This window comes from Xiphophorus hellerii, chromosome 1 (assembly GCF_003331165.1).
Source record: "Xiphophorus hellerii strain 12219 chromosome 1, Xiphophorus_hellerii-4.1, whole genome shotgun sequence".
NCBI classification, from domain to species: domain Eukaryota; kingdom Metazoa; phylum Chordata; class Actinopteri; order Cyprinodontiformes; family Poeciliidae; genus Xiphophorus; species Xiphophorus hellerii.
The window spans coordinates 29,600,095-29,711,274 of NC_045672.1; the positions used below are offsets into that span (position 1 = coordinate 29,600,095).

At 35.2% G+C, this 111,180-nt stretch overlaps 5 protein-coding genes and 5 long non-coding RNA genes across 17 annotated transcripts; 2 read left to right on the plus strand and 8 right to left on the minus strand.

The window, feature by feature from the left end:
- The first annotated feature begins 5,145 nt into the window (after positions 1 to 5,145).
- On the plus strand, positions 5,146 to 45,991 carry LOC116717731 (CDK5 and ABL1 enzyme substrate 2-like). The gene is made up of 10 exons (XM_032559313.1): positions 5,146 to 5,781; positions 22,161 to 22,256; positions 28,339 to 28,416; positions 30,233 to 30,341; positions 30,420 to 30,588; positions 35,280 to 35,377; positions 38,716 to 38,822; positions 38,905 to 39,024; positions 40,718 to 40,802; positions 42,361 to 45,991. The coding sequence occupies exons 1-10, from the start codon at positions 5,210 to 5,212 to the stop codon at positions 42,505 to 42,507; spliced, it is 1,581 nt and encodes a 526-aa protein (XP_032415204.1). The 5' UTR covers positions 5,146 to 5,209; the 3' UTR covers positions 42,508 to 45,991.
- Positions 45,992 to 47,048: 1,057 nt separating this feature from the next.
- On the minus strand, positions 47,049 to 54,188 carry LOC116717738 (uncharacterized). Of its 2 annotated transcripts, none has more exons than XM_032559324.1 (7): positions 53,988 to 54,188; positions 52,470 to 52,802; positions 52,148 to 52,309; positions 51,488 to 51,589; positions 50,331 to 50,368; positions 50,076 to 50,231; positions 47,049 to 48,525 (listed from the first exon to the last, which is right to left on the minus strand). In XM_032559324.1, exons 1-7 carry the CDS (start codon positions 54,025 to 54,027, stop codon positions 48,406 to 48,408), a joined length of 951 nt encoding a protein of 316 aa, XP_032415215.1. In that variant the 5' UTR covers positions 54,028 to 54,188; the 3' UTR covers positions 47,049 to 48,405. The 2 variants fall into 2 exon arrangements, with proteins under 2 accessions (XP_032415215.1, XP_032415221.1); XM_032559330.1 differs by having other exon boundaries at positions 52,470 to 52,799; positions 53,988 to 54,186.
- A 1,688-nt stretch (positions 54,189 to 55,876) lies between these two features.
- Positions 55,877 to 60,637, minus strand: LOC116717748 (uncharacterized). 4 transcript variants are annotated; one of them, XM_032559341.1, is made up of 7 exons: positions 60,536 to 60,637; positions 59,427 to 59,747; positions 59,153 to 59,224; positions 58,825 to 58,935; positions 58,312 to 58,346; positions 58,057 to 58,212; positions 55,877 to 57,171 (listed from the first exon to the last, which is right to left on the minus strand). In XM_032559341.1, the coding sequence occupies exons 1-7, from the start codon at positions 60,573 to 60,575 to the stop codon at positions 56,980 to 56,982; spliced, it is 927 nt and encodes a 308-aa protein (XP_032415232.1). In that variant the 5' UTR covers positions 60,576 to 60,637; the 3' UTR covers positions 55,877 to 56,979. The 4 variants fall into 4 exon arrangements, with proteins under 4 accessions (XP_032415232.1, XP_032415240.1, XP_032415255.1 ...); XM_032559349.1 differs by having other exon boundaries at positions 59,427 to 59,744; positions 60,536 to 60,635; XM_032559364.1 differs by having other exon boundaries at positions 60,532 to 60,615.
- Positions 59,148 to 95,438, plus strand: LOC116717809 (uncharacterized). Its single transcript, XR_004338814.1, has 3 exons — positions 59,148 to 59,201; positions 85,672 to 85,675; positions 95,155 to 95,438. It is a non-coding gene; the product is annotated as an uncharacterized LOC116717809 (long non-coding RNA).
- On the minus strand, positions 61,942 to 98,377 carry LOC116717773 (CMRF35-like molecule 8). Of its 4 annotated transcripts, none has more exons than XM_032559388.1 (9): positions 96,565 to 98,370; positions 95,445 to 95,768; positions 95,206 to 95,251; positions 95,159 to 95,169; positions 94,973 to 95,074; positions 75,857 to 75,958; positions 71,176 to 71,277; positions 62,707 to 62,744; positions 61,942 to 62,612 (listed from the first exon to the last, which is right to left on the minus strand). In XM_032559388.1, the coding sequence occupies exons 1-9, from the start codon at positions 96,602 to 96,604 to the stop codon at positions 62,565 to 62,567; spliced, it is 813 nt and encodes a 270-aa protein (XP_032415279.1). In that variant the 5' UTR covers positions 96,605 to 98,370; the 3' UTR covers positions 61,942 to 62,564. The 4 variants fall into 4 exon arrangements, with proteins under 4 accessions (XP_032415279.1, XP_032415267.1, XP_032415272.1 ...); XM_032559376.1 differs by lacking the exons at positions 61,942 to 62,612; positions 62,707 to 62,744; positions 75,857 to 75,958; ... (3 more) ...; positions 95,445 to 95,768; positions 96,565 to 98,370 and adding exons at positions 65,589 to 66,110; positions 66,483 to 66,520; positions 67,759 to 67,860; ... (3 more) ...; positions 71,017 to 71,107; positions 71,922 to 72,033; XM_032559381.1 differs by lacking the exons at positions 61,942 to 62,612; positions 62,707 to 62,744; positions 71,176 to 71,277; ... (4 more) ...; positions 95,445 to 95,768; positions 96,565 to 98,370 and adding exons at positions 65,589 to 66,110; positions 66,483 to 66,520; positions 67,759 to 67,860; ... (1 more) ...; positions 72,209 to 72,538; positions 73,251 to 73,933.
- Positions 82,330 to 83,021, minus strand: LOC116717807 (uncharacterized). Its single transcript, XR_004338813.1, has 2 exons — positions 82,945 to 83,021; positions 82,330 to 82,863 (listed from the first exon to the last, which is right to left on the minus strand). It is a non-coding gene; the product is annotated as an uncharacterized LOC116717807 (long non-coding RNA).
- On the minus strand, positions 92,454 to 110,842 carry LOC116717790 (natural cytotoxicity triggering receptor 2-like). The gene is made up of 3 exons (XM_032559412.1): positions 110,788 to 110,842; positions 92,948 to 93,277; positions 92,454 to 92,789 (listed from the first exon to the last, which is right to left on the minus strand). Exons 1-3 carry the CDS (start codon positions 110,825 to 110,827, stop codon positions 92,602 to 92,604), a joined length of 558 nt encoding a protein of 185 aa, XP_032415303.1. The 5' UTR covers positions 110,828 to 110,842; the 3' UTR covers positions 92,454 to 92,601.
- Positions 101,933 to 104,050, minus strand: LOC116717797 (uncharacterized). Its single transcript, XR_004338810.1, has 2 exons — positions 102,710 to 104,050; positions 101,933 to 102,395 (listed from the first exon to the last, which is right to left on the minus strand). It is a non-coding gene; the product is annotated as an uncharacterized LOC116717797 (long non-coding RNA).
- On the minus strand, positions 104,068 to 105,787 carry LOC116717805 (uncharacterized). The gene is made up of 3 exons (XR_004338812.1): positions 105,719 to 105,787; positions 104,500 to 104,826; positions 104,068 to 104,129 (listed from the first exon to the last, which is right to left on the minus strand). It is a non-coding gene; the product is annotated as an uncharacterized LOC116717805 (long non-coding RNA).
- Positions 108,069 to 109,960, minus strand: LOC116717814 (uncharacterized). Its single transcript, XR_004338815.1, has 3 exons — positions 109,882 to 109,960; positions 109,317 to 109,466; positions 108,069 to 108,230 (listed from the first exon to the last, which is right to left on the minus strand). It is a non-coding gene; the product is annotated as an uncharacterized LOC116717814 (long non-coding RNA).
- Positions 110,843 to 111,180: the final 338 nt, after the last annotated feature.

Genomic DNA, 111,180 nt, shown 5'->3' on the forward strand with positions numbered 1-111,180 from the left:
TATGAGTTTGAAACTTTTAAAAATTTTTAATTTTCTCAGTTTTGAAACTTGAAGCTTGAATCTCAAAAATGAATTGTAACTTAAAACTTTTATTTCACAATTATAAATTATTCTTAAAATCATGAGTTCATTTTTTGACATTCAAGCTCCAATTTTGTAAAATTTAATTACTTTTTCTTTTATCTCAAAACTACTTTAAGTTTTGAGATAAATATTTTTTTTTAATCTTTATTAAGATAAAAGAGAGAAAAACTTATTTCATGATGAGTGTGATGAGTTTGATTTCATAAGCATCACATCAAAACTCATTATTTTGTCTTTTTATCTCAGAAATATAATTTTTTTGTTTCATTATAATAACTTTAAAAGTTCTGAGTTTGAAAGTGAAAACCTTTTATTCCATAACTATGACTGCAACTAATTATTATGAAAATTATTTCATAGCTGGATCTTTAAAAAGTGCAATTGTAACTAAAGCTCTAAATTATAAAACAGCATCTCATAATTATGACTTTTTATATCTATAAGTTATAAGCTTAAAAATTATTCTTTTTCATTGATTTGTAATTTGAAATTCAAGAATGGATTGCATGTTATAACCTGTATTTCACAATATAAATTATTCTTATGATTATGAGTTTACTTTGACCTACGGACTCATAATGGGACTTTTTACATTTCATTATTACTTAATTATATCAAACTGAGTTGTATACAAAGCAGATAAGTTCAATCTTATACTAATTACAACAAAACTCATAATTATGTCTACTTACTGCAGAATTTTTAAAAAATCATATTTTATCTTTAACATGACTGAAAACTTTTTATCTCAGATTTGTGACAAACTCATACGTATAACTATCATTTTATAACTTAAAACTTGACATTTGTAACTATGACTATTTAACCTTGTAATTATGAAACTATATCTCATAATTCAGACTTTGCATATGACACTGTAATTAATTTGAAAATAATTTGACCTCAGAATTTTGAAACTCAAATACAAATTTTATGCCATTGTGACTTTTATTTACAATTTTGACCTGTTCTAAATCACTCAAACTCATAAATGAGACGTTTCTCATCGCATATCTATCGGTTTTCTCACCATAAACATAAAATAAATTAAACCGCTTTTTGTTTGATTTGTTGAAACCAGGAAAGCAATTCAAACATTTACTCAACAACACTCCCCTCTAGTGGTCAAAATTAACAACTCATCAGCTCACAGGTTTAAAATAAAACATTTAGTTTTACATACATTTATAAAAATCCAATCAAATTTTTGCACCACTAGACAAATTTTATTTTGTAGCAGCAAGAGCGAAAGCTGACCTCTGGAACAGAGTATTATTGCTCAAGTGTTTGTTTACTACTCAAAGATTTACGCTTAACAGTGATAAATGACTCTCTATAAGCTGTTTAAATTTAAGGTTTTGTCCAGAATCCGCCAGCGTTCATGGTAGCAGAAACTCTACTAGAATAATCTTGAAATTAAACGAGGAATACAGTGCAGAAGACCATGTAGGTTCATGCATTTAAAAGTCTCTGCTTCTTGCAAATGGTATAACATAGTTTATTATCAAATTCAAACATTTTTAAAATCCTTTCAGAACAATTTCGTTAAACAACAAGAAACAAAAACACGCATGGCTTCAGGAAAGATTCCTCAGTTTTCCACCAAAGGACGCAAGACTCATCTATTTGCTTTACTCTACTGCGCCCAGTGGTGAAATTAAATTGGTGTCTTTAAAGTTAGGAATTAAACTTGTGCTAAATCCTCTCCTTCATATTGAGGTAATATTTACTACAAGCAACATCAATCATCCAGCTTATATTTAAAGGCTGAATTTAAAAACAGCAAAAGCAGCTGTATCTGTGGCCCTCAGATGGAAAATAACCCCTAAATAATCCCATTTAACACAATATTCCTCTCCTCCATCTTCCCCTGCTGCTCTTCATATTTATTCACCAAAAATATTTGATTAGTTTGAATTTTACTTTAAGCTTGCTGCTTTCTGTACTGGAGTTACAAAAACAAACTGTTTTTTTGTTAGGTAATAAATCTATTTAGCGATATAAATAAAGTTGATTGACACTCTGTTATTGACAAAAAAGGAACAAAAATGTATTTTATCATCTGTCAAAAGACATTACTGGTATAGTTGTTGTTGTTATAAAGACAAAGCACAACTTATTTTGAGTTTGCTTCACTGTAGTTTTGCTGTCCAGCAAAAACATTTACAAAATTTTCTAAATATGATGAAATATGCAAATTTATATAAAATTGGTATATAATTGTGTCTCTTGTACAAACAGTTTACATGGAAAATTTTAAATGAGGACTGTATTACAGCTGGCAGATAAGGATGTAATATGTATTTATCACCACTAGGTGGCAGGTGAAGACAAAAGAAAAACTATTTATATTTCTGCAGTTCAGATAAAGGCTATGAATAAAAAGCATAGATTGATTTTGATTTGAATACACGGAAAGTCCGATGCATTTTAGTCCCAATGCTGCATTGACCCATTGTTCTGCATCATGACCTACCCATAATGCACTGCTTCTCCCCTCCTGGCTTTGCTCTGTGCCAGCATCAGTGAACATCAGCAGGGACTGTCAGAGCACCCATGGGCTTCACCCGAGCTGCACCACTCGCTCTGAGTAATTATGTAACAGAACCAATTTATTTGTCATAACAAAGTAATTTCCTTTTCAATAGCAGTGACACAGTGCAAAAAGGGATGAATATAGTCCCATTAATGATTTAATGCAAAATCCTTCTTCCATAAAATCCGTCTTTGTTAATTTGGAAATAATGAAGGTGGTGTTTCAGATGGAAACTGTAACTTTAAGTTTTACTTGTTTATTAATTCAGTCGTTATGATAAAAAAAGCAAAAGCAGGGATAAATAAAAGTAAAACTAACACCTTGCATGTTTTCACAGTTTGTTTGCATCATGTTTTAAAATCACAAAAATGTAAAGTAGATTAATCTGTTTTTGTTTAATGATATTTAATTTTTCAAAAATATGCCTAGAAACATCCCTGAAATCTTCTATGTACTCTGAATTTATAAGTTTGTACATTTTTACAGAAATTAAAAGCCTCATGGTTTGTTTTAGAGAGGAGCGACGGTTAGCAGTTAATCACTCCATAAAACATGACCCAGAACCTCGAGAAAAATTTGGGGGCAATCGCAGCTTTAAGATATTTTTTGTTGGTCATGAGGTTTGTGTAGTTCTAAGGAGGGATTTGGTACAAAACCTTTTTAAATCCATCAGTTTTGTTGGCAACTCAAGTTTTAGCTCCCTCTAAAGATTTCAGGATTGAGGTCTGAAGAACGAATAAGCCGTTTCATGACCCTCATGTGATTGTTCTCTAGCTAGGCTTTTGTTGCTTTGGTGACATGTTTTTTTGTTGTTATGTTCATGTAGGAAGACAAACTTCTGACCAATACTTGGTGTTGGTGTTAAAGTGTTTAATGTTTTACGGCTGTGTTTATTGGCATTTCTGCATGGTGATGTCATTCTGTGCCTCGAACAGAAAAATAGTCCCGAATCATGATGCTCCCACCTCTGTGCCTGACACTGGGGATGGTGATCTCAGAATGAACATTTCTTTCATGGAGCGCCACTCCGAGGATGATTAAATTAAATGGTTTTGATAACAAAAAAAAAAAAACCTTTCACATGTATCTACACCACTGCGGTGGTTTCAGACAGATGTGGTTGTAATTTTACAAAAATAAATAAATCATGGACAACATGAATGTCCTGTAATATTAATCTGGTTTAGGTGGCTTTCTACCTTACAGCTGTTCCAGCTTAGCAGGCAGGTAAGCGGTGACTCGCCTGACGCATTACAGATGTAGGGGATCAATGGATGACTACACACACAATCCAAGCCGGCAGAGATTACAGTGTGTCCTGCTGGATATATTTAGCAGTAAACTACAAGTAAACTGTAGCTAGACACTGTGACTGTCCTGCTAGATTCACCCAGGCCAGCACCGTGTCACTGCAGGAGATCAGCACAGAGAAAATCCACTGAGGTTTCTTAACAAGAGGGCAACAGCCAATCAGAGCTGCTGTCATGCAGAACTGCAGCAACTGCTGTGTGGAAGCTACTGCAGTGCTGAAACTTCAGAGAGGAGCACTGAGAATGTACAAACACTCAAGAAAGTGTGGCATTGCTGAAGTGTTTTGTATTAATCTGGTCATTTTAATATTAATAAGACAAAACAGGATATTAATGTTAAATATTTGAAACATAGCCGGTCCAAAGTACAAGTGAATTAGGCTGTTGCTGTTGACTTCTCACAAAGAATATGAATATGACATCCTGGAATTGCAGTAATGTGTCAAAAAATTAGCCTACTTTTAAATTTACTCTGAATATTTGAAGGCATAACTTAAAAATGTTTTACATTTAAAATCTTGATTTTTTTGCGATTTAAAAACATGGAAACTAGTTGTGCTAACTGTTTTAATCACAATAGTTATGTTCATTTCCATGGCCAAAATATATTCCTACAAAGTAATTTACACCCTGCTTTTGTGGAAATAAAAAAATGTGTTATATTTGTTGCTGCCTCTTGGTCAGGCCTCCCTTGAAACAGAAGTGTTTAATCTCAGTGGGGTTTTTATCCTAGTAAAATAAAGATAAAAAAGTTTTAAAAAATAAAAAAAAATTATTAAAAGGCATGACATTTTGTTGTTGTCAAAAATTATTTTAAATTGTATTATCCTCTTTAAAAATGCTCTCTCTCTCTCTCTTTTTATATATATATATATATATATATATATATATATATATATATATATATATATATATATATATATATATATATATATATATATATATATATTTTTTTTTTATAAATATATATATTTTTTTTTAATTAATTAATTAATTTATTTTTTAGGTTCCTATACATTTTTGCATCACCTCTGAATTAAAAAATATTGTAGGAGTATTGATTACTTTGGTAATATTTTGATGATCCCTTTGTTTTACTCGGTCATCTTTGTAATGTTTACAGCGTGCTCTGGTTCTAAACGTCATTACGTTTTCCCTGGTTGACCAATCAGCTCGCAGAAAGGCGTAAAACGGTCTAGCGCCGGGTAAAAGGGATTTGACAGATGCAAGTCTTGAGCGGATCCCCGCACTTCGCTTCCTCAGTGGGGCCGGAGGAGCCATGGCGGCTGCTGCCTGCGGACTGCACGGCGCTGTGGTAGCAACCTCAGTCAGCGGCAAAAAGACGGTCACTTACCGGGAATACAACAGGAGGAACCGGGAGAACTCCCGCCGAAGACAAGCAGCTCTTTTGTTTCTGACTAACATCTCTCTCGACGGCCGGCCGGTCCGGAGTAATTCAGCGGAGACTGGAAGGAGCTACAACAAAGAGCCCGAGTTTGATGGAGCAAACCCCGGCACCGCAGCAGCGGGAGGTCTCTGTGCGGATCCCCCTCACATGAACAGCCTGTCGGCGTCTGTCAGTTGTGGGGTCGTTAGTCCCGGATCGAAGGCAAGTCTCACAGTACCGCCAATCCTGGTCCTTCCGTCCGATAACGGGCATATCGATGTGGGGAGCACGGAGGTGCTGCTGGGAAGCCGCCGAGGCTCGGTCCCCTCACCGGGGGACGGTAACCTGCTCTCCCCGTCCCTTTCCAACAACAGCCTGCTACCGTCTCCGCTGGGACCGCGGAAGTCCTCCACGCTGCTGTCGGTCCAGAGCTGCAACTCTGTGTCCTCCGAACCTCGGCACAGGTGAGACAAACGGCGCTGCTGTGTTTTTTAAATGTATATATTTATCTGTAATTTCAGCGACCAGTAACGGTTTAAACCAGTCCCGCATTCAGTCTAGTCAAACTGGATAGATTCTGCGGGACCTTCACTGAAAGCAAAGACTGTTGTGTTTGGAGATGTCATGTTGTAACCTGCCTAAAATCCCACTTTTCTGTTCCCCTGCATTCTATCAAAAATGCTAGAAAGGAGTAGTTGGAGTAGTTTTGTTCAGAATAAGGTTTTAAGATGATTTCAAATTGAGTCAGAACAACAACAACAAAAATCAAGCAGCTTGTTTCTGGGTTTTGCGCCTTTCAAATTCATTCACATCCTTTCACCTTTTATTTGGACGTTACAAACTTCAATTCACTGGTTTTGATATGTAGGTCAAAGTACTTAATACTAGTGATCTGGAAGAAAATATACATTTGAAGTGTTAGTCTAGGGGTGGACGATATTGACTTAAAGTTTTATCACAATGTAAACTTTTGTGGTACTATTGTGATGACGATAAAAGTGAATTCATTTATTGCATCTTTTTTAGACGACTGTATTGTTATTGGCTAATAACCCCATAAACACAATAAATACTCTTGAAAAAATGTCTATTTGTAACATGCTTCTTTAAGACAGGAGTCATAAAGAAGTGTGATTTGTATCATTAACCTGTAAACAACAACTTTATTGTCAAATATATTGACATTTATTGATGCGTTCCTTGAAGAAACAGGAGAGAAAATGGTAAAACTGTCAATCCAAACAGTAAAGACATTTTTTTTTCTAAACATTATCGGTTGGAACAATAAATAAGTTTTTATCATTAGCAATTTATTGTGATAAATGATAAACGATGTCATAAATTCAATACTTCCTAAAGCTACTTTCTGCTGCAATTACAGCTGGAAATTGTTTGAGGAGCTCCCTACATTAACCTCAGATTTGTGGGGTGTGTTCATCAACAGGGATATTGTTCGGGAACCTAACCCTTCCTTAAGCGTCTCCACAACTTCCTCCCTGACTAGTCTGGTGTGTTCCTTGGTCTTCATGATGCTCTTCAGTCTCTAAAAAATCCTCTGAGGTCTATGTAAAGATAACTGGGTATAGACAACCGAAGGATGGATGATTTTAATTGGACGTTTGCAAGGCACTGAAAACAGGGTCAGCTGTAGAAGCGCGCTAGTTGTTTGGTTTGGCAGACAGGAAGTGCAACCAGGAACGGTTGAAAGCCACTAACAGATGGCATGAAGTCAAACCGTTTATTGTGGTGAAGTATCTCTCAGTCAGTGATGCTCAGGTGTTTTTAGCGTGCGTCAATAGCTGCTTTTCCATAACTGCACACTTTGCTGGTTATTGTAATGATGTTTCTAACTAACAGTCCTTCCAGTCACATAGTCAATGCTGTCAGAAGAAGCAGATCGTTTTATTTCTGGTTGTTTCATCTCTTTGATTCGATTCCCTCCGTCAGTCCAGCTGGTTGCTTTGGAAGTGAATGAGTTGGAGAGATGCAGCCGCTCCCAGAGGGGGAATGAATGTTGTCAACTGTTCTGGCTTCCTGCTGGGTCCCACTTTAAATGCACTTATTTCCTCACCTCCACAGTTTAATCTGCCTGCTTCCTGAACGAAGTCGCTGTCCATCAGATAAAAGTGTCAGCCTTGCTCTGTTTTGCATCGGTCTGCACAGGGAGGCTGTGTGTGAAGTCCCGCCAGCGATTTTGCCAGCTGGCTCAACACTTTATTAGCCTGCTGACTGAACACACACTCTCTGACACGTGTGGCTGATGAACTTGCGCTCCTGCATGCGGCCGGCGGGGCTGCTGGTGTGGATGCTCCAGGCTCTGATGCTGTTTAGATTTAGGGCTTGATCATCTGCTTCTGCTGGTTTATAGTCATGTTGCGGGTTAGCATGTGGCTAACCTTAAAGTTCAGGTTAGTGTTTTACCTATTTACATAAATGCTACATTTCAATATATTTATGGTAGGCTTTAGAAATGATAAGGTGTACATATATGTACGTATTTGCTCTTTTATTTTTTAAGTGTGTATATGTTTAATATGAGAAACAAAGACAAATTCCCTGTTTGTGTGCACAAACTCTGTCAATGAATTTGATTCAGTTTAAAAATATCCTTTAGCAAAAAGTAGGGTATTCAAGCATACATGTATTTTATGCTAAAAATGAGGCAGTGTACAAAAAGTTTACTTTTTATAAGCTATATTTAAATGCTTACAGGTGACCTATTATGCTTCCTTAAACTGGTTAGGATACGTCTATGGCCAATACAAAACATGTTCATTGCATTATTTGCCCAAAATCTTTCTTAGATAATGGGATGAATTTGGCCACGCCCCCTGAATCAACGTTTACACTAGCATGTGAAAATGGCTGCAAACAAATGTACAATTATACGTATTTGAAAAGCATTAGTAGAGCCTTCTGCACAGCCAACAAGAGTGTAGCAAGTGGTTCCTATAGTAAGTCAGCAACAAAACACTAGTCTTTTCCTGCAGCCATTGTACAGCGCATACAGTGGTAAAACCAGCGGACCAAACGTGCTGGAGCTCTGCTTGGGTTGCTAGGTAACGGCTCATTTTCAGACACCATAAAACATTAACTTATTGCAAAAAAAGTGCTGGTATTTTTTTTCTTTTTTTTTTGTGCTATTTTTAGTGAGGGTATGGAAGTCATGATGAAAGTAGCATTTTTGTTTCTGTCTACATATTTACTTTTTGATTCAAAGATGTGCGTTCTTTTTTTATTTTATTTTTTTGTTGTTTTTGGACAATAAAATATTTCAGTTCTTATTTGGAGACACTATTTGATTACATTTTTAAAGGCAAATTCTCACTTCTGGAAATAGCCTACTATTTTTTTCAGTCAAGAAGGCCTTGATTTCACAGAGCCTCATTGTATTTTAAATGCACTTATTTAATATTTAAGTAGATATTTGTAAATAACACCATGTTTTTATCTTTGACAAAGAAACATTTGTCGTGGCAATATGATTGTGTTCTATATTGCATAAAAAAGACTGCAGGAGTGCAGTATTTATTAGGATATTATATGTCAAGAGTCATGTAGTAATGCTCTCCATGCATGTAATATATAAACAATGACCAAACCTGATTTGTATTTTAGTAACCGAGGTAAGCATTAAAGGATTTGTGGAGACATTACCATAATGGGAAAAACCTAAAGAAAATGTGGATTTGAACCATTTACAAATGTTACTTTCTTTTTAAAACAGAGTTTACAAATTATATTGCAGATAGTGAAACATTTCTGTAAATGTCTCTGTAAACATTGTTCAACATAAATCCTGATTAGCTGCACTGTGGTTTAACATTCAGGTGCTAATTGGTGAAAAGTCTGTTTCACAACGATGAGATATTGATCAAATATTTCTATCAGTTTGTGGTTTCTCTTTTAAAACCTTCTGACGTTTTGCTGTAATTGGCCTCCAGAAGAATTTGCCCTCCAGCGTTTGTAAGATTTTTCTCCCGTCTGATTGAGAATGCTGTGCAGATAAGACTCAGTTTAGGATGTCCGGTCATGTTCTCAGTAACAACTCTGTGTGCTAACTTTGCAGAATTATTCCAGCTCGGGGTCTGGAGCATTTAGCTCCAGCGTGAACAGTGACTCTGTGTTCCCATGATGCATTTTGTTCTTTTATTTACACTCTGTTAACCAACTGAAAGATTATTCTCATGTAGAAACAGATATCCTAGTAGGACTTGTATATTTTTGCATTGATGGAATATTTACAACAAATGTAATCACATTTTTATTCGCTATAAACAGTCTGCATATTATCTAAAGTGACTTTAATTCAGTTATTATATAATCTTGCATCTGAATCGTGTCCTGCGGGAAAGGCCCTTTGCCTTCTGTCGCTGCATGTTTGCAAATATCATGGAATACATTGAGACATGAAGCACAGAGTTTTAAAGGTTATATTAGGTTCTGAAATACTTAATATCAAAGTAAGCAAATGCATCCTGCATCCAGTGGACAAAAATGAAAGGTCATTATGCAGAAATGTATGATTAGAAAAGAGGGAATGTGCTGCAAAAATGTCAACATTCTTATGCATTACAGTATAATAGCAACTACGCCCAACACAAGACGAACTGAATAGCAGGGATCTGTTCTGATTTTTATAATTTAGAGAAGTTTTGATGAGTGTGATCAAGTGTAAAGAGCATCCTGAGATTAATTTCTTAAATTTACACACCTTCAGCATAAGCTTGTCAGTTACAAAGCAGTGGAGAATGAATTGACAGGTACAAATGGAAAAATTCTCACTCTTTTCATAAAGTGAAACTTATATTTTATAGATTCCTCACACTCATTTATTTTTGGTGCAATATTAGTTTATCTTGCTTTGACATGTGTGTCGCACCCTAATCTTCACTCAAAATACCTGCAAAAGTTTCCTGATTCTCTAAACAGTCAGTCTGGCTCAGCAGGAGACACAATCATAGGGGAGACTGTTGACTGGACGGATGTCCAGAAGACAGACATTGACAGGGGAAGTCACAACATGTCAGTGCTGAAGAATCTGGGTGTAAAAAAACTGCTATATCCACCCATATTCATAGAAAGTTGAGTGGAAGGATAAAGTGGGCACCAGCCTCAGCACCCTTGGGAGAATTCTCAAGTAAAATCCATTCAAGAAAGGTCAAAGGTTATGACTCGGACTAGGAACACTCAGAACCCCAATTTATTGCACTCGGTTTTTAAAGGACATTTCAGGATTTTCAAACTTCTCCTTGTGTTTGGCTTGTATTTTATTACAATTATATTAATTTTACTGTTTTAAAAAAATGAGCAAAAGAAATCAAAAACAAGGTTGGCAACTAAAAATTGTTGAATAATGGTAACTGTATGTACAGAACACCAACATTGGGTTTCAGTGCAGAACACAATGTCTCCACCTTGAATGTAAGTTAATAATTTATTTGATTATTTATCCAGTGAGCAGGAGGAGATGAGGAGAAACATTGAAAGAGACTGGTGCTCTGCCTCTTCGTCTTCACTGTGGCAAATTGCTGCTTTTGACAAAAATATAAAAACATGAAACAAAATTCTTGCAGCATTGAAGTAGATGTTATACTTTCTGCTCCATTCTGACAAGCATTATTGGTTTTTGTTGAACAACTGCGTTACCTGAATACATTTTATTTGTTAGCTAGCTATGTGGTGGTTGGAAGCAGCCAAAAGTCTCACTTTCCTGCCTAGAATCAATCCATGTTTTACATCTGAGGGTTTAACTACACAGCAGAAACGTGACAGTCAAAATGTTTGCAGACAGTTTGCCGTAGCTAGCTAACTTTATAAGTTCCTCCACAGTTAGCGCTTTTTGAACATGAGGTTTGGCTCTAAAAAGGGTTAATAAGAAGGAAGTTATAAATGGTCATTCATTTAGCTCGGACACTGAGAAGAAAAAGATTACTCTTTCTCAGCTTGTTGTTGTGCCTAAAAATGCAACAGTTTGCAAACAATGTTTAGTTATTTGAAAAACTTTATGCTCACAAACAACACCTTGCAGTCACTTCAATGGTTCAATGGTGGTCTGACTATTTAGAGTTGATCTGTTGTCAGCCTTTGGAGCTAGATTTCTACTTGTTTCTTTATCCTGAGGTGAGAAGTGTTTTCAACAGATTGACGTTTTTTGGTGAAGATTTCTTCACCTTTGGGCTTTCATCATTCTCGCCCAGTTTGGACAAAGCTCAGCCTATTTGTTACTGTTTTACCACACATGCTTCTCGTTCCTGAGAGAAAATAGGTTTTGTTTGTCAAGGAAACAATGTTTTCCTGTTTTCAGTCTGTTGTTCCAGACAGCACATTATCAGAAACCTGAAGGCTCTTTTTGTATCAGAAATGTTTTTAAATTTTCTGCTTTCAGATTCAGAGGATGAATTACCAGTTATTTTGTGTTTCATACTTTCAAACTTTAGTTTCACTAAAATATGATCACATTTGTCCTTTAAATTAGTGGTATTGTGGTTGTTGGGGGGGAAAAATGAAGTATTGGGCTGTTTTGAACTCTAAAGGTCCTGATCTAAATGAGTAATGACATCCAGTCAGGCCTGAACGGTTCAATGACCTCAGAGTCGGTGAAGTAAAACTAACTCTGCACCGATGAAACAAGCGTATTTCTCCATGAAACCAATGATTTTGAGTTTCCCCTGATGACCTCAGACTGTGAAGTCATAATTGGCTAATATGTAACATTGCGAGGAGGTGGTTAGTGTAGAAAATATCTACCACCACAAAAGGGGAAATGAAAAGAGCAAGCAGTGTGGATGGTGAGAATGACGCAGTCTAACGACCTCAATAAAGGAATTAATTACGTAATTTTTAATCAGATAATTACTAATAGTAAGATGGTTTATTTTAATAACGTTTGCATCACATATATTCCATAACCATATGTGGAAGAAAACTGGGACACTATTTGATTAATAATAACTTGGAATCATTGTATAATGGAATAGACGTGATAAATACGCAACTGTTTTTTTCTAGCATTAAGTCATCCTTACACTTATTTTTATGTTTTAGTCAAATTAGTAACATTGAGTTTTGGTTTGCGCCACATTTCTTCCTTAAAATTAACTTATCTGACCCCTGAGGATGTTTATTCTTGAAATATTATCCTGATATAACCCGCCTAGAGGAAGTCAGCATCATGATGCACGCATTGGGTTTTAGTCAGCATAACTAAATAAGAGGTGAAAGAGCCCAGACCATTTTAAACAACTTTTTGATTACTAAGGGAAAAAAAACTTGACACAGTGGCAAACAAGACAAAAATCTTTTTTAAACACTAAGAAAATATCTCCACAGTAATTGGCGATAGTTTGCATCCAATTTGTTTCATAACCATTTGTACTTCATACTCTGGAATATTTGTCAGATATGAACTTATGTAAAAAAAAAAAAATAGAAGTTTTTCTTAAGGATTTTGGACCACATTTGATCAGCTTTTGCTCAAAAACCAAAACTGATAAGATAAGATAAATCTTTATTGTCATTATCACAAGGACAACGAAATTCAAAATGCAATCAAATCCTCTGATGCAATCAGAGGTGAAGGTATTTTATTATTTAAAAAAAAACAGAGATGAATTACGAGTTTATAATCTTTAGTACCTTTTACTGTAATTGAAAGACTTGAAAAAGGTAATTTTTCACTAGAATTTGTGGCATTAGAACAAGATAAAAATCTAAATTCTACTGTCATTACAGATTCTTTAAATTTAGATTGGTGAAACCTTTACATTGGGGATTCTTAGATTTTTTAAAACACTGTTAAGGTCCTGTAAATCTTATGAGTTGGATGTATAGTTTCATCTCCCTCCCTGTCTTTTTAATCAGTTTTGGCAGAATCCAAATGGACTATTTTACTTTTGTAAAGTAATTCCTTGTATGTTTCTAACAGAATACTTATGGTTGTATAATGTGTTCATTTTTAAAGTGCAAAGTATTACACAATCCATACTCAATCAAAGGTGACTAATTGTCTGAGTTCTCATCCTGTCATTTAGTTGCTGGTAACGGTGAATTATCGGATTAAACACTGGACTGCTCAGTCAGACACAACTTCACTGAAAACGCACGTTTACTTTGTTCGTAAGATAAAGGTAGGGTAGCTAGAAACGGACTGACATCATCTGTATGCCTCAGTGTGTGTTCCTGAAAACTGCCAAGCCTCATTTCTCTGCTTTCACACACAAGCACAGGCATGCTTTCTTTCCGAAACCTTCACTCCTTTCTTACACAGCTTTCACTCACATAACGTACAGGTAACACCAGTTACATTAGGGATGACATCGAAATCCTGTATTAATATTGCCATTATGTATTTCAATACCCTTTCAAGAATCCACAAACTAATCACTGTCACTGTCACATAACCAAACAAATGCCCCATGGCCAATCTCTGTCCCTCAAGAAATGCAAACAACACCAAAATAGAAATTACAATCTGTGTTTATTGACATACTTTCTTATCGATTTGATACCATTATATTAAAAAAAATTATGAACACTGACCAAAACCTATGTTAACGGCAATATATCATGCATCACTAAGTGACTAGCTAATACAGAGGACTTGCAGTATTGTTCAGGTTTGAGACCACCTCTGCTTACCAATTGCTAAAATCCGCCAAAGCTTGGACCTCTCTGAAAAGGTTACTAAGTGACTATTTTAATAGTTCAAACATCAAATATACCTAAATGTGCATTAAAACACACAGTGGAAACCGCCTTGGCAGTACTGTAGAAGCTAACATCCTTATTTCAGCCAATGAGCGGCGAGAAAAATAAATTTGAGCTCCTTTATATTTACAAACGGCAGGCAATAGTGTGTCAGATAGCATCATTCCTTAGTATTTCAGCTTCTTGAGCTCCCTTTCTATGTCCAACTCCATTTTGTAACCTGGCAACACAACCCCAACTCACTTAAAGTCACTCCACTGTGCTGTGAACTTCTTGATTGTCTAGTTTGAAGATGTCAACAAAATCACATCATCTGCAAATGGGAAAGCAGATAAGAGCTGGGGCTATTTCAGCAGTTTCTGCATGCACTCTGATAGCTTCAACTCAAGTAACCACTTTCATGTTGCAGTGCTTGACCCAGAAAAAAAAATCACAAGTGATTTTCTTTTTGCCCTTTTTGGTGTCGGAGCTTAACACCAAGTCAAACATAGTTACTGAAATGACATAAAATGGAAGCATCACATTAAACAGCAGACTGTGTTGTTGGCTTGATTGTGCTTAAATATAAAATGGCCCAGGAATGTTAATTCTAGAGTGCAAATCTCTCCTCTGTAGGACGCACAGCCGACATCAAGGGAAAATGAGGCCATGGCTTTTTAAAGTGGAAAGTTAGTTGTTTGTCCAGAATGAGAGTCTGTGAGGAGAAACGTTAGTGGAGCTTTACTGTAGAAAATCTGATTTCATACATCATTTGAAACAAATACCAGTACGTTAAGGGGAGAATATCGCTCCCAGGCTTGGAAGGGCTTTAACATAATGGGTAATCTGTGCTTTACAGAGACAGATTAACATTAAAATGTCTGTGTTGATTTAAGCTGGTGTGCTGCTTTGGTTTGGTGGAGGAAGAAATGGCTGCCAACTCATTAGAAAGCAGCAGTGATCATCTTCGGACGATTTGGATGGCAGCTGCACGTGTTTGGCATCATCTTTGGGGCTCAGCTTTTATTTTTTCAGCTCTACTCCAGACTGGCAGCATGATGATGCAGCCTTCACTGAAGAGCGTCTCTCTTATGTCTCTCTGCTTGTTTTTAGCTGTAAAAACTAGTTCTAAAAATATGTTTGGGCTGTCACAAACGGGACATCAAAGCTGATATTTTTACAGTAAAAACAGAAAAGGAAGACGAAGGCAACAGAAAGCAGTAAAGAACTGAAAATGATTGCAACTTTGATAAGACAATTACAGCTTTTCTTAGACTTCCTGGATGATTCAATGTGTCCTTTGTTGTGCAGTAACAGACAGTCTAACACTCACAGCTCAAAGATCTGAATTCAAGTTCTTCAGTCGGAAATTAAGCTATAATTTGAAGTTTTTATTATAAACATCCACTGAGCAGAGTTTTACAAGGGTATAATGAAAAAACACAAGAATGTCATTCCTCCCGCTTAAACAAAACATTATAAATCATTTAAAAAAACTCTTTACTCTCATAGTGTCTTTTTGCTGCTTTATTTTAGGCTATAAATTCATTAAAACAGCAGCTATTATTAGTGATAGTGCACAGAACATGCCTCAAACTGGGTAAAATCAGTCTGCAGCTCAGACCAATTCATCATCTCAGACCCAAAAACATGACCCCACCGTATCAATAGATTTATATTTAGCTGAACCCATAATGATTCGTACCTCTGGCAGATTTAGATCCTCAAAAGTTTCTTTAAACTATTGACTTTTGGCATCTTGTTGTATTGGAGTTATAAGCAAAATAGTTTCACGTAGTACTAAAAACTGTCCTTCCCTTTTCTGTTAAGCATTTCATTAAGATTTGAATTTAAATTTCCTGCATCAGTGTTACATGATTCACACAGACGGATAACGATCACGACATCAAAATCAACTGATATTCGTCTGAATTCATATTTTCTGCAGATTTCCCTTAATTTTGAATCCTGCCTTCCCTCTTTCCTTTGTCTTTTCAAAAATTTCCTTTAAAGTTCAGCTCAACCATGCAGAGCCTCATCATTTACTTTCTGACTTGGCTCATATGTTTGCTTTTGATATGACTTGTCAATTATTCAGCTCTTAACATGTTTTCTGTGAGTTTCAGTTAATTGACTGTGGATTTATCATAGAGAAAGGCATCTGAACCTCTTTATAAATGTCGGATTTTTCTTCAGAAGTCAAAAATTTTAAGAGCGAGTGTTTCAGGTCTGAGGGAGAACTTAGCTTAAAAACATTTACCGTAAGTTTTTCCCCCAACAAATCAATCACTGTTAAGCAGAATTTGGACAGATGTTTTTGTTAATAGCCAATCTTTTGTGAGCAACATATTTTTGTGATTGGAAATCAAGACACAAATTTGATAAAAATGATTCCTTTAGAAACGTACAGATTTTGTGTTGGTGCTTCAGACGTTTTTGATCCATATTCAGGGATTATCATCACCTTTGTACAGTAAAGGTCACTTCCTGTCAGGATGTTGGTCAACACAGAGTCACAAAGTTCTTCATGTGAACCACAGTCACCATCACCATCATATCGGGCATCAGGGGAGTTTTCCCACCGTATTTTTCCATTCCCACAGAAGGGGAAGTTTCCACAACATCCCAGAGACGTGAAGCGGGGTGGTTCTCATGGGAATGGGACGCTGGTCAGACTGTTGTGATAATGAGTCTGGAGATCTACGGCTCAGATACTGGGACGGATTTAGAATGACTGGGAGAGCACTGGTGTCTGTGATCTCACTGGGTGACAGAGTAACATGTGCTGAAATGATAAACCCACCACTCTGGCAGCTTGATGATAGGAATTGTGTTTGCAGATTGGTTTGTGCTTCATTAAATCTGATTCTTATTTGCGGCTGCCAGCATTGAGTTAAATGCTGTCATTACTCAGGCTCTGAATATAACTCTGGCCACTATTCAGCAATTTTCTGAAAGTGATGGGTATTTATTTGGGCACAGGCTAAAATTAAATGACTGGATAAACACTGCAGTCATTTAAGGTGAAATTAACTCTCAGACTTGGACAGATTGGGATGTTATGACTGTAATAAGAAGCATAATTATGATGACCGTCATCATAATTATTGATTAGCTGCAAATGCTGCTGATTTCTGAGCATTCCCACACATTGGAAACATCCAGTAATGCTCCAGGATTTTCCTTTCTGATAGTTCCCACGAACATGTAATGCTGAGAATATTCCATCATGTGAATGAGGTTATAATGCTAAAGTTAGAAATTCTTAAAATGGATTACTTTGGTTAAATAGTGCGGAAAATATACAATCAGAGTGGATATTTTTACTGAAGATATTTTTATTTTTGCCCTGTGGAGACCACTTGATCTACATTTCTGTAAACACTGGAGCTTTGATAAAAATAATTCTGATCATGTTCTGATCGTCCATGTTTAGTCCACTTTAATCAAACTCGAGTTTATTTGCGTAGAAAGTCTGGTTCGTTTGGGGAGGTGTGAACACTCAATTAAACTCTTGAATCGGACCAAAACGGCGAATGCTAGTCCCCCTACAAAGCTACAGGTCTCAGTTCAGTAGAAGTGAACTCTGGTGCATTTCGAATGTATATGTGGACACCAAGCGGACCAGAAACCGCTCCAAAAGCAGGAAGCAGACTGTAGCGCAGAGCATTCTGGGTAAATCAATCAATCAATCAAATTTTATTTGTATAGCGCATTTCAGCAGCAAGGCATTTCAAAGTGCTTTCCATCATATCAAACACAGAAACACAAAGTCATCAAGAGGGGGTTTTCTTGCAACCAAAGCAAACACAGGAATTTAGTGGGGAAAATGGTGGGAAAAGATCTACAACCTCTAAAATCTGACACGACTCCATTTTGTTTACATTTAATGAAGAAGAAAGTTACGCTCAGAGGTTTGTTGTGTCATTTCCTTCAGAGGTTCTTGGTTCAGCGCCACCAAAGGTGAGGGGGTGAACTGGTTTTTCAAAGCGTTTGGTTTGTTTGACACAGTGCAATGTGGAAGAGAACCAGCTGAAAATGTAACAAAGTTCACAATTTTGTTTCCCAATCTACTAGACTATCGTGTGTGAAAACGCCCTAAGACTCTGTAAAAATGGAGACGAAAACAAAGTAATTACACCCCCGACAGATAGGCCTTCCCTATAAAAGAGAGAACAAAACATGTTAAACTGGATGCTAATGGCACTGCATGAGTCAGCTGGTGAAGCAGAATGTCTTCAGTTCCAGGTCTTATTCCATTTGCTGCATCTCTTCTCTTATCATCTTGCAGCTGATGCACATTCCTTAAATGATCAAGTTTAACTTGCTGCTACATTGTGTTAGAGAGCTTAGTGATGAGGTCATGTTCTGCTTCCAGCACTGCTTGATAAGGCTGCTTGAAAAAACTGTTTCTGTTCCCTCGTCGTCCTTGGATCCTGTTTGCTTCCACCAAGGCTGCTTGCAGTCAGAACCGTGACCCACTTCCTGTTCCCTTTTTATATGAAGGACTCAAAATTAACAAATCTTCTCCTGGTCCGTTTACTGAGCATCTGGATTTAAACTGCCTGTTCTTTGGTTTCTGCTAAGAAACTGAAAACTACCAATAAAAAGCTATGAAAGAACTGAGGTTTGACATCCATCCATCCATCCATCCATCCATCCATCCATCCATCCATCCATCCATCCATCCATCCATCCATCCATCCATCAATCCATCAATCAATCAATCAATCAATCAATCAATCATCTGAAGCACCAACCAAAATCCATTCTTTCATTCATTCATCCAAAGCACCAATCCCAAATCATCCATCCATCTCTGGAAAATTTTTACATTTTTAAAACAACCTGGTTCAAACCTGAGGTCAGTCATTTGGACTTTTGGTTCATATTATGTATGTGCCAAGTATGGACCTGTATAAGAACCATGAGTAGAAATGCAATCGTTTCACGGTATAAACACAAAATGTAAAACCAAAAGTATACTATGATGGAATTGCTTTAAACCTAGTTTCATTCATGAAGGGAGCTGATCATCAGTGTGCAGCAACAGGTGAGGGAGGGGTAGCACTTCAACACCATTTTCCGTACTGCCATGGAGAATTTGGTCTCATCAGCACGACTCTTACATTTCAGTCACAGTATTAAAACAGTGCGACGGTTTTGAAATTAACTTTTTAAAATCTAGGGTTAAACATCAGCTGATTTTACTGGGGTAAAGGTAACACAACTAACCACAAAAATGCTCTAAAAACAAATGCAAAAAAATGAGTCAGTTCATTATTAATCGTCATTGGAATAGAAATATCTGGCTACTGGCTGCCCTGACTCAGGAATATCAGCACCATCCATAGAAAAAGCTGTAAAACTAAAACCTGATTTGACATCATTTTGTTACAAATTAATTTTATGAAGTGTGATGTTGCCACAAATTTAAAACTATTAAGTGGGTTTCCAGTGAGACAGAGTTTCCACATGTTTCTCCCTGAGGAAGATGAATGTGCTGTAATAACATGTCTGGGAGGTGGAGTGACCAGCAGAGGGTAGAGCGTCACATTGAAGTCTTAAATCCGTGACTGATGAGAAACATCTTAGTGCCCAGATGTTCCGGCTGAGTAACAGACACACTCGCAATAAACATGTATTAGTGAGTCAGGCAGTGAGCAGCAGTGATAACAGTGATTTAAAGCCCATGTGCTGTGGAATCAGCAGGTCAGTCCCAGAAAAACAGCAACAGATGCTCCCTCTGAGTGTGTGTGGCGACGTGTGGGGGCATGTGTGTGCGTGTGTGTGTGTGTGTGTGTGCATATTCACAGTTGTGTAACCATTGTGCTTCACTCCAGGGTCTTGTGGTTTTAAATCTGCTATTGCTGTGTGTTTTTATGTTTGTATGTGTGTAAAAATGTTTCATTTAAAATGACTTGAGTCTTTTTTTGGTCCTTCACACAACCTGGAAGTGACATAATGATAAAAATAGCATGAGTTGGTTTTAAAGGAAACTTACCAGTAGGCCTGACATGATAACAAATTTTGCTGGATGATAAATTGTTCCAGTAATTACAGCGATAAATGATGATATTGTTGTTTTGAGACCGTTTTCAAGTAAAGTAGCTCTGGAAAAAATAAAGAGATCACTGCACAGAACCCCATTGAACACCTCATGGTTATTCCACCAGTATTTATTTCTGAACTCTTCCTGAGTAAAAACATTAGTATTGCTGTTTCTAAATGAATATGACCTTTTTTTTCTTTGCATTATTTGAGGTCTGAAAGCACTGCATCTTTTTTGTTATTTTGACCATTTCTTGTTGTCTGCAAATAAATACTAAATTTTTGCTTGGAATTTCGGAGACATGCTGTCAGTAGTTCATAGAAGAAAAGAACAATGTTCATTTTACTCAAACATACAGGTATAAAAAGTAAAATCGGAGAAACTGACATTTTTAAGTGGTCTTCTAATTTTTTCCAGGGCTGTATGTTGATATTTTTTACTCCCTCAGATCTGTGAGGTGTTGCTAAACATGGAGACTGTGGACATGTGGAAAAAGCCTCAATCTCTCTAGTTTATTTGTATAGTACATTTCATTAACAAGGCAGCTCAAAGTGTGTTAGATAATAAAAACACAACAAAAAAGTCATAAAAACATCATAAAATAACCAATTGAGAAACCCACACGGTTAGTGATAAACACAAGAAGAAAATGTCGGACAACAAAGTTAAACTTTTTGCAGTTCCTCCATCACTCTCAGTTCCTCAGAGTAATCCGCCATTGTTGTTGTTACATATGATGTGTTTGGGATTGGAGGTCAGGTTAGCAGTTGGGCTAATGCATCAGCATTTCACAAAAGATACTTTTTTCGCTGACCACATGAATACGTGAAAGGGAAATATTAACTGGAACATTTATTTTAAAAAAACTAAACTTTTTTTGCGTGCCCTAAAACGCCGCTTCCATGCAGAAGCTTCGCAAAAATTGTTAAAAACTTTCCTGTTTTAGAAGAAAATGTTTCCATAAGGACGAGGCCTTAACCTCAGAAGTGGCACCTGATGCCTCTTATATTTATAAACCTTAAGTTTTACTCTTTTAATATGTTCTGTCTTGTTTATTTTTATCTGTATTTTTACTCCTACAGATTTTTTACTTATTTATTGTTATTTTTTGTTTTTTGTTTGTACTCTGTCAGTAGAGAGATGTACGATAGATCCGCATTAACATCGGTATCAGCTGATGTTAGTTATTTTCGTTTAACACATTGGTTCTGGTACCAGAAATAACACTGGGCTGATATGTATAATTAATGTTTATGTCCATCTTGTTACTGTTTGTGTTCATGTTCACGGAGCGGAAGCAGAGGAGGTTGGTCATGTTAAACTGAAGCAGAGATGCAATGTTAGTAGTGTTATCAGTTTTTATGGTGTTGAAAGGATAGGAAAATATAAATATTGATAAATATCTGCTATCAATCACTGTGATATTAATATTGTGTATCAATATTGGCCCAAATTTTCATATCCACTGATGACGACTCTTATCTTCTTATTTAACATGCATTACATTTACCTGGGCAGGTAATTAACTTACTGTTTCAAATATCATCCATTATCGTCACTAAACGACCACCAAATGAGAAAGTCTGTGCAGATATGAAAACATGTTCATTTTAAAATGATAAAGAAATCTTCTGCGATGACTGTTGTTGTCATCAGTGTGTTAGAGCTGTGGAATAGAAATGTTTTGTGTATTTTCTGAAATTTTGCATGCTTGCTGCACCCAAGTGCAGGTGTCATGTGCGCGAGACAAACTAATGCTGATGTCAGTGTTATGTAAGAGCTGTGATGTCATCGCGCTGAGCTCCTTGGCCTGCTTTCATGGTGAGGTCTGTCGTTTTTAAATCAATAAGGTCAACACAGCAGCGCAACCTGACCTTCAACACACACACACACACACACACCCACACCTACACACACACACACCCACCAGCTCTGTTTCCGCGTCTTAAACGTCAATATTTACTGCACTGTAATTACTTCAAACATTGTTTAATCAAAGTCAAATAAGATGGAGTCTTATAATGCCTTCTGGTTGGATTTACGGATGATTTTCTGAAGTACAAGTAAACTCTTCATTAATATTTATGTTTCTTCTGTCTGCAGAACTCGGAACCTCTCTGGTGGTTCTCCGAGACCTCGACAAGCAAAGAAGATCCACTTCATTAAAAACATGAAGCAGTACGACACCAGAGGCAGCAGGTGGGACACAAACAGAAACATGTTATTGTTCTGCACCTTTAACCTATAGATTATAGAAATCCTGTGCAAAAGCAAAGTCTGATCCGGTTTTTCTGTACGTCACAGTTCACTTTTCTGTTCTAGGGCCAGTGTAGATAGAAAATAAATATTTATATCTCGTAGAGCACTTCTGGATAGATGCAAACTACATCTAGTTGCTTGTACCTGTGACAGTGCAATGACAATAAAGTTGAATTCTATTCTATAAAAAAAAAAGAGTAAATATGCGCCAAAAAAACCAGATATTGACTTTTATCTCAGAAATTTTCTAGAGAAAATTTAGAAATTCATGAGTTTCAAAGTGGAAATTTGCTAGAAGAAACTCAGAAATTTTGAGATTAATCTCAGGAATTTTCAACAAAAAACATGGAAATTTCTGAATTTCAAAGGTTTAAAATTTACTAGAAAAAAAATCAGAAATTTTCAGATTAATCACAAAAATATTCTAGGTAAAACAAGGTAATTCAAAAGTAAAAAAAGTTGCTAAAAGAAACTCAAAAAACTTGCAACTTTCAAACTTGATCAAGGACAAGGAGAAACATATGAAAGCGTATTAGGGCCATTATTAAAAGAAAAAAAAAAGTACATTTCTGCCAAAAAATTAGGAAATTCTGATATTAATTTCAAACATTTTTTTATTAAAAACTTGGAATTTTGAAGTTTCAAGTCTAAAATTTACTAGAGTAAACTCAGCCATTTTGAAATGAATCACATAAATCTTCTAGAAAATGTTTTGTTTCTAAAGTAAAAAAAATAATTGGCTTTTGAAACTCAGAAATTTCAAAGTTTTTCTAGAAAATTTCTGAGACTAATCTCAAAATGTCCAAATTTTTTGGCAGAAATGTACTAACTTCTGACTTTTAATAATGGCCCTAATACGCTTTCATATGTTTCTCCTTGTCCTTGATCAAGTTTGAAAGTATAAGTTTAATTTTAGCCAACATTGTTCCATTGCTGCAGCCAAGTGTACATCCAGGTGTTGCAGCATGCTGAGCCTTCCTGTTCACACCGTTTGAAGTTACTGAAGAACAACAACAATAGAAAGGAAGGTCAGGCCAGCTGGCTGGCGCTCCAGCTCTCTAAATATCTGTGCAGCTTAAACAGAAGTGACACGAAGGCTGCAGCAAACGCCAGTAGGAAGCATTTAGCGTGCATGCACAAGTGTTATTGTCAGGACTAATCACTCACTGCTACTCCAAAGAAAATTATGTTGAAACGGCAGAAATCCAGATCTGCTCTTGGGCATCTGGTGTTTGTTTTTAACCCCGCTGAGCTCCACATTCCCAGCAGTGAGTCACTGTTGTCCTTTGACAGTGGACTGGCACTGATTTAATACTGTAGTTAACCTGTTAGAAAATCTCAGTTATTATGCCTCAAATCTAAAAATGAATCTTGATGTTCAGAGTGCAGAGTACATGCCTTAGGGCTTTTATTGTGAAGGTGTGAAGGTGTAAATTAGACGCTTGTCAAACAGCTTCAGGCTCATGTTCTTGTTTTCCTGTCCTGCTGAGTATAAGCAAGCCTTGGGATAATCTACGCTGCTACTCAGACATACAGACCAGACCATCCTGAATATCAAAACACTGTGAGAAAAGCTGCCTTATAGGCTACCAGAAGCTACAGGAGGCAGAACGGTCGAGTCATTTCCTATCTTTGTATGGAGAAAGGACAAAAAATATCTTTAAAATTAATTTTTAGTACAGTTAAACTGAAACAGACTGCTGCTTTTAGCATTGCAGCTCAGGTTGAAATATTTCTGTCTGAGACGGTGTGTTTAAGAAACATTAAAAAAATTATTTGAAAGGGTTGTGATGAAATGCATGGAATGTCCCTAACTGACAAACTAACAACACTGGTTTCAGGAATTAACACTGTAAAACTTTACAGACTAATATATCAATCACTGCTATCTACAGTGGTGAGCACACTTCTGCTAATGCGCTAATAGCGGAGCTGATTTTTTGTTTTCTTTGCTAACTTTGTTAATATTTACCTCACTTAGCTTCCCCTAACCTAAATTTTCTAGATAAATTCTAAATCGATGATTTACCCGACTGATTTTAAAACTTTGAGTTGAATAAAATTTTACATTTGAGTTGAAGTTTTGGTTATCGATTGTTCAACATATTCATGTTCTTTACTTCAGAAAAACCTTTAAACTTTATTTCAAACAAGAAACATACAAGTACAAAGAAGATATAAGCAAGAGATAAACATATATAAAATATTTAAATGCATTATAGAACATGTAAATCATGATGTCAAAATTAAATTGGTGCTTGATGGTTGCTGTCTTTCATGGGCAGATGTAATTTAGATTGAAGTTACTGCTTTAGCATTAGCATATTCTAAATACCATGTTTACCTTTAGTGGAACTAATATTTATGATTAGTGCTTTAGAGTTAGTACAGCTAACGTTTTAGTTAGCAGTTAGACAAATGTTGAGCTTTTCATCAACAAACATTAAAAGTGTGTTTGGAAATAAATATCTCCACTTTTAACCTTCTCTTGTAATGAACAAGGAAACCTTTTCTACAGCAGATTATGACGTAAATTATAAATAAAAATGTGGCAAAAATGAAAACGAGATGTCTATGGGTCAGGAGTTCCTGGTTTGTATTTTCATGATATAATAATTATACTCAAATAAAGGTTGTATTTTCTTTCATTTTCACTGACATAGACAGCAGGAGGAAGCGTGGCACTGCTGGGGAAGCCTGGACTTTGTCAGTCTGAATGTTCGCTTCTATTCTTGTCCTTCCTGCAGAGAGCATGAATTAAACCTGGGCATCAACAGAGCCGAGGACAATTTATCAGTGTGAGAAATGATTGTTGTAAAAACAGATCCAGCTGGGAGCATTGAGACGTGTTTGTAGTTCAGCCAAGATTATTATCATTAACTGGAATTAAACATCATAATGATAAATCAGAATTCTTATAGGAAATTTATCACAATATATGATAAATATTACGATAAATGCCCAGCCCTTCATAAACCTTTTGCCTTAACTGAGGATCAAAGCTTCCTTAAATAAATGAATCTTTATGTCAAATGTTTTGGACAGAAGGAAAAGTGTTAATAAATCTACATCAGTCAACAAAAACATTTCATTTGTAACAAAAGTTTGTTTTCCTCTGGCTGTTTTTCAGAGTCTCGTTGCTCTTTGATTGCTCCCTCCTTCGGCCCGTTCTTAGACGTGATGCAGAAACTCAGTCTGACAAACGGAAAACCCCCATGAGCTCTTTGTGCTTCTCTTTAACCTTTAGTGAGTAATGGTTACAGAATGTTTAAATGGAGCCAGAATAAAGACAAAGCTCAGCAGACTGCTGTGTTGAATTGACAGATCAGTACTTTCTGTTTCTTCCTGATCTGATTTTATGTTAGGAGCTAAAAAAATCCCTTCATTAAATCTCCATTTTGCTGCAATTTCATTTTTCAGTTTCCTCCAACTTGATTTGTTGCCACCTTGGTTCCTGTTTCTGCACGTCGGCTTGTTTTAGAAATGATTTAACAAAATAAAGCAATATTTTCTAATTGATAGATCTGAATAATTTACTCAGTTGTTTTTTTTTTAATTTCTGTTTTAATATCCATTCAGACTGGTTCATAAAAACACCCAGTTATTTTTAATGGAATTTAAAATTAAACATCTCCAAATAAATAAATAACATGTGTACTTCAGGGGTGTCCAAAGTGCGGCCCGGGGGCCATTTACGGCCTTCTGAAGGAGTTTGTGTGGCCCCAAACCTCAATGCAAGTTTAGGTGGTTCATGCAGATGGACACTTTTTCTTTTTATCTAGAGCAACTTTTTTTTTTTTTACAGATAAATAACATCTTCTTAAAAAAAGAGATACAAATGTCCATTTATCAACATTTTTGCAATCTTCTTAGTTTTCGAGATACTAGAACCTCAAGCATTGACCTACTTTTACTCAACGCAAATTATTCAGCCCAAAAAAGAAAATAATCGACCCTAAAAAGTTAGAAACTGTGTGCCTGTCTTATGATAATGCAATTGTGCAAATCATTTTTTTACATTTTTTTCTACAATTATTTAATAAAAAAAGAGAAAAAGGCCCAGAAAGTTTGGCTTTTGCAGCTCAAAAACCAAACTTTTTTTGGCCCAAAACGTTTGGACAACACTGGTGTACTTGTTAGAAGTTATTAAACAAATAAGCACAACTGAACAAGTTTAGAAGTGTAAATCAACTTCCATGTTCCAACATCTTTGCTGACCCCAAACTGTTGTCAGATGATTGATAAATGTTTTGGGGAATGATCTGCTCCTCGTCCTTTTCGACCAGCTCTCCCGCCGCCATTTCAACATTTGAAATTTCCTCCATTTTTTCAAGCTTACCATCTCTTTTACTTCCTACAGACTGGACGGGGGGTTTAAAAACACCCAAAATACCAAATTTAAGACAAAGATCAACGTAATCTTTGTCATAAATTTGGTATTTTGGTGTTTATATTAAGTTTATCGCCCAGGCCTAGTCCTGTGTTTTAATTTTGAACCTCCAGAACACCAATTCGGATCCGGAGGTCTGTAATGAAGTTAGTTATGTAATAATGTCACTGAATGTTATGAAATGTGTCCTAACAGCTCGGTGAACTTGGGGTCTCCCCAGCTGGGTTCTGACTACAGCAGCCATGTTGTGTTTGGTCCACTGTTTCCTCTCCTCTGCCTGGTGACTTCCTGTTCTTGACTTTCCCACTGATCATCAGAGACAAGCAGGCGGCCGTGCCGAAGGTCCACTTTGAGATAAAAAAGCCTATCTGAAAACAAAAGCATCTTTTATTTTTTTATTAATCCCTTATCCATAGAGCCAATGTCAGCACTAATCTCATAAAGCCATGCATGTCATATTAGCCAAGGTTTCTTTTAAATCTCTGTTTAATTTGTGAATATTGTTAAATCCAGTTTATGTAACCACTTCAGCAGATTTGCTGCTCTCTCTGCCAGCGTTCTGATTAACTTCAAAGCTGATCTGGCTGCGTTTTAGCGTAGCATCTGCTTCGCTTTAACAGTTTTAAAACAGGCTGCATGTAATTTCGTGGACATCCTCATCGTTTTGCGTCACTCCGACACTGACCTCTGTTTCAGAGAAACACAAGGTCAGTAAATATGAAGTTGTCCAAAGGCTTCATATTGAAAACAGATTAGCATGTGTTTTTTGTTTTCACACGTTTGTCTTAATTGTGAGCCTGAGTGTTGGAGTGTGAATATGTTTCTCCAGAGCGGCGCTCCTCGGGGGTTTGACCTCTGGAGGAGATGCTTTAAAACACACACACACTCTCATGCTCCAGACGGTGCACTGATAAGACGTCATAGTTAACACATCAAAGCTAAAAAGGCAAGAAAAGCATCTTTCTTCTGAAAAAAAAAAAAATGAATTGATTTTTAAGTAGGGGTGAGCATTTATCATATCTTTGATCATTTACTGTGAAAGGATTCCCCCTTTCTTTGGTACAGAAAATAAATTAAAATGACCAGATTCAAGGTATCAAACATATTTACCATCCTCTTAATAAGCTTATAATTAATAATTTGTTGTATTAGCCAATAACAATAATTGGAATATGTTCATATTTTCAGGATACAATAATTTTTGTTCTTGCCCCATATTGAATACTGTTTTGTTTATTGCATGCTCAGTAATTTTTAAGACTAGTTGCCACATTTCTCTTCATAATGTTAAAATATTACATTACCCAAGTGTTGCAGGGTTGCAGAGTCACTAACATGGACGGGTGGATAAATTTACCATGTAAATATGTCCAGAAAGTGAGTAAAATGATAAATAAATACTATTTCAGTTTTCAGATGCTTCATGGTGTTTGCTGAGAGCTTCTCATCTCAGCTGTTTCGAGTCACAGCTGTGCTTCAGAGTTGACTGTCTGTGTGTGTTTTTGTGATATAGCGACGGCCGCTGCTCCCCTGAGATCCTGCAGCCCAGCCGAGCCTCGGTTCTGCTCTTATAAATGGAACCGAATGGGACAGATGTTAACCGGTTTGGGTTTGGGCTTTTTTGCATTTCAGGATCGTGCTCATCTGTGCGAAGAGGTCTCTGTGTGCTGCCTTCTCTATCCTGCCGTACGGAGAGAGCTTCTACCTCAGGTAATCAACACACTTCATTCAGCATCAATCTCAGCAGATTGAAGGACTGGGGACGGGGACAAAGGGTTCAAGAAGACAAAGAAAGCCGGCCACAGGAGGAGATAAACTGGAAGATGTCATTTCCTACTTTAAGACAAAGGAAAATGAGAGAGGAAGCAGTTTGGAAAGCTGACATGAAGCCATCTGGGTTAACCTTGGATCTCCCTGATGACTGACGCAAACACGGCGACATAATCGCACATAAACATCCTCAAAGATACCACTTAGTTCTCACACAGACGCAGAGGAGGGGTTATGTAAACTTCATTCTAATCTTCATGCACTTTGTTTCAGGATGATATCTTTTGCACGCCATCACGTCTCGTTGGTGTGATGCTGCAGAACAACAGGAAAACAACCTGATAATTATCATAACCTTACTACTGCCCACACACACACACATGCATACGTGGAAATGGTTTGAACACACACACAGTGGTTGGGGCAGATGAGACGCTTTTGTTTTTTTTTGTTTTTCTGTTTCACCCGCAGAGGGAACGAATTCAGACCTCACATTTTATCAAGTAGCTGCGGTTGTGATCTGGAACTGAAAGGATTCAGCGCTGTGGTTTCTGTGACCTTTCAGGCACAGACACGTCCCACTTTTGTTTTTAGACGCTCTAATGTGCAATCTGTTTACATTTCCTAGCTCGTTGTCTTGAAACTTACAAACTCTAACTTTATGTTTCTCAGTTCCTTGCAGAATGAGTCATGTGCCTTGAAGTTTTTCATTTTTACTAATGACGAACTGAAATTGGATGTGGTAGACCTACAAAGATGCATCAAACATTGGTCATGGTTTTCAAAATGGCTTAGAGATTAAAAAAAACTTCTGAGTGCTGCAAGTCATTTGGGGTTTATCTCCACCAGCTAGATGCTATAAAATTGTCACGTATTTGTCACACACCACCCGAACTGAATCAGTCAGATTGGGTGGAAAGTGAATACGAATATACATGTTTACGTCTTGGAACCCGATCCTCTAAAGGTCTCCGCATATATAAACAAGATCTACAAATGACATGAAAAATGTTTCAAACTGAGGAGAATCGATAAATTTAGTGTGTCTGTCTGTCTTCATGAATATGCAAAACATTTGCACACAGATGTGTCTGCAGTCAGCATGAGGAATAGATACAATGGCAGAGAGTTTGCATGAGGGACCCCACATTTTCACTTCGAGTGGATCTTCCGTGCAAATCAGAGCTGTTTATTTAAACATCTCAGGGTTTCCACCAGTGTTTCATAAGCCTGGCGGGCCACCAGGCTTTACTCGCCCCCCACCACCAGGCTAAGCGTTGTTTGTTTATCTTAAGTGACTTTTTAAAATCAGAATCAGAATGCCTCTTATTGTTCATTTCATTTCAGAAGACCTTAAACAGACAAAAAATAACAAGGTAGACACCAGTAACAGTGATAGCAAAGAGTTAAGGTAGATTTATATACATCAGTAATCTTTAGCAGACAATTCTTCAAAAAGATGATGGCATTTGAGTAGTTTTATTTAACTGTATTTTCTTCAAAATTTCCTTAACATTTTTTAATACAAAAACACGACGGGGCAAATGGTGAACTGCCCATATGCCCCTACCACCAGGCTTATCTAGATTTCCGGGAGAAATCCTGGATCTTATACAGAAAGTATTTACAGAAAAAAAGAAAATCAAAAGTAATTCTTTCATTATGAAATCTAGAAATTTGAGTCTGTATATAAACAGGAACTCTGTCATGCTGTCGCCTGCATTTGTTTCAGTTCCCTGCCTCTTTTTGTGCTTAGTGACCCCACATTAAACCACCCCAGGAGGAGACACTCCTCTGGAAACATTTCCACCACCCTGGAGATGGTGCCGGGACTTGAGGGTTTCCAGCTGGACTCGTATGGGAGGGTAAGTCTCTCCTCTCTTCTTTTCTAACTTGAAGTCATCTATCTTCAGATCCATTCATTTACTTTCTTGTCCCGTCAGTCGGTGTCCTACGCCCAGTTCCTGTACCCCACCAACGCTCTGGTGAGGTGCAAACCGTCGTCAGTCAGCGACCTGACGCTGCAGATCCCCATGTCCAGGAGCACACACAGCATCCCGGGCAGGAGCCACCCGCCCAGCCGCCTGAGCAGCACCGTGGGACTGGACCTGGGTAACGAACGCACACAACAATGCAAATGTAATGCAAAAACAAGTTATTAGGAACAAATCCTGAAACATTAAGTTACTGTCAAGCAAATTAACACATAAAAACTATTATTTTATATTAACTTTGACTTTCAGAGATGTAATCTATTTTATATTGATCTATTTTTACAAATTCACTTTCAATACTTTCACTATTTTAAATATTCCTTAAATGTTTTTTTCTTTTGGTTTTTGACTCGGCTTGAGGTGATGGCGTTAATCTCTTAATTATTTTTGTTTTATTTGTTTTAGTATAAGCACTTTGGCCAACGGTGTTGTTTTAAAGTGCTTTATAAATCAAATTGTAGCTTTTGGTATTAATGAACCTAAAGGATGAAGTTTTCCAGATGTTATTTTGTCCCATTATTTCAGCAGAGCGGGTCTTAAGGTGATTTTCTTTATTCATTTTTTGCCTTCAGTCCAGCTGAAAAAAAAAATCTGCACACATTTTACACAACCTTTTTAAAAAAGACAACTTGAATTGTTTTTATAAATATTTACTCTAGACATTTTGTTGTCATTGAAGGAACCACAATTTTTTTTCTCATTATAGGTTTTAAAATAGTGGAAAAGCACAAAACTTTAGCAAAACCCGTATTGATATATTTTCATCTGTGCTGATGTTGCTGGAAAGTGAAGAAAATAAAACCACATAGTTTCCAACTTGATGATGAGAAACTTAGGTAAAAAAATATTACTGACACTTTCTTATTTCTGTTATGGAAATTCCATTAAGAAAATAAAAAAATGGCTAAAACTTACATTTGTTATATTTAAAAGATTAATTGGTTCTAATTGGGGCATTTTTATCCAAATTTTGGAAGACCTCAGGGTTAGGTGGTGTTTTTTTTATTGTCTTTCTGCAAAATGCATGGAAGGATTTGGCGCAGTGTATGCTACTGCAGTTTATCTGCATTAATGCTGCAACCACAGAAGTGGATCTGAGTTTTCCCAAAGGAAACGGTGAAACCCCAGCACAGGGACCGACTGCAGGGACCTGTTGCTGAAATGAGTCTAACTGTGTCTTTTTTTATCTTCTGTCTTTTGGGGAAAAGAAAATCAGTATTTCTACTCCGTCTGACCACAGTCCATGTTTTCAGCCCAGATATTTCTGAATATCTTTGGAAATCAAAGTTGATTATTGATGAGATTTGTGCAGAACAGTTGAAGCGACTTTGGTGAATATCTACAGTATTTTCTCCCCTAATGAATGTATTCTTCACTCTACTGCAGATAGAAAAATATTAACTTTTTCTTTCAAGTTCTCAGTAGCTCCTTTAAGTGTCTGTACCAAATCATGTTTTCAATCACCTGCTAACGTTACCTGACTTTTATTACATCATCTATGCTCCTCAACGCCCCCTAGTGTTTGTTTATTGTGTTGCAAGGCTGAAAAAGCTCAGTGCCAGCCAGTGGTTTGCAGTCAGTTTGCCACGCTTTAATTTTTCAGATCATCAAACAGATTTTATTATCAGTCAAAGACAAACTTTTTCAAATGATAATTTTGTTTATTAAGAGAAAATCAAATCAATCTGGCTCTTAGTGAAAAAAGTTGTGACAAACCTAAATCATTTTCAGCAGCTGGAGAAGTTTGTTTTACGTTGATGTGGAGGAATTAGAGGTGGATTGTCCTGCTTAATAATCCAAGTTGGTTTTAGTTTGCGTGTTTTCTCAGATTTGAAGAGTAGGATTCTCAGCTTGAGAGCAGGATCTGTTTGACTGTCAGCCTGTGGTACTATTTCCTGAAATGCTGTTTGTTTTACCTCCGATGTAATGGAAACTTCTGTGTTTGTCATTGGTCCACTGAAGATTTTCCCAAAAGTCCTGGGATCATAAAGATGTTTTTTTTTTGGCAAATGTGAGATGCATCTTTGTTTAGTTTTTTTTTTTTTTGGTCAGAAGTCGTTTTTTTCCTTAGAGCTCATAGATGCCGTTTTGTGCCTTTCTTACTGTTAAATTATGAATAATGACCTCATCAGAGACAAATGAGGCCTGCAGAGCTTTAGATGTTGTTCTGGGTTGTTTCGTGACCTCCAGGATGAGTCAGGACTTCGGGAGTCCGACCTCTCCTGGGAAAGGGCACCGCTGTTTCATGGTTCCTCCATTTGAGCAGAATGGCTCTGACTGTGGTTCACTGACTTTTTAACCATTTCTACTCTGGTAGATGTCACTGATGTTATTTCTCATCTGGGCTTTAAATTCCCAAGATTTTTTGCACATAACATGTCAGATTTTGAGATTTCTCACCCATGATGTCAGACTGGTTCTACCTAAAGGATATAATGATTCTAGAGGGTGTGTTCTTAATTATTCATTTTGAAACTACATATTTTGTTGACTCAAGTACACTTTGGTATTAAAATTAGTTTTATCTGAGATATTTAAGACTCTATAATGGACTGGCTGCCTGTCCAGAGTGTAGGCCTGTTGCAGTAAAGAAGAAACCAGTGAATCATATGATAAATTCAAACAAGCTCAATAATTTTCATTTGCATAATTTGTCATTTTTCTCTTTTCTCTCTTTCTATCAGAAACTGAGTGATAAAAGTTTTCAGTATACTGCTTTTTGTTGCAGTATGAGGTTCTAAATGTTTTTAAAGAACAGGGACTTAATTCATTTTCTGTGTTGTTTCTGTTGTTTTGTCTATTTTGGATATTTAAAATGTCTTCCACTTCCAGTGTCCAAGATTATTGATCTTTGAGAATGTGTTCTTGCATTATTATACTATTACATTACATTACTTGAAAATGGTCTTTAAACAACAATATTATTATTTATTGCAATAACGTTATGGTCAAATAAATCAGTATTTGTCTCCAGAAAACATTTGTCTTGCTCCATACGGACCACTGATTTTGAAATTTTAGTTGTAAATTTGAAAATCTCTACATTAACCTGCATCAGAACATTTAATAACTTTAATTTCAGATGTAAATTATATGGTTTTATATATAAGAAGTGAATCCAGGAAGTAAAGCCAGAGGGGCAGGAAGGCAAAAACACAAAGACAGATGAAGGACGCCACTGGAGGAAGTGAAAACAAATACAGGATGGAGGGAGGGACAACAAACAGCTGTGCTGGAGTTTGGGTCAGAGTATATCTCCAACATATGTCACATCCTTTATCTGTAAACACACACACACACACACACACACACGCCGGATTGTTTTAATATAAGACAGCTGTGTGTGTGCGGGTTGAGGAAACTCTAATTTGTGTCAGCATGCACACTGATGTAAGGATGGTATTTTTAGTTTTCCTGTGATGTAATATTTCATCCTCTTAAATCTCAGTTTACATATAAAGTTAAAGATGCCAGAAAATTACAGAACCTCCCTCTGTCTCCAGTTTCTATCTGTTTAGAGGCCCAGCTGCAATAACCGAGCTCATCAGAAGGTCGGCTAACATCTGCATCATGTGACCTCTCTGCATGTTGAGCTGCATATAGTTAAAACAAAAGCAAGATTGTTTAGCTAATACATAAACAAAATGGCCTTTTATTGATCTTATTGTTCTTCATCGTGTGGCAACAGTTTGTGTGCAGAGTCCTCCATCTGGAAAGATGTTTAAAAAATAAGTTCTTTTGCTGTTCCACCTGCAAAATTATTTAAATAATTGTTAATTTAAGGATGTTTAATATGTAGCAGAAAAAATGTTAAGAAATAACATAATTATTGTCATATTTGTTGTAAATGTGCTGAACCCAGCAGGTTTTATGTAGGACTTAGGTTTGGGGATTGGAGGAATTGTGAGCTTGACTGTTATGAATCATTTAATTGTTGATTTGGTCGTGCATTTTGGATCGTTATCACTTGGTTTCATTACTCTAACAAAGGTTAGATTTTTAAATAAAAATGTTTTGGGATATTAGAGAGTCTACAATTCCATGCACTGTAGGGCTGAAACGATTAATCGGATTAATCGATTCTTGAAATAATTGTCAACTTATTTAGTAGTTGGTTAATCATTAACTGGAGGATACAGAATCAAAAAAGGTCAATTGATGAAAGGACAACTGATTCAGAGCAATAACTAAACCAAAACAGTACAAAAAATATATAAAGTTTGCATTTAAGATGATAAAAAAAAAACTTTGTAAAAACTTTTTTACCCAGAACCCCTCAAGTGTCGCCTGGTTCAAATTCTGTAAAAAAAAAAAAGAAAAGAAAAGAAAAAGCTCCTATTAAGCACCTTTCATTATCCAGTTATTAATTATTTAATCCAAAAAATATTCAACATGAGTATTTTCTAGCTGTAGATGCATCCTTTGCCACTAATGATTTAAGCGTTCTCTAAATGAATGCTGTTATTGCATTTTAGGGAATAACATGTTCTTATTATAAAAATTATAAATTATTTGTTTACTTGCATCTTTAAATGTATTTCTGATATTGTGTAAAAAACAAAAGCTTAAGTTGTTCAATGAAAAACCTGCAGAATTTGCCTATTTTTTTTATCTGAATAATTATTTATCATAATATTTAATTTCTAAAAAAGTCATTAGTTGCAGCCTTAATGCAGATTAGGACAGATTCTCCAGCTTTTTTCAATTTTGAAAACAAAATGGCGTCTTTCTTGACCCTTGGATACAGAAAGTGATTAATTACTAGCAATATGTTTGTTTTTGAATGCGTCTGATTCTGTTTTGGTTCAGGTGTGGAAGACGTGTCAGAATACGACCCCAACCTCCTCAGTGACCCCCAGTGGCCTTGTGGGAAACATAAACGGGTGCTGATCTTCGCCTCCTACATGGTAGGAATTCACACCGCTGCCGCATTCAAACGCTGTCCGTGTTATCTATAAGGCGTATTCATATTTTTAGTTTTTTGTTTTGGAAACATCCATTGGTCTCGTCATTCCACATCCCAACGCTTGACACCTTTAGATGATTGATTGCTTTCTGTACACTGCTAGTTTATGAAAAATCTATCTTACTGGATTTAAGGCTGTGTGAATGTGTATAAAGTAAGAGGAATATTTCAGATAATCCGAGCTTTGATGGCGGGGCAGCTGTGGTGTGGCTGCAGCCTCTGAGCCGACCTCAGACTAACATGCTCTGAGCTCTCGGTGTGACGCCAACGCCGCGCTGACCTGCCGGGCGGCTCCAAGACTTCAGCAGCAGATCCTTTAAGCCCTTTAAGTTGAGGTTTGAAGCCTCTGCGTATCAGATTTGCTCCAGCTCATCACTAAACACCTCGTTGGTGGGTCACGGTTTATCCTCACCACCATCAGGGAGACCAGCAGCCGCCCACTGGCAGACAGTTTTTTTTTTAATATATATTTTCTTAATTCAAGTTGAGGTAGTTGAGGTAGTTGAGTTATCTGTACTTATTTATTGAATTCAGTTTATTAATCTTGCATAATTTCTAACAACTATTATCTGAAGGTACTTTACTGGACTAAAAGCTTTGATTTATACATAATTACTGTAATTTCTGGACTATTGAGCAGAAGCAATAAACCAGTTAATCAAATGATTAATTGGTTTAAATGATTAATAAACCAATCTCTTCCTACCAAAAACTGAATGATGAAAGTCTTCAGTCTGGTGCTTTGGTCTAAACTAGTCCTTTTTTGAACAACAATGAACTTTTAAAAGCCTTCAAGCAAAATAAAAACACTGCATCTCCAAAAATATATGACACAATATTGGGCTTGTACCAGTCCAGTCCAGTCCAGTCCAGTCCAGTCCAGACATTCACTGCTGGTTTTCTGTTTTACTTTCAGCTCTGCATTGGCTTACTGCAGTTACTAATTAGGAATATCAAATGGCTCTTTATAACAATGCTGCCTCATAAAATTGATTTCTAAAAGTGGAATAAATACTGGAGTTAGTTACGACACAGCTGGATTTCTGGTTTTTCTAATTCTGAAAAGTGGGGCAAATTAGCAGTTGAATAAAAAAACCTGAAGAAAAGTTGAAAATGTGGAGCCATCATGAGAAACTCGCCTCCTTTACGTCGGTAGAATTATCCTGGAGGCTGCAGTTTAGTTTGATCCCTCTCTTGAGATGAATTAAATGTATGGGAACACACACACACACACACACACAGGCTAATGTCATGCTACTTAACTCCTCTGAGAAGATTAATGTGAGGTGGGTTGCTCTGACACCCACCTCAGAGCAACCCAAGAAGTGTGGGATTATTGTACCACCTTTAAATTATGCCTAATCTGTGGATACATCACGGCATACTCTTACACTTTTACTGACATTTGAATAAACACAGATTTAAGGACGAATTAAGGAAGCTTACCTTCATTCATTGCTGTCTATAACAGGCAGAGGGAACGTAGCATGAAGCTGACATGAAAGCTTGAGGGAAGGATTAGGAGAAAACTGAAGCTGATTTTGTTTTTATGTATGGATTTATTCAGAAAATTACAAAGACTACAATTGTTTTACAAAATTAATACAGTACTTTCCAGACTCAGGGTACATCCCTAAAAAGTCTTAAGTAAAAAAAGGTAAGTTGGCCTTTTAATATGTTAATCACAAATCTTAAATTTTGTCTTGACAGAACTGTGTTTATTTCTTTTTTCTTGCGGGTTTTTTCTGTCAGGCAAAAGTCAAAAGTTGTAAATTTAAAAGTTTTACCGTAAATTTACGGAGTTTTTTTTACAGTGTGGACTGTAAGTCGCGTTACCAGATAAACTATATTTTCCAACTTGTAATCTGGAAAATATGGTAGCTTCTTTATCAGTTCCTGCACTTTGCAGTAGTAGTGATTAGACACTAGATAATGTACAAATATATGAATTAAAATAGGGTTAGCTCAACATTTACAACCAGATCCCTCAATGTTTTTCAGTGTAGCAGCTGCCCCATAATCAGCTTGAGAGAAAAACCTTTTTTTTTTTTTTTGCCATTTCTGTTCCCATGTGAGGGAAAACTTTAGCAATATGCAACACGGCCAACAACCTCTCATGCTTTTCTTTGTGTCGTATCACACAAACTAATAGGAGGAAAACATATTGAAAACAACTGATTTGTTGCAGTTGGAGTGCATAAAGGCATCAGCAGCATGTTTATTTTTGGCTGTAAATCAAGTTCTGATTGTATTAAAGCTTTTTTTTCCCCAGTGGCTGCATGGTCGCTCTGCAATCACTACAGGCCTCACATCTGCATCAAATGATTGATTTCTGCACAGCAGAAAACATAATAAAGCTAATTAATTAAACCAATGGACATATTTTAAATGTGTCAAATGTGTTCATATTCATCTTTTTCATAAATCCCTCACAAAGAAGCTTTATGTGAATAGATGACATCTTTCTGCATTAGCACACTTTATCCTTAAATCAGGTATTCCTTATTCATTTAGAGAAAAAGACGTTTAAATGCAGTTATATTTATGTAAATATAAAAGGCACAAAGACATCCTGTTCTCAAAGATTAGTGCCATTTGTGACATGCATCACATTAAGAGGATTAAGAGGATAAAGTTGCCACTTTGTTCATTAAAATATTGCATCTTTATTTTATTGCTGACCACTTAAATTGTTTTAAGTTGGAAAACAATATGGTCCCTGAATACTTTCAACTTTATTACTAGCATCTAGTTACTAAACTAGATGCTAGTTTGTAAAACGGTATTTTATATTTTCTCTTTTGTAACGTCAATTTACCAAAAAATAAAGTTAATCCCTCAGTTTCTTTGTTTATAAACCAGCTACTATCTTTTTAAAAGTCTACATAAATCTGAGTTGGGCTTTATGAACTTATTTTGTCATTAAATGAACAAAAATACAAATTACATAATTCATATTTCACATTTCAGTCATGCAAAAGATGGAGCACAATGACTTTCTCTAAAGTGAAAAACAATCACGAACAAACAGCGTCATGGAGAGCAGTTTGAGATTTCCACATTGTCCTGAATGTTTCTGTGAACAGTCGTTTCCAATTGTCCTGTAAAATAATCCTTGTAATCCTGGTATAATGAGAGAAATATTTACTCCTCTCAATGTTTACATTCTCCTGCAGTTGTTTGACTGTTCTATACCTCTGCTTACACTCCATCCAGAGATCATCTTTCCTCTGTTTATGCATTTTTTCCCTCATTATGTTCTTTTTCTTTCTTCCTCAGACGACCGTTATCGAGTACGTCAAACCGTCCGATCTGAAGAAAGACATGAACGAGACTTTTAAGGAGAAGTTTCCCCACATCAAGCTCACCCTCAGTAAAATCCGCAGGTAAAGCTGTGGAATATAAACACTTAAACGTGTGTATTTTATTCTGTAAATCGTCTCTGACCGTCCTGGATGTTCTGCCCAGCCTGAAGAGAGAGATGAGTCTCGTCGGGGAGGACTGCGGCCTGCAGCCCGTCACCGTTGCCATGGCGTTTGTGTATTTTGAGAAGCTGGTTCTGCAGGGTCGGCTCAACAAACAGAACAGGTAAATTCAAACCTTTCGTTTCATATTCTTCCTTTTGTTTATTAATGTTTTTGGACTCCACTGTTTCTGCCTTCAGGTCAGTTCCACTCACTCTGCTGCAGAGCTGGGAAATATCTAGTTACATTTATTCAGTTACATTTACTTGAGTAACTTTTTGGGAAAAATGCACTTTTAGGAGTATTTTTACTACACTGTACTTTTACTTGAGTGATTTTATTATGAAGTATTGCTGCTTTTATTTGAGTAAATATTTCTGGATACTCTACCAACTGTGTGTAGGTTCACTGAATGAAAAACAGACCAAGACAGACACACAGCTGCAGTTTTTGTTATGTTTTTATAAATTTTATATCGGAAGGAACAGATTTAGGACATTTTTTGTTTGCTTTATTTTGTAATGATGTTATTTATATTAATTAATTTCATTTTGATCTTTAAAATAACAAAATTTTCACATAACTTTATATTTAAGCCCATCTGAGGTCATTTTAAAATATTAAATGATCGATGATAATTTGATCAGTTATTCATAACTTGAGTAGCCATTTTTCCAAATACCTTTTTACTCTTGAGTAATTTCTTGGATGGATACTTTTTACATTTACTTTAGTGAAAACATGTTGAAGTAGTGCTACTTTTATGTGAGTAAAATCTTATTTTTTTGTATTTTTTTGTGGGTGCTCTACTCATCTCTCCTCTGCTGGAACTCTTGCGCCATCTTGTGGTTCACTTGTTATTAGGATAAAAAAAAACCAAGCTGCTACATTAATTATATCTCTGATAACCAGCTGTGCCTCACTGATTATCTCTGAAATTATATTTTGACATATTAAGGAGTAAAGCTGGGATGATATGACTTAAGAATAAAATCTCTGATTTTTTTCATATTGGATCCAATTTTCAATTTTAATCAATGGTTTGTTGTTGTTTTTTGCTCTCTTTCTTCTCTAGGGTAAGGCTATAAGAATATTTGTTTAACTTTGAAATATAGTCATTATATTGACAGAAAAAGGATGCATTTGTACAAGGAAAAACCCCTGAAAATTATGTGATAAAAACAACAACAATCTGTTTTATTTGGGGGGAAAAAGCTTCCAGAGTTATCAGGATCTGACGTGACCACCTCAGTTTGTTTGGTTCGTTCTTCAAAATAGACTCAATCAAATGTTTACTCAATCATTTCAATGTCCTGCTGCTAATCTGATACTGATGTGTTAAGAGATGAAGTATGTCTATTTATAAATATTTATCTGTAAAACTGGTGTCAAAGAATAACGTCACAAGATGCTCAGTGTTCCTCATTTAATGTTTTTATTTTTCATGTTGTTCTCATGGAGTTACTACTTTATTCTACAAATATTACAACTTTTTTCTTGTAATTTTTAAAAATATATCGCAGCCTAATATTCCATCAAAGAGTTTACCCGAATTTAAAGTGCAAATAAATAGAAGCTGTAAAACTCGCTCGTCAAACAAGATGGCCGCCCTGGGTGTGCTGACATCACTCTGAACTACCGGAACCCGAGGAGTGCGTTGGTGGAAAAAACATCCAGATTTTCCAAAGTTTAAATCATCCAATTTGATTAATCAATAAGATCAAGCTGTACATCCATGATTTAAAGTGACAGAAACCAACATGGCTGCCCCTGCAGACGCCTAATCAACTACCTGACATGTTGTTGTTGTTTTACAGGAAGTTGGTGTCAGCTGCCTGCATCCTTTTAGCTGCTAAGATCAGCAGCGACCTGAAGAAGCAGGAGGTCAAACACCTCATAGATGTGAGTCACACACACACACACACACACACACACACCGGTTGTCATGGCGGTGACTCCCGCCTGCGAGTCAGATCAGGTTGCTCATGTGTTTATATGATTGTTCCACCTGAACAAGCGGAAAAAATCGGACTGGATCGCTGAGCTGCAGAATCTGAACTCTGAACCCGGTTTGCCCATCAGCTGGCGGTGACTCATTTAAAAACTTTAGCTTGAGCAGCTTCTTTTCCTCAGTTCACTGCAAAATACACATATTTATGTGCAAATATCTTAGTGCACTTCAACTAACTGGAAACTAACATTTCAGCAAAATATAGGAACTTGTTTTGAGTAAATAATTATTTTTTTTATTGATGATAAAGTACTACTAGCAGATTATTTCACATGGGGAAAAAGGTTTTATTGTAAGTGGAACTAGTCTCTTTTTATTAATATTAAGGAATTATTTACTTAAACTCTTTTAACTTAGTTTTGTTTTTATCTAGTTTTAACTGGAAACTAGATGAAAAGTACTCTAAAATTGTGTTTTTGCCCGTCCCTCCACAGGTTTTAGCTAAAATAAACTCTTTGTGATTCTCTATCTAGTGCTAAAGAAATTCATGGTTATTTTTGTCTCTCAGCTGGTTGCTGTGAGAAACGTCTCTGAGGAGCCGAATGATGCAAATTTACCCAAAACTTCTCTTATCTTCTCACCAAGTTTATGATTTCCTCATATTTAAAACTCTGTGTGTTGTAAACTTCTCCTTACTCAACAAGCCAGAAGACTTGTTTACAAAAACACAACACAAATTTAGTCTGTCTGCCACAGTTCTTCTCTGATGGTATCGGCACAGAAATTTGAAACAGAAAACTAAAAAGTATCTTAATTTTGCTCCTTCTGCTAAAATGTTACCTACCAGTGTTTCTATAACATGTTTTGTTTTGATTTTATTTGTTTTTATTAAATGTTTGGATGAAAACAGAGAATAAAACATGACATGGGGTAATTGGAAATGTACAGAAATTGAGTTTACCTCTTTATAGGTTTAGATATATATGGAAAAATAAAAATATTAAAGATAAAGGACTGAATTTCTTTCTAAAAATATTTAAAATTCCCAAAGATGGCTGGTCCAAAAAGACAAACTTCTAATGTTTTAAATATTTTATTTAAAAAACATTTAAAACTTTTGATTTTTTGTCTGTTTTTTTAAACTAATGTTTTAAATGTTTTATTTAAGATGGGATTTAAATTATTTGCTTATTTTCATCTTTCATTGTATTTATAATGTTGTGTAAAAAAGGCTTAAGTACTGAAATGAAAAATCTACAGAATGTGCCAGTTTTTATCTGACTAATCATCAGAATAATCAATTACTAAACTAATCATTTGTTGCAGCTGTAAAATAAATAAGTTAAAATATTTGCAATAACACTTTAATGCAAAGATAAAAAGCAACAACACGGCTTGTTGTCAGCAGAAGTCTAATGGCTGATTGAATGAAGATTTACTAAAAACTCTCTAAACTTGAACTGATTCTTAAAAGTCGAACCATTGAATTGAGATTTGTTGTCTGTGCAGAAGCTGGAGGAGCGCTTCAGGATCAGCAGGAAGGAGCTGATTTCGTTTGAGTTCATCATCCTGGTTGCCCTGGAGATGGCGCTGTACCTCCCTGAAAGTAAAGTGTTGCCTCATTACAGGCGGCTGATGCAGCAGCAGCAGGTATAGCGGCGCTTGGCTCAGCGGCACAGCGGCAGTCTGCTGCTCCGTCTTCCACCCGGAGACTCCCAGCACCTTCCACCACCTACACTGTGATGATCCTCACGATGCCTTGCTCAGAGGCGGCTTCCACACCGTCCTCTGAGTGGTGCACAATAAAAACCTGAGAGGGGAACACCAAAGTTACGACACACTGTGACATCACCAAACGAATCATCAGAGAAATACTGAGGCCTGAGAAATTACTGTCCCCAGTATAAACCAGTCATTTTAGATCCAGTTCCTACCAGGAAACTCCCAGTTTGATCCTTAAATTTTTACACACAGTTGTAAAATTTTAAAAAGTTGTTTCTTTGACATGTTAGCAACTCTTCTGAGCGATAAGAAAGACTTATTTCTCCCTAAATTAATTTAAATAACTTAAAATGAACTTAATTTTTCTAGTACCTGAATTCACTAAAACATCGTAACAATAATCAATAAACAAAAAATATAAAATAGAAATAAATACTTAAGGTAAGTATAGAACAATGTCAATTAATTTAGTGGTTTTAGTGAGCATCTTTTCAGTTTAATTATGCTCGAACACACTGTGTGTGATACTGACTTAAAATTTCATCATGATCATTTTTTAAAATTTTTTATAGTTGATTAAATTCCTCAACATGCAGATGTGGCAGTGAGACAGATGTTGACAAAATGAACAATGTACAAAGTTGTAAGTTCCTGCAACAAGAAGGATTTGAGTTTAACAGAATAATTTCTGTTATTTAGTGGGGATGCACCGATCCACGTTTTTCACTTCCGATACCGATATCTGAAGTTTAGTATCGGCCGGTAGTGGCTGAAAAACATTGCTGGATTGACTTTTTTAATCACAGACATAAATCTACTGAATTACAACGTTTGTCAAACATGTAAAAAATAAACTGCTTCAAACCACTAAGAGGAGAATTAAGGAGCACAAGCTTTTAAAACGGTTAACAGGAGAGTTTAAACGTGTCGCCATGATTACTGAGCATTTGACAATCATTTTATTGCACTCCAAATAATCTGATCAGCTGCTGCCAGATGTTGTTTCTGAGGATCAACGGAGGATAATTAGGAAGACTTCCTGGAAAGTTTCAGGATCATCGTCTCCTCCTCCTCCATGTGCTGTGATCGTGTTTATTCATGGACTGAAGGTGTTTCTGGTAGCGCCTGAAAGCGTCATCCACTTTTCTGTTCACACTGAGCTGCAGTCAGAAGCTCCAGCTGTGGAGTTTGGATGTTTAAGTGCCTTTGTGTGGCGATTTCATGCAAAGCAGAGCTGATTCAGTCGTCTTCCTGTCCTGTAATCTGTTTTCCTGCTGTACCGGCAGACGCTGTGATCAGAAAACGTTTCTTCCGCTCTGAACATCTTCCAGCATGAGAAATGCTGCCCTCCTGTGTCCGCTGTCCGGAAACATCTGTAGTGTTTGTGTTGCTTACGGTTATCTCTGAAAAGTGAGTAAAAATGGATATTTTGAGACAGTGAAACAGGAACAAACGTTGTGCTAAACGTCCCATTTAAGGGAAGGAACTCTGTGGCTGCAAACATCCTCATTCTCTGAATCATCACTAAACAAATTCCAACCTTTGGGTTCCTGAGCTGCAGCAGAAAAGCAATAATGAACTCTTGAACTCTTTATTTATTGTTTTTATTGTACAATAAAGGGATGAATCTGTATCCAGACCGAGGTTTCTGTCAGGATGTGTGCAGTTGTTCTTTTCTTCCTTCAAGCTGCAACGTTAAATCGGCTCCTTGAGCTTCTAAATTGGGCATTCTTCCTTTGGCGGCCATGTTGGGGGAAGTCACTTCCTGCTGAGCCTCGGTTATTTTTGCACTTTGCCTTTTTAGCCTCACCTCAGTCTTTATTTTGTCACTAACTAATAATATTTTTCTACATGTGAACAATCTTTATTGTAACCTTGGATGTTTTGAATGAACTGTGTCACAGAAACGTATTTATTGCTAATAATCCGTCAGATAAAGGAGAATCATGTGCGAGCAGATATACGTAGCTGAAAATTACTCCAAGTACAACCCGATTCTGATTCTGGTTCTGATTCTGATTCTGGTTCTGATTCTGCGTTGTTAGGCTGACATCCATGTTCTTCCACTTGTGTTTTTTCTGTTTTGTGTTAAAGAAAATGTGTTTGTTGGAGCAGGAGAGACGCTTCCTGTACTGCAAAAACACAAAGTATTTTTGTGTAGTTTCTAGTGCAAATATCTTGGCACACTTGGAATAAAGTAAAACTAATAAGTAACTTTTCAGCAAGATATAGGAGCTTGTTTTACGTCAATAATTTATAGTTCTTGGCAAATGATTTCTCTTGTAACAGGGGAAATATATCTTGTTACAAGTTAAATAATCTGCCAATGTAACAAGTACTTTTTTAATCAATATTAAGAAATTATTCACTTAAAACAAGATCCTACATCTTGCTGAAAAGTTACTTAAGTTAGTTTTGTCTTATTTCAAGTTTCCTAAGATGTTTGCACTAGAAACTAGACAAACATTTCTCTACAGACCAAATGTTTCAATTTTCTTGTCTAATCTGGAGGTTTCTGCAGCTCCACCATCAGTTTCAGCATGCTGATTTCTGTTTTGTTTTTTTTAGCCTGTCCCTGTTACGTTTTACATCAATTTTTGTGCTTCCATGGGTTGCAGTTAAAAAATTAAAACCATGGTGAGGATTCCTCTCCTGCTCCAGCTAAAAGTGCAGAATAATCTGCAGTCTGCTCACTTAATGGACAGCAGTCAGATTTTTAATCAATTAAGGAAAATAAATTAGCTTCATACAGAAGGTATTTGATTAAAATATTTAAAAAAAACACTTCCGCAATTTTAAATGGTTATTTTGCCGAATCAGGTTAGCAAACACTATTTTTAACCTTCTGTTTTCCTTCAGGCAACAAAAATGACAATTTTCTGTTATAAAGTAACCAAAAATCTCTAAATATGGCCATAAAGGCTGAAGTCGTTTTCTCTACATTAGAGAAGTTTTATTTTTGCAGCTTTTATTCTCTCAGTTGACCTTAATTCTTTCCTATGTTGTGCCACAGCCTCATTTGTTTTATTTAGTTTATTTTTGACTCTTCTTCCAGCACTGAAATACTGTAAAGGGAAATATTTATCAAGTGTTTGTCTTCTGTTTCTCTCTGTTTTCATTTTAACTTATTTCTACTTTAAGCTGACATGCGTTCTTTTTGTTTTTATGTAATTACCAGTTTATTTCGACAGCAATATCACATGAGTGGAAGTTTTTGCAGTGTTATTTTCAGCTGCCAGTTTCAGTGAAACACATTTATTCAGTGCGTGAGAACGGCTGCTGCAGTGGAAATGAGTGCAGTTTTCTCTGCAGGACAGTTTGGTTTTCTAATTTGTCTTGCAAAACATGGAGACCATATACTGTTAGAAAATGCAAATGTTTAATGTCAAATTTATTTTCATTAAAATATTTAAATTTACTGCTTTTTATTGTCACTTTTGTTCCAGATTTTATCATCTCAGCAAAATACTGTTTTTCGGTTTTGGGTTTTATTTTTTTATCAAACAATTACAAAATGGTGTCATCGACAAAAAATAAATAAAAATACTGTTGGTGTAGATGGAGTATCCAATGAATCTGAGTTTTATCCATGTTTCTTGCTGTTTTCATTCACAATTAAAGAACACTGATGTAGAGAAGGTGTTGGTCGCTGCAGCACCAAATCTGACCAGAAGGCCTGAATGTTTTGGAACAGCAGCAGCAGATCTTTAAAACATATTGGTTATAAGCCGATCAGGGATTTATAAACTAACAAAAGTATTTTAAAATCTATTCTCTGAGCCACAGGGAGCCAGTGGACGGATTTTAGAACCGGGGTGATGTGCACTATCTTCCTGGTTTTAGTCAGAACACGAGCAGCAGCGTGTTGGTTTTTTTGTTTGTTTTTTTTGTTTTTTTATTCAGACCTGTAAAGACGCTGTTGCAGTAATAAATGCAACTAAGGATAAACACATGCATGAGTTTCTCTAGGACTTGCTGAGACATCAGTCCTCTGGAAATGTTCTCCAGGTGATAGAAGGCCGACTTTGTAACTGTCTTTATGCTTTTTAAGGTTCAGGTCTGAGTCCACATTTTGGGCTGATCTCTAGTTTAATAGATGGAATAAATGAGGGAGGGAAATGTTCCCAGTAATGAAATCTCATTAAAACAATGATTAACAAAACTCTTTTTGATGGACAGTAGATTTTTAGGAGCTTCATTTTTTTCATTTTTCAGTTGAAGTGAAAATATAAAGCAAAATTATTTAAGCATTTTACATTCTAGTGGATTTTATTTTTTAAAAAAAAGATGTGATTAAGTTCAAATAATGCAATCTCTCTCTCTCCAAATATAATGAATAATACTATTTTATTTATTTCCATATCAACCAAAATAATGCATCCTCAGTGAAAATAGGTTTTATTTTATACATGTTCAACATAAAACAGCCAAACACCAAAACAAACTGCACAAAGGAAAACACTACCACAAACAACAACAATACCCCGTTAAATATTAAATATTACTAACGGTCATCAATTTCAGTTCATATTCTCTCATAAAACTTCTGTTTTTCACTTCACATGTAAACAGATGCATGTAATTACAGAAATATTTGCATCCATGTCGACAAACCTTTGCATGTGTGACGTGAACAACTGCAACATTATGTAGGTCAAAGGTCAAACAATGCGTCATTAGTGTTTGGTTTTTGGGAAATTAGGTCACTTGGACAGATTCAGTGCTTTATCAGATCTCCATGTTGATTGATCAGAAACGATTATTATAGATTGTACTTCTGAAGCAGAAGTGAAACTATTGTTCACAAAGATAAGAAGTAGTTTTAAATGCTAGTTGATTAAAAGCAGAACCAGGCAACTGTTGCTCCGACAAGTCAAAAAAAGAATCATTTTCTATGAACCACATCCTGTATAGTATCCGGACTCACAAATGATAAAACACAAACCCTTGAGCTGACTTCAACGTGAAGACTTTTCTAATAAACCAAACTTTAATAATGTTTAATATTGGGCTACATTAGTAATCCTATTTCAATCACCACACATGCATGTACAATTATACCCAATAAAAATTCTTCTTTTTTCCTGTACTTTTCTAAAACATATATTTCTGCTCCACGTTTTGAGCTGCTGCTGCAGGAGCATTGTTTCAGTTCCTCTTTCGTCCGTTTCCACCGCAAAGTGAAGAACAGTTTTTAAGTTCTGCCCTCATTCATTTAAACAATAACTTTAAGCTGTTTGTCTGGAAGTTGCTTCATAGTTTTATGCATACATTTTACAGAGTGCAACTAAATTACAGTTATTATAACCAGCATCACAGATAATATTTATATGCCTATTTTACAAATGTACAACAATGATGATAAATATTGCCCAAATATTTAGCAATTAGAAAATGTTTAAAATAATGAAAATATTTGCTAACTGTTCTAACAGATGTAAACTGAAAATACAGGCAAGAAAAGTGCAAACAGAGTGAAAAACAAAAACTGCCATATTAAACTCAAACATTGAACTGATTATCCAGTTTGTTATGCGTTTATAGTAAAAACTTGAAGAATCACCATGTGGACTGATTTTGATATTGTCACTGTGTCTGAGTCCATATTATATGGATTTTACGGTCCAGTAAAACAGGTCAGCATGTGTCCTACAAAAGCAAATGAATCAAATTTACAGTTTTAGTGACTGTTAGCTCAAAGCTAATTACAGAGCTAATGAGTTTGAGTTTTCTCTCAGGACAAACAAACAGCAGAACCACGGCAAAGCTAGACTCGTACAGTAATGGACTAAAGAGGAGGTGATCCGTTGCCATGGCTACCAGAGGTTGAGGCTAAGCTAAGCGAGGATCTGAATAGGTGACGTTATCTGAAGCAGCAAGATGGCCGCCGTTCGAGCCGGCAGCAACGTTTGACAGCTGCACTTCAGAGTACTCTATGTCTTCCTCTTTAGTCTGAAACGAAACAAAGAGAAAAGTTTGTACATTTATGTATTGGAATGCTTCAACAAGCAGAATATAGAATAATTAAATACGTAATTATTAACTAAAAAGTTTAGTCAATATGATTTTAAGTGCATACAGTTCAGTATTTGCAGATTCAACTCAAATTCTGTACTTTTGTGGATTCTGTGGAATATGACTCAAGGTTTTTTTTTCAGTAAATAGTGTGTCTGCAGATTTTTTTTGTAGATTATGTCCAAAATATTCAATAGAAAATGCAGCTATGGAAGCTGAACACACAATGCTGCTTGATATGCTATTAATTGGCATTTGCTTATGTTTTGTACTGTGCATATTAATGCATATTAAGGTATATTTAGTGCTTGAAATATTAAAGTAGGCATTTGTCCGAGGTTTTTTTAGTGTGTCTCAAGTACTTGCAGATTTGTGATCCACTATAAATTATTTCTAAGTGTAGTTTACTAAGAGACAAAGAATAGTTGGTGACAAGACATGAAATATTGAGCTGTATATCCTGCTGATTTTATGCAAAGATTACTGTTATGTTGTGTACAGTTTCTTTCTGCTTCCTGGATTTTATTTCAAACATTTCTGACAAAAACACCAACTTATGACTTTCTGAATGGCTACAAAGATGTAAAAATTTAACAACCTCACCAGCAGGTTTTTGCAAAATGGGGAAACAAAACAAGGAAAATACATTTACTTACATTTTCACTTGATCCTGTAACCGTCACATAAATAGATTATAATGTACTTTTAATAACTGCAGAGAGCAAACACGTTTCAGATGTGCTAACCAAAGCAGAGTAAAAATACCTTTACTGTTCTCCTAGGATTTGAATAACCATGCAGGAGCAGCAAGAATTAAAATCTTACATCAGGGGCAAACTGTTCTTTTTTTAAGCAAGCTTGCATGGATGTCATAACTTTAAGAAGTTAAAGTGCAACCCAGATTAAAAAAAGATCCACTGCAAACACAACAGATGGTTTAACACTGCAAGTACCAGAGAAAGGCCATTTTGCATTTCTACCTTTGGAGTCCAGAGATGGGCCAACTGACCTGGAGGATTTTATTTAAAAAGCTTAGAGGAAATTAAATCTTTTCTGAATAAAATTCTGACAAAGATGATATTGTTCTTGCTCCAAAGAAAATAAAACCGATTTAGAAATAATTTGCAAATCTTTTCATTTCACTTGCAAATCTATTCAATGCATCATAGTACATTGGAATTGCTTCCCATAGCTAATGCAACTGGGACAAAAAACTGATATTAAAAAAGTTCCTCATCTTATGAATTAAATCTACCTGAAAAATTTACCTTGTTTGCAAAATTTTGAGCAAAAATATAAAATGTTTTACAACAATCTGAAGAAATGGAAGATAAAATAAAACACTTAGAGCTCAGACTTCCCTCACAGTAAAACTAGATGTATGAATTTTTATTTTTAGCTCAAACTGAATGAAAATATAATGCGTCCATTCTGATCAATTATTATCATTATTATTACTATTACTGTCGTTCTAGAGTTCCACTTACTTGCCCCTGTGGTTTACTGGCCAGGCTGTATATTTCGATGCTTTCAGTTGCAGTTGGTTTGTCGGGTTGGACGCAAACATAAACTGAAGATATTTCCGCAGCAGGAGGTTTGTTCTCTCTGTCCTCCTCTCTGATCTCCTCATAAACGGTGTTGATCTGCAGAACCAAGAGTTTAAATTGGATCAAGCAGCAGGTTTTACAAACTGCCTGCTGCAGGATTAGAAAGATGGTGGAGACGTTTTTACTCTGACTTACCGTTGTGAAGTCAGTAGGCTCTATTTTCACCGGAGGACCTGAAAAACAAAACGGGGAATTATCTGATTTAAAGCAACACTGTAAAACTGTAATGAAGTCAATATCGTGGGATCCAGATTTTCACACCTGCAGACTGAAATATTTGCTTATTTTTATGTTGGTTGGACAGAGTATGGGAACAGTAATTATTAAGTTTTGCCAGAGATTCAGTTCGACTTAGTTTTTTATGACTATTGAGGTCTTAAAGAAACTTCCATATAAAAGCAAAACAACTGAAACAGCTAAAGTTCCTTTATATCAAGAATAAAAAACCAGCTGTATGGAGTTTCTTTTGAACCATAATAAATGAAACATTGATCAACAGTATTGATTTTGGCGAAGGCGATCACCAAAATGTAATGTTTGTTCAATTGTTGACCATAGGCTGTTTTCTCTATAACTTCATAATTTAGTGTTTTTATCTAAAGCACTTTGAACTGCATTGCTGCTGAAATGTGATTTACAAATAAACTTGATTGATTGATTGACTTAGGTCTGTACTTTAACTGGGCCATTCTAACATGAATAAACCAGGCGTTTGGATCTTCAGTCCTCAGGTGCTTCTAGGAGTTGAGTTGCATTATTTTCTGCTTAAATAAACACAGCCAGGAAATTCAGACTAATCACACAATATGTTCACGTGAAGACGGGGGCGAACAGTTTGATGATCGCTGAAATTTCAATAATTACAAAAACATTAAAACCAGTTCATTCCAGAGTTTCTCCACTCCAACAATTACAAGTCCAAGAACATTTCTAACTGGCCGATCTCAGCTTGTTGTGAAAACTTTTAGCAGAAATGTTTTCACTCTAACTTTCCACATCAAAATATTGAAGTTACAGTAAATGTTGAACATCAATCTGCTTCAACTTTACACAATTTCTTCTTTATTTGCACGACAAGTGAGAGCAGCACAAACAACAACAATTAAATGTTTGCTTTTATGACAACAAAGCAGGTATTCTCAAGTCCACTGTTTAAATTTCTTAACTTTATAGATTTTATAGTTTGTGAACATGCAGAAGTTCATTACAATTAACAATATGTGAAGACAGGGATAGTTATGACAGTTTGATTTTTTGCTGGTTGAAAAACAGCAGTGTTTGTCACAACTCACCTTTCTGTTGATGGAAACGTTTCTTCTGGCAGAAAATCAGCAGAGTCGTCGCTAACAAGACGAACAGGAGGCCCAGAGTCAGACCCACATAAAGCAGCAGATCTGCAGGGATGTTAATAGTTGAGTTTATTTAGTTTATTACACAAACATGTTCCACTAAAACATGCCAGGTGTATTAATGTTTATCCTTCATAAGCTGCTCATTAAAGACAGAATTGTGTATATTTAATTCACAGGACACACATTATGTGTTTAATGAGCTTCACTGATCAGATTCTTCAGGTTTTATTGTTGTTTTTAATTCATTCAGCGTTTTGTTCTTGTCTCTGTCCAGTAAACTACATTTTCTTAGAGCTCTGTGAAAATTTTACACTTTGTGTTCAACATCTTGATTCTTTCTTGCTTCATAATTCCTGCTCTGTCTGCCTCTCAGCCTTTGATTCAAACATAATTCAACACTAAACTCCCAGACATTTTTCATTGTTTTACTAAATTTGAATCAATTTGTATCAGTTATAATTAATTAGGAAATATTTTTGATCTATTAACTGCACAGTTCTAACTGTGCTTTTAAGAATAGGCTCTATATTTCTTAACAGGTCGGAGTCTCTGACCCAAATTATCTCATCAACGTCTAATAAACATGAACAGATGATGAACCTGGAGCTGCAGCTGGATTCTCAGGGAGTTTGATGGTTTCAGATGGAGAAAGAGAGAAACTCTGAGTTGTTGTTCTAGTTGTTCTCTTCCTTGTTGTTGAAGCTGTAGGGAGAAAAGTTGATCCTAGAAAAGGTCTTTGAGTCCATTTTGGTTCTGAAAAATCTGAGGATGTGAGAATGAAACAGAATCATAACCACTGAGGTTAAATTTACAATCGCCTCATTTTATGATGGATGTGTGTCTTCATGAGTCATAGTTTGAACATGTATAAACTGTAATGTGTTGAAAACCTAAACTAAAGATTTAATTTCATAAAACTCACCTTTAACCACAAAAAGATCAAAATCATCCCATAGAGTTTTTTCCCCTGTTTCATCGGAGCGACATCGGTACCATCCTGAGTCTGACGGTTTCAGATTTCTGATGCTCACATGTAGAAAATCAGATTGAAAAAAATATCTTCTTTCATATCTGATGCTGAATCTGCCTCTCTGATCTGTATCTTCAGTTGTTTCAATGAGAATATTTTTTCCTTCACAAGTTTCCTTACAAAGGAACCTTTTCCCTCCAAAGTAACCAAATTCACATCTAACTGTGATGTTTCCTCCTTCCTTTCCTCTGTAGGTTCCCAGAGTTTCTCCATCCTGCAGAGCTGCTGAGGAGAAAAACAGTCAGTAGTTACTGTCACTGTAGAATATAAAATAGATTAAATAAATTAAACTTGATGCTTTAGAATAAATGTTAATTTAACCCAGTTTCTCAGCTAAATTCTCTAAATTTATTTTTCTTCTTATCTCCTGGTTTGTTTATGCAAAAAAACAAGAAGTTTGTGAATAAAGCTTTGGAGAACAAAATCAAACATTTTTCTCTGTTTATGTCTTTAAGGAAAGTTTCAGTGTTGCTGCATTGATGGGTTTCTTCTGCTCTGATATTTGTCTTCATTTACATACAAAAAATATGAAACAAGCAGCTGTTTCCTCATTTTCTTTAACTAGATGACTTTTAGAAAGTCAACAGTTTTCCAAAACAACAAACACTGACTTGTTTTATTAGTTTATTAATAAAACAAAAATGTTTTATTATATATATATATATATATATATATATATATATATATATATATATATATATATATATATATATATATATATATATATATATATATATATATATATATATATATATATACAGTACAGACCAAAAGTTTGGACACACCTTCTAATTAAAAATGGGTTTTCTTTATTTTCATGACTATTTATAAGGCAAGAAATCCCACTTATTAACCTGACAGGGCACACCTATGAAGTGAAAACCATTTCAGGTGACTACCTCTTGAAGCTCATCAAGAAAATGCAGAGTGTGTGCAAAGCAGTAATCACAGCAAAAGGTTGCTACTTTGAAGAAACTAGAATATAAGGGGTATTTTCAGTTGTTTTACACTTTTTTGTTGAGTGCATATTTCCACATGTGTTATTCATAGTTTTGATGCCTTCAGTGTGAATCTACAATGTCATTAGTCATGAAAATAAAGGAAACTCATTGGATTAAAAGGTGTGTCCAAACGTTTGGTCTGTACTGTATATATATATATATATATATATATATATATATAAATATATAAATTACTACATTCCTGTGTATGTGTGAATATGTGTTTAGATTCTGAGCTTATTTGATCAGCTTGTCAAGAGAAAGAAACAGATGACACTGGAGGAAAGGTTAAACAGAGTTCAGTTTAAAACTTTTCAATAAGTTTAAAAAACTTCCTAATAAACTGAGGAACTGAAAGGATGAAGGATTGACAGCAGAGAAACTGATATAAATAAAATAATGTACTTACTGAGGAAGAAGAGGCAGATCAGAGTGAGACAGACCTTCATCCTGAGCTGCTGATGGTTTCTAACTCTGCTTCTCTTCCTGCTTCGCTGATAAACCAGGAACTTCTCTGCAGGATGCAGTTCCTCCTCTGAACACCAGAGGGCACTACTACTTTTACTGCAGAGTTAAAGTTTCTGTAGATTATTCCGCATCAGATCAGTTTGTTTTCCATCGAAGAATCAATTAATTATTTTAATTAATATTGTTCCTGCTCATTTAGACCATTATTAAGGAACAACAACAATAAAATAGTTTCATATTCAAACATTAGGAAATGAGGGTTAAATTTAGAACATTTTAGAACATTAGAACATTAATTAGTTGACTGTGAACCTTCAAACATCCAAACAGATGACTTTATTCATCACATTCATGACTGTAGATCAGCAGCAGTGAAATGATGAAATGCAGCAACTCCTCATAGCAGGACAGATCTGATGGTTCCTGGATCTTCATCCTTTAATGAAAACGTCTTGGAGGTCAGGAAGTGAAGTTCTGGTGATGCTCTATGATCGTCCTGCCAGCAGATTTTCCCAACAGAACATCTGGTGGCATTTTTAAGAGGAAAACAGAGGAGGATTTTTATTATAAGTAAAATTTTATAAAGGGGTTGTTTGGTATTCTTGGGTTATAGATTTTAGAAATAGACAAACTACATTTTCATTCTTAGTTATAAAAAATATAATTTTTACATGTTTACAGTTTTCAGTCTTAAGAAAATGAATTTTTTTCCTACTTGGTTTTGTTGTGATTTAAGGTCCAATGTGTCACCTCAACCATTAAAAACTGGCTAATATAAATCAGTATAAAGGCTGTTAGGACATTACATGTAACACAATAGAAACTTTTGTTTCTTTATTGTTGTCTAAATCGGTTCTTAAGGTTTGTATTTGTCCGTTTCTGTGCATATTTTGACTTTATCCTGTAAATATGTTTACAGCTAAACCCGTCTCAGTGCTGCCCTCTGTGGTCAAACAGTGGTTACTGCAGTTGAGCTCCGGCCCCTCGGTGTCATTTAGGGTCCTGCTAAGGAAAATGATTATTTAATGCTAAAAATACACTTAATCTTATGACATGTGTAAAGGGATAGTCAACACTTTATTTGGAACAGTTTTCTGTGGAGCATGGGGGAGCTCACAATAGCAGACATTCAAACAAAGCAGGGCCCTTTTGCCTCCCCCACACACAGAGCAATAAAATTTACAGCCCGAAAGGGGTCAGAGACTTCTTGGCGCCAGAGATCTTCCGTATCAGGCAGAGATGACCACGGGGTAGTTCGCCTTTTGCTTAGATAAAAAACAGACACCTTTGCTATAAATCAGGGAGTCCCGGCTTTTTCTGGGGGCCTGAGGGAGTTCTAATTGGTCGAAGAGCAGAACGCCTTCTTTGCATATATTAAATAGGGAAACGCCTCTTTGGTTAAAATTTCAGGGCAGCACCGGAGAGGAGCTGAGAGAGTTTTTTTCATCTTTTCTCCACGATGGCGCCTTTGTCTGTCTTATGTGTTTTGTGTTCGTCTGTCTTCCCTTGTGTGTTTTTTATTTTCATGAGAAAATGCATATCTCTGTTCCTCTGCAGCTTTGTTGTTCATTGCTTTGTATGAGATTAAACTCTGTATTTCTGTGACGTCATCGTGCCTTGCCGTCTCCTTGCCAGCGTGATGTCATCCGCTCGCGACCCGGCTAACAGGAGGAGAGGAGAGCCATGCTTTTTCCAAAATTAAGCTAACCTAATAACTTTCCTTCCCTTAACAGTCCACATTTATCAGGGGGCGGGGCTTTCACAGAGGAGTTAGTTCAAAACTAAAGACGTCACAGTTTGTTTAACCAAAGTCTGAAAAAATATTCCTGCTGAATCATAAAAAATATATATTTATTTTATTTGATCCACAGCAAAACTTGTTCAAAAGTCTTTTAATTAGAGAAAAAGCAGAAAACAGAGACATTTATTTAACCACCATCATATTGCATATAAAAAATAGAATAATAAAAATGTACAATATGAAACACATGTATACATATTTTGGTTTTACTAAAAACCTAATGAATGAAAACAATTTTATAAAAACAGTTACAGCACAGCGATTAGATCAGCTTTCAAATATCTTCAGTAACATTCAATGAAGGAACATTATTTAAATATGGAAACCTATTTAATAATTTAGCTTATCTATAATTTACAGGAAACTTTAGATTGATTTTTGGTCATTTTCTTGCAAAAACATGAGACTAAATGTTCTTTATCTGAACTTTGAACTCTGATTGTTTCAGAGTTTAGTTCAGGAATGAAGATGATTTATTCTGTCTCTCCTCTTTTCTGATTTCTTCTTTCTGGGTTGATCAGCTTTTATTCTGTCTGACCTTCAATCTCTCCTGTGTTTTCTGTGTTTATGCTACAGTCTCCAATGTTTTATTTAGTTTAGTTTTTATTCTTCTTCCAGAGCTGAAACACTGTAAAGGGAAATAATTAGCAAATATTTGTCTTCCATTTCTCTCTATTGTTTTGCATTTTAACTCATTTCTACTTAAAGCTGACATGTTTTGTGTTTTTATCTAATTATCAGTTTATTTTGACAACATTGAGGATCCATGTCGTTTGGCAGAGCTGCGGCTGAAGCATCACATGAGCAGAACTCCAGCAGCAGCGGTTCTGGATCTGATTGATTTCTTAGGCAGACCTGTGGGAACACGGTTGCAGTAATCAATGTGACTCAGAATAAACATATGGATGAGTTTCTTTAGATCCTGCTGGGATTTTAGTCCTTTAATCCTGGGAATGTTCTTCAGGTTATAAAAGACCGACTTTGTAACTGTCTTTATGTGTTTTCGAAGGTTCAGTCCATCACTACATCCAGATTCCAGGCCTGATCTCTCGTTTCCAGCTGTAATAAATGAGTAGCTCCAAAAAGCCTCATATTTACTGATTTTGGTTACGTCTCTGTTGCTGAGTCCATATCAGCAAAGCTCTTGTTCTAAAGTAATGCTGGAATAAAGAGGATTTGAACTGTTGCCATGGCTACCAGAGCTCATATCTAACTGAGGTTCTGAGAAGGTGACGTTATCTGAGACACCAAGATGGCCGCCGTTGGATCCGGTGTCATCGTTCAACAACTGCACTTCAGAATACTCTGCTTCTCCATCTTTAGCCTGGAAGAAAACAAGGAGAAAAGTTTTAGTTTGTACATTTATACATTAAAATGCTTCCACAAGCAGAATTTAGAATAATATAATATTTCATTATTCATTATTCACAAACTCTTTCCATCTATTCTGACTGAGTTTCATCTGTTTTGCAAGGAAGAATTGGCAAAATGTCAGTCACTACATGTGCAAAGCTGGTAAAGAAAGAAATGCAGCAACAGGAGTTTCAACAAAGCTGAATACTTTTGCACATCATATGTTTTATTCATTTATAAAAAATGTTTTCAATCATGTATAATTTTATTTGTACTTCACAACTGCATACCACTTTGTGTTTGGCTTTCAGATAAAACTTCAAGTTTAAACTGATCCGTTTTCTACAAGTTTGCATGGATATCACAACTTTAAGAAGTTAAAGTGAAACCCAGTTAAAAAAAATATTTATTACAAACACATCAATACATCAGATAATTTAAAATGTGAAATTAAAAATGAAATCTTTATCAAATAAAAGTCTAACAAATATATTGTGCTTCTGCCACAAGAAAGTAAAACCAAATTTTTATGACATAAAAGAAGCAAAATTGCAAATATTTTCATTTAACTTGTTAATCCATCCAATGTATTGCAGGACATTTTAATGGCTTCCAATTTTCTATAAGTCAATAAAAGCAACTGGGGAAAAATGATTATCATCTTATGAATTAAATCTACCTGAGAAAGTTACCTTGTTACAGGATTTTAAAATATTAAATGTTTTCCCATGAAACAACAAACAAAACAAAGACTTCGCCCACGATGTGTGATAGTAAAACTATATTTTGTATTTTTAGCTCAAACTGATTGAAAAAAATTAAGAAAAAATATTATTTTTACTCTCCTTCCACTTACTTGCCCCTGCGGTTCGCTGGCCAGGCTGTATATTTCGTTGCTTTCAGCTGCGTTTGGTTTGTCGGGTTGGACGAAAACGTAAACTGAAGATATTTCCCCAGCAGGAGGTTTGTTCTCTCTGTCCTCCTCTCTGATCTCCTCATAAACGGTGTTGATCTGCAGAACCAAGAGTTTAAATTGGATCAAGCAGCAGGTTTTACAAACTGACTGCTGCAGGATTAGAAAGATGGTGGAGACGTTTTTACTCTGACTTACCGTTAAATCTGTGGGATTTGTTTCTGCTGGACGACCTGAAAAACAAAACGAGGAATTAAATGACTTAAAACAATATTATAAAACTGTTAGAGTTAGTAGAGATTCCCTTTTTGATTTAGATCTGGACTTTGACTGGGCCATTCTAAAATGATGAAGTTACAAATAAATGTAACTTCTGTCTGCTTCAGGTTTGCACAATTTCCCCTGAAGCTTCGTGTGAACAGAGCTATGCATAAAAAGCCTTGCCTTCATGTAACACATTACAACAAAGCAAGTTTTTTTCAAGATCACTTTTTATACTTATTGACTTCATGTACATTTTATAATCTATGAGCATCTAAAAGAACAAATAACTTTAGTAAAATGATTATAAATGGAGGCAAAGTTACATTCTGTTGGTAAATTACATTTGGGACAAATAAATGAACCAGGTAGTGAGTTTAGTTTCAGGGTGTGAAGGTGTGAGAAGTGTGTGTGAGAAGGAAACAGCAGTGTGTGTTATATATAACTCACCTTTCTGTTGATGGAAGCGTTTCCTCTGGCAGTAAATCAGCAGAACCGTCGCTAACAAGACGATCAGGACGGCCAGACCCAAACCCACATAAAGCAGCAGAAATGTTTCACCTGTTTTAATACAAATTAATATTTTTCTTTCCTTCTTTGTTCTGTTTCTGAGCCACATAATTACACACATTCAACCTGGTTAGATTAATCCAGAACTATCACATGTTGAGGCCCTTTAACTGTTTTGTCAAAATTGCTGATTCACAGCAATCTAAGAAAATCATGAAACATCAACTGTCATTGACCAACATCATAAAAACCTCAGCAGATACTTTACCATTGGGTTCAGATAATATTGTGGTCTGTTGGATGGTTGTAGATGAAGAGTAAGAAGAAGATGAAGTTGTAGCTGTGAGAAATTAAACATTCATGATACCAATGAAGATGTTTGTCTGTGTGAGTCTCAGTTTGAACATGTTGGATGATTTAATCAGTTAAAAACATCTGAACTCAGATTTAAACCCAGTTTGAGGTGATTTGGATCAGAAGCTGTCAGTGAGCAGAGTTTACTTTCAGAAACATGGAGGAACATTTTCAGGAGAGAAACTCACCTTCAGTCACATCCAGATAAAATTCATGATCTTGAGATCGGTCTTTACCAAAACCACATCGGTACCGTCCTGAATCAGATCGTTTCAGCTCTGAGATGCTCACATGGAGAACAGCTGAAGTATAATTTGTTTCATAGAAAGTGCTGTATCTGCCTTTCTTAGTGCTGTCTTCTGTTGTGTTAATCAGAATATTTTCTCCTTCACAGTTTTCCTTACAGAAGATTATCGGATTTCCAGCGAAATTAAATTTACATTCAACTGTGATGTTTTCTCCTTCCATTCCTGCATAAGTTTCTGCAGCGTCTCCATCCTGCAGAGCTGCTGAGAAGATAAACAGTCAGTAATTACTGTGATATTCAGCAGCTTGAATAGAAAATATGTTTTATAAATATAACTGAAGATGTGAGAATAAGTTAACATTGATTCCTACATTTTAAACTAATTCTAATAAATTCCCCAAACATTTATGTTGCACATCAACCTTCTGGTTTCTTTGTTCCACCTGGTTAAATCTTCAACAGCAACTCAAAGCTTGTTTAAGAGCTAAAAAGTTAACATCATTTAGTTTTTATTTTTGCTTTTATATTTTAGAGCACGGCTCTGTCCTGCAGATTTATCACTGTGTCTGTGATGAAATTTTGGTATTGCATAACTTTGTCGTTTCCGTTTATTCTCCTTTTCAACTTCTTTAAATTTATGACAAAAAATATCTTTTTCTAGTTCTCTAAAGCAACAAACTCTGAGCTCAAGACAAAACTGAACATTTTGTTTATTTAAATCTGCATTTTAACAACTACCAGATGGTTAGTTTGCTGCTTTTGTTCTGAAATAATTTGACTTTGCGTCCAGAAAGGAAACTGTGCAAATATATTAGTGATTTGAAAAGCTTAAAATAACTCAATTAACTTTGGAATAATGTTATTTATACTTGAACAGAACAGCATCTTGGTTTCTTTTACCACAGAAACCAACAGGAAGCAGGAAGAAAACTACACAGAAACAGAGTTGCCTTCAAACCAAGTTGAAATTCTCCCTGGTAAACAGTGAGGAACTGAAAGGATGAAGGACTGAGAGCAGAGAAACTGATATAAATAAAATAATGTACTCACTGAGGAAGAGGAGGCAGATCAGAGTGAGACAGACCTTCATCCTGAGCTGCTGATGGTTTCTAACTCAGCTTCTCTTCCTGCTTCACTGATAAACCAGGAACTTCTCCGCAGGATGCAGTTCCTCCTCTGAACACCAGAGGTCACTCTCCTCCTATTTTACTGCTAACGAATATGTCTTGATTTCTTAAAACTCAAAAAGTTTCATTTCACAAATTCTGCAGTCCAGATTTATCCTTTAAATAGAAACTAATTCTGAAAATAAAAGATGAGAAGTAAAAAAAAAGCTGAAGCACAAACACAGAAAACATCACAATGAGCTTCAGATACTTTTACACACGCACAGATATTTTGAGACTATTTTCACCCCATACCCCTCAGCCTGTTGGAGGAAACGACTAAGAGTTTATTTTACGGCGTCCCCTAGTGGACAGAGTGGGTTTTTCTCTCTGCTTTTGCCTTCCCTTGCAATAAATGAGCAATCTCTATTTTATACACAGTCACAGTGATTACAAACTTAAAACCGCAAATACCTTTAAAGTTCCTCAGTGAAAAAGTGTTTATACATTCTTAACCGTAACTATTTTTGTCACCTTCTAGACCATAAGGCCACATTAGTAGAACTTTTAAAGTAACATTTGTGTTACAAAGTTTTAGAAAAACACAGACTGCATAAAAGTAGGTGGCCTTATTGTCATGTTTCGTGTTTTTCTGTGTGTTTATTTCGAGTTTTCTGTGTCTCCGTGTCTCCGTGTTGTCCTGTTCTCCCCTCGATTAATATTTTGAGTATTATGAGAATAGTCGAAATGAGAATATTACAAGAATAAAGTCATATTACAAAGATAAAGTTGTAATATAAATATTTTCGTAATACTATGACTCTCATACAACTTTCTTCTCATTATGACTTCTTGTAATTTCATTTCTTTAATCAGCATGACCCTAATACTTTTTAGTTTGACCCGGTTCAGTGTGAAAGTGAATAGTAGCTGGAAATATAACAAATGTTTAGTTTTGGATCCCAATCGAACTGAATCTACCAGGTTATCAGGTGTGAGAAAAAACCTCCACATTCTCATGAGCCAAGGTTTCTAAACTTATCCTCATTTACTCCTCAGCGGAAACACAAACATATTTACACTGAAGGACAATGAGAGAATGACATGAATGCATCAGTGAAGGAATCACAGTATTTTGGATTTTCTGCAGGTTTAACGATAAAAGTAAAACTGAAGGAGTCCATGCAGAACTTCAGGTGCCATTTCTGCTGTGTGTTTCCTGCTGGAGAGACTCTTGGTGTGCCTGTTGAAACATGCAGTCTGAATGACGATTCTGTCACTTTTTAAGGGAGACATAAAGCTGGGCATGGGGCATAAATCAGCTCCATATCAAATCAGCCAAAGCGAAAGTATGAAAGAATATATAAACTTTATTTTTTTAGTTTTTCCTCTCAATTGTTGTTACATCCTCTATATTGTTGTTTTTTCCACAGTACAAAATTCACATTCATCGCAATATTCAACATAGAATATGGAATAAAAACAAATGTACAAAATGGGGTCCTAAAAATATCAAATGATGATTTTTTTTATTTAAAAATCTTATAAATGTTAAATCTATATTTGTGTTCTTTGTTATAAAAATAATCCTTTTTATGTTTGTAGGTTTCATTGTTTCATCCAAATCTAAATTATTCTGACCTTTATTTGATACTTTTGTCTTATTTAAGGTTTTATCCTCATATTTTTAATGCTAACGTAGAAAATTTAATTTATTAAAATACAAAATATTTGCTTATTTACAGGAGTTTATTAAAAAAACATCTTTACAACACGGTAATTAGATTATCTTTCAAACATCTTCTGTAACATTCAATGAAGAAACATTTTTTAGCCAAGTGCCAAAACTCCTTCATAATGTGTAGAAAACGTTCCTGTATCTTTGACATTCAGTTATTTTCTAGTGAAAATATGAGACTAAATGTTTTTTTGAGATTAATTCAGGAATAAACAGAAATTATTTCATCAGCAGATTAATTGTTCTGTCTGTCCTCTGGGATTTCCTCTCTCTCTGGGTTGATCTGTAGGAAGAAGAAGAAGTGTTTTATTAATTTTTATTAAAGGAGGTTAGAAACTCTAATCAAACTCAGGCGTTTTATAAATATTCAAGCTGACCTGAGAGACGGCAGCGTTCCCAGTCTCCCCAGCAGAATCTGAAAAACATTCAGATCAGAGAAATGAAATGTCTGATTTACAGAAAACTCATCGTTTATTTTCTCACCTTTGCTTTTCATGGTTCTCCTCTTCCAGCAGGAAATCATCAAAGGTGTCGATAAAAAGATGATCTTGGCGACCAGAGACAGAATCAGATAAAGCCGCAGACCTGCAGGAGAGTTAAAGAGAGAACAGCTTGGTTTGATCAGGTTGGAAAATGTGACTCTTGAGAAAAACGAAGGTAAACAGATACCTTTGTTCATTGTTAATGGAAAAGTCTTCAGGGTCCAGTTTGATTCTGAAGTTGTAGCTGTGAGAAATTAAACATTCATGATACCAATGAAGATGTTTGTCTGTGTGAGTCTCAGTTTGAACATGTTGGATGATTTGATCAGTTAAAAACATCTGAACTCAGATTTAAACCCAGTTTTGGATCAGAAGCTGTCAGTGAGCAGAGTTTACTTTCAGAAACATGGAGGAACATTTTCAGGAGAAAAACTCACCTTCAGTCACATCCAGATAAAATTCATAATCTTGAGATCGGTCTTTACCAAAACCACATCGGTATCGTCCTGAATCAGATCGTTTCAGCTCTGAGATTCTCACAACGAGAAAAGCTGAAGTATAATGTGTTTCATAGAAAGTGCTGTATCTGCCTTTCTTAGTGCTGTCTTCTGTTGTGTTAATCAGAATATTTTCTCCTTCACAGTTTTCCTTACAGAAGATTATCGAATTTCCATTGAAATTAAATTTACATTCAACTGTGATGTTTTCTCCTTCCATTCCTGCATAAGTTTCTGCAGCGTCTCCATCCTGCAGAGCAGCTGAGAAGATAAACAGTCAGTAAATAATTACTGTGATATTCAGCAGCCTGAAGAGAAAATATGTTTTATAAATATAACTGAAGATGTGAGAATAAGTTAACATTGATTCCAACATTTTAAACTAATTCTAATAAATTCCCCAAACATTTATGTTGCACATCAACCTTCTGGTTTCTTTGTTCCACCTGGTTAAATCTTCAATGGAGAAGCAACTCAAAACTTGTTTAAGAGCTAAAAAGTTAACATCATTTAGTTTTTATTTTTATATTTTAGAGCACAGCTCTGTTCTGCACATTTATCACTGCATCTGTGATAAAATTTTGGTTTTGCATAACTTTGTTGTTTCCGTTTATTCTCCTTTTCAACTTCTTTAAATTTATGACGAAAAATATCTTTTTCTAGTTCTCTAAAGCAACAAATTCTGAGATCAAGACAAAACAGAACATTTTGTTTATTTAAATCTGCATTTTAACAACTACCAGGTGGTTAGTTTGCTGTTTTTGTTCTGAAATAATTTGACTTTGCGTCCAGAAAGGAAACTGTGTAAATATATTAGTGATTTGAAAAGCTTAAAATAACTCAATTAACTTTGGAATACTTTTTTCTCCGAAGAGTTTTTGCGGCGCTAGTGGCTCGTATTTTTTCTACAGTAGGCAGACAGGAAGGAGGGTAAGGAGAGGGGAAAACATGCGGTAAAGGTCGTCGGGACCGGGAGTCGAAACCGCGACGTCCACGTTGAGGACTAAGGCCTCCAAACGTGGGGCGTGCTAACCCCCTGCGCCACCACAGCACGCCCCAAGAACTTTGTTATTTATACTTGAACAGATCAACATCTTGGTTTCTTTTACCACAGAAACTAACAGGATGCAGGAGAGATAATTACACAGAAACAGAGTCGGCTTCAAACTTTTCAACCAAGTTGAAATTCTCCCTGGTAAACAGTGAGAAACTGAAAGGATGAAGGACTGAGAGCAGAGAAACTGATATAAATAAAATAACGTACTCACTGAGGAAGAAGAGGCAGATCAGAGTGAGACAGACCTTCATCCTGAGCTGCTGATGGTTTCTAACTCAGCTTCTCTTCCTGCTTCACTGATAAACCAGGAACTTCTCTGCAGGATGCAGTTCCTCCTCTGAACACCAGAGGTCACTCTCCTCCTATTTTACTGCTAACGAATAAGACTGGATTTCTTAAAACTCAAAACGTTTCATTTCATAAATTCTGCAGTCCAGATTTATCCTTTAAATAGAAACTGATTCTGAAATTAAAAGGTGAGAAGTAAAAAAGCTGAAGCACAAACACAGAAAACATCACAATGATCTTCAAACAAACAACTTTGTATAAATGAGAGATAAACATTTATAGGCTGGTAACCATAGAAACATTACAAAACTAGTTCATGTTTTAGCCGCAAGTTTCAGTTTAGCACTAATCAGAAATCATGATGCACAATTTAAACCAAAGAATTCAACTTCAACTAGTTTAGTTTACTCTGCAGGTAAATTTAGTTTATCAGGAAAATTACAGGACTTTCTGTATCCTGGAATGTGGAGAACATCTTCTGTAAGAAAACATAAATATTTAATTATATTTCTTTCCAATTATTATATTGCTCAGTCTTTGTGGCTTTTATTTTACATATATATTTATAAAGAGATGGGCTAACTGCTCTTTTTGTTTATCTTAGCAAATAAATACTTAAGAAATATATTTACATAAACTATATAAAGGGTGCTGTGATTACTTATAAAAATATTTAATAAAATCTGAGATCAGACCTCAAAAACTTAAAGATTAAAAGGATAAAAAATAATTTTCTTGTCAATTTTACATTAATATGTCTGCCTTTTCAGTTTATATCAAAATAGATTAACAAGAAATTTGAAGTAAAGCAAATTTACTAATAAACAAAATGAACATTGAGACATTTGGTTCATCTGGAGTAACAAAAAGTAAAGTCTGCACACATCCAAGTTGAATTTAAATTATTAAATATAATCAGAAATAATGAGAAAGAATAAAAATAAAAAGAGAAAATCATTTAATTTAATAATATTCATTCTTTGCAACACAATACCCTCTGTTTTCTTTTCATTGTTAGTTCCTTGATTTTATTTTCCTTTCATTAATGTAATGTATCACATCATATATTTTCTACTTTGATATTAAATAAAAGAAATTTAATTTCCTTCTCTTTTGTTACTTTTATAGATTTATGTTCTCAAAGACCTGGAAGAAGAAAATTACTGGAAGTGAATTTCAGTTTCTGAACTATTTCTGCAGTTATGCGTCTCATTTATAAATCAGGATGATTATTTGTAGAGAAATAAAAACAGTAACGTTTTAGCAGAGCCAGAGCAGAGCTACTGCTGTAAACTAATGTTGGAGTAAAGAGCAGAATCATCGCTGCGGTTTGCAAAGTTCATCTGAATCTCTGAGTAGGTGACGTTTTCTGCATGACCACAGGGGGCGCTGTCGGCTGAAGTAGAGGCATTTTTCAAGAAATGAACCTCAGAGTACTCTACTGCACCATCTTTAGCCTGGAAGGAAACAAGAAGAAACATTTCAGTTAGCAACCTTATATATTATCATTTTCCTTCATGTAGAAAATAATATTTTAGTCAAATAAACCATTAGGAACACAAAATCTGTTCACTTAAATTAGCCTGAGTCAAGTTTAGATGTTGATTTACTACCTTATAATTCAAATCTACTGAAGCAGATTATGGAGGCAGAGTGGTCTTAAAATACTGTCAGTATTTTATACTTATTTCATGACACCGTGATATTTTTTTTTGTTGTTTTCACAAGTTGATTTTCTCAAATTTTACTAAGATTTTAGACAATAGTTTCCTGTTAGGCTGTTGAAATGCTTCCTCCTTTATTCCTTCCTTTATATTTTCTTTAGTTACCTGGAAGTTTTTGCTGTTTTCTGTTTCTCCTGAAGAACCTGAAAAACATGCAGTTCAGTAAATATGACAATAGATTTTCTAATGTGAAACATTTTTAGCGTCTTATAAGTAACATATAATACAGTAGAAAATGCATTTAGTTACTTTAATGGTTTGTAACATTGTAGTCATTGTATTACAAAATTAATTGAATTAATAACTTGTTTAATCAAGTTAGTCTTTGAATATAAATACAAAAAGAAGTAAATACTTTCCAAAAAACAAAAAAACCTTCAGACTAGCCCACCGGGAATTGCCCCAGTTTTCCCGATTAGCCAATCTGAGCTTCGCTCCGCCAGAACATTTCATATTTCACAGTAAAAATAGAGCTGGAGCTGAAAGATCTCTTGTGAAATGCTGTCCAAACTTTTAGCAGACTGATGTTTCCTCACTGACTCTCTGCATCAGGGTCAGAAATGATGCAGCAACTTTCAGTGTTGAAAGGGAAGCATTGAGTTTATTTCATATTGACATTTTCACAACATTACAGACACTTTGTGATTATACCAACGATCACATTCAGATGGTAAAATATGGGAACTTCTGAAATAATGAAATAAAGAACATTTTCCAACAGTGGAGAATAATTTACAGCCTCTTGAATTATTCTTAAAAAATAAAGTTTCAGGTAAAAATTTTCTTTTTCACTGTAGACATTAATAAATGTGCTACAAAAATTTATTATATTTATTCATATAATTTTGTTACTAATTAAAATCTTGATAAGATTTACTTTAAATCTTATCAAGAGTTAGTTTATAACCAGTAGAGGTCAAAATTATTCATACCTCTGGCAGATTTAGTTTTAAAATAATCTTTAAATTTGACCAACATGTTTCTTGAGACTGAAAGTAATTTTAACGTTTCGGAAAAATCTGAAGGAAGCTAAAGATTAGGGTGATGGATAGGAGGCGTTCCGTCCTCAAAGACTTGGAGTTCATCAACAAGAAAAAATATTGAAATATCAGCGGAAACGTGAAACAGCTGTTGAGAAATTATAAGAAATAATTGATTGCTGTAATGTCAGCAAAGATATGAATGCATGAATACTTTTTAGAAGTCCATTTTCATGCTAAAACTGCAAAAGAAATAAAGAAATTTGGTTGTTTTGATAAAGTTTCCCCTGATAGTTGTTAATTTAGTGGGCTGGTGATTAAATGACTTTAACCTTGTGATGTGTATTATTTTTTCTATAGGTTAGTTTTCAGTAATATTTCACCTTCATCCTGTAACTCACCTTTCTGTTGACTGAAGTTTTTCCTCTTGAAGAAAATCAGCAGAGCTGCAGCTAAAAAGACGAACAGGACGACCAGAACCAGAGCCACATAAAGCAGCGGACCTGCAGGGATGATCAGAGTTTATCTCAGTTTATTCTGAGTCAAAGAATCTCCAACAGAAATGTTTTAATAGTTTGATTATTTGTAAACTTGTAATCATGCTGAATTGTTCTTTCATGTAACTGCTCTGAGTCTCACTGATGAACAAAGTTGGATTTCAGCAAAACCAAGTGATCTAATAAACATGAACAGATGATGAACCTGAAGCTGCAGCTGGTTTCTCAGGGAGTTTGATGGTTTCAGATGGAGAAGGAGAGAAACTCTGACTCTGAGTTGTTGTTGCTGTTGCTGCTGTTGTTGTTTTTATTGTTGTTTTTGTGGAGGTTGCTGGGATAAAAGTTGGTTCTATAAAAGGTCTCGGAGTCCATTTTGGTTTTGAAGAATCTGAAGAAGTGAGAATAAAACAGAACCACAAGTGAGGTTAAATTTTTAAGTTTTCTAAATTTTACGATTGATGCGTGTTTTCATGAGTTGCAGTTTGAAAATGTTGGCCTTTTAAAGTTGGTCTGGTGACAACTTGAACTAAAATTTCAGTTCAGAAAACTCACCTTCAATCACAACAAGATAAAAATCATCGTATAGAGTTCCATGTAAGGTTTCATCGGAGCGACACCGGTACCGTCCTGAGTCTGACGGTTTCAGATCTGTGATCCACACATGCAGAAAATCAGATGAAAACATATTTCTTCTTTCATATCTGATGCTTAATCTGCCGTTCTCATCTCTGTCTTCAGTTGTTTCAATGAGAATATTTTCTCCTTCACAAGTTTCCTTACAAAGGAACCTTTTCTCTCCAGAGTAACCAAATTTACATCTAACTGTGACGTTTCCTCCTTCCTTTCCTCTGTAGGTTCCTAGAGTTTCTCCATCCTGCAGAGCTGCTGAGGAGAAAAACAGTCAGTAGTTACTGTCATTGTGAAATATAATATTGTTTAAATACAGAATAAATGTTAATTTAACCTTTTTAATTTCATAAATTCTCTAAATATTTTCTGGTTTCTTTATAACGGCTGAAAAAATCTCCAGAGAGGAAATTTGTAAAATCTCAGTAAAGCTTTGGATAAAACTGAAACTGTTTTCTCTGTTTTATGTCTCTAAGGAGAGTTTGAGTGTTGCTGGTCGATTACTTCTGCTCTCAATTTCCTCTTCAGGTGTTTTAAAAATTATGAAACAAACAGCTGTTTCCTGTAGTTCTTTAACTAGATGAGTTGTAGAAAACCAATAAGTGACCAACAGAGCATGAACTACATGGGAAGTAAGTTTTGTTTATCTAATTATAAATCTGAAAAAATTTGTTTTGGCATTTTGTGTGAATAAAATCAAAGTTTACATCCTCAATTTTAATATCAGCATACTTAACCACAAAATAAAACTGGAGAAAAACTCAAAAAATAAATTTAAATGGAGAAGACATCCAGAAATGACTGTAAAACTTTTCAGTTTCTTTCAATGATCTATGAAACACCATTGAAAGTCTTTTTCTTTTTCTCCTTTTTTACTCTAGGTTTTGTAGCAAACTGCAAGTTCTCCAAAGCAACAGATTGTGAGCTCAAGATAAAACTTTTGGTTATTTATATCTGCATTACAACAACTTATAGATGGTTAGTTTTCTGCTTTTGTCCCAAAATAATCTGTTTTTGCCCCCTTTATTTTTGATACATTCATGCATAATTAATTTGTCAAATCACAAATAAATGAGTGATTTGACAAAGTTAGAATAATTAAACGAAATGTTTAAATAAACCATTGCTATTTAAACTGACCTTTAAAACAGAAACCAACAAAGAAAACTAGAAAAACTGAATCGGCTTCAAACCTTTCAACAATGTAGAAAAACCTGTGAGGAACTGAAAGGACTGAAAGCAGAGAAACTGATATAAATAAAATAATGTACTCACTGAGGAGGAAGAGACAGATCAGAGTGAGACAGACCTTCATCCTGAGCTGCTGATGGTTTCTAACTCTGCTTCTCTTCCTGCTTCGCTGATAAACCAGAAACTTCTCTGCAGGATGCAGTTCCTCCTCTGAACACCAGAGGTCACAATCCTCCTACTTCTACTGCAAAGTTAAAGTTTCTGTAGATTATTGCTGATCAGATGAAACAGTTTGCTTCTCATGTAGGACTACACTAACTGTTTTAATTAAATAAAATAGTTCTATATTCAAAAAACATTAGATTAGGTTAAAATGTTAATATTTTAGAACATCACAACATTAATTAGTTGACTCTGCCTCTAAACATCCAAACTGATGGTTCAAAGGGAAACAGATGACCTTATTTATCACTTTATCACTATAAATGTAGGTTTTATAACATGGTTGTTTGTGACATTTAGGTAAAGATTTTAGAAATGCAAATCTATATTTGTGTTATAAGTGATAAATATAATTGTTATTTTCGCTGGTTTCATTCTTCAATAAAAATCTAAATGATTCTAATTTGGATTATATTCCTTTGTCTGATTTAAAGTGCAATGTGTCCCTGAAATCTGTCAAAGTCTAATTCCAACATGTGAAGTTGTGCTGAAATGGATAATACCAAAAAGGCAATATATTCAGTTTTTATTAATATAGAAATAAAATAGAACATTTTCCAAACATAGTCATGTGACACTGGGATTATAAGAATGAAAACAAATTTTATTAATTAGGAAATGTTTTTTTAAAACATCACATTTTCTCTAAAAGACCAGTAATACACTGAAAAATACCTCACAAAAATAAATTGATATAAACACTTTAAATACATAACTTCTTCAACCACAGTTGGAAAAATATTCCCGTTAAATAATAACAAAAAGATTTATTTGCTTCATTGCTAAACTTGTTCAAAAGGATATTTAAAACTGAGAAAAAGCAAAAAGCAGAGAAATGTCATCATAAAGAACCAATATATATCACATGGGCACAATAAATCAAACAAAAGAGGCAAAAATATACATGGAGAACATGAAAACATTTACATACTTAAAATATGTTAAATAAAACATTAAAACGGCCACAGCACAGTGATTAGATCATCTTTCAAACTTATGCAACACTGAATAGAGGAACAATTTTTAGCCAGGTAATAGAGCTTATTTCAACATTTAGGTTCTCTATGAAACTGTGCAATATGATTCATTTTGATTATTTTATTGTGAAAACATGAGACTAACCGTTCTTCATCTGTACTTTGAGCTCTGATTGTTTCAGTTCAGGAATAAACTGTAAATATTTTTTCTGCGTTCTCAGTTTCCACAGCAGAATCTGAAAAACATTCAGATAAGAGATCAAACTTCTGATTTACAGAAACAACGTATTCTGTGTTTTCTCACCTTTGCTTTTCGTGGTTCTCCTCTTCCAGCAGAAAATCACCAAAGGTGTCGATAACAAGATGATCTTGACGACCAGAGACAGAATCACATAAAGCTGCAGACCTGCAGGGGAGTTAAAGAGAGAACAGCTTGGTTTGATCAGGACAAGGTGAAAAATGTGGCTCTTCTGATATAAACAGCTGATGATCTTCATCTTTGTTACTGTTTGTAAAAACAACATTTAGATGTCGGCATCCCTGCACATTAATCTGACTCTGACATGAGAGAACATAGATGTTCATTCATTCAGTTTAATCTGTGCTGGTATAAAATAATAAATATTTAAAGTTTGCAGCACAAACATCAAACCTGCAACAGTGCAGAGGCTGGTACAATGAATTTCACAGGAATTTAAAAAATGATTCATTCTTTAGCTAAAATCATAGAAAATGGTCACAATACATGACTGATTATTAAATATTCATTTTACCTTACCGTATACAAGACAAAAATGAGATAGTGCGCCATAAAACCTCAACGCATCATGATGTGAGTCAACTGGTTTTCTGGTCCAAGACCAATAACCAACACATGAACCACAAGTAGTTTTAGTTACATTAGTTTCTGTAATTTTGTTTGTTTATTGAATGTTAAGCCTTTTATTTTTACTGGTTTCTTTACCATCTTTGAGATTCACTGATAAATTTGGACTTTAATAAACCCAAATTATCTCATCAACGTCTAATAAACATGAACAGATGATGAACCTGGAGCTGCAGCTGGTTTCTCAGAGAGTTTGATGGTTTCAGATGGAGAAGGAGAGAAACTCTGAGTTGATGTTGGGAGAAAAGTTGATCCTAGAAAAGGTCTTTGAGTCCATTTTGGTTCTGAAGAATCTGAGGATGTGAGAATGAAACAGAATCACATCCACTGAGGTTAAATTTATATTCTTCCTGTTTTTATTATTGATTTGTGTCTTCATGAGTTGCAGTTTGGAGATGATGGCTTTGTAAATCAGATATCCTGAAATCTGAGTTTAACCCAGAAAACTCACCTTCAGTCACAACAAGATAAAAATCATCGTATAGAGTTCCTCTCCATCCATCACAGCGACACTGGTACCATCCTGAGTCTGATGGTTTCAGATCAGTGATGCTCACATGTAGAAAATCAGATTTGGTATAACCTCTTTCTTCATATCTGATGCTGAATCTGCCTCTCTGATCTTTATCTTTAGTTGTTACAATGAGAATATTTTTTCCTTCACAAGTTTCCTTACAAAGGAACCTTTTCCCTCCAAAGTAAACAAATTCACATCTAACTATGATGTTTCCTCCTTCCTTTCCTCTGTAGGTTCCCAGAGTTTCTCCATCCTGCAGAGCTGCTGAGGAGAAAAACAGTCAGTAGTTACTGTAAGATTCAGCTGCTTGAAGAAAAAATATTTGTATGAATTTAGCTGAACTGGTTGTATATTATAATACAGTGGATATACAGTATAATCACAAATTAACTTATACGTCTTAGAATAACTTTAAATTTAAATTTAATTCTCTAAATAACTGGATTAATAATGTTTTGTTTTTTAATGTAAAAGATCTTCATTGAAAAATGCTGTAAATTAAAGTTTTGGTGAAAGAAATAAACATTTTTCTCTGTTTTGTTTAATTATGAAGTGTCTCATTATTGCTGCTCTCTGAGTTACTTTTGCTCTGATGTTCCTCTTTATTTGTATTGCAAATGTTGAAACAAGCAGTTGTTTCCTCTTCGTCTTAGACCAGATGACTTTTATAAAACCAACAGTTTTCTGAAACAACAGACTCTGAGCTCTATGGGAGGCGAGTTTTATTTTTTTAAACTTTAATATAAATTACTACATTCCTGCATATGTGTGAAGTTTAGATTCTGAGCTTTACAATATCAGTATTTGACCAACTTGTCAAGATAAAGTAACAGATGAAACTGGAAGAAAAATCAGAGATCAGTTTAAAACTGTTCAAGTTAAAAATGTGTTTATTCCTCAGTTTATTCCTCACAGATAAACTGAGGATGAAGGACTGAGAGTAGAAAAACTGATATGAATAAAATAACGTATTCACTGAGGAAGAGGAGGCAGATCAAGGTGAGACAGACCTTCATCCTGAGCTGCTGATGGTTTCTAACTCAGCTTCTCTTCCTGCTTCACTGATAAACCAGGAACGTCTCTGCTGGATGCAGTTCCTCCTCTGAACACCAGAGGTCGCTCTACACCTTAAATTCAAATTATGCTCCAATAGTCAACTTTATTGTTACAAGCTAACATTTGCAGCTATGAGAAAATAGGATCACACTGTTTGTATTTGAAGCAAAACTTACTGACATTATTTTTAGAGCATTTAAATCACTTCACACCTTCAGCAGTTTGTTCCTCCAGAAAGTTTTTTATCCTAAACCAGTCGTTCCCAAACCCCGGGCCGCGGACTGGTAGCGGTCCGTGGACCAATTGGTCCCGGGCCGCACAAGAAATAATTAATTATTTCCGTTTAATGTATTATCTGAGTCTGGATGATTTTTTATTTTGAAAATCCTTTAACCAGATTCTTTAGGTTACGTCTTGCTCGCCAACATTGAGCCCACAAGCAGCAAAATGAGTCAGAAACAGATCAGATGTCTTTAGAAGACTTAATTTGGAAGGGGAAAAGGCTGTATTTTAAGAGTTTAGTTGAGTTAGAAGTAATTTAGTTTTTTGTTCTTGTTTGGTTCTTTCTGTGGGTGAAACCTGTGGCTTTAAAAGCTGGGCTCTGCACCGCAGGGAGTCAGTCTGTAGTTAGACTCCCTGACAAGTCACACTGAAGGTGACGGACTCTTACACTGAAGGTTCTGCTGTTTGTCTGTTTTTAATCTGCCTTGAACGTCATTTGTACATATTCTGCACCTCTCCTCTTTGCTCACCTGAATAAAAACATAATAAATTTCACTGAAGTGATCTCTGGCCTTGGCCAGTCATTTTTCTTTGTCCAAGTTATAATACAACCTCGCCACAATATATATATTTTTTACAGAATATTTGCTATCCACAGATTTAAAGTCAAATTTCTTTTTACTAAATGACCCCCAACCCAGCTGGAACTGCAAGACAAATATGACGGAAGTTATTTTTAAACAGATCGACATCTTTTACCACAGAAACTAACAGAAACAGAGTCGTCTTAAAACATTTCAGTAAAGTAGAAAAACTTTTAAATAAACCGAAAGGATGAAGGATTGACAGCAGAGAAACTGATATAAATAAAATAATGTACTCACTGAGGAGGAAGAGGCAGATCAGAGTGAGACAGACCTTCATCCTGAGCTGCTGATGGTTTCTAACTCTGCTTCTATTCCTGCTTCACTGATAAACCAGGAACTTCTCTGCAGGATGCAGTTCCTCCTCTGAACACCAGAGGTCACAATCCTCCTACTTCTACTGCAAAGTCAAAGTTTCTGTAGATTATTGCTGATCCGATGAAACAGTTTGCTTCTCATGTAGGACTACACTAACTGTTTCAATTAAATACAATAGTTCTATATTCAAAAAACATTAGATTAGGTTAAAATTTTAATATTTTAGAACATCACAACATTAATTAGTTGACTGTGCCTCTAAACATCCAAACTGATGGTTCAAAGGGAAACAGATGACCTTATTTATCACTTTATCACTATAAATGTAGGTTTTATAACATGGTTGTTTGTGATATTTAGGTAAAGATTTTAGAAATGCAAATCTGTATTTGTGTTATAAGTAATAAATATAATTGTTATTTTTGCAGGTTTCATTTTTCAATAAAAATCTAAATGATTCTAATTTGGATTATATTCTTTTGTCTGATTTAAAGTGCAATGTGTCCCTGAAATCTGTCAAAGTCTAATTCCAACATGTGAAGTTGTGCTGAAATGGATAATACCAAAAAGGCAATATATTCAGTTTTTATTAATATAGAAATAAAATAGAACATTTTCCAAACATAGTCATGTGACACTGGGATTATAAGAATGAAAACAAATTTTATTAATTAGGAAATGTTTTTTTAAAACATCACATTTTCTCTAAAAGACCAGTAATACACTGAAAAATACCTCACAAAAATAAATTGATATAAACACTTTAAATACATAACTTCTTCAACCACAGTTGGAAAAATATTCCCGTTAAATAATAACAAAAAGATTTATTTGCTTCATTGCTAAACTTGTTCAAAAGGATATTTAAAACTGAGAAAAAGCAAAAAGCAGAGAAATGTCATCATAAAGAACCAATATATATCACATGGGCACAATAAATCAAACAAAAGAGGCAAAAATATAAATGGAGAACATGAAAACATTTACATACTTAAAACATGTTAAAAATAAACATTAAAACGGCCACAGCACAGTGATTAGATCATCTTTCAAACTTATGCAACACTGAATAGAGGAACAATTTTTAGCCAGGTAATAGAGCTTATTTCAACATTTAGGTTCTCTATGAAACTGTGCAATATGATTCATTTTGATTATTTTATTGTGAAAACATGAGACTAACCGTTCTTCATCTGTACTTTGAGCTCTGATTGTTTCAGTTCAGGAATAAACTGTAAATATTTTTTCTGCGTTCTCAGTTTCCACAGCAGAATCTGAAAAACATTCAGATCAGAGATCAAACTTCTGATTTACAGAAACAACGTATTCTGTGTTTTCTCACCTTTGCTTTTCGTGGTTCTCCTCTTCCAGCAGAAAATCACCAAAGGTGTCGATAACAAGATGATCTTGACGACCAGAGACAGAATCACATAAAGCTGCAGACCTGCAGGGGAGTTAAAGAGAGAACAGCTTGGTTTGATCAGGACAAGGTGAAAAATGTGGCTCTTCTGATATAAACAGCTGATGATCTTCATCTTTGTTACTGACAACATTTAGATGTCGGCATCCCTGCACATTAATCTGACTCTGACATGAGAGAACATAGATGTTCATTCATTCAGTTTAATCTGTGCTGGTATAAAATAATAAATATTTAAAGTTTGCAGCACAAACATCAAACCTGCAACAGTGCAGAGGCTGGTACAATGAATTTCACAGGAATTTAAAAAATTATTCATTCTTTAGCTAAAATCGTAGAAAATGGTCACAATACATGACTGATTATTAAATATTCATTTTACCTTACCGTATACAAGACAAAAATGAGATAGTGCGCCATAAAACCTCAACGCATCATGATGTGAGTCAACTGGTTTTCTGGTCCAAGACCAATAACCAACACATGAACCACAAGTAGTTTTAGTTACATTATTTTCTGTAATTTTGTTTGTTTATTGAATGTTAAGCCTTTTATTTTTAATGGTTTCTTTACCATCTTTGAGATTCACTGATAAATTTGGACTTCAACAAACCCAAATCGTCTCATTAACGTTTAATAAACATGAACAGATGATGAACCTGGAGCTGCAGCTGGTTTCTCAGAGCGTTTGATGGTTTCAGATGGAGAAGGAGAGAAACTCTGAGTTGATGTTGGGAGAAAAGTTGATCCTAGAAAAGGTCTTTGAGTCCATTTTGGTTCTGAAGAATCTGAAGATGTGAGAATGAAACAGAATCATAACCACTGAGGTTAAATTTATATTCTTCCTGTTTTTATTATTGATTTGTGTCTTCATGAGTCGCAGTTTGGAGATGATGGCTTTGTAAATCAGATATCCTGAAATCTGAGTTTAACCCAGAAAACTCACCTTCAGTCACAACAAGATAAAAATCATCGTATAGAGGTCCATGTAAGGTTTCATCGGAGCGACACCGGTACCGTCCTGAGTCTGACGGTTTCAGATCTGTGATGCTCACATGTAGAATATCAGATGAAAAAATATTTCTTTTTTCATATCTGATGCTGAATCTGCCTCTCTGATCTGTATATTTAGTTGTTACAATGAGAATATTTTCTCCTTCACAAGTTTCCTTACAAAGGAACCTTTTCTCTCCAAAGTAAACAAATTCACATCTAACTGTGATGTTTCCTCCTTCCTTTCCTCTGTAGGTTCTCAGAGTTTCTCCATCCTGCAGAGCTGCTGAGGAGAAAAACAGTCAGTAGTTACTGTAAGATTCAACTGCTTGAAGAAAAAATATTTGTATGCATTTAACTGAACTGATTGTATATTATAATACAGTGGGAATATAATCACAAATGAACTTATATGTCTTAGAATAACTTCAAATTTAAATTTAATTCTCTAAATAACTGGATTAATAATGTTTTGTTTTTTAATATAAAAGATCTTCATTGAAAAAGGCTGTAAATTAAAGTTTAGGTGAAAGAAATAAACATTTTTCTCTGTTTTGTTTAATTAAGAAGTGTCTCATTATTGCTGCTCTCTGAGTTACTTCTGCTCTGATGTTCCTCTTTATTTGTATTGCAAATGTTGAAACAAGCAGTTGTTTCCTCTTCGTCCTAGACTAGATGACTTTTATAAAACCAACAGTTTTCTGAAACAACAGACTCTGAGCTCTATGGGAGGCGAGTTTTATTTTTTTTATTTTAATATAAATTACTACATTCCTGCATATGTGTGAAGTTTAGATTCTGAGCTTTACAATATCAGTATTTGACCAACTTGTCAAGAGAAAATAACAGATGAAACTGGAAGAAAAGTCAGAGATCAGTTTAAAACTGTTCAAGTTAAAAATTTGTTTATTCCTCAGTTTATTCCTCACAGATAAACTGAGGATGAAGGACTGAGAGTAGATGGTTTCTAACTCAGCTTCTCTTCCTGCTTCACTGATAAACCAGGAACGTCTCTGCTGGATGCAGTTCCTCCTCTGAACACCAGAGGTCCCTCTACACCTTAAATTCAAATTATGCTCCAATAGTCAACTTTATTGTTACAAGCTAACATTTACAACTATGAGAAAATAGGATCACACTGTTTGTATTTGAAGCAAAACTTACTGCCGTTATTTTTAGAGCATTTAAATCACTTCACACCTTCAGCAGTTTGTTCCTCCAGCAACTTTTTTATCCTAAACCAGTCGTTCCCAACCTCCGGGCTGCGGACTGGTACCGGTCCGTGGACCAGTGGTTCCCGGGCCGCACAAGAAATAATTAATTATTTCCGTCTTATGTATTATCTGAGTCTGGATGATTTTTTATTTTGAAAATCCTTTAACGTCTTGCACGCCAACATTGAGCCCACAAGCAGCAAAATGAGTCAGAAACAGATCAGATGTCTTTAGAAGACTTATTTGGAAGGGGAAAATGCTGTATTTTAAGAGTTTAGTTGAGTTAGAAGTAATTTAGTTTTTTGTTCTTGTTTGGTTCTTTCTGTGGGCGGAGCCTGTGGCTTTAAAAACAGGGCTCTGCACCTCAGGGAGTCAGTCTGTAGCAAGGGCGTAGGTTTGGTCTAAGTTTTGGTGGGACCTTACAACTTACTGAGCCCCCCCCGCCCCCACCCGCACCGACCATTTTTAACCAGTGTGGGAGGCACCACATTGGCTTAATAACCCCCTCCCCCCAACCATAACTTGATCATACATCATGTGTATAAAACCAGATACAGTCATACTCAGCAGATCAGTTAAAGAACACTTTACTTTCTCCTTTTCAAAATTCAGCAAACATTACAAGTAAGATCAAAAGAAATATCCTCTGGATCTACTGATTATACAACAAACACAATTGCAGATAAGAACAAAAAATGACTTCTTGCACTTCAGGAAAAAGATCCAATTGTTGAGATATTATTGCGTGATAGATATCTAACTTATGGGTCCACTCACTGTACTTACAGCCGAGGTAGCGAAATAACTTCTAATGTCTGTCGTCCTTTTCTTTTTTGGTGGCGACATGGTCTCATGTCTCATAATAAATGTCAAACTCAGAAGGAGACGCGTTCACTGTCAGCACCATGGACCAAGCTTCCGTTCCGCGTGTGGCCAGCTGGCCGCCGCCTGTTGCAGCTAATCAAAGAACGTAGATCCACGTTCTGTGAGCCAACAGCGGGTCGTCATAGTTCATAACAGCGAATTTTAAAATGAATGCTACCACTGTGTAGTATATTGAAATATTAAACTAATCAATGTAGATTTTCATTTATTTATTTTGTTTTTGTTAAAAAATACATATGGTTGTTTTTTTTAATTAATATGGCAAAAATTGGTCGGGACTATTTTATATCCCTTGAATATTGGTCGTGACATGTCACGACCGTCCATACCCAAACCTACGCCCATGGTCTGTAGTTAGACTCCCTGACAAGTCACACTGAAGGTGACGGACTCTTACACTGAAGGTTCTGCAGTTTGTCTGTTTTTAATCTGCCTTGAACGTCATTTTACATATTCTGCACCTCTCCTCTTTGCTCACCTGAATAAAAGCATAATAAATTTCACTGAAGTGATCTCTGGCCTTGGCCAGTCATTTTTCTTTGTCCAAGTTATAATACAACCTCGCCACAATATATGTATTTTTTACAGAATATTTGCTATCCACAAATTTTAAGTCAAATTTCTTTTTACTAAATGACCCCCCAACCCAGCTGGAACTGCAAGACATAAATATAAAAATTGAAACGTGATTAAATTATCAGTAAATATAAATAGACAATGATAGAAATTTGGCGGAGCCACGTCATCTATTTTTTTAAAGACGCCATCTGCATCTGGTTGCACGGAATCATCAAACCAGCGGTCTGATATTCATAAACTCTGGAACCTGGATTGAAAATGATCTTTTCTAATCGCCTAAGAAGCCGAGTTCTCTTGGACTCTCAGCCTAAATAACTCCAAACTTTTGCGTCTCTGCCTGAAATCGTCTCCGTGTTATGGAGGCCTAGTAATATGACGCCATGACCTGCTGAGGATACGCTGCTGAGGACGAGTAAGTCGCTGGGGAGCCATGTTTGAAATGGCTGCGTTGGTTATTTGATAAGTTATATTTCGGAAACTTTATTTAAAGTTGTTTGTTTTGTTCCTTGTAACCGGGTGGATTATTAGTTTAAATTGTGCTTACATAGAATGGTTGTAAATTCCCATAGAAGGCGGGTCTTTGAACGCATCATGCCCCGTGTCCCCGCCTCCACTTTCATGTGGCAGCGGTGTTGGGCTCGTTAGCATATATAGGCACCAGGTGTGCCAGCCAAAGACAGGAGTCGGGTCCATTGTGGCAGCAGTTTGATCCGTTGGCTGGCGCCGTGCTCGATGAGCTGCTACACCAGGGTTTGCACATTGTGGTAAATGGATTTTTGTCACCTTTGTCTGGTTCTGGGTAATGTTGGGTTGCTTTTTATAACGTTGACACTGACCTTTTTAACTGCTTTTTAGGATTCATTTTAGTGGCTGTTTCACTGTAAGCATTTGAAAGTAGCTGTTGGGAGACCGATTAAGGTACTACTTTTTCATCTTACCTTATATCGCTGTATTATTGTCAGCAGATACCTTATTGTCATTTTGGTATTGCAGGAGGCTGACATTGCATATTATGCTCTCACCAAGGCGCGATTTTTCTATGGAGTGAAAATAGTATCAAAAAGATTTGTGTGTGCGTAAAAAGATTTGTGCGTGCGTAAAAAGATTTGTGCGTGCGTAAAAAGATTTGTGCGTGCGTAACAGGATTTGTGCGTGCGTAAAATGATTTGTGCGTGCGTAACAGGATTTGTGCGTGCGTAAAAAGATTTGTGCGTGCGTAACAGGATTTGTAAACCTTAAAAATAAAATACATGTTGAAAAAGTACACACAAATCACCTGGTACGCACACACAAAACTGCAGTTACACACAAATCCGGTTACGAGTGCACAACTATTTTTGAGACTCATTTCACGCCTCGGTGGAAGCTCCAAGATTTGTGTGTAGATGGTGCGTTTACATGCTAGTAAAAGCTGGGACATCTGAGTTTTCTTCGGAACTGTTTCTTTTTTCCATAGTTCAATACGTATTTCTCTCTTTACTTGTCTCGTGGCTTAGACATATTTTTGTGAGAGAAAAATACATACGTCATTACACCCACGTCTACTTTTTAATACTATAAGATTGTTTATATATGAATCCGCATTTGGGACCTATACAACTGTAATTACTTGGGTAAAAAATTCGACCACTAGGTGGTGGAAGTTTATTCCGCTCTGACTGGGAAAAGCCTTCATTCAAACTGAGAGAAGAAACAAGAGAATGGCGGGTCAGCCGAGTGATCGTGTTCGTGGTCTACCGTCCGAAGTGGATGTGGTTATTCCGTCAGTTTGTCGAAGAAGGTAATATGTCTGCATGAGCATTTTGACAGTATTTATGTTATTTTGAAAATGACAAAAGACATGTGCATTACATACCAGCATATTTCTGCTAATCATGTCTTACAACACAGCACAGATAAATTAGGTACATTAGCAGTATTCATATAAAGTAATTATTTGCATTTGGTGGAAAAAGGATGCAAAGCCCTTGTTAGGTTTCCAAACAGTTTTGTATACCAGTTACAAAAAGACTATGTGGCTATAGAACAGACTTAAAGTAAAGTGAGAAGGTGTCTGGTGTTTACGCTGCACCAAAAATACGATTCAGTTGTATTTGAGAAGGAATGCAATTCACAAAACACCACATTTTGAGGACCTTCAACGAATAAATCACATTATTATATAGATGCCACAGGAAACATGGTGTTTCTCTTAGTCTATGCTTTGACAGGAGGTCAATCAGTTAACAAGGTAAAAGGTATTCAAATGATTTTGATTTTTTAATGATATCACATTTATATGGATCTGTTGCTTATATTTAAAATACTTTTGCCTAAATATCTCAAACGCGACTTTATGAATGATTCAATTATACAGAAAATTCCACATGTATCTAAAACAAATTAATTTATACTTTTCACAGCGTCTTCAGACAAACTGCGCGAGCTGCTGAGGTTCTGGGTTGGCTGGGAGGTCCCTTGCCAAGAGCTGAAGCTTGAAGTTGTCCTGTCAACTGGACCTAACCATATGCCGACGTCTTCAACCTGTAGTGAGCGATTACAGCTACCAACTCACTACACCACCTACCAGGCCCTGTCAGCCGACATGAATGTGTGTCTGAAATCAGTAGAGACAGGGTTTGGTCTTATTTGATAAATATGTATTGATGTTTCATTTGTTGAAAAATTGCAGTTCGACATGGCAAGTCAGTTAAAATAGAAAGTAATTTTATTATTAGCCTTGCATTTTTTTTTTTTTTTTTTTTACAAATAATGTCCATCAACACAGTCTTGACATGAAGTTGTGTTCCTGAGGTGACTACTAAATGTTTGTCAGGCATCCCTGTTCATCATGTGGTTTTTTGCTGAAATATTCCACAAATGTTTGGCATTCAAACATAAAATAATTTTCATGTTTCTGGTGTACATTAAACTTTATAAAGTTAACATTTTTGCCAGCTGGTTCTTTCTCTAGCTTGTACTTGCTTGTATATTTGTACATGTTTGATGGATTTTTTAAATAAATGGTATTGAAAATGCTGTTCATTACAAACATTTAAATTTAAGTGACATCTAATTTGTCACAAGTAAAGTTTCCAAATATTGCAGAGTATCCATGTAAATGTCCATGCCACTAGACTCTGAAGGTTGTAGGGGGTCAATGTTTTCACGGAGAAGCTCCATCTGATCTTCTGTAAGTGGGCTGTCCAACTCTGGTACTCGCAATTCAGCATGTGGATCAGGAACAAGCCCACTTTCCTCCCAGTTTATATGGGGAATCTGCAAAACATACATAGCATTATAGCTGGTGGAAAACATTTGTTGTTTCATTTGAAATAACAAAAAAAGACATTCAAGTACCTCTGGGTCAACCACTGAATGTCCGATCTGTCCCAGTTCCCACAACTGATTTGGAGTGAGGTTTTGTTCAGTTCTCAGTGGGTGATTGTCCCATCCTTGTTTAAATATGTCAACATTCACTTGCAAGCGAGGCAAGAAAACATAATGACAGCAAAACAAGTGCAGAGGATTGCTAAGATCCAAGAGGTTTTCCTCCTCCAGTTGGTGTAGAACATTGTAGAAAACACATGTGACTCCCATCCACAGATCACGCCACAACTTCTCTATCCTGTGTGAAAGCATATAAAATGTTACTTATACACACATAGTTGTGGAAAAAGTGTTTCACCCCATTCTTATTTTGTAGTTTTACATAAGGTTCTTACACTCCAGTGTTAAATAATATCAAAGTAATTTAAAGATTAAAAAGCAAAAACACCCCCCAAAAAATCAGTTCTTAACTGAAGTGGTTGGTTAAAGATGCAAGACAAAAATCTCATTTTATATGTAAAAAAATTGCATGATGTGGGTGCACTCTCCCCTGCACCCACATCATGCAGAGATCAGCGCCCCCAGTCACAACTGAGACGAGGTTGTTCACCTAGGAACACAGCCTCACACATAGGCTAGGATTGCATCTGTGTGACTGTCCCATTTCATCCGATGTCATAGTAACACTGAATTTCATAAGAAGAACCAACAAAGCCTCACAATTATTGCGACTTGAAAAATAAGACCATGGCACTATCAAGCGAAAAATATTTATTTTCAAATTGTTCATATTGTTTAATTACTGTTTAGCAACATACCCACTGATCTTGTTGATCTCTCTCCATTTTCTTAAATGAGCGTCAGCAAGTCCTTCAAAACAGTTAAAAAGTGAATTAAAGAACAGTTTGTTAAAGTTGACCATTACACTGTCAATACAGTAATTTATCATAAGTTTGACATTATTAGCACTTTTTGGGGACAATAGAAATATAATTTCACTAGATGGCTACAATTACAATTTAGTTAATGTGAAGCACAACTTAACATATTATCTGTCCAAAAATGTAAGTCATCACATGGAAGTAATGAGAAATGTGGTTTGCTCATAATGAAGTAACAGAAATATTAATATTTTAAAGATTCAGCCGAGTTACTACACTTATATTCAGCTGCTTACAAGTGCTTCAGTGTTGGATGAGGTTATATTTTCAAAATTTGAAATATTGATGATCTGCATGAAACTAATATAAAAAAACGGTGCAGATGTATATGTATGGCATAGAATACATTTGTACATTTGTTAAGAGATGTTCTACGTATTTATTTCTGGTATGAAAGCAATGACCATCATATTCCAGGAAGAAATGTAGAGAAGAGTAAATCTTAAGTGATTACAGTAAGATATAAAATATATAGGTGATAGACGAAACATAAGTCTGTAGCAGAACTAAAAAAAAATGTAAATCAAGAACTACAATTAGTGAGGAGAACTGGGATGAATCCTTCAAATAATAGCTGAGCCTGGTGATAAACGTAGACATAGCTGTAATGGGCCAGGAAGATACTGTTTTAAACTGTACCGATGCGTGATACTAATGAGGACTAATAGTAGCTTAGCTAACGTAGACTATTGCTAACATAGAAGGGCGAGAACTTTGGGTCGAACTACTTGAAACGTAAAACGTAATCTGAAATAATCTAAAAAATACGCATTACAACGGTCAGTAAAACGTGCAAATTTTAACATCCACTTACTTCCGGCGGTAGACCACGAACACGATCACTCGGCTGACCCGCCATTCTCTTGTTTCTTCTCTCAGTTTGAATGAAGGCTTTTCCCAGTCAGAGCGGAATAAACTTCCACCACCTAGTGGTTGAATTTTTTACCCAAGTAATTACAGTTGTATAGGTCCCAAATGCAGATTCATATATAAACAATCTTATAGTATTAAAAAGTAGACGTGGGTGTAATGACGTATGTATTTTTCTCTCACAAAAATATGTCTAAGCCACGAGACAAGTAAAGAGAGAAATACGTATTGAACTATGGAAAAAAGAAACAGTTCCGAAGAAAACTCAGATGTCCCAGCTTTTACTAGCATGTAAACGCACCATCTACACACAAATTTTGGAGCTTCCACCGAGGCGTGAAATGAGTCTCAAAAATAGTTGTGCACTCGTAACCGGATTTGTGTGTAACTGCAGTTTTGTGTGTGCGTACCAGGTGATTTGTGTGTACTTTTTCAACATGTATTTTATTTTTAAGGTTTACAAATCCTGTTACGCACGCACAAATCTTTTTACGCACGCACAAATCTTTTTACGCACGCACAAATCCTGTTACGCACGCACAAATCTTTTTACACACGCACAAATCTTTTTACGCACGTACAAATCTTTTTACGCACGCACAAATCTTTTTACACACGCACAAATCCTGTTACGCACGCACAAATCATTTTACGCACACACAAATCTTTTTGACACTATTTTCACTCCATATTTTTCTCGGTGTTTCAGTTAAGTGGCTAACTAGATTATCCTCTAGAGCTGGAGGTGTAGCAAAGCACCACAGAACCAAAACCAGAGTTTATATTCCTTCTTTTAATGAATTAGCTAATGGGAGGTTTATTTTCTTTTGTGTGATTAATTTGGGTTCTATTAGTTTGGTTTGCAGTGTTTTGTGTGTCTTAGATTGCTCTCTGTGCTAAATTAGGTCTTAATTAGAATAATAAAGTATATTTTAATATTGTGAAGGGAAGTATAAATAAAATATATTTTTGTATGCTATTTGTTTCATCATTTTGAGCCAGACTTACTTGAGTATTTTTAATTGGGAAACCCTACACTACTTAAATAGATTTGAGAGGTCTACTAGTTGGCTTTAGGGCCACGCCCTCGGCCACGATCCGGGGTGCTTTCGCCCCGTGTTACATCCTGATGAAGTTATTAAAACTATTTTTACTGTTTAAACAGAGCAGCAGAGGAGGAGCGACCGAGCGACCATGGCGTTTCAGCGGCGGTTTGTTTGCTGGCGTCCCTGAAATATCAGAGGAGGAAGAAAATGGTGTCTGGAACCAGCAGCTGATCGATAATGAATATCTTGGGTGATTGACAATGAAGCTGAGGACGGCTTCAAGCTGCCTGGGGGAACCGCCCGACCCATCAAAGGTAAGTTAAGTCAAGCTTCTGTTCGACCCGCCATGTCTTCTGCGGGTTTGATGCTATGCTAACGCTGTTTAATGCTATGCTAACGCTGTTTGGTGCTAACGCTGTTTGGTGCTAACGCTGTTTGGTGCTAATGCTGTTTGATGCTAACGCTGTCGAAGGCCTAAGCGTTTGGCCGAAGCTTTGCTGGTTTGGTTTGATTCTCTGCTGAGAGTCAATGAGCTGAGAAGGATTCTGCTGTTGCAAATCATTTTGTCTTCAGGGTTTTTTGTGCTGCGGTATTCATGGTTGAAAATCAGTTGTGATGTGAAGGAAAAATGGCTGCCAAGGATTTGGCAAATACAATTCAGAGACTGCAGGAAGGGACTCAGCTTAGTAAATTACTATAATAAAACTTCATAGCATACCTATATATTCTTAGTGATGTTGATATGGTATACCTGCATTAAGATAATTATATTTTGGATGTATATTAAATGTTTTTGGGTCTTTTATTTATTTTTGAAAATGCATACCTTTTTTATTTCTTGTATCTACTTAATATTTTAAATTTAATCTACATATTTCAAAGACAGGGTCCATACTTTAATAAGTCAATAACTGAAACAAATTTAATTTACGTTCAATAATTTAAATGTTTAAACCGGTTTTGCGTCAAAACACACAGCCTCTTGAAGTTTAATCTTGATTTCATTTGTTATGCACAAACTTTTTTGGAAAGTTTTCCTGTTAAAGGGAACTTATTCCTCATCACTGTCACCACATTGATCCCCAATAAGAGCCATTGCTTAAATTTACTTTTATCAAATGTAAATAAACGGTTCAGTGCTGGGTTTGTTTGGTAGTCTTCCTGTTTAAAGGAAGTTTTCCTTTTTGGAAATTCTTCCTGTTAATCTTCTTATGACCATAATTGTAACTGGGCCGCCTGGTATTTATTTATTTTTATTTTATGGCTGTGAAATTCTCAAAAAATTTGCATGGAGTCTGTATTTTTGCTCTTTTTTTCCAGAAAAACTTCAGCTTTCAGTATCTGATAGTTATTTAAAATTTCTGTCTATTAAAAATTGTGACAAACAGTTTAAAAAAAAAAAACGGAATCGAAGTTTAAAGGTTTATTACTGAACTAGAACTTGTAGATGACCGGGGCGATTGGAGGCCAGACTTCAGTTTTCTCTGCATTTATGTAATATAGTTGGGTTGAAATTGTTTGCCCCGGTCATCTTGAAGTTCTTGCTCAGTAATAAACCTTCAAATTTCAATTCCAGCTTTTTTTTCTCTTTATACTGTTTGTCACAATTTTTAATAGACAGAGATGTTAAATAACAGATACTGAAAGCTTAGGTTGTTTTGGAAAAAAAAAGAGCAAAAATACAGACTCGGTGCACATCTTTTGAGAATTGTACAATCATAAAATAAAAAAATGCTTGTTGCCTGTTTTTATTAAATTATTTCAGCTGTTTTCATTTTTTGTGGTAGACTCTAAAGCAGTTCCTCTGCAGCTGGTACCAGAGTAAGTGTAAATCACTTTTTAGTGATTTTTATTTCCATCCCTACTTTATCTAGCACACTTCAGGTTCAGAGGGGTGCTGGTATCCATCTCCAGGGGTCAAAGGGCAAGAGGAAGGGTACACACTGGACAGGTCACCAATCCCTCACTTGGCAGATTGTTTTTTTTTTTTGTTGTTTTTTTTCAAAATCAATTTTTGTAAAAAGATTTTTACTTAGGTTATTATTTTTGGAAGGTCACGATTTAATTTTCAGTATAATGAATATTTCTTATGCAAATTATTCCTAAATATTTATTATGCTGAAAATAAAACTGTGACCTTTCAAAAAATAATGTCCTCAGTAATGTTTTTACCAAAAGTGATGTTTGGCTACAAAATAAAATATATAAAAATCACCACCACTTTTTTTGGCCAAAAGATGAATTGGACAAAAAAACAAATTATTCATCAAACCCCAGAACCAGATCCAAACGAGGTGAAGCAGCTTTCAGCTTCTATGCATCACAAATCTGGAACAAACTCTCAGAAAACTGTAAAACAGTTGAAACACTGACTTCCTTTAAATCTCGACTAAAAACCCACCAGTTTAGATTTGTATTTGAAATATAATCAATTACAATTACTGGTTAAAAAGGAACCTTAAGCAATCACTCATAAAGGTAGGAGGGCTGATCTTCAGTTATTTGGAAAGTCTTCCTCTTAAAGGGAGGTTCTTCTTTTTCTAAAGTCTTCCTCTTAAAGGGAAGTTCTCGTGTTCACTGTCACAAGAATCCTCAATATGAGGCATTGCTTAAGGTTACTTTTAACCAGTTTACATCATTTGTGCAGTTTTAAACAAACACAGTAGACTACATAAAGCTGGTGGCCTGATCTTTTTTCACAGCAACAAGAAAAGAGCTTGGATTCTCTCCATGCATGAAATGAACGGAAGGCTACATAAAGGTAGGAGGTTTGATATTATTCACAGTTTTGTCTGGTTTTGCTTCCAGCCTGGTCCTGTTTCTGTGTTTCATCAGGTCTCGTCTTGATCATCTTTTTGTTCATTTTCTTTGCTTCTGCTCTGGTTTTGTCTCATCTCTGCTCTGGTCTTCTTTTGCTTCTGGTCTTGTATGTTGTCTTGTTTTTTGCGTCCGGTCTTATTTTATGGTTCAATTCATGTCTTGGTTTTGGTATTCTTTGCTTCTGGTCTTGTATTGTTTTTCCTTTGGTCCTTGATTTTCTTCCGGTCTTGATTTGCTTTTGCTCTGGCCGTTTTTGGCATCCTATCTAGTCTTGCTTCTGTTTTGGTCCTTTTCTGCATCTGATCTTGTTTTGCTTCTGCTCTGGTTCTTGGTTTGTCTTGTCTTTTTATTCTACCGGTCTTGTTTTGCATTTGATCCTGTCTTGTATTGTCTGCTCTTGGGTCAGTTCAAGTCCTTGAGTTGATCTTGTTTTGCTTTTGTTCTTGTCTGTCTTATGGTTTGGTCCTGTTTTTTTCTTTGCCTCCGGTTTTATTTTTCCCCTCCGTGGGCCGCCACCTTACCGTGGTGGAGGGGTTTGAGTGTCCCAGAGATCCTAGGAGCCGTCAAATGCTTAAAACTTTCTGAGGACTAAAAAAAGCTGCAGCTTCAAGACAGAAACCATCACTGATCTTCAAGCAAACAGCTTCACATAAATGAGTGGTAAAAATGAATGACTTGGTAACCACAGAAACATCACATCACTACTTACAGATGAGGAAACATTCAGTCAGTACTGTTCAGAAATCAGGAATAAAAGAATTGAACTAATTTAAACTAAACAAAGAGTTCATTTTGTTTTATTAAGAACACTTGATCAGGTTTTTTCATAGCTGTTTAAAGGAAACTACAATTTGTTTTGCAAGAATTTTTGGTTTCACAGTAAAATTACAGGAAATTCTGTATTTAAAAAACATAGAGATCATTACATTTATTTTCTATCCAAATGCTAAATTACTGAGTCTTTATGGATATTAATTTACATAAGTTCTTATGTAAGAGATGAATTAACTTTTTCCCTTGTTGCTAAATTCTGTTAACTTAGCAAATCAATAAATTTTCCTAAACAATAAGGAGGAAACTGTAAATTAATAAAATATTATTTATTGAAATCTAATAAAAGAGATCAGTAACCTTTAAATTAAAAAGATATACGCATTTTTGACCATTTTTACACAAGTATGTCCCTTTATATCAAAATGTTAGCATTTAGTTTGACAACATTAACATTCAGAAACACATTTTGTTCTGGAGTAACAAAAATTAAAGTCAGCACAAAGATGAGAACTGCTTAAACTTAAATTATTAAATATAACCAGAAATAATGAGAAAATATAAATATTAAGAGAACTTTAGTTAATTTCCATCTCCTTTGTTACTTTTATATATTTATGTTCTTGCGATCTGAAAACAGAAAATTACTGGAAGCAAATTTCAGTTTCTCTACTATTTCTGTATTTATATATAAATATCAATTACTATTTTAAAAAAAAAATTAAAACCAGTAAACCTTTTAGTTTACAGCAGAGCTACTGCTGTAAACTAATGTTGGAGTAAAGAGCAGAATCATCGCTGTGGTTTGCAAAGTTCATCTGAATCTCTGAGTAGGTGACGTTTTCTGCATGACCACAGGGGGCGCTGTCGGCTGAAGTAGAGGCAGCTTTCAGGAAATGAACCTCAGAGTACTCTACTGCACCATCTTTAGCCTGGAAGGAAACAAGGAGAAACATTTCAGTTTGCAACTTCACGTTTAATCATTTCCCTTCATGCAAAATATAACATATTAGTTTGTTAAACCATTAGAAAGTTAATTTATTTTTAAAAAACTGTGACAGCTTAGATTTTGGTTTATTTCATTAAGATTAAAAGTGTTTGAAGCCAAATAAAGAGATACAATTATTTTTTTGCTATTTTTTGGTCATGTGATAAATATCTTTACTCAGATTTAATTAACCAGATAAATGAAAACTTAGATTTTACACAATAATGCTAATTATGATTGTTAAGCCTTCCTTCTTTCCTTCCTGTCTTACCTTGGAGAAGTTGTCGTGTTCTGTTTCTTCTGGAGGACCTGAAAAAAATGCAGATCAGTAAATATGATGATCAATTTTCCATTTTTTTGCAAAAAAAAAGTTGAAATTGTTTTCAATTTTTGCAAATATGCAGTATTCGCATGCAGCATGTAAATGTTACATATGTTACATATCTGCATGTAAATATGCAGATATATTGATCTGCTGCATCCAGTTTCATTTGGTGTCATTGTTGAGATTTAATTAATTTTTCTGCTAGAAAAAGGAGCAAAGGTGGTTAGAGAACCTAAAAGTTGTACTCAAGTAGCTCTACTTCGACATATTTTTCCTCAAATTAAAGTAATAAGTAGTTGGTAAAAAATCTATTCAAGTACCGAGTAACTGATCAAATTATCAATCATTTAATATTTAAAAATTACACCATCAGACAAACCAAAATATAAAGTTAAGTGAAAATGTTGGCATTTTAACGATGAAAATGACAATAATTCATAAAAGTAAAAACAAATTAGGCAAAATATTTTTTCATATCACTTTCATGGAAGAAAAAAAATTATGAAACTTTAACAAAAACAGCAGGTGTGTCTGTCTGGTGAATGTTTGGTTTAAACATGTTTTTATTCAGTGGGTAGAAAATCCATAATTTTTACTCAAGTAAGAGTAGAGATACTTTATAAGAAAATTACTAAAGTAAAAGTAAGAAGTACAGCATAGTAAAAATACTCCTAAAAGTACATATTTACAAAATATTTACAAGTAAATGTAACTAGTAACTACCAAACTCTGAAAAGGAGCAGCAGAATTTCTTTAATTCAACGATCAGTTGTGAAATATTATATATATAAACTTGTTTCAGGGTCAGAAATGATGCAGCAACATGTTGAATAAGATTCAGTCTAACAGTTTATTTAATATTTCACATCTGCACAAGATTCTAAACATTGTGATTATATTTAATACTTTATCTAGATCCTAAAAATCTGTGAACATGTAAAATAAAAAAGAAGCAAAGAAAATTTTCCACAACTGAAGAATTGGTTACAATAATTATTGTTTAATTATTCTTGAAAAAATAAAGTTTCAGGACAAAAATAGATAAATTTCAGGATAAAGTCTCCCCTATCATTGAGCTTTATTCAGTTGAATTATATTTAAATATATAAATTAATAATATTAATGATGTTTCCATACAAAACTTGGTCAAATCTACTTTAGATATGAATCATATTTAGTTAAACCCAAAATTATTCATATCCCTGTTAGAGTCAAGTGTAAAATGAAAGTTTAATTTTATCAAAATGTTTCTTCTGACTGGAAGTAATAGAAAAGTTTTTTGCTACCTAAAATCTTAAGGGAACTAAAAATTAGGGTGATGGCAAGGAGCTCTTCCATCCTTAACTTGGAGTTCATCTGATAAATTGATCAGATATCAGTAGAAACTTTCAGGGTATTTGTGAAAATGGTTTGATCAAGAGATTAATATGTAAATATTTTTCAACATCCCATTTTTAAGACAAAATTTACCATTTAAAAGTTTCTAAGACAAAATACAAAAACTGGTGGAATGTAAATATTTTTTAATTTTGATTTAATTTTAAATCTAAACTTGTGATGTGTATTAATTATTTATAGATTAGTTGTCTGTAATATTTCACCGTCATCCTGTAACTCACCTTTCTGTTGACTGAAGTTTTTCCTCTTGAAGAAAATCAGCAGAGCTGCAGCTAAAAAGACGAACAGGACGACCAGAACCAGACCCACATAAAGCAGCGGATCTGCAGGGATGATCAGAGTTTATCTCAGTTTATTCTGAGTCAAAGAATCTCCAGCAAAATGTTTTAGTAATTCACATATTTGTAAATTTGTATTCCTGTAGAATATTTTTAATAATGGGTAGATTAACCTTAAATGTTCATCAGCTCTGAGTTTCACTTATAAATAAATTTGGACTTTAATAAACCCAAATTATCTCATCAACGTCTAATAAACATGAACAGATGATGAACCTGGAGCTGCAGCTGGTTTCTCAGGGAGTTTGATGGTTTCAGATGGAGAAAGAGAGAAACTCTGAGTTGATGTTCTAGTTGTTCTCTTTCTTGTTGTTGAAGCTGTAGGGAGAAAAGTTGATCCTAGAAAAGGTCTTTGAGTCCATTTTGGTTCTGAAGAATCTGAGGATGTGAGAATGAAACAGAATCATAACCACTGAGGTTAAATTTATATTCTTCCTGTTTTTATTATTGATTTGTGTCTTCATGAGTCGCAGTTTGGAAATGATGGCTTTGTAAATCAGATATCCTGAAATCTGAGTTTAACCCAGAAAACTCACCTTCAGTCACAACAAGATAAAAATCATCGTATAGAGTTCCATCAATGGTTTCATCGGAGCGACACCGGTACCGTCCTGAGTCTGACGGTTTCAGATCTGTGATGCTCACATGTAGAAAATCAAATGAAAAAATATTTCTGTTTTCATATCTGATGCTGAATCTGCCTCTCTGATCTTTATCTTTAGTTGTTTCAATGAGAATATTTTCTCCTTCACAAGTTTCCTTACAAAGGAACCTTTTCTTTCCAAAGTAACCAAATTCACATCTAACTGTGATGCTTCCTCCTTCCTTTCCTCTGTAGTTTCTCAGAGTTTCTCCATCCTGCAGAGCTGCTGAGGAGAAAAACAGTCAGTAGTTACTGTCACTGTAGAATATAAAATAGATTAAATAAAGTCATACATTAACCTTGGTGTGTTGTATATCTTTAAATTTAAGCCAGTGTCCCAAACTAATTAAGCAAAGTTCTGTAAATAACTGGATTAACAATGTTTTGGTTCCTTCATATAAAAAATCTCCAGGCTGTAAATGAAAGATTTGGTGAAAAATCAAACTCTTTTCTCTGCTTTGTGTCTTTGTGTTTCTAAGGAAGGTCTCAGTGTTGCTGCACTCCGAGTTACTTCTGCTCTGATGTTCCTCTTCAGATATTTCAAAATCATAAAACCTCTTCCTCTGTTTTTTGGAACAGATGAGTTGTAGAAAACCTACAGTTGTCCAAAGCAACAGTCAAAACTCTATGCGGGGTAAGTTTTATCATTTTTTATTGACATATACATTTCTATGTTTCTATTTTTGAGTGACAATATTCAGAGTATCGATTCTGTGCTTCACATAATCAGCTACTTGACCACAAATCAACAGAAAGTAACACATGAAATTGTAGGAAAAGTCAAAGACGTCAAAGTTAAATTTGTTCCACATCTTGAAATGGTCTGATAAACCGAGGAACTGAAAGGATGAAGGACTGAGAGCAGAAAAACTGATATAAATAAAATGATGTACTCACTGAGGAGGAAGAGGCAGAGCAGAGTGAGACAGACCTTCATCCTGAGCTGCTGATTGTTTCTAACTGTTTCTCTTCCTGCTTCACTGATAAACCAGGAACTTCTTCACAGGATGCAGTTCCTCCTCTGAACACCAGAGGGCACTACTACTTTTAATGCAGAGTTAAAGTTTCTGTAGGAGATTATTGCTGATCAGACCAAACAGTTTTAATTAATAGAGTTTCTGATTATTTTGATCATTTTAAATATTGTTTTATAACATGGTTATTATATTTAGTTATATGTCTTATAAATGTTAAATCTATATTTGTGTTCTAAGTTATAAAAATCATCCGTTTTATGTTTGTAGGTTTTATTGTTTCATCCAAATCTAAATTATTCCGACCTTTATTTGATACTTTTGTCTTATATAAGGTCTTATCCTCATATTTTTAATGCTAATGTAGAAAATTGAATTTATTAAAATACAAAATATTTGCTTATTTACAGAAGTTTATTTAAAAAGCATCTTTACAACACGGTAATTAGATTATCTTTCAAACATCTTCTGTAACATTCAATGAAGAAACATTTTTTAGCCAAGTGGCAAAACTCCTTTATAATGTGTAGAAAACGTTCCTGTATCTTTGACATTCAGTTATTTTCTAGTGAAAATATGAGACTAAATGTTTTTTTGAGATTAATTCAGGAATAAACAGAAATTATTTCATTAGCAGATGAATTGTTCTGTCTGTCCTCTGGGATTTCCTCTCTCTCTGGGTTGATCTGCAGGAAGAAGAAGAAGTGTTTAATTAATTTATTTTTATTAAAGGAGGTTAGAAACTCTAATCAAACTCAGGCGTTTTATAAATATTCAGGACTAACCGTTCTTCATCTGTACTTTGAGCTCTGATTATTTCAGTTCAGGAATAAATTGTAAATATTTTATCTGCGTTCCCAGTCTCCCCAGCAGAATCTGAAAAACATTCAGATCAGAGAAATGAAACGTCTGATTTACAGAAAACTCATCGTTTGTTTTCTCACCTTTGCTTTTCATGGTTCTCCTCTTCCAGCAGGAAATCATCAAAGGTGTCGATAACAAGATGATCTTGGCGACCAGAGACAGAATCAGATAAAGCTGCAGACCTGCAGGGGAGTTAAAGAGAGAACAGCTTGGTTTGATCAGGTTGGAAAATGTGACTCTTCAGAAAAACGAAGGTAAACAGATACCTTTGTTCATTGTTTCTGCTGTTGTTACAGAAGGTGATGTCACTAATGTTGATGGAAAAGTCTTCAGGGTCCAGTTTGGTTCTGAAGTTGTAGCTGTGAGAAATTAAACATTCATGATACCAATGAAGATGTTTGTCTGTGTGAGTCTCAGTTTGAACATGTTGGATGATTTGATCAGTTAAAAACATTTGAACTCAGATTTAAACCCAGTTTTGGATCAGAAGCTGTCAGTGAGCAGAGTTTACTTTCAGAAACATGGAGGAACATTTTCAGGAGAGAAACTCACCTTTAGTCACAATGAGGTCAAATTCATCGAACCGCACACCAGGATTGTCCACACCACATCGGTACCGTCCTGCGTCAGAACCTTTCAGCTCCTTTATGCTCACATCCAGAACATATGTTCTGGTGTTAAATGTTTTAAAGCTGGTGCTGTATCTGCCTTTCTGAGCTGTGTCACTGGATGTTTGAACCAGAATATTTGTTCCTTCACATATTCCCTTACAGAAGAACGTCTCGTTTCCAGAGAAATAAAATTTACATCCAACTGTGATGTTTTCTCCTTCCTTTCCTCTAAAGCGTCTCTGAGCGTCTCCGTCCTGCAGAGCTGCTGAGAGGAGAAACGGTCAGTAAATACGGTCAGATCCAGCAGCTTGAAGACAAAATATAGTTTATAAATTTAACTGAAGATGTGAGAATAAATTAGCTAATGATAGCTAACTAATTCTGATGCATTCCCAAAATGTTGCTTTAGTTCATCAAGCTCCTTCTCTTTTTTTTGGTTAAATCTCCAATGAGAAGAAAATCAAAGCTGGTTGAAAAACTAAAAAGTTAACATCCTTTAGATAATACAGTATTTTATTTTTCTGCTTTGTACAGCTCTGCAGATTACAGCTCTGACTCTATGATGAAAATTTGGTGTTGCAGGACTTTGTGGTTTATCTTTATGTTCTTTTTTTAGCTTCTTTACATTTAGGAAGCAAAGAGTCGCTTCCTCTGTTTGACCTACGTTTTGAAGAAAACGGCAAGATTTTTAAATCAACAAACTGAGCTCAGAACAAAACTGAATATTTTGTTAATTTAAATCTGCATTTCAGCATCTAGTTTTATGCTGAAATAATCTACAAAAGTGTGCATTTATTGATCACAAATAATGGCTAATTGGCAAATAGATGAGAAATTTTACAACCTTAGAAAATAAATTAATTATCCTAATAACAAAGCTTTCTTTTTTAAAACTGATTAACATATTTTATGACAGAATACAACAGATAAAACTACACAGTCGGCTTAAACCTTTCAACAAGTTAAACCCTCTCGGATAAAAATTCATCCTTTCAGTGAGGAACTGAAAAGATGAATGACTGAGAGCAAAAAAACTGATCTAAATAAAATAATGTACTCACTGAGGAAGAGGAGGCAGATCAGAGTGAGACAGACCTTCATCCTGAGCTGCTGATGGTTTCTAATTCTTCTTCTCTTCCTGCTTCACTGATAAACTATGAACTTCTGCATCTGTATGTTGCAATCCTCCTTTCTTGTGAAAACATGGAACTAAATGTTCTTTGGACTTGATTGTTTCAGAGAGTTTAGTTCAGAAATAAATTGAAAATATTTCCTCAGCAGATGATTTGTTTTGTCTGTCCTTTGATTTCCTCCCTCTGGATTGATTTGGAGGAGGAAGAAGAAAAGCAAGAACAGGTAGAAACTAATGAAACTCAGGTGTTTTATAAATATTCAGACTCACCTGGGAGACGGCAGCGTTCTCAGTTTCCACAGCAGGATCTGAAAAGCATTTTGATCAGAGAGGTGAAACTTCTGATTTACAGATATAAGATTTTCCAAGAACTAGAAGCAAAGTCTTAGAAAAGTTGCTTAATATCAAGCTGATCTGAGCAGAACCACTGATGATTATTGCTCAGAGCATGTTGGCGAGATTTTGTTCTGATGAAATATTCTCCAGAAACGAGACAACAGAAACATCATCAAACTAATAATTTCCCATTTCTGTAAATCTGTGGTGGAATATTTCACTATTTTTAGCCAGAAGCTTTTTTTTAACTCTTGGCTTTGGTATAAGTATAGGTTTTTTTTTAGATGTATGTAAAATGAGGACAAAACAGCTATTTCAGTGTTTTCTCACCGTTGTTTTTCATGGCTCCTCTTTCAGCAGAAAATCACTAACGGTGTTGATAAGATGAACTTGGCGATCAGAGAAACATAAAGCTGCAAACCTGCAGTGGAGAAAACGAGGGAACAATTTGGTTTGATCAGGATAAAGTGGAAGATGTTTACATCCCCACATCCTTCTGACTGAGATAAAAGAAGCTGAATCCTCTGTTTTGCATTGTAGTTTGTGCTTCTACAATATGTTAAATATTTGGTTTTCTGCACATGAAGCTCAGCATGAAACCTGTAACAGTGACCAGGCATCTCTATATGGGAGAAAAGGAGGAAATAAAAATGTCATTCTTTATTTTAAAAATAGTCAAATCGATATTCACACATGATTCGCCTCTTTTACCCATAAATACTTTGTAACATTAACTGATTAAAACCAGATCAGTCACTGATACTGAGTCTCATAAAACATCCAACATGCTGAAATATTCACTGATTAACTTTTAAAGTTATATTGAAAAATTAAAGCTGCTACATGTTGAAATTTACAGGAATATTCAACTTTAAAAACAGTTATTGTAAATTAGCAGTTACGCAGATGATAAAGTGACAATCCAGTTATTGTTATAAAGTCTTTTTTTTGTTATTTTAATTACGTTTGTGTCTATAAGGTTGGCAAGATTTTCCTTCAACAGGAAAGAGCTTCACTGATAAATAGATAAATAGAGCTGAAACGATTAATTGAATTGACATTAATCGATTATTTGAATTATTGTCAACAAATTTAATAATCAATTAATTGGCAACTGGAGTATACATCCTCTAAAGATGGCCATTAGTTGAAAGGACAAGTCAGAGCAGAACTTTAACCAACTGTACAAAATATGAACATTTTGCATTTAAGATTAAAAACCTACTTTTGTTTTACCCAGAACGCCTCAAATTACAGTTTTAGCTTCATCTGGTTTAAATCCTGTCAATAAAAATCTCATATTTAACAACTTTTGCTCTCCAGTTAATCCAAAAACATCAACAGATTAGTAAACAGCATTTTCTTATCTTCAGTTTCTTCCTTTGCTACAAATGATTAATTGTAATCTAAAGGAATGCTGTTATTGCATCTCAGGCAATTAAATATTTTCTTATTTAAAATTTTTGCATCTTTCTTTGTATTTCAAATATTGTGTAAAAAGATCTTAAATGAAAAATCTGCAGAATGTGCCAATTTTTTTCATCTGATTAATCAATTAATTGTTAGAATAATGGAAAGAATAATCGTTAGACAATGAATAACTTGTTTTGGGAGAAAAGTTTAAACAATTATAAAAATTGATTTAACTGAAAATATCTTCCTGATGTTCATGTGTGTCTGCATGATGCACAGTTTGAACATGTTGATCTTTTAAGGTTGATTTGGTGGGAATCTGAGCTGATTGTTCAAACTCAGCTCACAGCTTGATGTTTTTTAGAATAATCTCCCTCTTAGCGTCGTGAGTCCAACGGTTTCAGCTCCTTGATTCCCTCATAAACGACAGAGCTCCTCTTTTCATATTCAATCCAATATCTGCCTCTCCGATTTCTGCTTTGAGTTGTTTCAGTGAGATTATTTCCTCCTTCACAAGCTTCCTTGCAGAAGAACTTCTTGTTTCCAGAGAGGCCAAATTCACATGTAACTGTGATGCTTCTTCCTTCCTTTCCAGTGAAGAATCTCACAGTTTCTCCATCCTGCGGAGCTGCTGAGGAGAAACACAATCGATTCTCGATAAACTCTTGATTACTGTCATTATATGCAACAATCTTAAAGAGAAATTATGCTTAGGACTATATTTGCATTTATGCTGCATTTGGCACTTTGAGAGGTTGATTTAGTTTTTATTATTATTTATATCAGCGTTGCTGTACTTTTATAACACTTTTAGTCTATAAACCCCAAAGTGCTTCATGTTACATGAACTTGTGGCGTCGTTGCATGGCAGCCTGTCAGTCTGCCCTGGTGCAACTTGGGCTGCAATTGTGGTTACAATCTGTTAGCGTGAAGCACTTTGACGTCCTCTTTACTGAATAAAATGCTACATATCTCTCTGAAAGGTCGGTGAGGAAAAAGGTTATAGTAGCTTTGGGTTTTTATAGTTTAGTTTGACCTCGATGCAACTTTATTGGAGTTTTTCTCCATTTTATTCCGTTTTAGTTTTCTCAGTTTCTGTTATTTTGTTAGTTTTAACTATAATTACCTTGATGAGGAAATTGAGGTCAAATGTCAGCATAACACAAACATGGTTGTTCCACCAAGATAAGTTAACTAGATTTTTCAAGCCATTTGCAATAGTTTGTAAACAATTTGTTTTTTATTCATTTATTATGTTCTTGTCTTGTCAAGCATTTCAGGCAAAGCATATAAGGAAGTTGGTTGACTACATATTAACATCTTTATATGTTTATATATATGTTTATATGTACACTGCTCAAAAAAATAAAGGGAACACTTAAACAGGTGTTTAACACTTAAAGTGTTCCCTTTATTTTTTTGAGCAGTATATGTAAACATATTAACAGTTCAAGGATAAGTCAAACTTCTTGCAGTTAACAAGGTAGAAAAAAAAATGCTCTCTTACAATCAATTTGTGCTGTTTTTCCTATTTTTATTCCTTTTTTACTTTTCTAAGATTTATATAAATCTGTAAATTCTCCTAAGCAACTTGCTCTGCTTTCTGTGGGAGATGTTGGTAAGTTTTCTGAAACAATATCTAAATTTCTGCACCTTTTTGATGATTGGGCTTCTTTTAAAATGTTGAAATATAATAATAACAATAATTATGCTTCACATATAATTGTAAATAAGTCAGAAAAATGGACGTTTAACTGTGATGTTTCCTCCTAATACTCCAGTTTCCCTCGCAGCGTTTCCATCCTGCAGCCCTGCAAAGATAAAGTTACTGTAAGACCAGACAGGATGAAATAATATCATCTAAAAGTTAAACTGAGGACATGATGTGTTTATTCAATTGGTGGCATTTTTTTCACTCTTTCCTCATTTCAACAGTTTAACGCCACTAAAATTTAAACTAAAAATAACTTAAGGTGTTTAAATGCAAATGTTTCTTCTTAGCTTCCTGCACGGCCTTCCTCTGCTGATTGCATCTTTATGTGTGAAATGAGGTTTTTGATGTTGCGTCATATGTTTCTTATTTTTATCTTACAATAAGTAAGAGCAATTTAATTTCTTTGGATCAACAGCCTTTTGGTTTATATGAAAAATTTTGTATCTAACTAATAAAACTTGGATGCTTCTCTACTTTGTTAAATTCTGAGCTCTTCACCAGAATATATCTTCTTATCTTCTTATGTTTGCATGTTGCTGCCGTCTGTTGTGGTTCACTGCTGCTCTGATCTTTGTCTTAAACAAAAACCATAAGTTCTCTAAAGCAATAAACTGTTTTTGTTAACCAAAAAATCTAAGTGTAAACATTGATAACAGATTTTTTTGTTACTTTTAAGTTTTGTGGTGGAAAAAAAAAAGATAAGCACAAACCCAAAAAATGCGATACATTTTATTTCAACTGGTAAAAAGAACTAAAACTAAAGTTACTATAAGTATAATGCTGGATGTCCTTGATTAGCTTGCAAATACATTTATGGTTGTCAATTTAAAAGGTTTAAAATAAGCTAGCAGCTGATTTTATTCATGTTTTAATCTGATCATCAGCGTGTCTTACCTCAGAAACCGACAGGAAGAGACTCTGATCCTGCTGCACTGATAAACCCGGAGCGTCTCATGGATGCAGTTCCTCCTCTGAACACCAGAGGGCACTCTCTCCACTTTATTTTATTTCTGCGTTAAAATTTCTGAGCCGTTTAAATTCAAATTATGCTCCATTAGTCAACTTTCTTGTTGTACAATGACTTTTACAACCATGATGAAATAGGATCACACCGTTTGTACTTGAAGCAAATGTCAGTGACGTCGTTTTTAGGGCATTTACGTCACTTCACACCTTCAGCGGTTTGTTCTTCCAGCGACTTTTTCGCCCTAAACTACAGTATTTCTGTTATTTCCTTCTAAACAAATAAAGTGTTTCAGCACAAACTTAAACCAGTTACTCAAATGTCTTAAGAACTGTGCAAAAATAATGTCATTTTTTATATACTTATGAAAAAATACTGTTTGCATTGTTGTATAAAAGTGCAACTGAAATGTAGCCAGAAAAACATGCAAATTAATTCACACTGGTTGTAAAATTACTTAAATACTGCTTTGCCACTTTTATTGTCTGTGTTTGAGCCCACCTTTATTATTGATCTTTTCTGTTTCTTTTTTGTTTAAAGCATCACATTTACCTGATATTCTGGCAGATATTCTGGCGCTCCATAAATTGTACATTTTAAAGGATTTTTGATGTTAAAAGTTACTCAGCTGCTTTCAATACTCCATAATGTTGAGGCTTGAATAACTTTCACTGAAATTGTATTTTTTTTAAAGTTCATCTTCTTTAACATTTGCATTCAAACTCAGAACCTTCTTGCTTGCTGTTAGCCACATTGCTAGAATATATTTTATTGCACTTATTGATCATAACTAATAACTGAACCAACTGAGTCTGATTAGATATGATAGATTATGACCCATGATTAGATTAAAATAACTGAGAAACCTCAGATGGTACGAAGGATTTATTGGTGTAAAAAAAATTGCATTTATTTACAAAAAGCAGAAAATCACTCCATACAAACAGATTTAAAGATAAAAGTATAAAATAACCTGAAAGTTCTCAATGTTTCTACTTGGTAAGCAGCTATAATGTTATAAATTATCTTAAATTAGGAATGGGATGTCTAAAAATGACAAATATAAACTCATGAAAGCAGAAATGAACATTTGATTTGCAATTTCTGATACAGATTGAATTATTTCAGTATGAAAACATATAAATAATATTTTAGCTTAAGTTGAAACTGAAGATAATTGATTAGATTTAATCTGTTTGTCGTCCTCTCTGGTTTCTTCTCTGAGTTGTTTCACTGAGGCGATTTTTAAAACACTAAAGAAACTCTGGTGGTGTTTCATAAATATTCAGACACTCGTGGTTGACGCCATCATTCTCTGTTTCCACAGCAGAATCTGAAAAACATTTAGATCAGAGATTGAGAGACTTTAAATGTAAAGTCCTAGAAAACCACAGCTGGTTGATGATCAGAGCATGTTGGGAACATTTTGTTCCCTAGAAATGATGCAGCTAAATGAGGAACATATTTTAATGTTTTTAAATAACTTTCTCATTTCTGTAAATTTGCTGCTGAAACTTTATTTTTACAGACACTTGTTCTAGACTAATAAAACTCTGAAGAAGAAAATGAGGAAGAACCCTCCAGGGTGTAGGAGAGCTTTAGCATAGATGTAGTTTTCCATAAAGGACAACTTTCTGTTTTTCTCACCTTTGCTTTTCATGGTTCTCCTCTTTCTGCAGAAAATAACCAAAGGTGTTGATAACAAGATGATCTTGACGACCAAAGACAAAACCACATAAAGCTGCAGATCTGCAGGGGCGTTGAAGAGAAAACAGTTTGGTTTGATCAGGACAAAGTGGTAAATGTGGTGCATCTGATCCAACAGCTGATGACATTTATCTTTGCAAGTAACATTAAAATGTCAGCATTTCTACACATTTCTCTGTATTAGTATAACATATTGGATGTCTACGGTTTGCAGCATAAAGAACCAAAGAGGAAACCTACAAACGACGACAGCAAAACTTTTAAATTGTATCCTCTGTTAAATATTCATTACCCAATGGATGTATGAACAATCACAATACAATGCTTTAGTTAATCTTTAGGTCCAGAATTCAAAAACGTAGAACTATTACTATAACTAATAAAAACTCAACTGGAACTAAGCAATATTTAATCAATTTTAATCAATAATAACTAATAAACAAGCAAGCACACTAAAAAACTACTTAAAACTAACTGAATTAGAAAAAAAGTCACAAAAATGAAACTAAACTACAGTAAAGTAAATAACTATCACAGCCTCGTCCTGGATGTGTCTCTGTCCAACTAAATCAGCTTTTTGCCATAAATGCTAAAACTAGCATAGCCACCGATGACGATGGTAGAAAGATGATTTTCATGTAACAATAAGTTGGTTCTCTGCCATTAGCATTGATTGACAGCGCTAAGACCCGCCTCCTGGCTCTGATTGGTTGCATTTCTTCAGACAGCAATAGTAGCTCAGAGAGGAGGTGGAGGAAATTGATCTTTCATAAATGAACTGTCTTCTATTACACTGTGACAATTTCAACAAATGTGAAAACATTTTCCCTTTTTTTAACTTGCATACTGAGAGTTAAGGTCTTGCTCTTTCGATGCTTTGTGGGTTTTCATCCACCGAGTCAGTAAACCACCATCTGTGGGAGTTCTGATATTCTCTTTGTCCTTCAATAAACTAAAATGAACCCAAGAACAAAACTTTTTAAATGAATCAGATGTTGGTTTACCTCCTTTTGTTTTTGTATTTATTTATTTAATTGTGAGAGTTTTGAAATTTATTACTAAGAGGTTTTTCCTTTAACAACTCTGAATGTTGCTGATGAACTTTAACAGACCCAAATCATCTCATCAACATGAACAGATGGTGAACCAGAAGCTGCAACTGGTTTCTCAGAGAGTTTGACGGATTCAGATGGAGAAAGAGAGAAACTCTGACTCTGAGTTGCTGCTGTTGCTGCTGCTGCTGCTGCTGTTGCTGCTGCTGTTGCTGCTGCTGCTGTTGCTGCTGTTGCTGCTGCTGCTGTTGCTGCTGCTGTTGCTGCTGTTGTTCTTCTTGACGTTGTTGTTGCAGTTGTGGTAGAAGCTGATGAAGAAAAAGTTGATCTTATTAAAGGTCCCACTCTGCAAAAACACAAAATCTTATCAAGTATTTGTAGTTTAGTTTTTAGTGCAGATATTTTAGTCACCTTGAAATAAGATTACCTCTAAGTCACTTTTGTCTTATTTCAAGTGTGCTACAATAATTTGACTAGAAACTGGGTAAAAATGCTTTTATGTTTTTGCAGTGCAGAGTCCATTTTGGTTCTGAGGATTTGAGTGTGAAACAAAATCATGAGGATAAATTTACATTCCTCTCATTTTATGATCAATGTGTGTCTTCAGTTTGAACATGTTGGTCATTTTAAGTTGATCTGTTGAAAATCTGAGCTAAATGATAAAACCAGAAAACTCACCTTCAATCACAAGATAAAAATTATCGTATAGAGTTCCATCTAAGGTTTCATCGGAGCGACACCGGTACCGTCCTGAGTCTGACGGTTTCAGATCAGTGATGCTCACATGTAGAAAATCAGATGAAAAAATATTTCTTTCTTCATATCTGATGCTGAATCTGCCTCTCTGATCTGTATCTTTAGTTGTTTCAATGAGAATATTTTTTCCTTCACAAGTTTTCTTACAAAGGAACCTTTTCCATCCATAGTAACCAAATTCACATCTAACTGTGATGCTTCCTCCTTCATTTCCTCTGTAGGTTCCTAGAGTTTCTCCGTCCTGCAGAGCTGCTGAGGAGAAAAACAGTTACTGTCATTGTTAAAGGAAATCAGAGGAAACATAGTTATGAATTTAACTGGATGCCTTAGAATAAATCTCAACTTACGGAAGTGTCTCAAACTAATTCAGCTAAACTCACTAAACAGGATTAATAATCTTCTAGTTTCCTTAAACAGCTGAAAATATTAATTGAGGAAGTTTGCAAAGTAAAGTTTTGAAGAAAAACACTGACGCATCTGTTGAGGGTTTGTTTCTTCAAAGATGACTTGAGTGTCTGAGAGGAACTTGATGTTCCTCTCCAGTTTCACAGCCGCTTCCTCTGTTTATCTAATAGTCTGAGTTTTACAAAGCCTACATTTCTGGAAAGCAACCGACTCTGAGCATGTGAAAGTTGAAAACATGGGGTTTATTTTGTTTTATTTCTACATACAAATGCCCCCTGTCAAGTTTTCTGTTATTGCATGAAAACAAACATATTTTACATCCAGAAGTTTACAACATCAGCAAATTTCAGCACAAAATGAACAGGAAGTAACAGATCAAATGGAGGACAAGTCAAACAGAGTTCTATTAAAAATTGGTTTACCGAAGAAATAAAAAGGGATGCAATAGATAAAACAACTAAAACTGTTGGCTCCACATAGTTCAACAAGGTAGAATAAATCTTTTATATACCAGGGAACTGAAGGGATGTAGGGTTGATAGCCTGCATCCTCTGTCTATAATCCAAGACACGGTTGGTTCGATCTGTGGTCATTTGCTAAATGACGTCTCCCTACTTCTTTATCCTGTTTCTTGTCAATTCACTGTTTAATAAAGGCCACCAGCCCCACAAAATCTTGTTTTATGTGTCTACATAGAATCTCAATTAAATAAAATGACATAAAATAATGTACTCACTGAGGAAGAAGAGGCAGATCAGAGTGAGACGAGCCTTCATCCTGAGCTGCTGATGGTTTCTAACTCTGCTTCTCTTCCTGCTTCACTGATAAACCAGGAACTTCTCTGCAGGGTGCAGTTCCTCCTCTGAACACCAGAGGGCACTAATACTTTTACTGCTTAATCATAATTCTTTGACTATTTTAGTGGTGGGAAAAAAACAGATTAACTGTTCCTATGAAGGCGTATTAGGATCATTTTAGGTAGATAAAAAGGAGTAAATAACCTCAGAAAAATCTCAAAAAGATTCTAGAAAAAAACTTCAAAGTTTCAGAGTTTGAAAAGTGGAAATGATGCAGAAAATTCAGAAATTTTGACATTTTGCTCAAAAGTGTTCTAGAAAGAGCTTGGAAATTTCAGAGTTTCAAAAGTCAAAAACGTTTTTTAAAAGTTTAACTCAGACGCATAAAGAATAATGGAAAATCGGTATGTTATCTCCTTGTTGTGAAAGAAATTGTTCTATTGTTTATTATTGTTTCCTTATTCTATTTTATACTAGTATTTCTTTTCTTTAAAATAAAAATATGTGTGAAAAATAAGATACATAAAAGTAAGAGGGCAGAATAAACTTAAGTTTATACTTCTGCCTACCTCCTGTTCAAACCAATAATGGTCTAAATATGTCATGATATTTGAATATGTTACACATAAATAAACAAAGTAAATTAAAAATATATTTTTAGCACACTGCAGGGAGAAAGGCAGAAAGCTGGGCGCTAATATGAAGCCTCCAATCAAACAATGAGAAAACAAACAATAATACATTTATAATCCAACGATTAGATCATATTTCAAACATCTTCTGTAACATTCAGTAGAAGAACTATTTTTTAATCTGAGTCTGAAAACCTGTTTCATAATTTAGCTCCTCTATAATCTAGAAAACTGTCCTCTCTGTTTTTTTCTTGTGAAAACCTGAGACTGAAGGTTCCTCATCTTTGGGCTGTTTGTTCATTCAGTTCAGGAACAAACTGAAGATGTTTCCTCAGCAGATGATTTCTTCCATATTGTTTCCTCTGATTTTCTCCCTGTCTGCATTGATCTGCATGAAGAAACGTTTTATCACGAAGACAGTTTTAAAAACACTGAAGAAACTCGGGTGTTTTATCGAGACTCACCTGAGAGACGACATCATACTCTGTTTCCACAGCAGGATCTGAAAAACATTCAGGCCAGAGATGAAACTCCTGGTTTACAGAGATTAAAATAAACTAGAAGCAAAGTCCTAGAAAACTTGTTCAGCATGAAGTTTGAACTGCGCTACATAATTTCTGTCTTTTGTCAGCGTTAGTTTGCTTCTAGTGAAACGACATGTTTCTCCCTTTGGTCAAAGAAGAAAGAGGGTAGGAACCTTTCTGTGATAACCAGGAGGAATAGGGACTTGGAAAGGTGATGCACACTGCGCCGTATTTATTAGTAGCACAAAAACAATAGTTTTTTACAGTTTCTATGAAAATAAAAATCTGACAAATTTGGAAAACTGAAGTCAGATTGAATAAGACTATTTTTGAGGAAAAAAAATCTCTATTTTTGAAATGTATTGAAAAAGGATTTAGTAGAATTTACAACACAAGTATAAGTATTTTATGCACCATGCCAGATATGAATCTGTGCTTTTTTTGCATTGTTTAAGGACTTCAACCTGGAAGAATGTCAGTCAGTTGCTGCCTGTAAATAAAAAAGGGAGATTCTTTGATAACTGAATGTACTCTGCAAAAATACAACATACAACGAGTTTGGTGCGAACGCACCAATAGTGAGTGTTGGTTCGTGTTTTCTGCATCCTCACCTTTGCTTTTCATGGCTCTCCTTTTCCTGCAGAAATTCACCAAAGGCAACAATATCAAGATGATCTTGACGATCAAAGACAGAACCAGATACAGCTGCAGACCTGCAGGGGAGTTAAAGAACATTTTTGGTTTGATCAGGATAAAGTGGAAAATGTGGTTCTTCTGAGATAAAACAAGGTAAAAAAAAAAACAACTTTACTTTTGGGTTCAGGTGATGTTCTGGTCTGTTGGGTGATTTCAGATGAAGAGGAGGAAGAGGAAGAACTCAACCTTTGAGTTAATGTTGCTGCTGTTGTTACAGAAGGTGACGTCACTAATGTTGATGGAAAAGTTTGCAGGATCCGGTTTGGTTCTGAAGTGGTTGAAGCTGAGAAATTAAACATTTGTTATGAATCAGAACCAGATACAGCTGCAGACCTGCAGGGGAGTTAAAGAACATTTTTGGTTTGATCAGGATAAAGTGGAAAATGTGGTTCTTCTGAGATAAAACAAGGTAAAAAAAAAAACAACTTTACTTTTGGGTTCAGGTGATGTTCTGGTCTGCTGGGTGATTTCAGATGAAGAGGAGGAAGAGGAAGAACTCAACCTTTGAGTTAATGTTGCTGCTGTTGTTACAGAAGGTGACATCACTAATGTTGATGGAAAAGTTTGCAGGATCCAGTTTGGTTCTGAAGTGGTTGAAGCTGAGAAATTAAACATTTGTTATGAATCAGAATCAATAAAGCTGCAGACCTTGATAAAACCAAGAACCGCTTGGTTTTATCAAGGTCTGCAGCTTTATTTGGTTTATTTGGTATTTTGGTTTATTTTGGTTCTGATTCAAGAACTGCTTGGTTTTATCACAAAACAGGTAAATGTTCTGAATTAGGCTTTTTTATTTTATTTTAGCAATTCAACATGTTTTTAATGCACATATTAAAGTCTAAGTGCTAAATAAGTTTTTAACTTATTTATCATGAACATGTTCTGTCTCTGAATAAGTTCTGACTTAGGAAACGTTTGACACTCATAACTGATCACTGGAGAATAAACATTTTCTCTGATATTAAGTTGAAAACTTTTCATTTCTCCATTATATTTATTCAGTTTGGCTGATATTAGTGACTTTGTTCTTCAAACAGTGAACTCCAGTTTTATCTCTGTTGTAGAGTAAATTTTCTACATAACTGCAGCACTGACTAAATGTCTATATAAATGAGAAATAATAAAAAAAATATTCATAATGATAAAATTGATTTAGATTTTTCTCTACATAAAAATATTAGGGCCACTAAAAAAGCAAATTCTCACTTTAAAAGCCTGAAATCAATAATCACAATTATTATTTGCTTTTTATTCAGTGACTTTAAACCTTTTCTGTATTTCTTTCCTTCTTTGTTTTAAGAAGAAAGTGGATTTTTTTCAGTACAATCTTTCATTCATTGCTCTAGAATGCAAAATGTGACGCTCAAATTCAAGACCTGTACCTGTAGAAGAAAAATTAGATTTGGTGAAATTTTCTTTTCATATTAAAATGTATTAAACACACAAGATTTCTGGCTTTGAGAAATAAAAAAAGCATTTTTTCATCATTCCATAGCAGACTGGTAATTCTCTGACCGTCATTCGTTCTGAATCTTGGAGGAATTATGTTTCTTTTGCACAACTCGAGTTTTCCGTTTCCAAATTATGCAATCTTCCAAATCAACCTTGATGTTTTTCTTTTGTTATTGTCATTGTTGGTGTTGTATGCGTGATCAAATAAATCTGCTCATACAAGGATTACAGACCAGAAGCTGCAGCTGGCGTCTCAGAGAAGGTGGTTTCAGAGGAAGAAGGTGAGGAAGTCTGGACTGAAGGAGTTGTTTTCAAGGTTGGTGGGATAAACCATGATGATGTAAAACTATGCAGAAACCAGAATGGCTTTGGAGTCCCTGAAGCTGTGAAAAGTTAAACAGAATCAGAAATTATTTGAACCCAGGATCCTGCTGAAGGTTATTTTGAGCTGGAAACGTTTTCAGAGAGCAGAAAATAATTTTCAGAGACAAGAAGGAACATTTTCTGAACTTTTTGTAGAAAACTCACCTCCATTCACAACCAGTTCAAAATTCTCATATCTGGTTCCACTATAAGTTCTATCCAAGCGACACCTGTACCGTCCTGAGTCCGACTTTCTCAGGTCTTTGATTGTAAAATAGAGAAAATCAAGTGGACGTCCTGAATTTTGTTCATATTTTACATTGTATCTTCCTCTCTCAGCTGTGTTACTTGTTGTTTCAATCAGAATATTTTTCCCTTCACAGTTTTCTCTACAAACAAACTTCCTCACTCCAGAGACGGGAAATGGACATTTACCTGTGATGTCTCCTCCTTCTACTCCAGTTGTCCTCCTCACAGCATTTCCATCCTGCAGCCCTGCAGAGGTTAACAGTCAGTAGTTACTGTAAGACCAGGCAGAATAAAATCACATGGCCTAAAAATTAAGCAGAGGATCTTATGTGTTTATTCAGCTGGTAAGACATTAGAAAGTTTATGTAAACGATTAATTTAATTGTTTTATTTTGCTTTCCTCAGTTCATGTTAACTCTATGTTATGTAAACTAGGAATAGTAACTTAAGGTTCTTATATGTAAATGTTTCTTAGCTTCCTGCACGGCCTCCTTCTGCTTATTGCATCTTTATGTGTGAAATTAGGTTTCCGCTGTTGCTTTACATGTTTCCTTTATTCTGAATTCCTCAGAGTAATTTTAATGAATTTACAAAATACCTGTTTGGTTGATATGAGAAAGTTTGCAATTACCTAAAAAAAAGTATAAGTGTAACTTGTTCTAGTTTTCTAGTTTACTAAACTCTTCAGCTGATTATATCTTATCTGTAACATGTTTTGTGTTTTTCTGCTATCTGTGGTTCGCTGCTGCTCTGATCTTTGTTTCAGGAGGCAAAGAGCCATTTTGTTTTTTTCTTCGACAGCTGTAAAATAATCAGACCTCAAAAAATAGAAGACAAGCAAAACCCAAATAATTCGATACATTTTGTTTTTACTGAAAACTAAAACTACTATATGTTTAATGCTGGACGTCCTTGATGAGCTTTCAAACACATTTATGATTATAATTTTAAAAGGTTTGAAATAAACCAGGAGCTAAATGTATTCACATTTGAAACTGCATTTTACCACAAAGACCAAGAGGAAGAGACACAATAAAGGTAATTTGAAACAGAGACCACTTCATATTGATATAAATAAAATAATGTACTCACTGAGGAGGAAGAGGCAGATCAGAGTGGGACAGACCTTCATCCTGAGCTGCTGATAGTTTCTAATTCTGCTTCTCTGGTAAACCAGGAACTTCTGCATCAATATGTTGCAATCCTCCTTTTTTGTGAAAACATGAAACTAAATGTTCTTTGAGCTCTGACTGTTTCAGAGAGTTTAGTTCAGGAATAAACTGAAAATATTTCCTCAGCAGATGAAATTAAAGTCAGAATTCAGTTTTTTATTATTGGCCCTAATCCTCTTCCATACATTTCATAATTTTTTTCAACCCCACTCCAAAAAGCTAAACTATTCCTTTTTGCCTTTGATGAAATACATCCTGAATATTTAAGGCATTTTGAGCTTTGATTAAACTTAATGAAGATCTGCTTCTTTAT

Bases quoted from the DNA above. Each gene is read 5' to 3' on its own strand.
- LOC116717731 (XM_032559313.1), top strand. From the start codon at position 5,210: ATGGCGGCTGCTGCCTGCGGACTGCACGGCGCTGTGGTAGCAACCTCA. The intron at 39,025-40,717 runs GTAAATTCAAAC...GTTGTTTTACAG, and splicing joins CGGCTCAACAAACAGAACAG to GAAGTTGGTGTCAGCTGCCT. The intron at 40,803-42,360 runs GTGAGTCACACA...TTGTCTGTGCAG, and splicing joins AGGTCAAACACCTCATAGAT to AAGCTGGAGGAGCGCTTCAG.
- LOC116717738 (XM_032559324.1), bottom strand. From the start codon at position 54,027: ATGAAGGTCTGTCTCACTCTGATCTGCCTCTTCTTCCTCA. The intron at 52,803-53,987 runs GTAAGTACATTA...TTTTCTCCTCAG, and splicing joins GATCTGCCTCTTCTTCCTCA to CAGCTCTGCAGGATGGAGAA. The intron at 51,590-52,147 runs GTTCATCATCTG...ACATCCCTGCAG, and splicing joins GAATCCAGCTGCAGCTCCAG to ATCTGCTGCTTTATGTGGGT.
- LOC116717748 (XM_032559341.1), bottom strand. From the start codon at position 60,575: ATGAAGGTCTGTCTCACTCTGATCTGCCTCCTCTTCCTCA. The intron at 59,748-60,535 runs GTGAGTACATTA...TTATCTTCTCAG, and splicing joins GATCTGCCTCCTCTTCCTCA to CAGCTCTGCAGGATGGAGAC. The intron at 57,172-58,056 runs GTAAGTGGAAGG...GTTTTCTTCCAG, and splicing joins CCAGCGAACCGCAGGGGCAA to GCTAAAGATGGAGAAGCAGA.
- LOC116717773 (XM_032559376.1), bottom strand. From the start codon at position 69,796: ATGAAGGTCTGTCTCACTCTGATCTGTCTCTTCCTCCTCA. The intron at 68,737-69,756 runs GTGAGTACATTA...TCTCCTCAGCAG, and splicing joins GATCTGTCTCTTCCTCCTCA to CTCTGCAGGATGGAGAAACT. The intron at 66,521-67,758 runs GTGAGTTACAGG...CATGTTTTTCAG, and splicing joins AAACTTCAGTCAACAGAAAG to GTTCTTCAGGAGAAACAGAA.
- LOC116717790 (XM_032559412.1), bottom strand. From the start codon at position 110,827: ATGAAGGTCTGTCCCACTCTGATCTGCCTCTTCCTCCTCA. The intron at 93,278-110,787 runs GTGAGTACATTA...TCTCCTCAGCAG, and splicing joins GATCTGCCTCTTCCTCCTCA to CTCTGCAGGATGGAGAAACT. The intron at 92,790-92,947 runs GTGAGTTTTCTG...TCACATCCTCAG, and splicing joins TTATCTTGTTGTGACTGAAG to ATTCTTCAGAACCAAAATGG.